The sequence below is a fragment of the Filicampus tigris genome, chromosome 10 (assembly GCF_054856515.1).
Source record: "Filicampus tigris isolate MCC_2025a chromosome 10, RoL_Ftig_1.0, whole genome shotgun sequence".
In the NCBI taxonomy this organism is placed as follows: domain Eukaryota; kingdom Metazoa; phylum Chordata; class Actinopteri; order Syngnathiformes; family Syngnathidae; genus Filicampus; species Filicampus tigris.
In genome coordinates, this window is record NC_141226.1 from 14149770 (window position 1) to 14287282 (window position 137513).

Here is a 137513-nt window from a genome sequence, read left to right on the forward strand (position 1 = left end):
TTTTTAAAGGGTGTGCGCTGGGGAGAAGGGGTGTACCAACTCTTGAGTAGAATGGAGAAAGGGGATGTGTGCCTACAAAATTTGGGAAAGACTAATCTAGGAAATTAATTCAATGTCGTTAATGGGGTTTAATTTGCAGCATGATGCTTTTCTGTTATAAAGAGGTTTTGTTTTTCTTTTTCCCATGTGTGTTCGCTTTAAACAACTGGTTTAAAGCATAAAAAGTTTGGAAGAGACTTTTCCTTGACAAAATCGTCAGCTGTGAAACTTTCAGAAACCAGCGTTCCTTGTTTTTAAGGGTGCGTATATGGGAGAGTGGATGCACCGATTCGATTAAAGTATTATTAAAATTTTAAGTCTTCTTAAGATTGTCATAAGTTCCCACTCCTGCCTCATTATTTAGAAATCAGGTTTCATTGATGTTTTTCAAGGTTGATTGCGGGAGTGAGGAGATGCGCCGTCTGTCTGGATATATTATGGTTTGAAAAGTAGTGAAATACATTCTATGATACAAAGTCGATTGTGCTAATTTATTTTAAGCCTTTTAATTTGACATAAACAGGCTTTGTTTGACCTTTTTTATGGGTGTGTTCAAATTTGGGGGGGGGTGCACCAACTTGTTTAGGCTTTTAAAGTTTGGAAAAGACCCATGTGTTACAAAATTGCTAGACATTCCCACTCATGCTTCTATGTAACTTTATTTTAAAAATAAGCTTTTGTTGATGTTTTTCAAGGGTGTGCGCAGAAGTGAGGGGGTGCGCCAACTCTGGGAATCTATTCCACTAATGCTTGGGGAACCAAAAATCTAAAATATCAAGGCGGAGACAACCGGAAGTCAGGGATGCAGTCACGTTTATTGTGATGGGACAAACATTACAAAAAAGGACAAACGTGATACAACGCGATGGCACGACCAAAACAGACCAAATAAGAAATCAAAAGCAAAAAGGAAAAAAAGGGGGCGTGGGGGGTGTAGGTGGAGCTTTATTTCATGCGTTTTCAATCAGTAGCTTCATAACGACGACGTGTAACACTTTCATTCGGCTTTTCTTCATTTCTTTTAACACTTGAATAGAATACAAGATGAATAGTTTTACTTTTTTTTTTTTCATATTTTTTTCTGTAAAACAAACCCAGAAAAGTCCCAGAACCACTCGGTGGGCTTAGCGTCTTTGATTTGTTGTTTTTCATACTAAAATATATTATCAATTCATCCTACAGTCATGTACACTATCAATAATAATGCAAAATAAATAACCGACATAAGGAAAATACAAAAAAAAAAAAAAAGACATAAATATTTTAAAAAAAAAAAAGGTTGTGTAAAGACTTTGTAATACTGGCTTTCTACAACAAGAACAACAAAAAAATACTGTTTCGGTAAAGTCATAAACAGGGGGAAAAAAACGTGCGAGCGCCACGTTGGCTAATGTTTGCCGCCCAAAGTGCAGGACAGCGCGCCGCCATTTTCAACCTGAACAAGTGCGCAAGTGAGACAAATTTCAATCAAGTGTGATCGGTTTAGGTGTGAAATTAAACTAAAATTTTCACAAACCCGTTAAAAACAAAAACAAAACAAAAAATTTTCACTAAAGAAAATAGTAAAAATTGTGGTGTGTTTTTTTTTTTAAGTTGTAAACTTAACCTGTTATGGCTTCACAATGGACATAAGACCAGAAAAGTCTTGTTTCCATTTAATTAAACATGATAGGAGTTTTTACTGTATTACTAATAACATTTTTTTTTAATTGCTAAAATTGCTGAAGCGTGCAAGTGGGACACTAAAAGTCTAACGTGTAGAATTTAGTCTCAATTTAGTCGTGAACTAATAGATTGCAATAACCTAAGCTCGGGGTGCGAGCATTTTGGAACACGTGCACTACGGTGCCTCAGAGGGACCACATGTCGGAAGCCTACCACCAATTTCTTTAGCAGAGGTAAAAGCAAAATGTCATCACAAACTACTTCTAGTATTCCATCAAGTGACAAAGTAAGTGCAACGCATTTGTTACACGTGCTGTAGTCAACCACATTCGCCAGGTTTGTCTCCTTCGGGTACCTGTAGCAGAATGATGGCAGCCAAACATGGCAGCCTCCTCTGTAATATAATTAGAGATTACTTCACCCACGATTATATATTTTTTTTAAATGTACATATTACTGAAATGAATAGTGGGTTTTCAAAATTAATCAACTTTGAAAAACATTTTACACACTGTCACTTTAAGTGTTAGTCATTATCAAGTCATTTTAGATGTGAGTATAAATAAAGTTCAGTTAAATTGCAATGTTCACAAAATCTTTTTTAAAAATAAAAAAAAAAATAAAAGCTATCCATTTTTTATGTTGATTTAAGTCAATTCGTAAACATGAGCTTGTGATGCTTCAAAGAATTTTTTAACAAATATATAACCTTGAACTTTAACTGCTCTTTGAACGAATGAAAATGATGGGAAAAAAAATTATAAAAATCGTAAATTTTCATCCTAATGGTTTCAAAAATGTTTAAACTGGAGCTGAATCACACATCACAATTAGGAAAAATCAAATCACAAACTGTCGGTGATTTTGTTTTGGTGGCGGCTAATCATGTACACTTGGTTGAGCAAATTGCACCAAAAAAAAAAAAAAAAAAAAAAAACCTCAAAACAAATATATATTAAATAAATGCCCAAATTGTGTAGCAATTTTATAGAAGCAACCTTGAGATTTTTTACTTTACAAATCACAATGAAATCTTAAGTAAATGCTCAAATTGTAAAAATGGTGTTGCTGTTTGTCTAAATTAACTTTAATCTTTACTCCTTTATAAATCACAATGGATAATTTTGATGCAACATTTTGGAATCTACAATAACTGTGAAAATCATTGACATTGTTTAGTGATTTAAAAATTTAACTTGTAAACAATTCTTTCTAAATATATCTGTGAATAAATGCATCTAAAAATGTGTGGATGAAAAAAAATTGTGAGAATCTAAAAAAAAATCATTACTCAATTTTTAAAAAAATAACCGGTACTTATACTTGACCTTACTGAGTTCTAAAAATCAGAATGAAATTTTGAAAAAGTGTTAATAACATGTATCAATTTTTAAATGTGAAAACAAAATTACAATTGTGTGTTATTTTAAACTTACTGCTTTACGCATCACATCAAAATGAGTAAACATTTTTTTTTTTTTTAAAAAAGGAAAATAAAAATTGTTCAAATTGCAATACAAACTTTTCCTTTTAATTCATAAAATCATTAATGTTGCTACTAAAATTGTAAATATCATGGTCTACAAATTTCTTAAAATTTTAAATCTGCTTTTAAATTGTGAAAATCAAAAAACTTTTTTTTTTTCTTGTAGGACTGAAAATTTACTGCTTTAACAATCCGTAAGAAAAATAAATGAATTGTAGGAAAATCCTTCAAAATTAGGTAAATGATTTGATGGGAGTGGCGTGCGGCGGCTGATGTTAGCAGGCGGTCAAACAGATGCAAACGTGACGCCAGACGCTCGTAACAGACGTAAAGAAAGCATGGTACAAAACCATCGAAAGTAACGCGTAGCGTAAAGTAACTGAGGTTTGTTAACACCCTCCACGCGAGTGAGGAGACGAATACACTGTTCAATGGCACTTTAACAGCACGCAGGTCTTGCATAAGGCAGGGGGCGCCGCTCATTTTGCTCGTGGGTGGGTGCGGGGTGAATACTTCTTTTGTTTTTCCTTAAGGCTAACAGTCAAAAATGAAAACAAGCGCCACCTGACGTCAGCTAACGCCGTATAACACTGAAAGGGCGACAGATGGGAAAACCGTAGTGCAGCACTTTTTTGTTCGTAGAACTCGAGGAAAATACTGATGACATCGGAAACGTTGGCAACCCAAAAAACAAACAACAAAAAAATTGAGTTAGTAACACGAAGCAAAGCGTCTATAAACATTTGTAACACTGATATTTGCAAGAGAGAAAAAAAATGTTCAGGCACACCCGGGTGTTTGGACACAGTAGTGGGCCGTAAAAGCAGCCAACCGGCCTCGGGGCCGGAGTTGGAGCCGGATCTGCAGCTGGAGCCAGAACCGAAGCGAGAACCTGAACCGCGGTCGGAGTCAGAGCCGGAATAAAATTGCAAATGGACCCCGTAGAATATGCCCATCCCCCTACTAAAATATGCACTGAAACAAACATTTTGAAGTGCAGTGAGCTCCCACGTATTCGCAGTTCAGTATTTGCGAAACTACCCTCTGTAATTCTCTTTCCGTGCTCAGGCATAATCAATAAAAATGGTGGTGCCAAAGGACTATTTTGAAGTGAATTAAGGGGATTGATTTAGACAAAAGTTGTGTTTTGCCGCCATCTCGTAGCATTTTGCTGCCAAGGAACTATAATGGAGTTGGTGAGTTTTGTCTTTTTTGGTCTATGTTATTAGTTCTGTGACTAAAAGAAAAGTATTAATGACAGATTTCCAGGCTGTCACAGTTTCCATATCATTTCGGTAGGGGTGGAGGGTCCATATCCTATAGCGGGGTCCATTTTCAAAAGGGTCTATATTCCCTACTGAAATGGATCTGGAGCCAGAGCTGGAAACCGGAACCAGAACCGGCGCAGGAGCAGACGCCATAGTCGGAGCTGTGTGGCTCAAAGAGTCCCAAAGGTGGGGCGGCGGGGTGCTTGGCTTATTTGGCATCCGTCACAGCTTGCTCATCGGAGGATTCTTCACTGTCCGACCAGTCCCTGATGATTTTGTACCCGCAGTCCGCCATTTGCTGCAGGTGGACGCCGGCCGCCTCGGCCTTGTCCACCTTGTCCTCGGCGGCAGACTCCTGCGTCTGGTCGTGCTTCAGCTCCACCTCCACCACCTGGCACGCAAACTCATCCACGTCCAGGTTTTTCTCCTTCTCTTCTTCACGCTCCTCTTCTTCTTCTTCTTCTTCTTCTTCTTCTTCTTCTCCTTCCTCCTCATCGTCAACATTTTCTTCTTCGTCGTCGTCGTCAAAGTTGCCCTCGTAGATTTCGCACTCGCCGTCATCCACCTGTACGACCCGGATGTCGTCGACGCACATGGCTTCGTCGTCCTCCTCGCTCTCGCCGACGTCCGAGTCCAGCATGGCATCCGGACTGCCCGCCACGATGGCGGCGGCGTCGCCGTCCGGGCCGGAGCCGGAATCCGAGCCGTCCCGCTTGCAGTAGGAGTAGCGGTGATTCATGTGCTGCGAGTAGGAGCCAGAGTGCGAGAAGCGCTTGCCGCACTTGTTGCACTGGTAGGGTTTCTCGCCCGAGTGGAGGCGCGAGTGCTCGATCAGATGGTGCTTGTGCTTGAAGGCCTTCTTGCACACCGGACACTCATGAGGGCGCCTTCCTGCAAGCATAAAAATACACCAAAAATGTCACACAATGTCTTTTTTGGGGGGTGGGGCTTCTGACCAGAGGTGGAATTAAGTCACATATGCGCGGGTGATTAAGTACATCAAGTCTTACCTTTCATGTTTCAAGCAAAACAAATAGCACACTACCTTGAAAAAGCACATTTTGAGTGTCTTTTTCAGCCAAGCAAGTCCCAAGTCCTAAAATTGCACCTGTGCGGCAGATCATCCAGTACGGCGTACCTGTGTGTTCGTATTTGTGCCTGAGCAAGGAACTCCCCTTCTGGAAGACCTTGTTGCACAGGTCGCAGGCATAGACGCCATTTTCCAGACGCGGCTTCTTCATGACCAACATCTCCTTCTGCTCATCAACCACAGTGTCGGTGCTCGGGTCCGGCGTCTGCGGAGAAAAGTTCAAGTCAGATTAGCGTCAAATACGCATTTGACTTGTACGTGGAGCTTTGTACACAAGTCGCTTGACTTGGTTCCTGTCATACTTCTCAACATGGTTCATCGGCTGACTCTTGGCGTAGTTTATGCCGTGGGGCTTGACGTGGTTCTCTACTTGGTTCTTCAGTTGGTTGTTTTTATACAATACAGTGCTATTTTATCTTTCCTAAAAACACGTAACAAATGTTTTGGAGTGTCTTTAGGCAGGCCGGGAGGGCCGAATGGAAGTTCTCTTCATTTCAAGGGGAAATATGAATTTGATCATTCATGAATTGATTCACTAGCTGAAAGGTGCCACTGTATCAGCGTGCCCCAAGGTTCTGTATTAGAACCACTGCTGTTCATAACTCAGACACATTCATACCTTGTGTCCGTTGAGCACCACCGTCTTGGCTGCGCCTCCGGTCGTGTTGGCGTAGGTATAGGTGAGCTGTGGGATGAGGATGGTCCGCTTGGCCGAGCTCCCCAGGGCACCGAGGCAGCCCACCGTGCCCTGACCTGTGATGGCCACCAGGGTGGGCAGCTGAGAGCTGGGCACAATGCTGACGGTGGTTCTGCGCGTCTGAGGCGTGGCCACGTAGACAGTACGACCGCCCACCTCCTCCTTCCTCAGACAGGCCAGGTTCAGAGGTTGCAGTGTTTTTTTGGCAGGTGGCGCATTCTCTGAGGGTGCGGCGGAACCGGAAGTGGTGACGTGCTTTGGGAGGGACAGGTCCAAGGGTTCTGCCTGGGACTCTTCAGCCTCAGGGTCCTCTGGCTCACTTTTGACGATGACCAAGTCGCTGGCATTTAACGAGGGGGAATTAGACTGCGATCTACATGCAGGTTGCTTGGTGTCCTCTGACTCACAGTTTTGGGATTCAGTCTGTTTGGATGCTGTCCTGTCTTCACAGCTCTTTGTCCCCGAGTTCATCTTGGCAAACCACTTACGCACCACGCCCACGGGGATACTAACCGAGTCTGAGATCTTCTCCAGCTCTGCCTGGGTGGGGTTGGCGTTGGAGGCGAAGTAGGCCTTGAGGAGGGTCAGGAGATCGTCCACGGCTGGCTCCTGTTGCAGTGTCACCCCGGCATCGCTGAGCAAGGCGGCGAAGGATGGGTCCAAGGCGGCTGAGTCCACCGCCTCCCCGTTGGCTGCCTTGTGGTGCTGGAGCAAGTGCAGCGCCTCCAGGTGCTCGGGGCACTCATCGCAGAGAGAACAAGTGCTGGACCCGGAGTCGGGTGGAAGCGCCTCAGCTTCTTCCGTCTTGACGGTCGTCACTTGATCTGTTTTTGTTTCCGTGATAAGCACTGACTCTTCGGGCTCGTCCTTGACCAGGCTGAGGTCCACCTTGGGAGTAGGCGGCTTGTCCGTTTTGGTCGGGATGGGTGCGGCCGGCACAACGCTGTTTTTGACAAAAAGAGGCATGGGTTGGGCAGAAGTGGCGGTAGTGGCGGTGGTGGCAGGCGCAGGTCCGATGCTGTAGTTGATGATGATTTTGGTGGTCCCGTCGTGGTCCACGAAGGCGGGCAGGCTGATGATCTGCTGCTGAGGTTGCTGCACCACGATCCCCGGCTTGCCCTGCACCGCAGTCCCATTGGCGGTCCCAAGGACCTGCCTCAAGACATTCCCATCCAGAGCCACCTTCAGGACATTCTGCAGCTCACTCAGGTTGATGTTGATGGGCGGCACCAGACCCATAGTAGGGAGCACCATAGCGACGCCCTGCGACAGGGCTTGCGGCTGGGGCGCCGCCCCGTTGGCCGTCGGCGCCGCCACCACGGCTGGCTTGCCGGAGTGCTCGGTCACCTCTGATTTGATTTGCGTGACGGGGAGCTGCTCTTGGAGGGGTTTGCTTTCCACGCGGGCAGCCGTGATGGAGACGCGTGGGACGTCGGCGACGGGCGGCGGTGACTTAACGGGCTTGCGGGCCAGGCCGTTGGGGGCGCTGGCCGCACTCACGCACTTTTTGCTGCTGATGTGCGAGCTGTACGAGCCTGAGTGGGAGAATCGCTTCTTGCAGTTGGAGCACTCGTATGGTTTCTCGCCTGGAAAGCACAAAATATATACGGTACTGTTGAAGCAGAACTCCCAGCATAATGGAAGTACAACAGAATGTCGTTAATGTTTTCTACCAACCTGTTCAGAGGAAGAAAGCTGATTAATTTTGATATGCATCCAAGATGCAGAAGGTTAGTATTTGAAAGTCCAAAAATGTGTTGCTCTCATGTGCAGATCATGTCACAACAAGAACCCTATTGATTTTGAGAGTTCTTCAGACAAAAGGTACCTTCAGTCCAAAATTACCAGAGGAAACTGGGGTCAAAAGGTCAACATCAGTGGTGCATGTGACTTCTCAACTAACAAACCTTTCAACCAATCTCAGAACCCAAACTGGTTTATGTTCAAAGAGCTCTCAAGACCAATAGGTCTTCAGTCCCAAAATACAAGCTAAATTCAGTGCTGTGTGTGACTTTTCTGCCTGTCAAAAGTTAAACCAATCTCTCTGAACTTTAACACATTTTTGTTCAGGTGGCAAAACAAGAACAGAGACATTCGGCCCTAAATAGCTGACATAGCTTGAGTCACATTTCAACATTTCAAGTTTTTACCAGTCAACCATATTGTTGCACACCAGAGCATAACATTTGCTTTTGAGACACAGTCAGAAATACTTGAGTAGGTGGAGTCAAATTGGTTCCTTTTCACATTTCTACATGTCAAAATTCTTCAGCAATCGCCAAGCTTCCACCAAATGTTTGCATTCCAAAAACCAAAACCCACAACTCTATAGATTTTGAAAAATTCAGCCCTATATATTGGTGTCTTGATATGAGTTTAATCAATTCCGTGACCTTGCTGGTAACCCTCACATTTCAAATCATTGGTCCCCATTCAAAAGAATGGAAATGATATTGATGTGTTTGCCTTCGCCAAAACAACAAAAAAGCACTCTGTAAAATGTTTTTTTATAAAAACATAGTCATAAATCAAATGTAAATAATTACGTTTTTGCCGCAATTTTGTGTCCTTTCACTGGACATTGTGCTACTCCTTCTGGTGTGCTCGCATTGGCCACCAGAGGGCATTATAACACAAACATACAGATATACAGAAAGACGATATACTGACAAAAACTTTCAATGGGTAAACAAACTGTCTTTAGCCAAGACAATCCCCAAGAACCATGTCAACCCCACAAAAAAATCCTCCATCTTGCAAGAGTATAGTATACTTGATCAAATTTGTTTCTACCAGTCCGTCATCATCAAGCCTTCACAGCCACTTCCTACCATTCGACCAAAGTTTTGCACACCAGAGCAAGAACCCTGTTGATTTTGCCACTCACCGCTGTGTATGCGCAGGTGCTCCTTCAGGTGGTGTTTGTACTTGAAGGCCTTGAAACACTCTGTGCACTTGAATTTGCGAGCGCCTCCTCCACTTCCACCGCCACTGGAAGGCTGCACGTGACGCTGAGGCAGGAAATAAAAGAAAGCCCGTCAAACACCACTGCAACCTAAGTAAAAAGGATTCAGCCAGAATAACCAGTACTACCAGCCCTGCTAATGCTATAGAGAAGCGAGGCAGGTGAGAGCACGTGTCTCCAAGAAGGAAGCGGTCAATCTCCGGCGGACTGGTCCACTGGGATAAATAGATAGGGGTGGTTTCCAGAAAAGAGCCGGCGTGGGTGAACGACGGCGGCGGGGGGTTAAAGTAACCAGTTGAAAAAAATGTTAATTATTAAACAAAAACATGTAAATCATTCTACTTGGACATAAACGTTATGTTAAAAAAAGTTTGCATAAGAAGGTGGAGCAGAGGTGGTTTGCTTGCACCTGCAACCTACATCAGTTAATCATTCATTATCTATCAGTCCGTGTGCTTCCTCTGGTCTGTTTGACTTTTTAACTGTCAATAGTGGAGCTAACCTGACCAAAGGGAAAAAAAAAAGTCTACCTGGCGTGGTCTAATTGGCTATGGTATTCGTAAGACCCAGACAAACAAAATTGTTTTTACTAAGATAATAATGCTCTTTCAACTGGAATCCGTTTTTTTGTAATTCAGCTCTGAAGCCATCATGGGTAGTCCTACAAAAATGCCGTGCCGCAAAACACACACAAGGTCTGCCATTTTGATTTGAAAATGGTCATTTTTGGGTACATCCTTGGCCATTTCCAATTTCTGAAAATGTAGCCCCGAAGCCAGTTTCCCATAGCAGTATGTGATTTGGCAGGCATCTTTATCATGTGAAGATCAACAAAGAAGTCTCAAGAACCTATGCCAAAAAACAAACAGGAAATCTGCAATTTTGCTTTCAAAATGGCCATTTTGGAGGTAATTTTGTCCTTTTCCTTGGGTCCTTCAAAAACAAACATTTGTCCAATTGGAACCAAATTTAAAGCAATTGTACCAGACTGGTGGCGTGATACTAAATTGTGAAAGATTTGAGTTTTTATCACTGTCTGTGAGCACAGGGGAATGGCAAATTTTGATGACTCACCCAAAAACATGAAGCTAAAATATTTTTCTTTTATATTCTACCCCCAAAGCCAGTTTCTTGAGCGGCAGGAATTTGATTGGCATCTCTATCAAGCGTAGACCCACAAAAAAGTCACAACGAGCCACTCCTGAAAAGACATAGAAGTCTACAATTTTGGCTTGAAGCAACAATTTTTGGGGGAATACAGACATTTCCAGGGGTTCTTCAAAGACAAACACATCCTCGTAACAAATCCAGACCTGATATGACTCCTTGTTGCCCCGGTGATGGCTCATGTGCCTCTCGAGTTGCGATCGGTACGTGAATGTGTAGCTGCAGTGCGAGCATCTGTAGTTGTCCTCGCTGGTCTCGTGCCGGTACTTGATGTGCTCCTTCAGCGAAGCGTTGCGCTTGTAGCCCCGTGAGCAGTACGGACACGTGTGCAGTTGAAGCGTGTCCGGCGTTCCTGGTGGCGAAGTGGACGGGGGAGAAAATAAAAACTTCGGGTTTTGTTCATGGAAGACTGATGTTTATGTGACTCTGAATCATCTTTTATGCATTGAAAATGAAATGTTTTAGGTTTGTCAAAATGCTCAAAATGTTCCTCAATGTTTACAAAAATACGTACATCAGGTTTGTTGACGACTACCGGTAAATGTCTTGATGTATAGGAATTGCCGAGAGAATACATATGTTAGTGCATTAGAGTATGAAGACAAAATCCTGTTTGATGTTTGCAAAAATGTGCACATTTGTTTCGTTGAAGACTAAAATCGCCTTTTCTATGAACACAAGAACAATGTGTTAAATAAAGACTGAATTTGTGTTGATGTTTATTCAAACGTGTTTCTTAAAGACTGAAAATTGGCTTCGGTGCTAATGAAAATTGCATGTGTTAGGTTTATTGAAAACTGAATGTTTTTGATGTGCATGCCGTCATGCGTGTTGTTTGAAACGTGTAACAGGTTGATTGCCTAAATCGTAATGTTAAGATTAATTCACCTTCAATGTTTACAAAAATACATCAATTAGGCTAATTAAAGACTAAAGCATCCTCAATTTTTTTGAAAATCCTTAGTGACTCAAAATTGTCTTTGATGTTTACAAAACATACGTTAGGTTAAGTGACAAATAATTCCAAGCTTGGTCATAGTTGTCTCTAATGTTTCCAACAAACACAGATCTTGATCGCCTTTGATGCTAACAAATTAGGTTCACCTGAGACAACAATATCTCTTCAAAGCCACGTATACAATTGATGTCTTATAAAAACATACAGTGACTGTAAATCATCTTGGATGTTCATAAAAATGCTTACAACACAAAATGACCTTTGATGCATGTTAGCGTGATTAAAGACAAAATCACCTTCAATCGTTGCCAAACACGTATGTAGGTTCTGTTCAGTTCCATCTGAACTTCTGCTGGCTCTTTTTTTGAATGTCTGCTAGACTACTAAATTGAAAGTCAGAAGGAAGTGTTAAGAGTTTTGCTTGAGTCACCGTCATCCTGATCGTTTAGTTTGAGGTGGTAATCTCAGCTGTTTTAGATCAGTCTACTCTGTCCAAAATGATTCCTTGTTCTCATACTGTTTTAGCCACATCTACGCAGGAGCGCGGCATAACCTCTAAACAATGTTTTGGAATGTCCTCTGTGACTCCACAGTCCTCACTGGATTCAATTGGTCCAAACTCAAGTCTAAACTAAGTGTGTCGAAGATTAGGAAGATGCGGAGCCAGCGAACAGAAGGTCACAGAGAAAACAGTCCAGCCCAAGTCACTCTGTGATTATGTGTGCCAAAGAGACCCGAATCTAACAGTTGGCTGAAGATGGTGTTTATGAAAACAAGTACGCTGATTCAAAATCAATTTTGAGTCTCATAAAAAAGCGATGTTAGGTTTGTTATAGACCAAATCGCCGTTTGAGCTTTACAAGCAAGGTACATCAACTTCATTGAAGAATAGTAATATGAAAACACACATGTGTCGTACCTAAATTACGTTTGATGGTTCCGAAAACCCGTTAGTTAGGGTCATTGAAGACGAAATTGTCTGTGATGTTTACAAAAATAACTTCCTCGAAAGCATGAGCGCGCAGTACACGTCATACTATTTGCTTGTGTTACCATTTTCGTCGGCGCCCCCCGTCTCCGTGGGACTTCTCTGCTCATCGTCGGGGGCTTGCGGGGAGAGGATGGCCGTGTCGCCTTTCTGAAGGATCTCTTCCTCCTCCTCTTCCTCCTCCTCCTCCACTTCTTTCTTCACTTCAACCTGCGCCTCCACCTCTCCTCCTCCTCTTCCATCTTCATCTTCTTCTCCGGAGGCACAGTCCTCCTCTTTCACTGGAAACACAAACAAACAGGCTTCGAATCATTCCATGTTGACAAGAGCTTGTGCTGTTGTTCTACAGAGCCACCGCTAGAGGGCCCCACAAACCAGATTTAGCGTTTTAAACAGGGGTGAAGCTTTTAAATTTGGGTTACTTTCAAGGCCAGTGTTGGGGTTTCAAGTCCCTTTCCTTCTTTTCTTGCAGTATTCTTTCTTTTTCTTCCTTTACCTTTCCTTGCGAATTCCTTACTTTCATCAATTTTTCATCCTTTCATGCTTCCTATTTTTCCTTCTTCCTTTCATACTGTTGTTGTTGTAATACTTTCATACAACCTTGTCTTTTTCCTACCTTTGCCCTTCCTTCCTCCCATCCATCCAACCAACCAACCAACCAACCATCATTTATCCATCATCCATCCTTCCTCCCTCTCTTCTTTTCTTCCATCTTTCCTTCATACCTTTATTTCCTTCAATACATCCCTATTCCTTCCTGTCTTTCTTTTCTTCCTTTCACCCCCTCTTCCTTCCTTGCATCAACAGGTTAATTTGAAAAGCAAATACCTACATTTTTCCCACATTAGCAATGCTCAGCGTTTTAGTCACAGTTGCATGGACTCCAGGTTTTAGCCAGTTTAGCACGCTAGGCTAGGCTAAGCTAAGCAAAATTACTAAACTAAATTAAGCCTCTCCTGGACTTGTTTACAAGCATCATGGCATCCTGAGTCAAGGCATTGTTATATTAATCTGGATTTTCCCACTCGCGTATGATGGCTGACATAATCCTGCCACCTGTTGGTCCAGACGTGCGTCGGATCGCGTCACCGGTGGCATGTGTTTTACCAACTGGAAGTGTGTGTATGTGCGTGTGAACTTTTTTTTTCCCTGTCAGGAGGTTTCCTGCATCGCCATGGAGACAGAGTATTATAACGGAGGCTCGTTGAGTGCCAAATGCCTCGCCTCTTCCTTCAAAACTCAGTCAGGGACAGGTGAAGCCACTCGTGTGTGGGTGGGGGGTGTGCGTGCGTGTGTGCGTGCGCGCGTCTGCTTTTGGCCACATGATCAGGACTTCCCATGACCTCATCATTCCAATTTTTCCACATCTGCTCCCCTTTCGTCTTCACCTCCACCTTCGCTTCATTTGTTCTTTTCTTTCTTTCAAGTTCTCTTCTCTTTTTCTTTCCATTCTCATAGTTTGGTCCAAACTTCGCATTTTCTTCACTTTTAACTTTCACTAAGTGTCCCAATACTTTTAACCCTCGTTTTTCCTTCCTTCGATCCTCCCTCCTTACCTTTCATACACTCTTGCTTCTTTTCTTCCTTCCATTCTTGCTCCTTTACTTACTTACTCCCCCTTACTTCCGCCTTCACCACCTCCTTACTTCCACTCTTCTTTCCTTCCTTCCCACCATTCAGTCATTCTTCCAGCCTTCCCTCTTTCCTTCCAGCGTTTCTTCTATACGGCTCTCAGGGCCGCTGCCTCAGCGCCCTGAGGTGTGTGTGTGTGTATGTGTGTGCGTGTGGGAGCAGGTACGTGGGGATTGGCAGCAGCTGTGATCCATTCCTCCCAATTAAGGCAGCGCCTACTTAAGCGGTTCTGGGATACAGATCACTTGCCAGGTCGTCTTCACTCCAAGTCAAGTTTGTACCCCTTAGCCCCCTTCTTGTCGTGTTCAAGAAATTGCTGTACTCACGGAGTCTTCGTTTCGTCTAGGTCACCCTACTCCGCGCTTCGACCCTCTCCGCTCGCCTGCCTCCCAGTCTGCCTGCATCGCGGTTGCCAGCCCCCTCACGAGCCCTCACCCCCAAGAGCTCTTTCATAAACTTTTGCCCACTACACCTGCCTTTCTCCATTTCTGCGCCTGGGTCCTCTCCCCCAACACGCCTCGTGACAACGGCCTTCTTTTGAGTCTTCCTTTCTTCCTCCCACCCTCACTTCCTTCCTTCCTATCTTCTTTTCCATCTTCCTTCCTTCCTCCCTCACTTCATTCCTACCTTCCTCTCCTCATTCCCCCCTTCCTATATTTCTCTCTCACTTCATTCCTTCCTTCTTCTACTCATTCCTTCCTTCCTCTCTCACTTCCTCCCTACCCCCCTTTCCCCATTCCTTCCCTTCCTCCCTTTCTTCCCAGCCGCCATCATTTCTTCTTCCCATCCTTTTTGACTTCCTCCCTCATTTCCTTCCTTCCGCCCGATCCTTCCATGCTTACTTTCACACAACCTTGTTTCCGTCATTCTTTTCTTGCATCCCTCATCATTCCTTCCTTCCGTCTGTCCTTCCTTCTATCCATTTTTCTGCACATTTAAATTTCCTATAAGTGTCCCAACACACTTTTGTTAAAATAACCCTTTTGTTGACATTTTCTTTCACGTTTTGACGCGTGTCACGTCTTGTAGGTGTCCAAGTACTTTAGTCCACACTTTCTTCGCTTCTCACATGTTGTGGGTGTCCAATACGCGAGTCCCACGTGTTCTTACCTCCATTCGAGGCTCCGTCGTGTGCTAATACTGCGTTGTTGGAGTCTTTGGCATGGCGGCGGTCCCTCCTCGCCACAGAGAAGCCGTCGGTGTCCGGCGGGCTTTCATCCTCCACGATGTGTAGCTTGTCGTCATCGTCCGAATCAGAGCTGCTGGCCTCCAAGCCGCCGTTCAAGTTTGTCACTGCGAGGGGACGGGAGACCACAGAAAAAGAAAATTACAATGTTAGTACACATAACAAGATGCAAAGTCACGTTGACACGTCATCACAATTATTACACTCACTGCTCCACCCATTTGCATGTAATTACGTACAAAATAATTTCTCAGTATGCACCCATGCAATTAAGGACGTCATAATTTATATAAGCATGTGTCTATTTAATTATGTAATTGGTTATGTAAGCATGTGGCTATGGAACTATGTTATGTAATACAGACATTTAGACACATTAAGACATTTTTGAAATCATTTTTGAAAATTTGTGAAAAAAATATGTTTGGGTTGATTTTCTCTTTAAATGCTGTTTGTGTTGATGGATGTAATTAGGTATGAGCATGTGTATATCTAATTAGGAAATTATGTAAATGTGTCTATGTAAGTATAGAATACATTATGTCATTGTTAAAATGTGTCCATGTAATGATATTTGAAATAGTGTACAGTTAAGTATGTAATGAAATGAAGTATGGAGTCAAGTATGCAACTATTAAAGTATAAAATTAGGTAATAGTAGTATGTAAATGTGTCGATGTAAGTATGTAATTGAGTATGTAATCATGTAAGCATTTGTCTATACTGCATATTAAATTATGTACATAATTATACATGTGTGTGTGTGTGTTTGTTTTTTAAAAAAATGATACATAGATATACTTTATATTTAATAATGAGTCATCACTTATTGCAGCAGCATCTTATTGTGAAGGGCCTGCCAGCACAGAACAGTTCTCACTCTCGTGAACGCGTGGACACCACACCAAGGCTGGTGACCAAAAACAAGAAGTCAGGAGCAAAACAAATGCCGAGTAGATACAGTAAAGTAGCGCACAAACACAACAAAGAAGGAGGAAGTCCATGAGCGGTTGCCACAGGTGAGCAAAATTGACATGAAGCGCATCTACAGACCACAACTAATGTGTGTGTGTGTGTGTGTTGCATGTTGACCCAGTGCAGCTGTGCAGCATGGGAAACCTGCCAAACCCCCAACAGACAACTACCCCAGTGTGTGTGCGTGCGTGTGCGCGCGTGCATTTGTATACATGTGTGTGCGCGTGTGTGTCTTTCTGTCTGCAACTAGATGTGACCAGACTTCAACACAGTGAGCAGCTGAAGGCCCTCTTAAAGGAACAGTCATACATTTTTTTTTCCTTTTACGTTATAACTAATGAGAAGGTCACATGCATAAAGGCCACTCATATAATGTGAAATAAAATAGTAACATTATTTACATATTATATTACAACTAGGTTGGATACAATGCTACGTGCAATACACATCACTACAAAGGACACATTATAATGTGATGTACGGTGTATATAAGGGAAATGTAGAGTAATCTAAGTACTGCTGTATCCTTAGTAGTACTACAGCCTATGTAGTACTATGCAGTATTCCAAATAGGAATGTGCACTATAAAGTTCTCTATCCTATGTAGTACTGGATCTGTATTGCATGTAGTACTAGTTGGGATACACACTACTGCATATGAAATGTATCCTTTGTATAAACTAAGTAATACTGTACTATATGTCTTATGTAATACTGTATAGGGCTTCACAATATATCGAAAATTATTGTTAGCACGATAATAGCCTATTCAATATGCATATCGCAAAGACATGCAATAATTTTCTTATGGAATTGTATGCTTTTATCTCAATTTGACGAGTCAAACATGAATGCGCATCGCCACCCAATAGTTTGTCATTTTCTAGGGGAATTACAATGAATTGCTAATAACACATTGAGCTTGCTTATTCCTCCACATGAAAACAAATGTACTTCTTTCATTAGATAATCAAAATGTCATTTGTCAGGTATGTTAAATATCGCAATAATATCGTTATCGCTATAGTCAACATCCATATCGCATATTTTTGAAATATCGTGCAGCCCTAGTACTGTATCCTATGTAGAACTACAATCCTCTGTCATAATGTATTGTAAGTAGAAGTTTAACCTCGCAGTCCTCTATCCTATGTCGGACTTTATTACCTTATGTACAAGTGTAGTACTACTAAGTACACACACTACTCAGGATGCAGTACTACAGAGGAACTATAGGCCTACATCAACATACGCAGCATCATAAGGCGCGACAGGAAGTGACATATGAGGAAGTGAGGTTAAAATTGGTCACTTCCTGTTTGTGTCCCTCTGTCACTTCCTGCTTCCCACTTAAGTGACGCCCTCACGTTGAGATGTCTCAAACACAATGTCACGATTACAGTGGACCAATTTAACACACGCGCACACATCAAGTGTTCTGAGGCACAACATACATGTTGGGGGGAACAGGATGTCCCTCATCAGATATGACATCGACACTTAAGCCTTAGCATTGGCGCTAACACTTTCTGTAGAATTTTCAGTGCACTGGAGGTCAAGTGTGTTGTAACCATTGATTCCAGTCACCTGCTCATTTTAGAGGCTCACACTTGAACAAAGCGAAAGCGTGCGTGTGCGTGTGTGTGCACTCACGCTTCCTCAGCAGAGCGTTACGGCCTTTCCTAGGCCCAGCAGGATGTGTTCTTATTCTAAAAATACTCACTAATTATTGTGGTCATACAACATTGCATTTAGCATAATACATACTAAGGAACATATGTGCACCATTTAGGGGAGGTGTGGGGAGCGTTGGGTAACAGATGGGTGAAGACTCAGGAGAAATGGGTGACAGATGAAGTGAAATGGGTGAGCAAGCAAGAAAGAAAGAAAGAAAGAAAGAAAGAGAGACAGATAGACAAGAACATCTGAACTTGATTTGGGTTTAATCAGAGTCACTTCAATTGATGGCAGGTCTGTGCAGGGCTCTCTCTCCCATTTAACATAACATAAAGCGAATGGTTCGTTCTGAATAAGTGGGTGTGCGCACTTATGCAAATACCCCTCTCAAAATGATTTAATTTTTTTTTTTCCAATTGAGGTGTACAGGTCAAAGATAAGAATAGTGGCGGGAAAAGTTTTGAAATGAATGATCTTGGTCTCAAAAAAGGGCTTTTTGAATAGGTGTGTGTAGACTTTTAAAATTCACTTCAGTTCAACAAAATCTCACCGTGCTCATTCCAACATTTACACTAAAGCCACTTTCAAACATTGTTTCTACTTTGGCACCACCGAACAAGAAGCACGCTTGTGTGACATGCTAACAAGCAGTTAGCGCAATTAGCATGTAGCGCATTACCATCACCGCCATCAATCAGTGCCCCAAGAGTGGCCTCCATTAGCGCTCCTCCGGGACTCGCCAGTCTCAAAGGTGCCGCGACTGGACGCTGACAGCTTCATCAACATGGACCCCCGGGATGCACACACGCACACAAACACACACACACACACCTGTATTTCAATTAGGTAGCTTCCATGCTACCCCAGCAGCTATAGGAATCATTTTTGAAATGCTAATAATCAAGTTGCACATTAACAATGTCAGTACATGAAATTTTGTACATTAAATTAAATTTTTAAAAATATGACTTATTCTGTTATTCATTCTGACCAGCGTTTATTTATTTATTTTATTTGTTTGTTGTTCATGTGTCTTTTAGGAGCATTGAATCTGGCTAATGCCTTGTGATACGTACTCCTCGCAAATGTGTGGTCAATTTGAAAGTTGATAAATGATACAATAAATAAATACATTCATGAATAATTAAATGTCTAAAGCTATATATTGTGGCCCTTTGTTTTACAATTTTGCATAGCAAATTAATATAATAAAATACAAATATCATTCATTTTTTGATAAACCTAAACCTGCAGGAAGACAACAGGTTGAGTTCATTTATATTATTAAAATGTTACAAAATGTATATATAATAATAATGTACAATAGAAAATATGTAAATAATGATAAGATTGAATTACAATTAAAAATGTCCTACATTTTAAAAATGTTTTTTCTTCTGCTGTGCTTGAAAAATAAGAGCAAAAAAAATGACATTTACAGTATGTAAATTAAATAGAACATATAACAAGGGGTTTTAAAATGAGTGCATTAATTGCAATCGATTAATTACAGTCACAATTAAAGCATTAATTAGGTTTCCAATTTGCATAATAATTTTTAATCTCTAACTTTACTGTTTCTGTATGATGATGAGATCCATTTTGATGCATGCGGCTTGTGCTTGAGTTGTTGGGATGTAAAAAAAAGAATGATCAATGTCACACCCTGAAGTGGACACTGATTGTCATTGTGTTTAGCATAACCTGATAGGCTTGCATTGTAGGTGAGAGGGCAAGTTCAGGAGCAGAGAGAAGACGCATGTGAGAGTCGTTGGTAAGTTGAATGGTACATTTTAAAAAACGCCCTGACGGCACTATTGATAAAGGAAGAGTGATATGCTTTCTGTGTAAGAAGGACTTTGTTTACCAAAGAAGCAGTTCAAGCCTACTACATAAATGCAAAGTAACCAGCCATGATTGAAGCCACAGCTAATGATAGCAGCAAAGACGCTAATGTAGCGATCCACTGCAAAGCTCTAGCGATCCACTGCAAAACCGCACTTTGGTGATCCAAAATACAAACTCTGCCTAGCAACAAGTTACCCTAAATCTGGGCTCATGAAGTGCGCAATTTGGTTTTCTTTTACTCTGTACAAATTTAAAAAAAAAAAAAAAAAGCTAAATAATTAGTATTATTATAATTCTGTACTATCAATTTATTTTGAAGAAAAAATGTTGCCAATATTCTGTTTTTGTTAATTTTTTCTTAGGCTTGAGAAATTGCAAAAATTGCCTAGTGACAAGTGGTCCTTGAAAACATGACAAGGGAGAGCGCAATTTTCTGTTGTTTTCAGCTTATACAATTGTGAAACATTAAATAATAGTACTCATTGTTAAAGAAATACATATTAATAAATTTAGTGTGGTAAATGTATTTTAAAAAATTATTATTTCTGTTGTTTTTTGTAAGATTGAGGCCTGGCAAGCTCCGTCTTGCAACATGTGGTCCTTGTAAACCCATTGATATCTACAATAAGTTCACTGAAATAATAAAGTCATTTATTCGCCATATTTTAGGATGAGCTTAAGTAGTACTGTTATGTAAGCAAGTCTACCTACAGTAAGTGCTCGGTGCGATGTGCTTCACTCCATTTTTTTTTTCAACCCGCCCCCCCTTTAGTACAACCAGCTGCTTCTTTTGAGCCTCTCAGGCCGAGCCAAAGAAAGAAAGAAAAAGTAGGACGGCGAGATATGCAAATTCAACATCGCCACAAGAGAGACACAGGACTTTCCCACCGCCCACCCTGTAGGGGGGGAGGAGGATTTGTCTTATACACACACAAACCCCTTGAATTGCTGTCTTTTCTGGGCAACACACACAAGCCATCATAGATTTCCTTCATAGATATATATATATGAAATAATAATATGATTCATCTGTTGCATAATTACAGAACTGTAAAGAAGGATTTGGATCGACTATAATCTGGTGTTCTTAAAAAGTTGTCATTAAAAGTGAAGAAAAGCTTAAAAAAAAATCACATGGCTTACCTATAGTAGAATATACTGCACTGTATAGCTCCAAAAAAGCCACAGTGAGTAACAGTAGTTAGATGCAAAAAACAACAGCAAATTTGTTGTTGGTTTTTTTTTTTTTGGTTCCTGCTGTTTGCTCTCGTCTCTGTCCACCCCTAATATTAACTACGAGGATTTCAGCAGGTTTTGTTATGGTACGGCTGCCACTGAAACTGCTTCCCTTTGTATTCTATTGATGATGTGAGTGCTGTCAAAGGCAGCAGGTTGACTTCTGAAAGGGTTCAGGCAATCTGATTATGCTGGTCCACAGCTAATTTGAATCAGAGATGGCTTTATGTGTCGCAAAATATGACGCTGATTTAAAAAATGTCCTTACATTTTTTCTAGTAGGTCAGGTTTTTTACCTTTAAAAGCGTGCGCGATATGGATACGTTGTAATTTACAGCTATGACATTCCAGAAAAAAATCCACTTGTTTCTTAACCTAACCCTCCATCCATTCATTATTCTATTACTATTATTAAGGATGTTCAATACCACTTTTTCCCGACCTATACTAGTACAAGTACTCAACTCTTGAGTGCTCACCAATACAATACAATAATACAAATTTATACAGCGCATTTCATAACAGCTAGAGCTGTAACAAAGCACTTTACAAACAATACAATAAATAAAAGAACAATAAAAGGCTGTGATACACATATTAATAAATATAGATAATATGAACTATAAATAAAAATATAAATAAAGCCAATAAATAAACACTATATACAATTGACAGTGGAAAAGAGCCGAAAATTTCAGGTCTGATCAAAAGCCAGAGAAAAGAAATGTGTTTCAACCGGGTTTTAAAAATGGACAGAGAGGGGGCTTGCCTAACAACCAATGGGAGGTCATTCCAGAGGGAAGGACCAGCGACAGAAAAGGCTACCGATACCAAGTAAACCGAGAATACTAGCACTTTTGATACATAACATTTCTATGATACTAATGACAGATCATTTTCAAGAAATGCCTTTCGTTTAGTTCTGACAAAAGGCAGAACAGTCAATCAGCAATAGAGAATTTAGGTCCAAAATAAAACACAAAGTATTTACTCAGAATTTAGAATTCATTTGTAATAAGTTGACAAAAAAAAAAGCCAAAAAAACTGCCAGCTCCCTGAGTTTTGGTCTTTGTTCAAAATAAACTAAAGCGCAAAATAATACCGTTTCAACTGTTAACTGTTACGCATGACACAATAAAGTTGGCAACTGGATAAAACACACAATTAAGTAAAAGCTCTAAGTAGCCTGTACTGCATTCAGCAGTAAAAATACACCTTATTAAGGCACTGAATAATAATATATAGTAATAACAATAACTATAATAACCTTGACTATCAGCTGTTGCTATTGTTTGATTTCATAGCTTTTTTTGTTTGCTTTTTTTTCTCCTTTCTGTTCGTCCCCTCTGAAACCACATTTACCTATTGTTTTTTAAAAGAAAAATGACCACAAGTATTTTTTTGTTAAAGTCATCACAAAGCATGTCGATGACATCTCAGCATTTTAGCATGTGATGATGTAATGTGATTACTTAAGCGTTCACATTGTGCCGACTTGCACATGTGCTCCAAAGGGCTAACACAAAGCGTTTGGGAACGGTTGGGAGGATTGGTGGGGGTGGTGGGCAACGGGTGGGACCTCTGACCCCTTAAAAGGGGCTGAGGGGGTTCTAGGGCTCCCAAGCAAACACTTCATAGTCCAGATGCTAAGGCCATGCCCCTACCACCAACACCACCCTACCCCGCCCTTGGGAGGACACAGAAACACCACGCTAACATGCTAACACATTAGCTTAATGCTCACACTCGTGGTTTCATCTTTTGTCTCGCACTTCCTCTTCTATACCAGATAAGACTCGTAGGAGCGCGTGCAGTCATATGACACTAATGCTAAATTAAGTCTGACCTAGTCATACAATACATTAGAATGCAATAGAATGGAATCGAATTTGGTACAATACCGTACGATAACCCTTTATTAACAATTTTAGTTTCCACTACAATGACTGCTCTCCAATTATTCTCAATTTCACAACCATTTAGAAAGAAAGAAAGACAGAAAGAAAGAAAGCAAGAAAGAAAAAAAAATATATATCCACACTTTGCCTTGATAAAAATCTGTAGAACTCTTTCCATTTGTTACAACATTATTCTGATAATATTTTGACTTTTTCTAGTAAAGTTTTGACTTATTCCTCACAATATTACAGCATACTCATAACATTCCAACTTCAGCACTATTCTGACACATATATATATATATATATATATATATATATATATATATATATATATATATATATATCCTTACCTTAATCACAAAAGAGTCTAAAATGCTCAAAAGCCCAATGTTGACAAATATTAAGGTCACTTTAGTGCTACTTTGCGATGCGATACGACGCATGCACACAATTCAAATTCAACAGTATACACAGGCACACTGTTATGTAATAACAAGTCAGAAGCCGATGAAGTACTGACACGGTTTGCAACTCTGGCTCATTATGTGATATGTCAATACAAAAACAGTGTTGTCTTGCAAAATCGGTAAGGAAAGAGGCAGTTTCCCCACTTTAACACACACACATGCACTCACACACATGCAGCAGCATCAGTGGTCTGGGGCGCACCTCCCCCCCTACAAACCATAAAAGGCAAAAAAGGGGAGGAGGAATTGATGCTAACTTGCTAAAGACGTCCTGTTGTGCTTTGTCATTCCATTTGTTACACACGCACGCACACGCGCACAAAAGGAGAAAGCAACATGGTAGCATCACATGGCAGCAACCAACAGCCAATAGCAGCCTGGTGACCTTCGACCCCTCCCCCCCGACACACACAGACGTGCTTATTTGTGTAAACACAGTATCATGCATGATGTGAACCTACGCGGAGATGCACAAGACAGTGAAACGTGAACCACAATCAAGCTGATGTAAGGAGCAGGAGGACGGCTGCCGATTAGCCGAAAAAGAAGTCACATGACTCCAAAGCAGGAAGTACAGCACAACACGCAGGCAGAACACTATTCATGTTACCGGATCTGGGCATCGTCTAACCGTCACGAAGTTCCCGTCCACATATTGAGCTGACCCATGTGGTTTCACTTAATGTACATGTCACATGCATGCGCCGCACAAGTAGAAATAAAGAAAAATACAAATAAAAACAACAGACACAGCTGTTGATGATCGGTGAAAAAAACAAAAAAATATGGTGCACGTCATTGCGTCAACACTGTTTTATTTTTTATTTATTTGGCTGCGTGTCAAGTGTGCGGCACCTGCGTGTGACGTGGTACCGGTTAAGTCCATTCTCGACGCCGTTTGGCTAACTCAGGCCGACTGGGACCACGTGGGTCGGCTAAATACACAGACAGGAACTTCGTGACGGTTAGGCGATGCATGTTATTATGAGTCGCTGGTCAGCTGTAGCCTATCCCAGCTAACTGGGCGACAGGTAGGGTACACCCTGGACTGGATGCTAGCCAAATCTAGAGAACAAATACACAAACAATAGACTGGACGCCAGTCAGGGCACACAGAGACAAACAAGCATTCACATATTTAGATGATTTCGAGTTGCCAATGAAACTAACATGCTCGTGTTTTGTTTTTTTGAACGTGGGAGGACTCGAGCACGGAAATAACACTTGAACATGATGCCTCAAAAGTAACCCAAATTGTTTGAAATAGCTAATCCAGTGCTAGGTCTAAAACGGACTGAGGCAATGGTGTTTTTTTTATTCTTTTAATAGGTTTTACACAATCAGGATTTTGGAGCCGATCGCCGAGTTTGAAAGGAACGATAACCGATCACCGATCCGATCAGCAGATGGATCAATCCATTTAAAAAACATTTATTTAATGTACAGTCGAGCTCCGCTATTCACGGTAGATTGGGACGGTAAATTGGGACCGACCCCTGCCTGTCTAGAAATTACACTATTGATTTTTGACTTCGTTAAATGCAACCAGTGGAACAAGCGTGCTTGATAACCAAATAATTTACAGTCGTTAAAATTCTATTTGAAGTTATGTTGTTTGGACGTGTCACAATTGCTAACCTGTCAGCGGTTTTAGCGAGGCATCCAGCCACCAAAAACATTTTCTCGAAATGTTGCATTCAATTTTCTTTAGCTTCAGTATACAAAACTCAAAAATGCCAACCAGCTTCAGCCCGTCTAAATCCAATCTTCATTCAACCCAATTTTATGAAAATGCTACGTGAGAAAATTCAAAATTCATTTCTAAATTAACATTATTATATTACAACATCATTCGTGACATTTTTCATTTTTTCACAATAATCTAATGATTTTAGACTCATACCGTTTTGCAAACTGGGCATTTTACTACAAAATGAGCATCATTCGTCATCCGTCAGCAGCGAGGGTAGTACCCTTCCGTCGTCCATCATTTGCCTTTTTTCCCGGGGGTAAAAAAATACTACCCATCCATAGGCCGGTTCGCCTCTAATTTTAAACGAGCTTCCATTTGCGATTCCGACTACATTTTCACTGCAACTTTCCATGGAGACTTTAGAATGCTGAAATATCTCTTTTGAAGCTTGATTGCGGCGGAATCCAAATTCCGCGTCCGTCAGGGCGATGTAATTGAGTTGCTGTAGCCCGGAATTATCTACAGTTAGCAAGCAGCAACGTCTGCCTTGCCAACCTCAATCCACACATCCTCGCTACATCCTCGGCCATCCGCACTCACTCAGCTTCAAATTTCTTTTTTTTTTTTTAATCGTAATTTTATTTTGTGACATGTTTTATTTTTATTTTTTTATATACTGTCATGTTGTATTTACTTATTAGTAATTTTACTGTTTCCGCCCAAAAGCATTTTCCCAGATCATTTCATTCATTCTTGTTACACTATCACTTTTAGTAGCATTTGAACCTTGAATTATGTCATATTTTATCATTTTATGGGAAATATTTTTTCAATATATTTTCTAACACAATTATGTCATATTTTTATGCCTTTTACTGCTACTTTGCATTAATACGACACAGCCAACAATGAATTACTATTCGCTATATTTAACACGCAAATAACTGTCAGTCATGCCAACGCGAACGTCACCCTCGTCTGTGACGTCATGTGCTACACGTAGTTTCCACTATGATCTACAAACCAGGTCATCATCATCCTCATCATCACCATCAAATGGCCTCGCCTCGTGCATAAAGTTAAAAAGGAGAATGGAGCCCAACACCTGCGGCCATGACAGCACCTTGACACCGCCCCCAACCACCCACCACCCCCCGTCCTCCTAGGACCGTGAACGCACCACACGCGTCACAAACACCGCCCCAAAAAAAGGCACCTTGGCGGAGGTTTTGTATCACCTGTGCGGCACGACGGAGGCTCAAGGGGGGTGGGTGGTGGGGAGGGGTAAAGAGGCACCAGACCCCACCCCAACTAGTCTCCCTCCACTGCAGTGACGGCCGCCATTGAGCCGATAAAAGTGCGAATGAACCGCACAGCACAATGGACGCCGAAGCAGAACGCGTGGAGTAATATTTTTTGCTCAAACCTATCGCGCAACAAGAAAGGGGCAAGGAAACAAAATCACGCACAAGTGGGTCACGATGACATAACTCCCGCGAGATTATAAAAGCAAGAAAGAAAAAGAATAAGAGGGGAGAAAAAAGCATCGCTACCTGCGCAGGTTGTCATTTGCAGCCCCTTGTGTGTGTGTGTGTGTGTGTCTGCGGTCGAGATCCTCGCGACACACACGCCACGAGATCCGCTTCCGGTCGAGCTTCTGCAGGTATTCTTTTAATTCTTCTGATTTCTAAGCCATCGCCGAGTCGCCTTCAGGTAAACATGAGGAGGAGGAGGATGAGGAGGATGGTGATGATGATGGCTCCTGAACGGACGCACCGTCGTGACGTCATCCCGACAGGAGGGGGGGCGAAAGGTGTTCTCCACAGCCTCCCATCCACGCGCGAATAACGGTCCCTATTATTAGCAGGCTAAAGTCAACACAGCACACAAAGTACGACACTGTGTTTTTCGGCTTAAAACCCACGCCGAATTTACAGGTGCGTAGAATAGTGACAATGTGGTGCATGTGGTCCACTTTATGTGGCGTGATCACGCACTTCCAGCCGGGTTTGCATAGAATTAGCGCATTAGTTAAGCGAGTCCGGTGTGAGCGATGACGCCGAAGATGAAAGTATTTTTTTTTTTCCTTATCCCCTTTTTTGCATAATCGCTTCCACGTTTACCTTAAACGAGGCAACATTTGGTGCAGCAGCAGGGAGGAGGAGCAGGAGAAAGAAGAGGAGGTGGAGGAGGAGGAAGGGGGGAGGAAGTGGCCACGAAATAATAAACATCCCATCTCTCTGCCATCACCAAAGCTCGTGCGAAAACATCGCACTTAAGCCACGACCCCCAGAACCAGGCTCCGACCATCAAAGCGACACCAACCGAGCTGTCGCGACCCTGACGGTACACTCACACGGCCCGGTTCGGCGGCCCTCCCGAGCCCCGCCGAGCCTCGCCCCGGCCCCGGCCCGAGCTTTCATCCGCAGGCTTTTAACAAAGTGCACGCGAGCGAGGGCCACGTTGTTGTGGAGAAAAAAAAGTAAACTACAAAAGTACAGAAAGTGGTTGAAATAATTCAGAGAAGTTACAAAACAACCACGACCCTGACTGTAACGAATAACGGTCCGGAGAGAATACCGCTAGGCGGAGGGAGAGACGCCATCCAGGTATAACGGTACACCAAAAAAAAAAAAAAAAAAAAAAACACCGCCCCCCATTAAAGTCCACTAAAGTCGACCGCAACAAGTCTGGAAGGGAGAGTAGTGGGAGTCCGGTCCAGGTCCCGGTCCGCACGGCGGCGGTGGCCCGGCCCGGGCGCAGTTTAACACTCACCGCTGCTCCGTTTCGGGTTGGCCTGTTTTCTACGCTTACACCTGGGGCCATCCGCCATGATCGCTTCGCTGCGAGTCTGAAGCACACAGCCACTCACGAGCACCCCCCCCCCCCCCCCTCGCACACACGCGCACACATACACACACACACACACTATACCTCCACCCCCACCTCTTTGCCCCCCCCCTTCCTCACCCACCCATGTCTGCTTTACGACGTCACCTTCCCCCCCCTCCTTTCCGAACACCTGGTTTGCGACGCTACCGCCTGCTTTACGACGTCACCTCTCCCCGACCGCTTCCTTTGGGACCAGAAAACACCTGCTTTGCGACTCTGATTCCCGGTTTACGACTAACACCTTCTCGGTCGTTACGATAGATCCCTTCCCCACTCTCTTCACCTCTTGAGGAGAACACCTGTTTTACAACGTGGTCTACTACTTTAGGGCAACATCTTTGCGTTTGTTGCAATAGAACCTATCCTGCTTTGCTCGCGCTGAACACCTGTTTGCGTCGCTGCCTGCCGCTTTACGGCAAACACCTTCTCATTCGTTACCATGGATTCCCCACCCACCTGCTTTGCGACGCTGCTGCTTGCTTTACGACGTCACCTTCCCCACCCTCCTTTCGCTGAAAACACCCCAAGCCTAACTTGTAATGATGTAAAAATCACACCTGAAAACATAAACACTTACAAACATGACCTATTTGTATCATACACTGACGTGTTTTAACCTTTAATGAACCATTACTGTGTCTCCCCAACGAGAACACCTGGTTTACGACGCTGTATTCTACTTTACGGTCAACACCTTCTGGTTCGTTACCATAGCTATCAATCTTCCCCCTTCTCCTTTCTTGACGAACACCTGGTTTGCGACGCTGTCTTGCTGTAGGGCAAACACCTACCCATTCTTTACACGGCTCCTCTTATTGTTCTCATGACTGTCAAAAAACAGCACTTTTACAGTCATTTTATTTTTATCTAATTGATTTATTAAACATGTAACTGAAATCTGTAATCTGTAAAATAAACAATAGAACAATGTGATTATGTTTCTATTTTATTAAATGAGTTGGTTACAATTAACGCAATTTTAAGAATTCAAGAATACAATTTTAAAATGAGCATGAATTATTATTTTATTATTATAATAATATTTTTTTTATTCTAGTAAATAATTGTTTCATTAATACAAATTAAGTGTAAACAATACAATACTGAAAAAATAAACTTACATATACAAATAGTAAAAAATCTTTCTATGTAATTGTGTCAATTGGTTGATTAATGATAAAGACAAAGAACTGTCACAATTTAAAGATTCTTCTGTCAAGACTGGAACATGTAGTAACATTTTATGATGGATAATACCATATTAAAACAACAAAACCTTAAAATTAGCATTTAATTCCCAATCAAAATCTCCAATGTCTTTTATATAGTCATGACAGTAAGTAAATGGTCAGTTTTTCTCTTATTATGAGCAATAATCATTATTATAGTGCAAGCTGACAAAGTGACACTTGTATCATAAATATGTCAAAGTCATTGTTTTATGTTGAAGAATTAGGATTAAAAAAAACCTTAAAATATGCATATATGTGGCCTAGGCCACAGCCCCTCAGCTCGACAGGAGGCCACAGCAGGTCAAAGAGGTGGCCTTTGCCGTGCCCATCGAGCTATTCTGGTACCTGCAAAAGATCGGGTTTCCGTATCCCCAGCATGCGCCAGGTGCCCCTGAATGTCACGTGTGAGTCTTTCAGTACTTTTGAGGTGAAAGACCGCATGGAAAAATCACAGCATGGATGTACAGTTAGTGATGAATGCTTAAAACTCCAGCTATAAAAATGAAGCATTTACGTTTATGTTCCTAATTCTGACACATTTTCTTAAATTAAGAGGCATAAAAAAGTAGTATTGTTGCCCTTTTATTCAGGAATAAGTTTTTCCTCTTATGGCCGCAAATGCTAGGGTGTTTCAGACTGGCCACGAAGGCAACACCATCATGCAATAAAAGCTAATAAAAAAAAAACAAAGTCACTGAATATATAAATGATTCACAGAAATAAAATGTAAGACTAAAAATATCAGATTACACAATTCAATAAATGAATGGACAAAGATTTATTCAAAATCTATTATTTATAAATAATTTCATAAATTAATTCATTAATATTTTAATGATTTATTTAAGTCTTTTTTAATTTTAGTATAAAATGCACTGGGGAAAAAACTGACACTAAAACGAAATTGACTAGAAAATAGATATCAGTAAACTAACAGGCAAATTCATTAGGCACACAAACCAAAATAAGACTCTACTTTTTGGAGTAGCTATGTACATTTTTATTGTATTTTTGTTAAGGCTTCCTGATGTAAGAATAAATTAATCCAGACATCCGTATTAAGGTATAAGTACATTTGAATAGCTGTTTGATGCGGGTGTGTTTTTTTGTTTTTTGGGGGGTAGGGCGGGCCTACATGACAACGCCTTCACGGATGAGCCCCATGCTGCTTTAAATGCATCTCGTGAGGAAATGAGCTTTTATTGAACTCTTTTGAGTGGGAAATGGAAGCTAAATTTCTTCTGTTATTCACTGGGTTCATTGGGGAATAATGCTAAATACCCTCGGGCTCAATGACCCCAACTCGCCCTCCAGCATAAGTCTGCTTTGTCACGGTTCAGGTGTGGGTCCTACCTGAGGAGTCACACACAAGTGGGCGGTGATTAAACCCTTAAAATCTAAAGGCTGAATTGCTAACGTGAATGCTAATGCTAAATGCTAATGTGGTGTGAAAGGTGTCATAAACCTCTTGTGGGGTTTTCTTTGGTGGTCACCCTGATTTTTCCAGGCCCACCCATTAGCCACGTTCTGGCTCCGCCCCTGGTCTCTTGAGGTGTTAGTAACTGATGATCCTGCTCTAAGAGGTGTTAGCGCTTATCATTATCATTGAGACAAGTGAGCTAAGTCGCCTACTCTGAGACGGTGTAAATTCAGCAGGGACAGGTTCCACCATCGAAGCTGGTCTGAGTTTTGTAAAAATAAGCGAGATTTGAGTGTTTTCAAACCCGAGGCTTCTACATACGAGACAATGAGGGTCGCGATGCCACATTAATTTCCTGTTGACAGCGAGCGGCCACTTCCTGTTGCCATCTTGACGGCCGTATTGATAAAGGTGTGTTAAATGTGTGTGATTGTGTGGGTGTGTGGGTGGGTGTGTGTGTGTGTGAGCTTGCGTGTGAATGCGTGCTGTTCACGCATCAACCTGGAGGCCGCAGACCTCGTTTTTCTTTTTTCATCGTAGGACCACCGCTCCAGACAAAAAGACACTTGAAAACGCTCCAGAACCGTCACGTGACCCTCACGCCCATATATGGAAAAGAATACACAAACATATGAATGATTACCCACGTGCACACGGAACATAAAATAATACATACAGTATCTTCACGACTCCCATACCCACCGGGCCCAGTGCATGACGGGATAATAGGAGTGTGTGTGTGTGTGTGGGGGGGGGGGGTGTTGGGGGGGAGTGGGTGAGTGAGTCAGTGCGGACGTAGAATGACGGTGACTCACCTGCGTGACATTATTCAACATGTCTGTGGATTACTTGGCACGCTTGCTTAGACGAAAGGAAAAGAAAAAAGAAGGGATGACACTTGTGGTGATGAAGGAGAGGAAGAAGATCAAGATGAGGGAGGCGTGGTCATGAAATAAAAACAGAAAGGAAATGAAAGGAAAAGAAAAAGAAGGGTAGGAATGGAAATGAAGCAATGGGGAAAGAAGGAAGCCAAAGCAAAAGGAAAGGAAAAGAAAGGGAAGCAAAGTAAACGACAGGAAATGAAGGAACAGAAAGGGAAGGAAAAGAAATGAAAAGAAAAAAAACCAAAAGGAAGAAAGGTTGAGTAAGTGGAAGGAAATGAATGGAGGAATGAAAAGAAAAAAGGAACGCCTGGCAAGGAAAAATCAAGGATGCAAACGAGGAGAAAGGAGGCCAAAGGAAAGGAAAGAAAGCTCGACAGCACTCGCACACATCTCACACTCACACATGCACACGCACTCACTCACACAACTAAAAACACTCATGCTATACCCTTTCATGCACAGTGGTCACTAAAGTGGACAGCTATTTAAAAGTTGCTTTCGCCGATATTAATTAATCGAAATAAAAAAAAAAATTTGAACCCTTTCAAGCATTAATTATGATTTGATGTATCTAAATCTAAAACACATATGGTCACACACTCTTCACAGGCATAATTAATTCTCTCTTCTCTCTCACTCACACACAAGCACACGCTCACACGTTGTCACACATCATCTCTTCGCCGTTTTGACACGTCTGAACATCTGACAGTTTCCCCACTAATCTACGAAGACGTTTGAAGCGACGCCTCACGGCCTCGCAACTGCCACAAACGGTCAACTTTACCTTTCTAAGATGCTAAGGTATTATTGCACACAGTTGAACGAGCATTCGACATTTTCAAAAAATGTCCTTCTTGTCTTAGGCCCTTACAGACAATCCAAAGGATCACAGCACAGGAGAGGTGAGATCCTTGCATGCATGTACCTGTCACTCTCAAATGATGGCCCCCTTCCTGTGGGTGGGAACAACCTTAATGGGCTCCAGATGGACTGGGAGGTATGTGTGTGAGTGTGTGCAAGTGCGTGTGTACGTGTACGCTTCTACATCCGAAAATGACTTGTACATCATGTGTGCATGGTGACTTCAGCGGGAAAGGAAAGGGTTTTATGAGCGTCACTGCTAGCGTCGTTGCCATCTTCTGCCTGTTTTGTAATTTTTTTTAAAGGACGAAGGGCTCCGCTTGTCACATGACCAAAACCAGAAAACAGCTGAACCGTGATAGGTGGTTACTTGAGCCCTGGGCAACTGTGACATCAACTTCAGTCGACAGGTGACAAATTGCAAAATGGCTGCCCCCTAAGATGAATCAAAACGGGAGGATTTTGCTGCTTAATAGGTCAGCGCCTCGCTCAGTGTCGTTATGTGTTGGTCCCCACATACAGTAACAGAGAAGGTTAATTGTTTATGTCTGATAGCCCTTGACACAACGAGGAAGCGAACTAACAAGCTAACAGCAGGGTCATTTAATGTCGGTGCCTCGCTTGATCTTGTTGTTTTGTCAGTCCCCACATAGAGACACTAAAGGCGAAGTTAACTGTTTTTACATTCATTAGCCAATGATCTAGTGCGCTAACAAGCTAACAGCGAGGTTGAATATGTCAGTGCCTCCCTCTGTGTTGTTGCATGTGTCCTCACATAACAGAGAAACTTAAAGGAAAGTTAGTTGTTTATTACATTTGCTAACCCGTAAAATAAGATGCAGAGAGTTGAGATTAAGGGATGTCGCCAATATTTGTCAGCTGGCCTGTGAACTTTGAGACTCTTCTGTGATTAAGGCCTATACACATAAACTTAACTAGTGAGCTAAGAGGGTACAAGTCAGAGCTGGGCATCACCTATTTCCCGTATGCATATGTAATCGACCCACGTGGTCCCAGTCGGTCCAATCCTGTGAGCTAACAAGCTAGCAAGCTCATTAGCTCGCTAGGCCGCAGCCGTGTCGTCCAATATGGCAGCACCGTGCTCTGTGTTGTGTGTGGTTGCTCACATAACAGAGATGCTGAAAGGAAAATGAACTCTTTATCAAACACAACAGCACACATTTTTCAGCCAGTAGCTGACAACAGACACTTCAGCACAGTGAAGGGTGTTCTTTATTTTTCATGATTTTGGAGTCTTATTTTAGATACTTGGTGATTTTTTTTTTGGATGTCCATCCATCCATCCATTATCTGTACCGCTTCTCCTTACAAGGGTCGCGGGGCGTGCTGGAGCCTATCCCAGCTGTCTTTGGGCAGTAGGCGGGGGACACCCTGAACTGGTTGCCAGCCAATCGCAGGGCACACAGAGACAAACATCCGCACTCACAATCACACCTAGGGGCAATTTAGAGTATCCAATCAACTTACCATGCATGTTTTTGGAATGTGGGGGGAAACCGGAGTGCCCGGAGAAAACCCACGCAGGCACGGGGAGAACATGCAAACTCCACACAGGGAGGCCGGAGCCGGGATCGAACCCACGACCTCTGAACTGTGAGGCGGACGTGCTAACCAGTCGACCACCGTGCCGCCTATTTTTTTTGGATGTATTTATTTTTATTCAATCAAATTTGCTATTAAAAGTTTGTAACGTTATCCTTAACCTTGGCAATGTAGTCTCCAAAACACACTTTGTCAACCCAAAAAAAAAAGAAAAAAAAGATGCCCATGGGAATAGACTTGGGAGCCGTAGAAAACGGGATCACGTGTCCCTTTGCCCCCTACACCCAATCGTCTTGCTGATCGCGTGTGATATCAGGGTGGGGCGCCAGGTACATTCGGTAAAAAAAAACAAGCACCATGTGGTCTTTAATGCGGAGCAGGCCTCAAAGCTCAAGTCACCCGAGGACCTCGAATGCACCTCAGGAGGGGAAACAACTCATGCATTCCTCATGCCAGCAATGTCAAGTATGCGCTGAGCTGAGGTTCCGCGGCTTACCTGAGCTAACAATTTGTGCTCATTCAGTTATCTCTCGTAATTACATATAGAGTAAATACAGTAACTTTTAAACCATATAATAATGACACAAGTAATTAAAATGTAAAGAATTAGGCAGGTTTTGCCTCTTTTTTGGACTTCAGTTCAATGGCTATTGTGCCGGTGCTTCTGGTGTGTGTGTCATGGCACATGGGAGTCCGGCTGTATAATAAAGACATACTGTATACTTGGAGCTAGTCAGCGCCTCATTAAACAGCAGTAATATTAGGTGTTCTTCACATAGGTTTAAGAATATCTGCCTGTGAGTATTGTTATATTATCTATCTACATGTGTTGCCTGAGTTCATATAACCGTAGCTTAAAGGTTTAGAAGAAAGTGACATTTGTTAGCCCATCTATAGCATTTTGCATTGTTAGCAAAGCATAAAGTGAAACACATTTATCTTAAGCAAATACTATACTATAAAGATTATTTTCTGTTGTTAGTAGGATGTAACGATTAATCGAAAATCAATTTAAAGTCGATTCGATTAATCGAAAATCGAGTTGATTAAATTCATCTAGAAAATGATGTCTTGAAACGTTTTTTCATTCCAGATGCATAGCACATTTTAAATGTGTAGATCAAATTATGCTTTTGCGCCAAACATCATTGCGTATTATCGTTTGTGGAACCACACTGGTGCACAGAAACAAGCATGGTAGCAACTGAAAATCAAAAATTGAATAGAATCTGGGCTTGAGTGAATCGTTACATCCCTAGTGATTAGTCATTTAGGCTAGGTTCACATCGCAGGCAAATGCGACCCGGATCAGATTTTTTTGCCCATATGCGACCTGAATCTGATTTTTTTATGACAGTCCGAAAGGCTCAATTTTGTTTTTTTCAAATCCAACCTGGGTTGCATTTATATGTGATCCTAAATCGGATACGTATCAGTTTTTTTTGCAATGCAACCGCAGTCTTATTTCTACTGTGTAACACGAGAGTGCAGGTGACGGAATGTGTCATGGCCTTTTTTTTTTTTACTACGTGGATTATTTCTAGTCATAAATTATTTATTTTTGTTGTTCAAGGTGCTGTTCTCGTGATTAACTAGCTAGAGGAGCAAATGCATTTATCATAATATGTATGTTGTGTGTACAGGTGAATGAATATTTCAGGGACTTCATTTTGACTTTGTGGATTTTTGCAAGTCATTCTGCTAATTTCTGTTGTTTTATTTATATTGGTTATCATTAAAAGAATACTGTCACATTAAGCATATGACATATGCAGCACACTGAGCATGCATGTGCCCATATGATAGAGCGTGTCAAGGATTTTTTTGACTGTGGATTATTTCTAATCATTCAATTAATTTCTATTGTGCAAGGAAGTGGTTATCATGAAGCTGATGAGAGAAGCCATTGCTTTACACGCGACAGATATATGTGTCCATGTTGTGGACTTATTTGACTTTGTGGATTATTTCTAGTTGTTCTGTTTTTGTCCATTATGCATTTGGTTCAGAATATTAGCCAACTAGCTGGCTAAACTAGGTCAGCAGGCGTTTGCTGTGAGTTTAACATGTGTGTGACAGTGTTCTGAACAGCATTTGCTTCAGAGCTGGGTGACTCATTGTTGTTACGGTAAAATGTGAGGATGTGCTTATAAATCCTAATAATAACAATGATTAGGAAAAAAAAACTTGTTTTCACCTGCACACGCTCTGAGAGGACGCCATCGAGACCGGGTTGAGGCGACACAAGTGGCGGGACAAAATGACCTTTTCGAGGAACTGATGATCTAAATAACAAATGATGGATGAATCATCAAAAAAAAAAAAGTATTAATTTTTAAAGAATCAAGTTGCCGTTTTTTTTTTTTGCTGAGGAAAAAAGTTAGAATTTTATGAAAATAAAGTCAGTTTTTTTTTTATTATTGTTTTCTTTTCCTTTTTAAGACAGAATCTTAAGAGTGAAGTCATATTTCTTTAGAATAAAGTTATATTGATTGGAATTCTACAAGATTTTAAAGAATTTTGGGGGGGAGAAAATATGTCAGAAATTGTTTTGCTTTTTTTGAAGAAAAAGTCACCTTTTTTTTCAAGGTAAAAGTTTACTGTCGGGTATAAGTGTGCTGCTATCTAGTGGCCGAGAGTGGAATTAGATAAATGGGATCCCAGAACAAAATAGTTGTAACTATACCAAAATAAACATGCGAAATCGTGTAACCGAGAACCCAGAACCTCCGATGGTGTTACTGGTGGTGATTGATTTATTGACTGACCAACCTTTTTGTAAGGGAACTACTTCTTGGGTCCTGATTAATATGAAGGGCTACTCGTTTGATATAGGGTTTGAAAAAAAAGGGGTAACCCTAACCCTACACACGGAAGACAGGCTGGGCATGTTTCTGTCAGTCGTTAGTGAAATGGGTGTCAGTCGGTATTTGAGCCGGTTAGGGACGATTACAGAGGGACGGATGAAAACCTACTTCCGACCTTAAAAAAAAAAAAAAAAAGCAACTAGTATTGTAAATCCTATCGTAAAACCTTAGACAACCAAAAGTATGCCATTTTTTATATTCAATAAATTAAAAAGACACAACAAAACAAAAATTCAAAAATAATTTAATAATAATTTACAAAAAAATTAAAAGTATATATTGTTTCATGGCGGCACGGTGGTCGACTGGTTAGCACGTCCGCCTCACAGTTCAGAGGTCGTGGGTTCGATCCCGGCTCCGGCCTCCCTGTGTGGAGTTTGCATGTTCTCCCCGTGCCTGCGTGGGTTTTCTCCGGGCACTCCGGTTTCCTCCCACATTCCAAAAACATGCATGGTAAGTTGATTGGATACTCTAAATTGCCCATAGGTGTGATTGTGAGTGCGGATGTTTGTCTCTGTGTGCCCTGCGATTGGCTGGCAACCAGTTCAGGGTGTCCCCCGCCTACTGCCCAAAGACAGCTGGGATAGGCTCCAGCACGCCCCGCGACCCTTGTGAGGAGAAGCGGTACAGATAATGGATGGATGGATGGATATTGTTTCATGTATCTCACTGGGTGGGCAGTCTGTCAATCAGGCCTGGGTGTGCACACCCAGGCCCACCCGTGGCTCCGCCCCCGTCCCAGACGCAGGAGCCGCAACTATTGGGCCAGGGAAGTGGCGATGCTCATTCAAGTGAATGGGACCCAGTGTGTGAAAGGAGACACTTCTCCCCAAAGGCCAGTGCAAAATTGATCACTGGTGGCTGCTGATAAAGTAGGCGTGTGCTTCGTCTGAAGGGGCGCTATGGGGGTGGCTCCTCACTTTGTGACTATAATAGTGAGGACCCAGTGGTTTTCTTGGATTGGGAGGGGCTGGTGATGAATGTTCAGAGGTGGCTGAATGGAGGAAAATACTACTTTCACCCCTGTGGCCCCTTTGAAAAAAATACATTAAAAAAATCGCACATTATACTTAAGAATAACATGAGGCTATGAATTACCCCGTATGATTTTTGTACAATTCAGCATCCTTCATTTTACAATTTGGCTTTGGTGGTGCCTTGTCCAAAGCTCAGCTGTCTACGGAAGAAGTCCTCCACCTTCTTCCAGGCGAGCACCTCGGCGTAAGCGTGGGCTCGGGGCTCGCCGCCCCACATGACGATTTTGCGTAAGAGCCCATGCAGACCAGAGCGGCAGTGGGGCCCATAAGGCGGCTCCAGCAGGTGCCCGGCTCGCGGATAGCACACCGTCTCCACGTTCTGCTTCCCGGCCCGCCTAAATCCATCCAGAAGAAAAATGAGATGTTTTTTTGTTGAGACAAAAGGTTTGAATTTTAAGAGAATTTAGATTTGTTTTTTTGTTGAGGAAAAAAGTTTGAATCTTATGAGAACAAAGTATAGGGTTTTTTTGTTCTTGATTTTTGAAGTGATTCTTGAAGTGATTATGTTAAGCCTGAAGTAATATTTCCTTAGAATAAAGTTATTATCTAGAGAGAAATACTGGTTAGGATTTCACAATAATTTTTTGGTGTGAAAATAAAATTTTTTGAGAAAAGGTGCAGAAGTACTTTTCCAAGACAAATGACATCACTTCATGAGAATGGGATAGTAATGTTAAGAGAACAAAGTCAAATTGTTTTTTAAAAATAATTTTGGAACCCAATAAAGTCACAATACTTTGAAATAAAATAACATTGAGAGATTTGTGTCGTAACATTACAAGAAAAAAAGAAGTCTTTTTTCCCCCCCAAGAAAAAATGGCATTATGTCACCAGGATTTTTTTTTTTTTCTCCCTGATCTACCCACCAGAGTCGCGCCGCCATGCTCTCCATGTAGGCTCGGCTGTCGTAGTTGAGGTCGTCCTCGGAAGCCAGGAAGAGGAAGCGGGCGGCGGCTTGCTCCACAGGAACCCGGCTGCTCTGGTTGTCCTCGCCGTGGGGGTCCCCGAAGGCAAACTTGATGATGCTGGCGCCCTCGAAGGTGGCGACCAACTTGGTGAGGTCAGCGGTCAAAGGGGAGAGGATCCGACGGCCGCGGTAGTGCAGTGGCACTCCGATGTTGGCGCTGCAGGCGTTGATCCAGACCACTGCACGCACGCCCGGCACGAATGATGCCAAGGACAGGGCGATGTCGCCTGCTTTGGAACGCCCGATCACACCCAACCCGTCAGAGCCCACCTACAAGCACAAACAGCAACTACGCATGTGATACCTAATACAAGGGTCAGATGATGTTTAAAAAAAAAAAAAAAAATTTAGGCCCATCCCAATTCCGATACTTGGCAGAATAAAATTAATTCCGATAACCGATGAATTCAATAATTAATAAAACCGCACCTTTCAGAGTGGCCTTTTATAGTGGGCAGTCTAAGCCACACCTGTGCACTAATCACGGTGTCTAATCAGCATCACGTATCACGTGTTTGCAAACGGGGTTTTTGAAAACGCCGGATATAAGTCTGCGGTTAGCCATATCATCCACACGTCCCCGGAGTTTTTTCAGTGAAAAAACACAAAACTCCAGCCGCAGTGGAGATTTGCGGATATCTTCAGATATCTCCGATCCGCGTTTTGCTGTGGACGGTTACACCCGCAGATTTACGTCGTCACCGTGCGACAACAATGCTTTGACGTCATTGCGCGACTTGTGTTTTCATGCGAGTCAACATGGATTCTCTATAAAAAACCCCGGTAGACAAGGCCTCAGTCACCTTGGGCCGCTGCAGCAAGAAGTCCAGAGCCTTCTGGAAGTGGTCCAGCTCCAGATACTTGATGTTGGCGGGTTTGTCGTACAAGATGGGCACACTCAGGACCACAAAGCCTTTGTTGGCCAACAGGCTGGCTCGTTTTTCAGACGCAAAGGTAGACAAATCCAGCACGCCCGGGAACGGACCTTCACCTGCCGTAGTCGCAACAAAAGAAAGTACGGTCGGCATTGCGATGAAGGTTTCAAGCTAGGCCTTTGAGCTTTGGTTGGCGCTTCAATTTAGGGTTAAGCCTGGGTTAAGGTTGAGAATGAAGGTTTCAAGCCTTAGTTAGTGTTTCGAGCTCGGGTTATGGTTTATAAGCAAGGTTTCAAGCTTTAGGTAGGATTTTGAAATGATGCCTGGTTCTAACCTGGTGGTGTGAACAACACTCCATTACACTTCCCGAGGTCGACGACCTCCCGCGTGAGCCCCTCCCCCATCAGGACCCTCTCGTTGGTGGCCTCCGCCAGAGCGCCTCCCCGCTCCTCTTCCTCCACATCTATGCCGTCGTGCACCGAGAACCTGACCACGTGGGGACTCAGCGCCTTATTCCAGTGGAAGTACTTATGGGGGACGGCAGCCCGCATGGACCACAGCAGGCCCATGGGCTCCACCCCCTCGTATGTGCCGCACAGGGCGGCATCTCGGTGGAGGTCCAGCTCCCCGCTGGTGTCCGCCCGGTAGACGGCCGCCGAGCGGAAGACCACCCCCCGCTCGTCGGTGGTCCGGGCCCTCAGGGTGACCACCCGCCCGAGCCCCAGACCATCCACCTTCACATGGACGGGCTCGTCGAAAAGGCAGCGGGTGCTCGGGAGAAGATGAAGGCTCACTTGAGGTGACATGCTCAACTTAAAGGGGAGCAAGAGAGGAAGCATCAGTCACTACAATGGACTATCACATATTTTTAGACTCGATTATTCCATTGCTTAATCGAGTAATTGGATTTTATTAATGAATGGATTGAAACAGAGCTACAGTACTTCTTGGGTCCTGATTAATGTGAAGGGCTACTTGTTTGATATTGGTTTGGGGGAAAAAAAAAAAGTCAACTAAGTTGGATAGGTCGACCAAAAAAGATGTTTTTCTGGCACCATGTTAAGGCATCCACACAGGCACACAGATATTTCCTATCTAAATACTGTACAACTCTGGAGCCATAGCTCTCTTTAGAAAATAATACAAACGTTATTTGTGATGTTGTTTTCGAATTAAAATATGAATGGATTCCCTTGACATCGACATACTATTCTGAAAGGGGAAGTCAAGAATTAAGCAGCAAAATCTATTCGTGTCTATCCACCACAGATGGCAGACATTTTGCCACTTGCTGTTGATTGAAAATGACATCACAGTGTCTAATGGCTCAACTTGTGAATGTTACATGACCAAACCCAGAAATCAGGTCAGCTGTGATTGGTACTTGTTCCGCAATATTTATTGGAATGCTACAGAAAAGAATCATTAACCAAGCTAGTTAGTGCAGATAGATAGGAAGATGCAGAGCCAGAAGAAAGGTCCACAGCGACAATAGCCTAGCTGTACTTATTTGCCAAAGAGGCCTAATCTACCAGAACGAACAAATTATTTATTCATTTCAATATTTTGAAATTTTATGACATAGTCGAATTCCATACTGCGCAAACAATGTCCAAAGTACATCATATTTTACTGTGTTACAGTATTCAGCTGTTTCAAAACACAGGGACTTATGATTTGTGGCCAACTGGTGTTGTCAAAACACACGACAAGACAAGACAAGTCATAAAGAAAAGATGTGTCCCTGTTAAACGTATACATTGGTGCAATAATTATGGAAATGATCTGAAAATATGCAGTTCAATTATATCTTTTAAAAGAATGTTTAAAGTACTGTACTGGCTAAAATATGTGCACAAAACGGAAAAGAACGCATACAGATAATGTAAACTTTTGCTGACTTGACTGGGTGGAAAACTTTCATGCAAGGTGTGTTTTTTTTTTTTTTTCATGACTTAATTTCACTCTGTGGGTGATGCTTTTTTATGTTGGCGCTTCAATGAGTTCCTTTATTGAAATACGTCTGTCTTGGGCGTAGGCTTGATAAGGTGCGGCTTCACCCTGCCTCTTTGCGGTTGGCTTGTTTTCATCTCTGTAAACCTCTGTATTGATTGTTTTTTTTGACTGAAGCTGATCGAATCAATCAATCAATCAATCAATCAATATAACATACGTGAGCTGCAGTTGTATTACTTCTTGTTGCACATTGTTCAAAAAGACTACTCCTACTCCTACTATTAGTACTAGGACTACTACTAACAATAATAACAACACCAATAATAATAATAATAATTACAATAATAATAATAACAACAGTAAAAATATAACGATCATGTTACTTGTTAATGACAGACAGCCAGACAGAGATAGCTCGATCGATAAGGGGGGAAAACGGGCAAGTGCTGTCCTACCTACATTGCTACATTGAAGTGAAGAGGAGTGTCGGATGAGAGGCCGAACGTCTTCTATCAAGACAACCAGAAGAATCTAGTTGCAATCGATTACCCTGAGAAGAAATGAATTGACACTGCCAAAGATGAGTTAAGCAAAGAGTACAATCCGTGCAACGCAAACCTGTGTCGTTTCTGTCATTTTTATAAAGCTAAATAATAATATTGCGCCTGGTGGATCCAGATACAAAGTGCGGAAACACTGATTTTTCAAGACAAAAACAAACTAGAAGCTGGATGCTTTTGCAGTCACTGATTGTAAACTTGCCACGAAGGACGAAAGTTTGGTGACTTCGGTCCGGTGCCCCAGGGTGTCGTGACTTGTTCAAACGTATTAGTCATTACCTCATTAATCTGCAATATTTAATTTGTACGCATTTTATGTGCACGATTAACGGGAAAGTTGAGTTTGGCTCACCCAGAAGAAGGAACTCTCAACCCAGCTGCTTGGTGGTCATCGGCCACGCAATGCGCGCATGCGCAGACCAAACAACCCCGAGAACCTTAAAACAGGTTAATTTATTTACCGCCAGCTCTCCCACTTAAAGTGGAAGTCAAATCAAACATTTTTCTTTAAAATCATATCTTCTATGCGCCTGCATTAATCTTACGGAGCACCTAAGGTGACATGGGAGTAAAAAAAAACCCCAACAACTTTGCGTTCCCTCGCAAAGATTGCGTTCCCTCGCAAAGATTTGCGTTCCCTCGCAAAGATTTACGTTCCCTCGCAAACATTTTTTTAAAAATGCGTGTTTATGTACTTACGGGTCATTTTCCGCGTAAACAAAAGCAACAAAGGGAGCGTTTTTAACACGACACCCTGAGTGATTACATAGATCGTCCCTCTGTCCCTGAGTTGAGAGCAGAGCAGAGCAGATCACAATGAACTGTTTAGATCAAGAAAAACGTTTTTTAAATCAATTATAGTGGCTTAATTTTTCCTGTTCTTTAATTCTTAGAAACTGAGCAGGTCACATAAATCCCTAAACATTGTTTGCAAGCAACAAACTAAATGTCTAAAAATGACAACTTTGCATTAGGATCATCCGATGGCATAAATGTGATCATTTACCGACAGAAAAAATCGTAACAAATGTTAATTGACGATTGACAACTCATTTAAATTCATAATGGACTCATTGCTTAGTTTTTTTTATTTTTTTTTTTTATAACCCAGTTTACCATGTGCTTATCTGCATTGAGACTTCCATATCATAATTTCAAAAATCTCTCAAGCATCTAAAAGGAAATGAACACTTTTGGGGGAAAAGGCACAATCACAAAATATTCAAATTATATATTTTTATTTATGCATTATTTTCTATGAAAATAGATTTTAAAACACAGTATATTTTTTTTACCAAAAATGGCAATCTTTCCATAATAATGTCAGATTTATAAAAAAAAAAAAAAAAAAAAAAAGACAAGGGTAATAATAGAACTGTAACATTAAGAGAAGGAAGCTGTATATTTTGAGGAACAAAGTTGGAGTTTTATGAGAACAAATCATCTTATTTTATGAATTAACTTTTTTTTTCCAGAAATAAAGTGTTGTTTAGTTTTATTTTACGAGAATAAAGTTGTTAAAGTATATGTAATTACAAATGTTTAAATTAGATTTTTTTTAAGATCTGCTGGTTACAAACTAAAACCCAGGGTTTCAATAGATAGAAGTTGAGCTTGTTTGCATCACATCCAACCATCATCTTCTTACTGCACCCCCCCCACCCCTTTTTTGGTTCTTATAGCTTTGACCACAGTGATTCATCAGCACCCGTACAAGCATAAAGAGACATGACAATCTGGATTAAAACTAGTCTAATCTTTGAAAAAAAAAATTACATTTACCAGAATTAAGTGTCATTAGTTGAAAATTGTGTTTCATGAAGTTTGTCATTTGTAATTACTACTACTGTTTAATTTTAAAACGATTTTACAAATTCCTACTAATACAATAAAATATGAGAGTTGCATCAAGAAACTGCTATTGCACATCAGAAAATTAAATACGCATTATACTTCAACATGAGGCAGATGATTTAGCATCCTTCAGTTCATAATTTGGCTTTGGTATTGGCTTGTCCGCAGCTCAGTCGGCTCCTGAAGAAGTCCTCCACCTTCTTCCAGGCGAGCACCTCGGCACGGGCATGGGCTCGGGGCTCGCCACCCCACAAGACAGGTACGCGCAGGAACCCGTGCACACCCGAGTAGCAGTGGGGCCCGTAAGGCGGCTCCAGGTGGTGCCCGGCTCGCGGGTAGCACACAGTCTCAACGTTCGCCTTCCCAGCCTGCCTGACTCCAACAAAAAGAAACATTTTAATTGTTTTTTTTGCCAAGGAAAAAAGTCAGACTCTTAGGAGAATTAAGTAGAACTAACATAAAACACAATAAACAACACCGAATCTCATGCTGACTTGAAAGCCAAACAATAAAAATGTGTTTTAAGTCGTTCCAATTTAAAATCACTGTCCAATTTAAAACCCAAATTCAAGACTGTTGGCTTTAGACACGACACCAGGGGGCCCAAGTCAACAGGATCGGATGTACAAGGGCCACTGGGACCAAACATCATAACTTCTGTTTTCTTTTCATTGAAGTTCAAAAAGTTTAGTGCCGTCAGGCTTTGATTTCCTCCAGACAGGACGAAAGTGGCCTAAAAAAGGAAATCAACCCAAACATTTGTTTTTTCAAGAATATGTTCCCAGCAGGCCCACTAGTTGAAACATGGTATTCTGATTAATTTTGCATTTGTGGAATATAAATTAAGCAGCAAAAATGCACTCGTTTTTAGCAGTCTCTGGGGGCGGCCATTTTGTCTTCTGTCGACTGAAAATGACATCACAACTGCTCACAAAGACCAATCACGGCTCAGATTCAGTAAACAGGTCAGCCGTTAATTTTGAAACGCAAAATTAATCAGAATGCCGTGTTTCAACTAGTGGGCCTGCTGGGAACATATTCTTGAAAAAAATATATTAGGGTTGACTTCCACTTTAAGGAGAAAGCAACATGTTTTGCTTAGCTGGACATAGATCTGACTGTCCTCTGCATAGCAGTGAAAGGAAATACTATGCTTTCTTTGGATAGAATAATAATAATAAACAATTACCTGAGTCGCGCCGCCATGCTCTCCATATAGGTCAGGCAGTCAAAGTTGAGGCCGTCCTCGGAAGCCAGAAGGAGGAAGTCAGCAGTGGATTTCTCCACGGGGACCCTGCTGGTCCGGTTCTCTTTGCTGTCGGGGTCGCCGACGCCGTATTTGATGATGTTAGCGCCGTCGGCGGTGGGTATGATCTTGGACATGTCCAAGGTCACGGAGGAGAGGACCTTTTCACCCCGGTAGTGCAGAGGCGCTCCGATGTTGGCGCTGCAAGCGTTGATCCAGACCACCGCACGCACGCCCGGCACGAAGGACGCCAAGGAGAGGGCGATGTCGCCCGCTTTGCAACGCCCGACCACGCCCAGCCCGTCACTGCCCACCTGAAAACACAAACAACAATTAAGCATGTAACATCTAATACGAGGGCCCAACCAATATGTTTTTTTAGGAAGATTCCAGTATTTGGCAGAATAAAATTCCGATAACTGATTAATCAGCAGATTAATTACATGAAGAAAATAGCTTCATGTTAACGCCTAAATCAATAAAAGGCATGAATAAGAGGAAGAAGATTTGACTCTTTAACAATACTTTCACACCAAGTTTAGGGTTTAGAATTAGGGTAGATGGGGTTAGGGTATCATGAGTGGGTTAGGATTTCAAATCGGGAATCGGACAAGGCGTAGGTCTCCTGATTGCCGATGATGTCAGCGTTCACAGTGTGGTCACCTTAGGATGCTGCTGTAAGAAGCACAGACCCTCCTGGAAGTGGTCCAGCTCCAGATACTTGACGGCGGCGGGCTTGTCGTAGAAGACGGGCATGCTCAGGACAACAAAGCCTTTATTGGCCAACAGGCTGCCTCGCTTCTCCGACGCAAAAGGGGACAAATCCAGCACGCCTGGAAATGGACCTTCACCTAAAGTAGTCGCATCAAAGTGTCAGCATTTGTCAGAGTCTCAAGTCAAGGTTGAAGGTTTAAAATTAGGTTTTCAAGTTCACTCTTTTCAAAGTAGGGTTTCAAGAATGGGTTCAAGTTTCGAATGAGTCTGGAAGCCAAGATAAGGGTTTCAAATTAGGCTTTCAGTGTTGAGACTGCGACCAAAATGGTCAAAATGGACCAATATGGCCTTTTCAGCGTGTGTAATTAAGAATTTAATCTGGTCGCATTCGTGCAAGTTTACATGTTTCATGCTCCCTCCATTGTATCAGACATTGTGGTTTAAAGTGGCACAATTTTCCACGCTTCCATAATTTCCACATTGTTTGTACATAGAGTCGGAGACCACTTTGGATTTACATACAGGCCGCAGATGCGCATGGGGTTGCTACATTTCATGGTTCACATCGGTACACATCCACATGTGCGCATCCCCGTCCATAAACATGCTGGCATGCGCGTTTATTTTTTAACGGACCGTATGAATGTAACACATTAAACATACTGTTAAAATGTCAGGTGGCGCATCACTTTGCACTGTCAACATGTTCCGAGCTACTGGTTATTGTTTCGAGCAAAGGTTAAGTTACGGTGAAGTTTGAAAATTACAGTTTCAAGCCAGAGGTTATGGTTTCAAATTAAGGTTAGGTTTTCAATTTAGTCCTTCAAATAACGATTGGAAACTTGTGCTAGGGTTGCAAACTAACTCTAAACAGGTTTTAAAGCACAGGGTAGGGTTTGAAATAACAGCTGGTTCTTACCTGGTGGTGTGAATAACACTCCGTTACGCTTCCCGACGTTGATGACCTCCCTTGCGAGACCCTCCTGCATCAGGACCCTCTCGTTGGTGGCCTCCGCCAGGGTACCTCCACGCTCCTCCTCCTCCACGTCCACGCCGTCGTGCACGGAAAACCTGACCACGTGGGGATTCTGCGCCTTATCCCAATGGAAATATTTGAAAGGGACGGTGGAACGCATGGACCACAGTAGACCCATGGGCTCCACCCCCTCGTAGGTGCCGCACAGGGCGGGGTCCCGGAGGAGGTCCAGCTCCCCGCCGCTGTCCGCCCGGTAGATGGCCGCCGAGCGAAAGACCACACCCCGATCGTCGGTGGTCCGGGCCCTCAGGGTGACCACCTGCCCAGACCCCAGACCGGCCACCTTCACGTGGACGGGCTCGTCAAAAAGGCAGCGGGCACTCGGGAGAAGACGAAGGCGCACTTGAGGCAACATGCTCAACTTAAAGGGGAGAAAGAGAGGAAGCAGTCACGACAGTGGTCAGCTATAAAAAATTAAGACGTTTTCCTACAATATACGTACAACGTCAAAGTTGCACATCAGTCACAACAATGGACAGATATTCAAAAGTCACTTTATTCTATATGACCGGTTGACACACATGGGGCTGATTCTTTCACAAGGAAATATGTTCTAATGCCACTTAAATGGTATTCGTCGACGGCTGGTGGGGTGTGGGGCTATGGATTCCACCCTTCCATAGGTGGACGCCCTGGACAGAAACCCTCCGCCCCCAACCCTTAGCATGCCACTGCTCCTTACTGGTCTTTAAGGGTTAAAAAGACAGAGCGTTATATTTAAAAAACAAAACAAAATAAAACAAAACAAAACAAAAAGATGACAGCCTGACACCGTACACATTTAAAAAATGTAACATTTTAAACGTTTACTCTTATAAACAGACGGCTCGATTATCACTTCAGATGAGTCGCCGTAGTGTTTGGCCGAATTCGTCTGTAACAAAATGTTACAATTTCACCTTTGACCGTGTTTTAACTGAAATGAGGCGCTGAGCCAAAATGGAGTTGCTGTTCCGGGGTAAAGATTAAAGGGGCAAAGATGACAATCTGTGCAACTATTAAGTGCAAGCAGTTGTCGTTTCTGTCAATTTGATTACGACAAATAGTGTTGCACCAGCTGAGTGCACGAAAATATTTACATAGTGCAAGTGCACTGATTTTAGAAAACAAAAACAAAAAGCTTACCAAAAGTTGGGTCACTTCGGTCACAGGTGCCTTGTCTTGTCTCGAAAAGGTGTCGTTCAAGGTCACAAGTGTCGCAACAACTTGTATTTGTGTGTATTTTCTGTGCAAGATTTAATGATGCGAGATTTAACGGGAAAGTTCAGTCTGTGTAGGAGGGAACTATTTACATAACTTTCGCGCTTCTTGGACTACAAATTGACGTCACTACATCGACTACGGCATTTCGGTAGGTCCGAAAGGGAAAAGCAGCTGAGGAGACGTCCTCTGAGTTGCACTAATTTTTACGTCTGACGCCACGTTTGGTCATTAAATAGTAACACTCGACGACTGCATTTGATTTATTATGAGAGTCATTATAGGTATGTAAGCTTTAAAAACCTTTCATATTTGTTTTCGACGAAGAAAAGGTCAATGTGACACCATGGTACTTGCTAGTCGTTAGCATTCTTATACTGTACTTTCAGCAATTTTTTAAAGCCTATCCTGATATTCAAACCATACAGATTCTAATAAACACTACTAAAGCTTTATTAGGGTAGTTAGTCTTTTGCCAAAGTTCATCTCTCTATAATGGCTCGTTTTGTAAGAATGTGTTTTACGCATGTGCTGTTTTGACAATCGTTTGCTGGCATTGCCTTCAGGGACAGTCTGAAATTACACTTTTCATGACAAACAAAAAAAAACTAACCTGTCCGACGACGGTCTAACCCAGTGGGCAATTCCGTTACTCGAGGACTGGTATCCATATATGTCACTCTGCTGCAATTCACCTGATTCAAATGATCAGAATCGTTATTCAGGTCTGCAGACCTTGCTGATGATTATATGATCATTTGAATCAGGTGTGTTGCAGCAGGGAGAGACGGGAAAACATACAGGACACTTGAGGACTGGAATTGCCCACCCCTGGTCTAACCCCAGCTCATGTTTCCTATTAGTGGTGCATTCACAGACAGTCTGACATCATACCTTCCGCACGTCCTAATATTTAGTTAATTAGTTAGTAATTATCCATCCATCCAACTAACTCACCTACCTACTTACCTGACTTCCATGCAGGGGGTGGTTCTGGCTTTGTGGGTCGTGAGTTGACTCGCCTACTCCGGGACAAAGGCCACGAAGTCACAGTGATCTCCCGCCATCCCGGCCCCGGGAGGATAACATGGGTACGATGATCTAGATGTGACATGTATCACATTTCTTCTGTATTTGAGTGCATCATAATTTGGCTCTTTCTTCTTTCTTCTTTCCTGCCAGGGTGAGTTGGAGTCATCCGGCCTCCCACCATGTGAGGCCGCTGTCAACTTGGCAGGGGAGAATCTGATGAACCCACTGCGATGGTGAGCATCAACATTACACTTGTAGAATGCAGACATCTATTGTACCTAAAATGAGAGATGGGTAACAATTACACAATAGAAATAAACAGAATGGCTGGAAATGAAGTGAGACAAAAAGATGTCCGCTGCGTACACAAGTACATGTGTGTCAATTCAAATGATTGCTCCTCTCGACAATTTGTCATTATAACTGTCACTTTGCACAGTAGAAATAAAGATCTTCTACACATTCGTCTAATGTCTGTGTCATGATCAATATGATCACTTCTCTGACCATCTCTACATGGTAACAGCCATCTTGCATAATTGAAATAATTACAATGTCTAAAAGTAATCCATGAAGTAAAAAAAAAAAAAAATCCAGAACAAGTAGGAATAATCCACAGAGAGGGAAAAGGCAGAAAAACTAGAAGTAATCTACAGAGGGGGGAAAAAACACAATGGAATATGCACAGGCAAACTTTTTCTTACGATTAACGCAATTTCTCTTGCCAGTTGTTCACATTAATTGCCGCCATTACAAATAAAGTGAACATCTAGAAATATTCCAAAAAGTAAAAAAAGGTCAAAAAGTCAAGTCAATGGCACATTAACAATTTTTGCATTGATTTTGATCTCGCTCTCTCAATTACTCATACTTTGCACAATAGAAAGTAATAGAACTTGAAATAATCCACAAAGTAAAAAAACAAAAAAAAAACTCCACAGTACACGTGCGTGCCATGTACATGCCACATAAAATGACTCTGGATAATCCGGATTTGAAACAAGTGACAATTCTCTTTTTGTTTCAGGTGGAATGAAAGCTACAAGAAGGATTTGTTTTCCAGTCGCGTCGACAGCACAAAAGCTCTGGCTGACGCCATCACAGCATCCTCGAGTCCGCCACACTCATGGGTCCTAGTGTCTGGTGTAGGTTAGTGATTAATCGTATTGTTTGATGCTAGATGCTAGCGAGAGTAGCCACTGTTTTGTATTGAAATGCTAGTAACTAGCTATTGTTATGTGACCGCAGCGTGCTACAAACCCAGCCTGACAGCCGAGTACACTGAGGACAGCCAGTGGACGCCATTCGATTTCCTCTCCAGGCTGGTTAAAGAGTGGGAAGCCGCTGCATTGCTGCCAGAAAGTATGACAAAGACCACCAAGCAAGTGGTAGTCAGACCTGGTATGTGAGAAATTATACATAGTTATACATATTTATGGATGTTATTTCATACATATGCCTACAAGGTGAAACATTACATTGACCTTTAAATGAGTATGAAGCCTGAGTTTGGTGAGTTTCACTTATTAAATATATTAATTATATTCTATTAAGTTGTGGTGTTGGCTGGTGTATTTTCGGTTCTGTTTTAAATATGTAATTTCCCAAAGTAATTACACAAAAAGTTATATTTTTATGTGGGAAAATATGTTCTATTCCTCATTAATATATCATTAACAGTTCTATATTTTTGATTGCAGGGAAACAATTGTGTGCAATAATCATGGTGATAGTTTGTCAGATCATAAATCCTAAATGTTTGGGAAAAAAAGTGAAATACTATATTTTGCCATCATTCTTAAAATATATTTTTTTAATTGAGTATATTTACTAATTCACATTTTATTATATTTCTATACTTAGAAATGTACGTCCTAAAAATATTTTAAATTAAATGTTTCAGTAAAAACATCGATCAATAACCAATCTTCTAAATTACTGTAAAAAAAAAAAAATCTAATGTAAACTTGAATGCACTGTAATATTTTATTGATAATATATCCTCAAAAATATAGTACATTTTTTCATCTAGACAACATCAATACACTGCAGTGTAATATTTTGCTTTCACTGATAAGAAAGCCAATTTCATTTAGTATGATAGTGTCAAAAAACATTTAGAACAATCATGATAGTTTTTTTAATCATGAATTCTGATACGCTTTTTTGACATACCCTGTTATTCGGTCCTCCCTCCACCAGGGGCAGTTTTGGGCCGTGACGGCGGTGCCATGAAGCAGATGCTGCTTCCCTTCTGGCTGGGCCTGGGCGGCACCCTGGGCTCCGGTCGGCAGCCCTTCCCGTGGATCCATGTGTCGGACCTGGCTGGTATTATCGCCCTATCCCTGGAGCCGCCCTTGCCCTCCGATGCGCCACTCTCCTCGGAGACCCCCTCTGGTGCGTCGTCCTCCTCCCGGCAGGTCCTCAATGGGGTGGCGCCCACCCTCAACACCAACTATGAGTTCACCAAAGAGCTGGGTCGGCTGCTGAGTCGCCCCACCATCTTCCCTGTGCCTGCCTTCGTGCTCAACACCCTGCTGGGCTCGGAGAGAGCAGTAGTACTGGCTCAGGGCCAGAAGGTGGTACCCAAAAGGACTTTGGAGACTGGGTTCCAGTACAAGTACCCGGACTTGACGTCGGCCCTCAAAGAAATTGTCGCCAGTTAACAAAAACTTAGTCTACGTTACAAGAAAAACCTCATAGTCAATTAATATGATGCAATGTATTACCCCCCACCTCCCCCCAATAAAAAATGGAGTTGCTCCTCTACTGTAAGAAACATGGTGATTAGCTTTACTCATGCAAAAACAGCCTTTTACGTCAACTAACTTCCATAGCATGGGTGGTCAGTGGGAAGTTTAATGCAAAATTTCTTAGCATTAGTCATAATTAGAAGTTTAATGAGCATGAGTTGTTTGGGGGCAGAATATTACCAAAGGGTTGGGGGTCTTTCCTGCTTTTAATGCCAAGTTAGCAATTCAATGATCACTTTCTTAACATGGATTATTGGGGGCATTGTATTACCCAAAATATTAGGGTCATTCCTCTACTGGAAAGAAAAGTAATGCTAACTTTCTTAGCATGAGTTGTAAGTTAGCCGATTTAACAGTACATGGTATGAGTTGTCGACTTGTCAGGAGCATCATATCCTCCCCTTCCCCCCCAATTTTTTTTCTACCTTGACTAACAAATAAGGAATGGAAATGTCCTTAACATGGGTTTTAATTTAGCGGTTAGTTTTGCTAAACCTGGTTTAGTGCTAACTTCCTTAGGATAGGCTGTAGGGGCAGCTAACTTCCTTGACGTGAGTTAGGAGTTAATTATGTGATGTAGAAATAAGTCACTGCTAATTTAATTAGCAAACTGTAGCTACATTTTATTAGCAGATTATCATGCCGCTGGTTCCCTGTCATCTTCATTTTGGTTGCCGTTGTCATCCTGCTGAACAAGAGGAAGTCGGTCACCCCATTCACTACTCCGGGCACAGCGGTACACGTCTCTAAATGGAAAAAAAATATTAAAATAGCTTATTCAGGAAAGGCTCTGAATGTTTATTTGCACACTACTAATGTTAATGAAGCCAGAATAAAAACTTTTAAGTAAATTAGTATGACCTTATTTCTTACACTTGTTCAGTAATATGCAGCCCCTAACTCATCCTTAAGAAGTTAGCATTGAACAGCTAATTTACAACCTATGCTAAGCAAGCTAGCATTCAACTGCTAACTTAACATGACCTAAATTCTAACAATAGAGTAGCAACACCAACTTTGTGTAATTTATGTAATATGCTGTTCTAGTAATGACTCATGCTAAGGAAATTTGCACAAGACTACTAATTTAGCACTCAACCTCATTAGCTGGGGTCTAGCTCACCGTCCGTGTTTGCGGGCGGTCAACACCACATGCTCCAGGCGTCCGTTGGGGTGACACAAACGGCAGTGCACGTGCCTCGTCCTGGCCTGTGGGGGTGCTATCAGCCGGGACCAGTCCACCACCGTGTCTGCTTCTAGGGGATGGCGCCGCTCTCGGGTCATAATCAGGTAGCTGAATCTTTCCGTCTGACTATTGTGCTAAAACAAACATTAAAGGGCAAGTCATCCCAAACATATTTTTTCCCGGAATATATTCTACGCAGGCCCACTAGTTGAAATACGGCATTCTGATTAATAATGCGTTTGGGGAATATAAATTTAGCAGCAAAATGCACACACTTTTAGCCATCTCAAAGGGTGGCCATTTTGTCGACTGAAGATGACTTCGATGTCATCTTCAGTTGACAGAAGTGACAAAATGGCCGCCCCCTGAGCTAGCTAAAGACGAGTGGATTTTTCATATTCTACAAACGCAATATTAACCAGAATGCCGTGTTTAGACTAGTGGGCCTGCATGGAACATATTCTGGAAAAAATATGTTTGGGTTCACTTCCCGTTTAAATGTAATAATGAGTGTGTTGTAAGTTAGTTTAATGCCACCTGCCTTAGCATGGGATATAAATAAACATTACAATACCTACCCCGTATAGAGGCATGTACAACTGCTGGAAGTTGCAAGGTATGACGGATGGCAGCGCAAGTTTGGGACACATGGCTTCATGAGGACACTTTAGAAAAAAAAAAGATGTATCACAATGTAGCATGACGTCAATAAATATAAATGTTCAAAATAAATACCGGAGCAAACACCGTAGCTGGTCTGGGGTCGTGGACGTTTTTTTCTTTGTTCTGAAGTAGAGTGTCTCGGGCCGCCATTAGTATCTGATGGCCTTCTTTGGTTCCATTTTCCACCAATAACTGAAACGAAAACAGTCTGCAGGATTCCATTCATTATTCTATTAAATTCTACTCTGTGCTACCTACCAAGTAGGAGGCGGTCTTCCTCCACAATGTGACCACCGCCTCTTCCCGCTCCTTGGTTGTGGGAATTTCTGACAGCGTGAAGGCAGATGCCACCAAGTCAAACTGCACCTGAGAGAACAGAAGTGGTCTTCGTTCGACTACGTTCAGCAAAAATGTTTCCTTTTCCAGCTAAGTCAGGAAGGGATCAAAAGTTGTTAAATACTAGGCTACATCATGAAAGTTACCAAAATGGTTCGCCGCTTGGCAATGTCGTTCACAAAGCAAATTTGGTTCCTTATCCAGCTACTGTAATTTACAAAAGCACAATGATTCCCTTAATATGTTATGAAGTCACCAAAGGTTAGCAGAAGGTTGGCAAAATGGTTTCCTATCCGGCTGTGTCATGAAAGCTAACAATTTGATTCTATTGCTTGGCTGCATTGTGAAAGTTACCAAAATGGTTCCCCGCTTGCTTATGAAATCAAGGTACCAAAATGACTTCCTGCCCTGCTACGTCATGAAAGTAACCAAAATGGTTTCCTACTTGGCTACATTATCATCCATCCATTAACTACACCGCTTATCCTCACAAGGGTCGCGGGGAGTGCTAGAGCCTTTCCCAGCTGTCTTTGGGCAGTTGGCGGGGGATACCCTGAATTGGTTGCCAGCCAATCGCAGGGCACACGGAGACAAACATGCGCACTCACAATCACACCCATGGGCAATTTAGAGTGATCCATTAACCTTACATGCATGTTTCTGGAATGTGGGAGGAAACCGGAGTACCCGGAGAAAACCTACGCAGGCATGGGAAGAACATGCAAACTCCACACAAGAAGGCCGGGGCCGGGCTCGAAACCACGACCTCTGAACTGTGAGGCGGACGTGCTAACCAGTCGACCCACCGTGCCGCCCGCTACATTATTAAGGTACCAAAAATGGTTCCCTTTCCATTTTAATAATGAATGCATTCCTTGTCCAACTAAGTCATGAAGGTACGGCTCTATGTCCAGTTGTACTGGATCTCACCTTGGGAGATACGGGGAGGAATTGCCTGAAGTAAACATGTTTGATGTGAGCGTCAGCATGTTCGCCGTCTCCTACACAACCACAGAAAAAAAACGCAATCAGTTGAACCTAATCTAATGACAGCTTTAATTATTATTTTATTTTGCGGACTGAGCGAGCTTGTACCTTTAAGAAGTCGTTCTGCCAAAATGTTCATGGGCCCGGAGCTGTCCACACACACCAGCTCATTCAAAGTGGCAGACCAGCAAGTATGGGACGCCCTGGGAAATTAAATGATAGATTTGGATAAAAAAAAAAAAGAGTTGGATCCATTTACAAATGAATGCACAATGTGAACACATCCAGTGTGTTTCCATTGAAATGACTGAAGACAACCCAGTAGAACGGAAGGAATAACAAAGAGAACTGAATCCAGTTTCTAATGAACTCACAATGCAAATACAAAAATAACTTAGTTACGTTTGTCTTTCTTTGCTGTGAAATCCACTTTAAGAAGTCCATTTAAAAACTACGCTTCGAAGGAGCGTTTGAGGTTAGGCATGCTTGTGCAATGTGAACACCCAGTGGTCTAGTTTCACTTTACCTTATAGAAACGTAAACCTGGACCACTTTGTGTTCACACTGCACAATTTCAGCAAAACAAATTTTTCTGATCCGCTACCGAACTGGATCCAGTATGGACTACATGTAAAAACACCTTTAAGTACACTTACCAGGCCACCGTTCCCAGCCCAGACCCAAAATCCAGGAGGGACCGAGGAGCAAATGTGGGATCACGCTTCTTTATCTAAAAGCGATAAAAACAAAAAATTTTCAATATTAATTATGATTTCTCGCGACAGCAATTTTTAATGGACCTCGTTGAGAGCCCTCCTCACGGCGGCGTAGCCTCCCGCCAGCTTGGCCACCATGTAGACAACGCCAAGCTCCTCGTCATACCTTAAAAATTTTTTTTTTAAAAAAGCAACAAATGTGCTCAATTATATAACTTAAAATACAGACATTACAAAAATGTTTTAGATCAGCACAGGAATTTTATGGTGATGCGGTCAAGTACTTTAACGGAGTCCAGTGATAAAATGTCCGCCGGAGCTCTGACAACACGCTCCTCTTGATGCGGTCGGCCACCGCTTGCTCGTCTAAATCTACAAGGTGAAAAGAAGACACAAACATCAATAATATGCATATATTTGTGAATATTATTATCATATATGGTTACCCACCTGCTCCTTTGTCCACAGCCTTCTTCCACAGTTCCTTCTCCAGACTCACAGCCTTCTTCCTCACTGCCGAATCCTCCGCAGCTCGCTTCCTACTCCACAGGAAGTTGGTTAGCTTGCGAGCGCGGTCGGGAAGCTGTGTTACCTGAGACCCTAAGAAATTATTTCACATAATAACATCATAAATTATAAAAGATGCCAGTTTCTAGATTTTAAAGTACCTAGAATTGTTCCTTGCCTAGCAAAGTAATTAAACCGCCAAGTTTGGCTCCTTTTCGTATCCAAATCAATAGCAAAAATGGTTCCTTGTCCAGCTAAATCATGAAGTTAATTCAGTCACGTAATAAGATGGTTCTAAGCGTGGCTCATAAATCATGAAGGTACCTAAAATGGTTCCTTCATTCATTCAGTCGATACGTGACCCAGTTAGGGACAAATAGAGGGACAACCCACTTCCGTCCATGCTTAGTCCGTCCATTTTAAAAAACTTCTCATCCTCGCGGACAGACAAACTGTTCCGTCCGTGGGTTGGAATGCCCAGTTCTGTCACACTTACTTTGGATGATAGAGCGGGCGGCCATCAAGAGTTCATCGGGCAAGCGCAGGGTCTTGAGGTGGGTTACCCCTGGGTGTCGTTTGTGTGGCTCTCCTTTGAGGAAATCAGTTTTGGACTGAGGGTTGGCGATAACACTCAAGCTCTGGGAACAAAATGTAAACATCAAAAAGTCAACCGTTAAGTGGCGACACTGGTGAGTTAGAATCAGCATTCATGCAATGGTGCGCTTGACAAGATTCAAAACAACGTTTCTGCCCGGTGTACCCACAATGCTATGTGGTAAATCCATCGATCGTCACATTTGAGGGCAAATGTACATACTTGAGGCAAACACGTCAGGAAACGTAAACCAACACTTATGACACCATAACAATTAAAATAATTTTAAGGAATCAAGTACACTACACGACTAAATTTGAAAGTAGCCAAACTTTGCATGTAACGATGCTGCGTCCAATGACACCCCCGCCCCGCAAAATGACCTCACCCTGCTAGCAGCTATCCTCCTCAAAACGGTCGCCCGCTGGCAAAAGACACAATAAACGTAACTCCGTGTCGCCATGTTTCAGTATTTCTCGAACTTGTTAGTTATTAATTAAAATTGAAAAAGAGTGATACTGTCAGCCACATTACGTGAGCGCACATTTCCTTTATCCGCTGGCAAAATAACTCCGTGTGACGAAAGAGGCGGAACTTTTGCTCATCACATTTTGGTTCCTGGCGTTAAGTGGACGCCATCATTTGTGGTGTTTTACTTTATTGAAAAAAGAATTAATTATGTATGTTTTTATTATGTTTGCTATCAATCCGAATACGTAAAGAAATATGACGAGTGCGCATGCGTTGAACCATGCCGGCTGACTGACGAGGAAGTGCAAAGTTTCCCGCCCACTTTTTTATTCAACGGGTTTTGTTTACGGTGCGGCGCTGCGGAGCTAATATTGTTATTAATAATAATAATCAGTATTATTAACCGCAATGAGACGGTCAACAAGGAGTTCCAGAAGCAAAACTGTGCCTGAAAATGAAGAAAGCCGATCTGAGAAAGGTGACCGCTCGCTTGCTGGCCCGTCGGGGCTGGGAGTGAAAGCACTTGTACGCTGTAGTACATGTTCGACGCTTGATTTCTGTTAACATGTTAATGTAATATTTCATATCAATATCTGCCGTTGTTTTATTTCATGACTGATTATGTTGGCGGAGCTATTAGTGTTGTGTTCAACGTGTTTATTGTCCACACAATCCAAATGGCAGGAATTGGGGTTGAGTGTACATCCTCTTAATGACGTTTATTATAATTATGACGTTTGTATTGACGTAATATTCACAGTATGGTGCGCCTAGCTATTTCATCAAGGTAGCGGTAATTGTTTGCGTAGTACTGAAAGTACTAAAGTTGCTTGTCCAGCTCTGTGCCATGAAGGTACCTAAAATGTTTCCCTACTCGAATATGTCATCAAAGCACCATAAGTCAGGTTCTAAAATGTTCCTTGCCAATCTAAATCAGAAAGGAGCCTAAATTGGTTTCTTGAATGACTAAACCACGAAGGTACCTAAAATAGTTGCTTGTCTAGTTATGTCATGAAAGCACCAAAAGTATTTACTATTTGCCAGTTGGAACCTAAAATGATTCCATATAGGGCTAAATCATTAAGGTGCCTGAAATGGTTCCTTTCCTGGCTATGCCATGAAAAGACTATAAATGGGTCCTTTCCTGGCTAAGCCATGACCATACTTAAAATCCAACTCATTGGTTTTAATTAAATCTTTGTATGGTTATGTCATACACAATATATCCGTGTACAATGATTCCTTGCCTGGATATGTCATTAAGACACCAATATGGTTCCTTATGTGGCTAACAAATGTGTCATTTGACGTGTCAGTAGTGTGGCAATGGCAGGGCGACGAAGGCCAGTGGGAGGCGTACTCTCCACCCGACTGTGCCCTGCTGGACTCGGCCGTGACCTCAGGGCAAAGCTGTGTAACCCTGACTTTGGGTTCAGGGTTGGTCTACCAGGTGGACCTGAAGAAGATGGTCCAAGTCAACTCTGTCACGAAGTTCAAGAGGAAGATCCGCTCACAGACGCTAAAAGCAGGTGAGGGTGTGTTTGACATCCATCCATCCATTGTCTGAACGACCATTTATTTCAGGATACGAAAGGTAAAAGTATGGGCTGCTACTCGCAGCTCCAGAGTTTCCTGAACGCAACATACTCATAGCTGCTCTGCCATTGGCTATTACCTAGCATCTTCCTGGCATCCCATTGGCTAAGAGGGACCTCTACCATATGAGTCTATGTGTGTAGATAGACAGGTAGATACATATATATATCTATGCAGCGTCCTCGTCATTCGCCCATCGGGCCATGAGGTGTTCCGATAGTTTTACGTGAATTGGAAACGAGGAAATGAAAAAAAGGAGAAAATCGTTGTTGTTTTTTTTGTCCATACAACTAAAGCAAGACATAATAGAAAAGTATGAAAAAGGGATGCGTTTGGTTGATCTCGCCAAAGAATATGACCGTAATGTATCGACAGTCGCCACGTTATTAAATCAGTTCTTCACAAAACGCCAGGCAAAAAACATTTCTGAGAGAGAACATGAACCAAAGAGGGCAAAAAGCGATGAGGACAGCAATTAAAAGGTAAACGACCATCATTTTTATCCTTTACTCTATTCTGTGTTTTTTACATTATGCACAACTCTCATTTATTGTGCAATAATCTAATTGTAACATGTATTTGCTACATGTTTTGATGCATTTTTATGCTTTATAAAACATTGATGTCTGAATATTGGGGGGCTTGAAACGGATTAGGGCATTTACATGAAAAACACGTCCCTACTTACAAAATGTTCTACTTCAGAAATTTCTTCCAGAACCAATTAATTTCGTAACTAGAGGTACCACTGTACTAAAAAGTAGCGCACATACTACTGTATGTATAAATGGTAAATGAACAGTATGTGAGGCTTAAAATACTCACTTTGATTCTTGTGCGATGTTTCCAGCAGGTACTGATGACACCGGGGGAGACGCCAGTGCTCCCAACGGGGGTTCGGCGGAGGTTAAACAGGAAGCGGAGGAGAGCGACGAGCAGCCGACTAAAGGCAAGAGGAAACGAGGCAAGAGCACGAGCCAGGCCAGCAGCACGGACAAGAGACTCAAGGAAGAAACACCAGGTGAAGGTGCGTTGGATTCGCACACTGGGCGTGTTTGCATCGATAGACACAGTCATGGGGCACTTTCAATCATTTTTTTACACGGTACTAGAACAAACAGGTAACAAGCGCATTCATACTCTTGCTGCACAAAAGCAATTGACACCCCGAGGCACTAAACACACAAACTGAATGCAAAGTCATTACTTATAAAGGCAATGCGACTGCGTGAATATGCGCCAATTCGTGCCGGGCGATGTGAAAGATGTGACATGAGTTGGACGAACTTGCGAAAATTCACTTTTTTGCCGATTCGCCGGAGTTGGAAAATGTCAACGCGAGCCACAAATTGGGGTGCCGCTGCGTCACGGCAGCCAGTTGACATCAAGAATGTACACTGAAAAAAATGATGGTTGAATTTCCTCAATTATATTTTGTCAGGTGGTTGCACAAAATAAATTAATCTGGAGCCAGATATATATTTTAAATAGATGTATAGTTTACTTAGAAAATGTATGTAGATTCAGATGAGTATATTTTGTGCAACCACTTGAAGAATTAAAATTGAGTAAATGATGCACAGCATTTTTTTTTCAGTGTACCGCATCGCACACAGCTTCCTGGAGTTGTTGGGCAGAGCAAATGGAGGATAAAAATAATTGTCGCTATTTGTGAGCGTTCGGATCTTTTTGATCACTCCTCCTACCAATACCGGGACCTTATGGAAAAAAAAGAGCTGACCTGGAGAATGACGAGCGAAGAAGTTGCCGCATCTGGTAAGTATATTTATATTTGTTATTTGTTTACAGTAGTCGGTTGTACTTGACAATGAAACAAGCTAACTCGGGCTGCCATAAACGATTATTTTGATAATCAACTAAATCACTATTTATTTTTTCAATTGCATCTTAAAGGATAACAACATTGTAGAAATGTAATGTGTGTGGTGAGCGACAGCGCCACCATGTGCGCTGAGAGGGTGGGAGCAGTGCGCAATTGCGCACGTGCGCAGTTTAGAGGGAACATTGCTTAGTTATGCTTAGTTCGACAATTTTTTTAAGTTTCCCGTCATTCGTTTACCGCTTACAAAATGGACGTCCGTCATAGGCGGATAGGCGAACCGGTCCGTCACATAGGCCGTATGCCTAGCTCTGCCTATAACTGTACAACTAGTGAGGCAACAGGATATTCTCCATTCTTTTTGCTGTTTGGTAGGTAGAAACCCTCGTTTGCCAATTGACCTGATCTTCAGAATAAATGAGGAGGAAGGATGTAACACACATCAAGAGTATGCGCAAGAATGGCCACAGGAAATGGAAGAAGCGTATCCAAATCGATTGAAAAGAGGACAGCAAGAGGAAAAACATACGATGACCGAAAAATAAGACAAAAGTCAGTGCTTTCCCCAGGCGACGGGTCCTTGTGAAAAATATCTCAGAATATGGAGGACAATGTTGCGCTTCTGTTGGGAGAATCAAGTACACATTGTGAGCTCTCAAAAGGGGAAAGACGGCTATGAGGTAAAACCTGTATGTGTCACAGGGAGTCAGAATCCTTCATCGTAACATGTTAAAGCCGTGCAAAGCCTACCACTCCAGGAACGAACTCAAGGTACAGGAAGAAAGCAAAATCTGCATAGTCCGCAAGAGCTTGCGCCGTGATTGGTGGTCACCTGAGCCCAGAGCAGCTGTGATATCATTATCAGTTGATAGCAAGTGGCAAAATGCCCCCGCCCTACCCCCACCTTGAGATGGATGAGAACGGGATTTTGCTGCTTAATTCAAATTCCACAAATGCGATATTAATCAGAATGATATTTTTAGACTAGTGGGGCGACACAGAACATACTTTATTGCCAAGAAATATGGAATAGTATATTTTCTTTTGTACAATATTGTTTACATGACATTCACAGTTAGTGTATTATAGGAGGTGATATTGTACACTACAGCAGAGTGCAGTGTAGAGCTTTTTGTTTGAAAGAACAGTTGTGAACCACGTGCAAGAATACCCCTTTGTTGTGGAAGACAGGACTTTGAAAAAGAGAGAAAAAAAACACATGGTGCTGTACCGATGGCTGATTGAATGTTTTCCTCTGTTAAGAGCAATAAAGCAAGAGCTCATTCCACACCCTATTGTGTCCAATGAGTCGTGTCAATTTTGATGGACGACATAATTGCAACTAGTTGACTAATCTTGGCAGCCCTAAAGGTAGCAATTAAGTTAGCCCAAATTTTAGCACAACCACTGTTGATACCAACACAGATTGTTTGACTTTTTTTTTCTTTTTATTTAATTGTCTAGCGATGTTCATATGTCTTGTTTTGTTTTGTACCAGAGGAGAAAACCCTAATAAAGCGCAAGGGCCTCAGGAACATGCATTTAAGGGAGAAAAAGATGACGGAAGAGACAAAGAGCGGCTCAGCAGTAGCGACACTGAAGAGGAGGAAGTACTCTGAGACGGGGTCAACCCTGACAGGGACGAGTTCGAACATGGGGCGATGGGGCAAGGAAGATGGAAGCGCAGAGCCCAGAGGGGCACGAAAGGCGCAAGAAGACAATCCAGAGTCATCGGGTCAACCCGAGATTAACACAGAAGGTTGTTCACTCGCTCTGGGCCTCATTCACTAACACTGCATACGCCCAAATTTGTGAGCCAAATTTGCGTACGCACATTTTGACACACAAATGTGTGATTCATCACTATCTTCGTACTTCAATTCGTGCGTATTCGGCAAGCAAATTATGCGTAAGTGCAAACGATCAGCTTTTGAAAATATGTAAGTTAACATACGTCTTTTACCCAATATACATAAAGTATTGAAATCACAGTCATTTATTTAAACACTAATACCATTAGTAATTTTAACGCTAGTAATTTAGATTTAAATCATGCTGTCTGTTAGTAGCTGTCCATCAAGAGCGGACTGCCCGAGCACGTTTTGATCACCATCGAACCCATCGAACCGATCGCATGAATCCATTCCTGGGTTATGCAGGCGTGTTTTGTCGCTTAGATTGGATTCTGACTCATCATCATAAGCATGGTGTGAAGAAAATGGGCCGATGCGCACGTGTCATGAATCCGACTGTGATTTTGCGTTCACGCTAAACTTATGTACAAAGTCCGTACATTTCTGCACATTCATAGTGAATGAGGCCCTCTGTCTGTCCCGCTCCCTCTAACACACCCGCACAAACACTCTCCGTTAATTCTTTTCTGTTTACAGATCAACTGGATCTTTCAGATGAGGATGAACAAGAGCCTCAAAGTGCAGCTGCTCCCCAAAGACCATCATTGGGTATGTACATTAGTATATTTGGATTTGATTATTATTATTTTTTTAATGCGATGAGTATTCTCTAGTATAGACGTACGTACTTAATGCACTAACCGCATGCTTTTTACCATGACCAGAACTGTATTCCATTCAATTTGTTTTTTGCATCCATTTTTTGTGTGTCTGTGCTCTGGTTTGAATATGTTAATGAATATAAAACTTTACAAAATATGCCGTTTCCATTTCCCACAGCAAAGAGGAGAGTTAATTGGAGCGCAGCAGGGGATGAGAAGGAAAATGAAATTCTGGAGCTACTATCACATTTTTTGAAACAGCATGCCTACTCGGGTCCACCCCCCCAAGCCTCAGAGGATGAGATGTTTCTGAAAAGCTTGGTTCCTTCCCTGCAACAAGTGCAACCCCAGCACAAGGAACGTGTCAAATTTGAAATCCATAAATTGGTTTACGAAGCCAGCACTGTAATGGTCAATTTGGAAAAACTGGAAGAAATGTCCGGGTGACAAACTTTGCAGGGAAGGAAAAAGGCTTTATTAGTAATGAATATTTTCAGAGCTGGGCATTGTATTAGAATTTAGACGCCCCCACCCCCGGGGACCAGTCCGTCACATAGGTTTGTCTTATTTATTATTTATTATTATTCTTTTGATTAAAAATGTAAACTTATACAATAAACCCACTGTATTTTACTTTGTTGTTTTTCTTTCTACACTTTTTTAGACAAATACAATTAATACATACACAAATCAAGTCACGAGCAGGGCCAATAATCAACATCTCATTTTTATCTGTTTAATCTCAGCAAGGCACGTCTCGAGATTACAGCAATTACCTGGGTTTGTTATGTCTAGCGGCATATATAAATGGGTATCATCAGCATAACAGTGAAAACTAATGTTATATTGACATATAATATCACCAAGCGGAAGTATGGAGATGCTAAACAATAGGGGTCTAAGTACGGATCCCTGCGGGACTCCACATGTAACATTACACAACTCAGAAGTCACATTGCCATGAATTACACAGTGAGGTAAGAATTAAACCAAGAAAGTACTGAGCCTGAAGCGTGTGTTGGTATCTTGAAGCCTTCAAGGCACTCTAATTGTATGTTATGATCGACAGTGTCAAAAGCAGCGCTAAGATCGAGTATGAGTATTGATGAGGTTTCGGAGTCCATAGCTAGGAGAAGATCATTAGTCTCTTTAGCAAGGGCCCTGTCAGTTGAGTTGGTCGCCTTTAAATCCTGACTGAAGAGTTTCAAATCGATTATTAGCCGCCATATAGTCATTAAGCTGTTACGCAGACTTTTTCAAGAATTTTCGCAATAAATGGGAGATTTGAAACCGGCCTATAATTACTGAGGTACTCTGGATCAAGGTTTGGTATAGGTTGAACAACAGCTGTCTTAAAAGCTTCTGGTTCAGTGCCCGAGGTGAGTGATAAATTAATGATATTTAAGACGGAGGGTCCTAGGGTCGTAAACAATTATTTGATGAGTTTGCCAGGAAGCGGGTCGAGCACACAAGTTGTCTGTTTTGCCGCACCAATTAGTTTTGTTAGGCTTTCAAGAGATTTGTCAGACAATTATCAGCCATAATACCTCTGCTAACATCAGTAATCGCGGAATTCTACGGGGTTTACATAAACAACCTTAAGTGCCTTCATTATGTCATGATGGATATTTTTAGTCATATCAAAAGTTCAGTTCACTGTCAGGCTTATTTCAGTGCAGTTGCATGTTTGGTTATCTGCTATTAGCCGTCCATACATTTTACAGGTTAGCTCTGCTAAGTGAACAGTTTTATTACCTCCCAATGGAGTTGCAACAAATAATCAATGACCACTAATTGATTAACAAATTATTTAGCTATTTTGACAATCGATCTGTTGTTTAGAGACAGTTATTGTCCAAATCCTCGAAATGCCAGCCTCTCAACAGTCGATACTCTCAGACTTCTCCACAAAAGCAGACTATCTTCATGTTGAATCAAAATGAGAGATTTGCGTTTACTTTTGAAAACCTCCATTTTTTTTAATAAAGGTAGGGAAGTGTTTAATAATCCAAATTTATGAATTGATTTGAAAAATAATTTGCAGCCCTTCCTCAATGAAAAAAAAATATATATATTGGAAGCCGTACCTCATTAAAAATAAAAGCAGAAAATGTTCCCTGTGATATGTTACATGCACAAACAGGTTCGAATGATGTTGGTGCTGATCAAGTAAAATTGCAGGAAGCTTTCTCAAAAGTATGTGCAGGTGACTCTTAAAAGATCCTATTTGGGTTTGCTTGCGCATTACATGCCGATGCCCATGGGGCACTTCCTTCACCCGAGAAGGAAGGATGTGAAGGCCTCAAGTTTTCCAAGACTTGGGAGTGTTTCCATCCCTACAACCTGGACGCTTCCCCTCACCGCAGACGTCCAACTTGCTTTCCGCAAGAAGTTGTGGAGAACACAGGTAGCCTTCACACACTTCCCTGCAACCTCCTGATAAATCTCCATGCCACGCCTGTCACCTGGACATCATCCGCTGGGCAGAACGGATCCCAGAGGCATTCTTCACAACCAGATGAACTCAGTTGGCCAGAGCACAAACATAGAGTTGGCCAGAATCCCAATACCACTGGTTCGTTCTATCGTAGCCCTGACATTACTCATTCAGAAACAGTTTTGAGCAACTGCCAAGCGCACCAATGAGAATGTTCCCTGGTAATTCAAGAATTGGGATTTGAGTTGCCAGGGGCTTCGAGGACAACATGCTACCCATTTAGTGCTCCACAAGATTGATTATAACACCAAGTGCCTTCCTTACGCATAGGCACTCTAAAAAGGTTCAACTAATTTTTTAACCATGATGTGCATGGTGAAATAAGCCACGTTTGATTCTCACATCTGCTTGGCAAAGCAACAGCGACTTTGATCCTGACACCTAGTGTGTACATATAAAATCAAAGATGCGTTTGAATCTTCACTGCTGACATGCACGGATAAACCCAGGATGCTTGCGACAATTGGCCGCCACCCGTGTGGAGTTTTCTGAACATGGAATGAGAGCTTCTGCAGTCTATTCTCCTGCCCACACTACTCCTCTCACCAATAATAAATCAACAAATTTACAAGAGTTTTTAATGTAAATTTAAGAGATTAATTAGAGAGTGGTAGATGTTTTTTTGTGCTGATTCCGAATCTGTCCTTGTTTTTTTTCTCTAGCACATCAAGTTTTCATATAATTTATTAGGGTTAGGTTCATTAACAGGTGTATTTTTTTTCTGAAACGTCATTGCTATTAACACATGGTAAAAACCCATATTGCGCAAGCTTTTATCGGTCAAACTTTTAAACAAAAAATGAAAATATCTAAAAAACCCTGATGTGCTTGAAAAAAAAAGGGTATGCTTTTTTTAAATCTGCCAAAAATATATTTAGGGACACAAAGACATCTCTGATTAAAATTTGCTGTTCACCAGTGTAATCTTGTAATTTGCGCTTGTTAAATCAAGTTTTTAAGTAAGTGTCAGCGTTTGAAACATCAATTTAGACCTGATGATGTCTTTTTTCCTGCACGAGCAATTGGTGGATATTTTTTAACAGGCACTTGTCAGGCAATCAGAGGAGGTGGTTCCCCTGAGTACAAGATGTCATAGAAAAACATTCCCCAAAAAGACAATTTTCTCCAGATCAAAAAAACTCAATTTCTCTGGAAGCCATCATCCGATTTTCAAAATTCTTGATGCGTTGTACTCGGGTAGAAGTGGCCATTCCAACCATCATTTTGACAGACTGCCATTTTTGGGAAATCTTGTCACATTGCTACTCACACCTGGCACACGCATACCCAAATCCAAGGTGTGTTGTTTTGTTTCATTCTCATTCTAGAAGTTGTGAAGACAGTGGTCATGAAGGGAAAAGCTCCGGTGGACACGGAATGCAACGCCAAGCTTGGGAAGGTACCGCTCCCATCTTGAACAGAAGTGCCTACGTTTTTCGCTGAGAAGTGTTTGGGTCGGGGTTAGTGTGAGCAAACTGCTTAGTTTCATTGTGTCTTTGGGGCAGGCTCACGTTTACAGCGAAGGAGCGGACGTTTACGACGTGATGCTGAACCAAGTACATTTTATTTGGTGTTTTATTTGTGGGTGAGAAGCTGCGCAAAAAAATGAGGCTTTTATTTTGTTTGTTTTTTTTTTTGTTTCTGCAGACCAACCTTCAGTTCAACAACAACAAATATTACCTGATCCAGCTGCTTGAGGATGATGCAGCTAAGGTGTTCAGTGTGTGGATGAGGTGGGGCAGAGGTGAGTGCCTTATGGGGAACCCAGTGGGTTTTTTTTTTTAATTAAACTGACTCTTTGGTGTCCTTCAGTGGGAAAAAAGGGTCAGTCCAGCCTGACGTCCTGTGGTGGAGATCTGCTGAAGGCCAAAGATATCTTCACAAAGAAGTGAGATGACGGCCGATTGGTATCAGTGATCACTACATGCAATTACATTTTAATTTTTTAATTGTCATTGTTTTTTTTTCGCTTCAGGTTTTTGGATAAGACCAAAAATGAGTGGGAGCATAAGGCAAGCTTTGAGAAGGTGGCAGGAAAGTACGACATGGTCTACATGGACTACAGCACAAGTACAAAGGTAGTTGTTTTTTTTCACCATTTAGATTATTCTCTCATCTCCCATCTTTTCAAAATTTTTAATTCTCCATTTTACATTTCCTACTGAGTTTACCATTTTTCACTTTAAACTCTTCCCTTTTCACATTTTTCAATTTTCTGAAGTCAACCCAAACATATTTTTTCAAGAATATGTTTTATGCAGGCCCACTTGTTGAAACAAGGCATTCTGATTAATATTGCGTTTAAGAAATATGGAAAAATCCACCCGTTTTTAGCTATCTCAGGAGGCGGCCATTTTGTCACTGCTGTCGACTGAAAATGACATCACAGTTGTTCAGGCCTCAGGTACTGACCAATCACAGCTCACCAGTTTTCTGAAGCGGAGCCATGGTTGGTCGTTATCTGAGCCCAGAGCAACTGTGATGTACTTTTCAGTCGACAGAAGTGACAAAATGGCCGCCCCCACCCTGAGATGGCTAAAAGCTGGAAAAGTATTTTTCCAGTTGTTCCCATTCTCCAAGTTTTACTCCTACCCCTTTTTATCTTTTACATTTAAATATTTTTTTCTTTTTCAAAATTATATTTTTTTTTTCTCCCATGTTCTCTTCTTTCTCAGTTTACCCTTTTCCATGTTTTCCACATTCCCCTTTCCTCCCTTTTTGTTATTTGTTTGAAATATCACCTTTTTTTTCTTGAAAGGTACAATTATGTGTAACGAGCTAATGTTTTTGGACCACGAGGCTCGCTGAATATTGGCATCGTCATGCCCATCAGGCCTTTTTCTCCATTTGTTTCCCTGTGTTCAGGAGGACAAGCAGACACCCGCAGACGCCGAACCGTCGAATAAGACATCCAACCTGGATGCGAAGGTCCAGTCTCTTCTTGAGCTCATCTGTGATGTGAAAGCCATGGAGGAGGTTGTGCTGGAGATGAAGTTTGACACTCGCAAAGCTCCCCTTGGTCAGTCCAAAACAATCGAATGCCCACCCTTCAGGTACACTACACGTTTAACGCTAGCAATAAGCTGCTGCTCGTATTTACATCTGCATACAGTATATTGCAGTTATTATTCACGTACAGTTTCTACATATAGTGGTGGTCTTTTTGTGCTCAGTCTCATTGTAAAAAAATCAAACCTTATTCTATTGCGTTCTACTTCAGGCAAGCTAACCTTGGAACAGATCAGCGCCGGCTACACGGCACTCAAGAGGATTGAGGCCTGTCTGAAGAGGAAAGATGGTGGCCGTGACCTGGTGGAAGCCTGCAATCAGTTCTACACTCGCATCCCGCATGACTTTGGGTGTTGAAAAAAAACAACTTTATTTTACTAACATATTGTCACCGTCCTAAAATAATGGCTCAAGTTATTTGTTTGACTTTGTTTCAGAAAACACAAAAAACTGAACCAAATACTGATTACAGTTATTAATATATTTCATTTCAGGGGTAGAATTGAATGATCTGTTTAACTAATGATGTAGCCGATTTTAGCAGAGGTGGCCACCATCATGAGGAAAAAAATACTGTTTATCAAAATATGACTTAGGCCATCATTTTAAAAAAGGTGACGATATTTGTTTACCAATATTAGTTTTTTAACCTTTATTCTTTTACTCCTCTAAGACTAAAAACGCCGCCTCTCATTCGGACGGAAGACGAGCTGAAGAAGAAGATTGAATTGTTAGAGGTAGCATTTTGAGTTTGGTATGCTAAAGTAGACAGCGCTTTAATGTAAATGTTTGGATCCCCCTGAGAGTTACATTTAATGAATGAAAGATCTTAGTCTTCAACATATTGTGCTATATTGATAGAGATAATAGAGTCTGTCTCGCCTGCAGATTTTGGTCAAATTGAATGAAGGAGAGGTATTTTATTTATTTATTTATTTTAATCATATGTTTTAAAAAGCCGTACATATAGCTTCCTTAAACCTGCAGATATCCTACTGTATATATATGAAAATATCTATAATGTGAAAAAAATTTGCGCCCCTGTCTCTAACTTTTGGTGGTCACGTTTAGTGAAGGAGAAGTCCTTAATTTGGTTGTATTAATTTTGTCATCCATCTGCAGATACCCTTCTGTTTATAAAAAGATGTAAACATTTAAATGTTGTATACAGACAAATATTGTGATTACAATATTGTGCCCATGTTGCTCACGGTTTGTGGGGAAATTTAGTGAACAAGAGGTCTTTAATTTAAAAGTGGCCTAAAGAGTCTTAAATTTGACTTTCTCGCTAATTGTACGACTACTGTAATAAAATGTTAAGTCCATATCTCCAATTCCAAGTCGGCAAGTAGGTCACAAATTGTGTAATATAACACTAGTCTGAAACTACTCCGACCCACCCTCTCCTATGGGCACATTTAATGAAGGTGAATTCTTCAAATTAGCACAAAGCTCTTAAAAGTCCCTTTTTAATGTACCTTTCCAGGCCCTTAGCGAGATCCAGATTGCGGTGAAAATGGTGGAGAGCGGCGGCGACGGCCGCGACGAGCATCCTCTGGACCGCCACTACCGCTCCCTCAACTGCCAGCTAGATCCCCTGGATCCCCTCGGCGAAGAATATAAGGTCCACTTTTTGAGTTGGGCTGCCTTTCCACCAGCGTGTCATTGATTTCAATTAGTTTTGTTTTTTTCGTCATGCAAAGGTGATCGAAAAGTACCTGCAGTCCACGCACGCCTCCACACACTGCGACTACACCATGAGCGTGATGGACATCTTCGCTGTAGACCGCGACGGCGAGGGTGGCAACTTCCTGTCGCACATTCACAACAGGTCTGAATGGAATAGCGGGTGGGATAACTGATGGCTGTCTTTCACCATAAATGTTGTTGTTTTTTGTTTTTTTTAAACCAGGATGCTTCTGTGGCACGGGTCCCGTCTCTCCAACTGGATGGGCATCCTCAGCCAGGGACTCAGAGTGGCACCCCCCGAAGCTCCCGTCACAGGTTACATGGTAAGAAAAATGATTTTGTGAGCGCAGACATACGCCAAGGCTTTTGGGAAATGAATGAGTCTCAACACTTACTTTTGCTCCATGTACAGCACTTTGTATAAAGAAGTGGTTTTCTTGAAATGCATTATAAGTACAGTTGAGTTGAGATACCCGGCCTTATTGCGAGTTATTAGCTGCCCTCTTGTGGCTGTTTTATGGTGACAGATGCCCATTAAGTATTTATTAAAATTTGTATTTATTAAAATTCATTTTATTGTGTGTTCTATACAAAATATGTAATTTAGGAACAAGTGGAAAAAATATGTGCCATTAATCTCATGCGATTCCTTAAAATTTCATTTTAAGGAAAATGCTATATTAGGAAATATATGGCTTTTCTTAAAATTATCTATCATTAATTTTTGGGAAAGCATTTTTGGTATCGTATTGGCGACTATTAAAGAGTTGAGACCTCGTGCTGCTATTGGTCTGAAAAAAAATGGCCTAATAATAACTCGACACAGCACACGATGAATTGTTTTCCCTCCACCAAGGTTTGTCTATTAACAATACAGTAGTTAATCATAAAATTTGTGTGCATTGACGAATGTGTAATTTGGTGTTTGGATTATCTTGCCTTGGCGGAGGTCTTTGCGCTACTGCGTATAGTTGTTCACACATCCAAGCTTTTGTTGTTGTAGTTTGGCAAAGGCATCTACTTTGCTGACATGTCGTCCAAGAGCGCCAACTACTGTTTCGCCAGGAACCACAACCAAGTGGGACTGCTGCTGCTGTGCGAGGTATTGGACTCGTGTCTCGTCTGCATTTGTACGACTGGTCACTGACACGTGTATGTGCAGGTCGCCCTGGGAGACAGTAACGAGCTGCTGGACGCAGACTACAACGCTAATAATCTGCCGGCGGGCAAACACAGTACCAAGGGCATTGGCCGGACCGGACCCGACCCCCAGAATTGTGTCACTCTGTAAGTAGTTTCTCAATGCCCCGGGTCAATTTGACCCAGGAGAATTAATGTTGTTCTGAAGAAGTACAGTTCGACCCAGGGCATGGTAAACCCTCCTATTATGTTTGTTTCTCATGAAAAGATACTCTTGGGTCCATTTGACCCACCTCTGTGTTTAACACAATGAAAGCGATTCTGCTCTTGTATCAGTTTGACCCGGGGCATGTGTAACCCCTCTTGTTAGGTTTGTTTCTCCGGCGTAGTAATGTGGGGGTGGGGGGGAGCAATAATATTGGCCAGTTAAATTTGACCTAGGATGTTTTTAACCCCATTGTGCGGTTCTTCTTCAGAAACAGGAATAATATCCCTGGGTCATTTTGACCCAAGGGAGATTAATCAAGGAAAAGCATTATTATTCCCAGGTCATTTGCAGGGACACTGTTAATTTTGTTTCCCAGGAACATCAATAATGTTTGCCGGTTAATTTTAACGTAGCACACATTTAACACTCTTCAATTTATTCCTCAAGAACAATAGTGATGTTTCTTGGGTCAGTTTGAGCCATGGGAACAACAATGATGTTTTTGGGTCAAATCAAACAGTTTTATTTCTCAGTAACAGTAGTAATGTTCCCAACAGTGTTCTGTATGTTCCCTGGTCAATTTGATCCATAGCGTGTTTAACCCTCCTGTTACTTTAGTTTCTTTGGCATAGTAGTAATGTTGTTGGGGTCAATTTGACCCAGAGCAACAGCTATGATTGATCTGAGGTGTTTAACCCCCCTGTTGGTTCATTTCTCAGAGCAGCAATAATGTTTACGGGTCAAATTGACCCAGGTTCATTATTGCTGTACCTGAGAAATGAATACAACAGAAGTATTCATTCTTTCTTCGACGTTTCTTAGGAATGGCGTGACGGTTCCGATGGGTCCCGGCGTCAAGACGACGCAGAAAATGGCCGGGTCATCTAGGGGCGGAGCTTACTCGCTCCTGTACAACGAGTTCATTGTATACAACCCGGCGCAAGCGCGCATGCGCTACCTGCTGAGGGTCCATTTCAACTACGCCTCCCTGTGGTAACTTCAGCACTTTATGGAACAGCGTGATGCCATTTTACAACATTTTACTGCTTTCTAACATGCCTCACATGAAGGAATGTCGCAATAAATTCAAATGTTATCATCCAAGCTACTTTCATGTGAAAATCTGCTTGTGAAATACGATTTACTCCAAGTACACATTAAAGGTGGAAAAGGTTTTTAATTTGGTCTGATAAATATATACAGGGGTGGGTAGACTTTTAATATACGATGCATTTTGTCGGGATTGTTATTGTTTGGATTTACAAAATTGGACATTTGATTCCGAAACCCTAATCCAATCTGGAAATCCTAGCCCATGTTTGAAACCAGACTTTAAAACACTAACTTGAAATCCTAACTTAGCTTTGAAACCTTAATTTTAAACCCTAACTGTAGTTTGAACGCCCCATTACTTGAAATCTTAACTCAGTCTTAAAATCTTGATTTGAATTCTTAACTCTGTATTTATACCCTATCACAGTCTTGAAACCTGACTTTGAATGACTAAACTTGGCTTGAAACACTTACCTTAGTCTGAAACATTATCACAGTCTTGGAACCGTAATCCTATTATGAAATCCTAAACCAATCTTGAAGACCAAATTAACAACCCATAACTCAGGCTTGAAACCCTAACTGGAAATCTTAACTCAAGCTTGAAACCTCACTTTGAGTTCTTAATTCTATCCTTAAACCTCACTCGAAATCCTAACCCAATTGTGTAAAACCCTGAGCCATCTTTGAAACCCAATTTTAAAACACTTAAACCTATCCAAAACCCCTAATCCAGGTTTAAAACCCTCATTTGAAACCCCAACCCAGGCTTCAAACCCAAATTGAAAACCCTAACATTAGTTTGAAATCAAATCTTTGAAATACTAAGCCTGACATGAAGTCTTCCTTTGAAACCCTAGCCCTAGTTTGAAATGAAACCCTGCTTTGGAACCCCTAAACCTCATGTAGAAAATATAAAAAATAGAGTATTAATTGGCGTACAGTATAAGGTAAATGCAAACTCAAAAATGATATTTGAATGGGATGTTTTGTGTTGCTGAATAACTGGACCTTTTTCATTCATAGCCACAAAATGTCTGGCTGTGATGTGTTGAGGAATGGTGCAAAGACTGTTGAGAAGCAGAACGGAATGCCGAGAGAAGGCGGAGTCGCGCGGGAGGGAGGGAGGGAAGGAGGGTTTTAGTGCCTCCCCATCAGGTAGATGAAGATGAGCATGATGTCCAGGTAGATCATGAGAGCCGCACTGACGTACTCCTCGGGGTCCAGGCGATAGCTCAGCGCGCCCATCATCAGTTGGCAGTCGCACATCAGGAACTGAGCCAGGAAGACAACAGCAAGTCTGAACGGTTCTTAGGTCCCACTTCAAACCCTATTCTCTTTTGAAAACATCATTTGAAACCTTAAACCGAGTTTGAAACTGTACCCAACCACTGATTTCAAAGACTACTTTGAAACCCTAAATCCTACTTTGAAACCTAAACTCTGTTTTAAAAATGTAATCTGAAATCCTAAAGCGTGTTTGAAGCCCTAAACGTGTCTTTAAACCCTATTTTTATATCCCAGCCCTGTCTTGAACCCCTACTTTGAAAGCCAAGTACGTACTACCTTGGAACCACAACCTTGAAACCTTAATTTGGGGGAAAATAAAATCACTTGAAATCGGCATGAAACCCTAACACTAGTTTGAAAATCAAACCCTATCTTGAACCCTTAATTTGAAACCCTAACCCAACTTGAAATTTGAAGGAACTGAGCAACTGACGTTAGTTTGAACTGGTTGCCTCTTAATGGTTTCTATCTAAACCCTAACATGAAACGCTAATCTAGGCTTGCAACCCTACTTCGATACATGTCGTTCCCGTTCTTACCATAGAGTACAGCAGGGCGCCCAAGCAGCCGTAGCAAACCTGAGGTATGTACGCGTAGTAGAAGCTGCAGAAAAAGCCAAACATCAGCAAATCCACCGCCAGGATGAGCAGCAGGCCGTAGCAACAGGAGAAATCGTAGCGTGTCTGCACGATAATCAGTCCCATAAGTATGAGCTGTTCTTAGAAATGGGCACGACCCGGGTTAAACCTGACCTGCGCCGAGAAGGCGATGATTGTGAGGGAGATGGCCAAAGTGGTCGCCATGGTGATGATGACGGCGCGGGTGTCGTGGTAGGAGGCCATGGTGCCCACCACGTACGACAGGCTCAGCGTCACAATGGCCTGAGGACAAACAAAAAAATAAAAATACGTTTGCTTGAAACCCTACATTCAACCCTGAATCTGTCTTGACGCCTTAACTGCAGAGCTGGGCATTCCGTCCCAGGGACGGAACTTTTTTAAACCGGAAGTCAACCCAAACATTTTTTTTTTTCAAGAATATGTTCCCAGCAGGCCCACTAGTTGAAACACGGGATTCTGATTAGTTTTGCGTTTGTGGAATATAAGTTAAGCAGCAAAATGCACTCGTTTTTAGGCATCTCTCGGGGTGGCCATTTTGTCTTCTGTCGACTGAAAATGACATCACAACTGCTCACAACGACCAATCACGGATGACCTGTTTTCTGAATCTGAGCCGTGATTGGTCGTTGTGAGCAGTTGTGATGTCATTTTCAGTCAACAAAAGACAAAATGCCCACACCCAGAGATGCCTAAAAACTAGTGGATTAACACTTATTCCACAAACGCAATAATGGTAGACAGAATGCAAGGACGGATGCAAGGACGGAAGCGCTTTGAAAGGACCAGGTTGAACGGGGACAGAGGACAATAATTTTTAGGGAGGGATGAGGACGGAAGGGTACGACCCAAATCACGGACAGAGGATGAACCGGCACAAAAGGGTCAAGTGCCCAGCTCTGCTTAACTGTAGTTTTAAACCTTAACCTAGGCTTAAAACCCTAACCCCACTGTACAGCAGAACCCTGCAGGATGCCAGGGCTAAAAGTCGATACTGACATGGCAATCATTTGACGGAACCATGGGGTTGAAAAAGCCAATAAAAGGGAATAACAAGGGTTCTAGAGTTAATGCCTGAGGAACACCATAGCACCAAGCAGCACTATATATTAGGAATTTGGGGGTCACCCACCAAGCAGATGATGTTCCAGGGGTGTTTACGTCGGAGTGATGTGGTGCAGTTGAGTGCAACGCAGACCACAGCGAAGATGATGAAGGAGCTGACGTAGACCCAAATGTTCCTCTGTACCGCCTTCTTCACCACGTCAGAGAAGGTGAACACACTCACCACGCTGAACGTAAACACCAGCTGCAGGGTCAAGATGCAGAACACCTACAGGGGGACACACCCATTAAACCGCACTGAGTCATAGATTTTGTTGGCGTAAAGATGAAGTTGTACTTCTGAGAAAAAAAATATTACTATAATAGTATTGAGGATAAAGTTGTATTTTCATGCAAAGGTTGAATTATATTTTTGAAAAAATTGGAACATGATAGTCATACTATAAAGAAAATGTTGTTATTAGAGTAAAAAATAAACGTATTGAGTCCAAATAGATTTTCAAGAAAATGTGTCCAAGAAAAGTGTTAATTTTTTCAAGAAGTCATTTTGATGATATGTTATTAAAGTGAAAAGAAAAAAAAATATTTTTTCAGAAAACAAATTCCTTTTCTTAAAAAAAAAGTTCTAATCTTGCTAGATGAATTGATCATTCTTTTGTTAAAGACGTAGTAATTATTTTCCTTTGGGCTTGTCCCGTGAGGAGTCGCCACAGCATGTCATCTTTTTCTATCGAAGTCTATTTTCACCCCAGGCAAATAATGCATTTGAAGTATTCTCCCATGGCATGAAACCATACAGTTGTTCACAAATACTCACTTCTGCCCTGGGGTTACCTATCACTATTCTTTCCAATGACTTCATAGCGTGGCTCGTCAATTTGATTCCTCAAATCAGTACATTACCCGCAACTTTGCACATCGCCCTTGTTCTTGAAAAATGTGCTCCAGCACCACCTCTCCAAAATGCTTCCATACCTCCACAGGTATACCATCAGGACCAATTGCCTTCCCATTTTTCTTTTCTAACTTCTTCCTGACCAATCATTGTTACTTCCTGGTCCACTACAGTTGCCTCTTTCTACTCTTCCTTCGCTCACATTTTCCTCATTCATCGACTCCTCAAAGTTTTCTTTCCATCTATCCCGCACACTACTGCCACCAGTCAACACATTTCAATCTCTATCCTTCAGACGGACGGACACCCATTTTGTGGACGGTCGGATGGAGGATGAGAACTCTTTTAAAAAAGCTGGACTAAGCAAGGACGGAGCTAGGTTTTCATCCGTCCCTCTAATCGTCCCTAACCGGGTCAAGTCTCGGCTGACGTGTTGCGTTGGGTTCTTTTAAAAAGCAAGACTGGAGTGCTCTTTTTCATGTGCGTTCCCTCCCTGCAGTATTGTGCTCACAGGCATAGTCTGCCCTCTAATGGCCGCCCGTTTCACTGACGAGGGAAAAAAAAACACTGAAAGCTATGACCCGGAAATGGCAGACGTTCATTCTCCTCCTAAAATAATATTGCCTTCCCAGGCATTTGGCTAGGCCTCTATCACATCCATACCTTGCGAACAAACGCCCTCCTGACTGTCTTGTCGTCAAAAGCTGACGTCTCGGCCAGCGGGACGTCATCCGACTGACCCTCCGCTTTGGTTTCGGGGCAGGACTGGTTGCCCTCTGTTGCGTCGCAACCCGTCGTTTCACCTTTGGGTTCGGCGTCTTCCAATAAGTCTTGGGAGTAGGGCGGCGGCTCGTGCTGCACTGGTTCTTCGTACGGTGGCGGCGGTGGTTGAGCGGACACATCAGAACCCGAGGGCTCGAACATCGTTTCCCCTTGATCTGACATTCTAGCGATTAAAAATAGGCAAAAAACATTAAGTTGACCGATGACCTTTTATCAATTTCTCTGAAAAAAAAAAACTATGTGAGGATTTTAAATAAAATTACAGAATGCAATGTGTGTGGGAATTGCGTGAGATTGCTGAAGAGCTAACGCTGAACTGTGGAATTAATTGAATTGTTGAAATGTTAAATGGAAGACTTGAAGTTGGAATAGTTTGACTTGCACCACCGTTTGTGTGCAACTATCAATTGATTAAACGATTCCAACATCGCGACTGTCGATGCTAACAGTTAGCATGTCAATGGCGTTTTCCATGTCAGCACTAAGCGAAATAGAATATTTTGGTTTTGAAGTGGTTTGAATCAGCAGAGAAATGTGGACGTATTAGAATGGCAAACAAATGAGGAATAATTTAAAGAAAATAATAATTTTGGTGCAAAATAACATTTTCTTGTAGTGTTCTCAAATAAAAAGTGTCTTTCATTTTTAATCACACTTAAAAGCAATGACGATGTGGAACATGGTTGGCCAAGCCTGTGTTGCATCATTTGGCCAGGTTACAAAAGATGCAAAAGTCCACTAAAATCTTACGCTTTCGACAGCTCTTATTCGTCATTCAAGTCCATAGTTACTCTTAACTATTATATTTTTGTATTTATTATCCTTCATTAAAAAAATCAAGGCAATAAATGTCCTGTAGATAAAAAAAAAAAGCGGTTGTTCAATGGAAAAACATTCAAAGTCACTGGGAAATGTCTGTGTTTGGCAGGAAGATTGTGTTTAAATTAGAACAAGTCAAGTCAACGTTATTTATATAGACTTTAGAACAAAAAAAATGAGTGGCAGTCAGACCCAAACACTAAATTAATGTTATAATCATATTATCAAAAGATAAACACATACTGTAAAAACGGCAAACATTTTAAAAATCAATATTGCTATACATGCGTTCCAGCATTTATATGTACTGATATCAAATTATTTTAGGCTTTACAACAAAAGATTCATCCAAGACCAAAGGAAAATGCCGGCATTTGGCAGTAAGGTTGCTTTTATAGATGAAAAAAATATATACATTTAAATTTGATCTATATAAACTACAGACAAAAGTACTAATTTACCATTATTGTAAAATATACATTGTTTTAACTGTGTTTATTTTGTAATGTATTTTATTTCTACAAAAAAAATAAAAAAATAATACCTAGAATTCATTAAATAAATGAATAGAAATTTGGAAACTAATCTTTAGTGTACTTGAATACCCTAACAAAAGAAATTATGTGATTTGATCAATTGTCTATGGTAAGAAAGTGTGGCGCTTACCTTTTTCTGCTACTGGTGTGTGACCAACAAGTCTAAGGTGTGAGACAACTTTCTGACACTTGTAGGGGAAGTTCAACCCCCCCAAAAAAGAAGGCAACTGGAAACTCCACTGCTGCTCTTTCACACAGTAAACCACTACTATTTACTTGAAATAAAAGTCAAATGAACAAGCACAAACTGAAACACAGTGATACTGATATATACACATTATTTATTAAGATATAAAAGACGGTTTTGAAAAGTTAATGGAAACATCTCTGTACGAACACACGTACACAAGGAAATCAATATTGAAGCGTAACTGACGTTATAGAAGTGACACAATGTGGAGACATATCCTGTGGCTTCGCTCACTTTCATCAAGACTTGATGAAACAACTGCTTTGGGTGTGAAATACAAAATTTAAAAGAACGAAGAGTACAAGTTGTGAGCACTGCGTAATCAGAAAAGAAGGAACTTGTGTTACGTTACAAAGTCAACAGGAACGCCGAGGCTTAACTCAATTTCAGAATTTCAGAGCATTATGATTGTCATTTGACTTCATGGGAAAAGTACTGCGATTGCAGTAAGTATTGGGAGGGGGTTGGAGGAAATGATACATATAAGTTTATTGGGAATGAGAATAAAGTTGTATTTTTCAAGTTTTGTTTGTATATATATATATATATATATATATATATATATATATATATATATATATATATATATATATATATATATATATATATATATATATATATATATATATATATATATATATATATATATATATATATATATATATATATATATATATATATATACACACATACACATACACACACACACACACACACACACCAGCTGTCTTTGGGCAGTAGGCACGGTATATCCTGAACTGGTTGCCAGCCAATCGCAGGGCGCACAGAGACAAACAAATGTTCACACTCGCAATCACATTTACGGGCAATTTCCAGTGTCCAATTAACGTACCATGCATGTTTTTGGAATGTGGGAGGAAACCGGAGTACCCGGAGAAAAGCCACGCTGGCACAGAGAGAACATGCAAACTCCACACAGGAAGGCCGGGCCCGGATTCAAACCCACGACCTCTGAACTGTGAGGCAGATGTGCTAACCATTTTTTTGGGAGGATTTTTTTTTTTAATGGTAAAAAAAAGTTGTTGTTTTTTCAAGAGAACGCTGTATATGTTTTGTAAAAAAAAAAAAAAAAAAAAAACGTTTTTCCTATGGAAAAAAATTCAAGCCCCCCTCCCCAACAGACACCCTCTCAAATGACTGCATGCACTGGCAAGTCTACCATATGTGTGATTATAGAAATGCACAATAGATGGCAGCATTGCAACAAATTCAAATTACAACCAATGGAGGTGCACTTTTTAACAAACAGATAAAAATGTTTTTTGAGGCTTTAAGTTAGCTTAGCACAAATTCCATAAATTGCTAATTGAACCTAACAAGTTGCGGCAACTTCACTGACAGACTTTATCAAGCATAACAGTTAAAGTGCTTTTAATGGCGAAATTTAGAAGAAAACAGCTCCTGGATTTTTTGGGGCACTGAACATAACAGCTATCCCCCATCTACAGTTGAGTAAATAAATGCAATAATACCATGTCGCAAAACCGGACCCCAAAAGACATCAGGCTTTGTTTTTTGTTTTTTCCTGGTTTTCCCGCAGGGTGGTCACGAGTCCAGGCAGACGGCGGCCACAATACCAAGGCGGCAGTCTACAGTTCCCGTGTGGAACAGGAAGTTGTCGTCATCTACGTCGTGGATCAAGTCAAATGCTGCAGGGGGGGGGGGGGGAAATTACAGCTTCACGTGACTTGGTTAAGCATCAAATGGCACGTTATCCGTGACTAATCTTGTATGCACTCATCCAGTGATTATCAGTGTGGTATGGGCTCCCTCTTGTGGTGCACAAAAGAATCACTGAATGAATTGTTAATTCTTGTTTGTCGAAGGCCCTTGAGTACTACATTCTGTTCTTTCACTAGCCCTACCTGCAGGGGGCGCTGCTGAGACTTGTGGGAATAAAGCGGACGGTTCGGCAAAACCTCCGTCAACGACTGGCCGAGACGCCCACCTCTCCCCACAAAGTCCGCTGGGAAACGCTAAAGCAAAGCGGAGTCAAATTGGAGTGAAGCCGTATTTGGGATCCTGGTGTTGTGTGAGCTGGTTGCCATGACTACCTTGTTGTTGCAGTCGGGCATCATCTGACGTCATAAACAGTGCGGTCCTCCTGTTAAACAAACTATCATGTAAGTGAATCATAGCAATACAAATGGTGTATAAAAATTCTCTCCTGGGGGTGTGACTAAATGCAAAATGACTGCAATGCTTTAAACCAAAATGGCTGTCTCCCTGTTCAATTTCAGGCATGGTCCTATAGACTTTTTTGTGGGTCCCATGATTATTGACATGTCCAACCACTTTTACATTGATTTGAGAAACTGGTTTCAGGGGCTGATTTTTCTAACTTTTCAAGAGGAGATGGGGGTGGGGACCCGAGTGCGAATTGGCTACTTCAAAGCAATATGGCTGATTTGATCTTCAGTTTCTGGCATGAGTCTTTGAGACATTTTTTTGTGCATCCAGTTATGAGGAATCAAGATACGTGATTCCAACTCCCCAAGCAGGAATCACGGCTGGACCAAATGACTCTTTCGACAGTACCCCAACATAGTTTAATAGGGATGTCCATCATGAGTCGATCCACAAAACAGTCTCCAGACGCTATGCTTGAAACGACAGGTTTGAAGTCTGAGTCCATTTGGAGTCTTTTCGGGCATTGACAGGGGTCCTTCTCAAGCAAATGTAAAAATGTGTCAGATTCCAACCAATTTTGAACCATGTCATTGTCTACTAGACAGATAAGTAACACAAACGGATTGCTTCTAATACAAGCAATCCCCAAGATTTTTTGTAGAATCAGAAATGACAAAATTTAGACAATAGGTCCAAAGAAACGTTGGTCCTCCCCAAAAAATTAGGGTTTAAAAAAAAAAATCTCCTGCAATGGAAAAACGTTACTGCACAATATGGAGTCCACCTTAGCTTGAGGGGGGTGTATCCAGGAATGTGCTGACTGTGCACAAACACTCTGACTCAACATGGAAACCGAAGGCTGCCAAGTGCACAAAGAATAGCAAATGCAGGGATGATATGCAGTGGGGAAGGGGGGGGGGGGGGGTCATAAAGGGGATTTGGATGGATGATGGAGCGTTCATTCTTGTGGGGGACCTGGCGTTCTGCTGGGGGCTTCATAAATCAGCCTGATGGTGGGCAGCCAACTCTTCTTGCATCTCATTGGACAAAACATTCTTACTCACTTCCTATGTCCAAACCATCTGAAGTCCAGTTGTCTTAATGAAGAGCAGACTTGAAGGTTTTACATGTCAACTAACATAACCACATTGGAACCTCTAGTTGAACACCCCAGATGTCAGACAACTCAGAGTTAAGAAATATGCAAAAAGAAAATAGAAGTCAACCATTTCACAGACCTGTGGAAGCTTTCCTCCATGCTGAGATAGTGGATGTCCACTCGGGGAGTCACACAGTCTGAGCTACCTCCGTTTGTGTAAGTACCTGAAGGAGACAATTGAGTATTAGTCCACATCAAGGGTTTGGTGGAGGCAGTTTTATGGAAAAGAAAATCCCCGTTTTAATAGGTTGTGTACAGGTTGAATACCTCAATTCAACTCAACTGTATTTACAGAGCACTTTAAAACAACCATTTCTGTACCTGGGAAGTTTTTTAAGCCCGGAAGAGCTGAGCCATTCAAAAGGTCTGGTTCTGGTACTGAGTACATGTGAACCTGTAAGGATGACAAAATGGAGTTAACATTTTGATAATAATAGGCAATTGTAAAAGGTGAGAATGAAACAGTCTGGTTTGATAACAAGTGTTGACGCGCATCTGGTCAAAAGTCCAAATTAGGTGTGGTTCTGGTCTAAATCCTATCTCCGAAATCCAACGTGGCTCCTGGACGGAATTCTTGGGTCCAGGTTCAAATGCTGTGTGGGTCCTGTTCCAAATCCAATGTTTTTACAGGACCAAATCAGGTGTGGTTTCTGGTCCAAATCCTATGTGGCTTAGGTCCAAATCCAATATGTAACCATTTTCAAATCCAATTTGGTTCCAGGTACAAATTGTATGGTAAATGTAATGTTGTTAAAGGTACAAGTGTTATGTAGTTCCTTAGTTAAGTATAACAAGCTCCAAATCCTTTCTGAAATCATCTCCATATTCTGTGGTTCCAGGTCCATACCCAATGTGGTTTCTGGTCCACATCCCATATGGTTTCTTGTCCAAATCCTATCTGGAACCACATGCCATATCTTAAGTGGTTCCACGTCCATTCTTCCTGGTGCACATTCTATGTGCTCACTGGTGCACATCCTATGGTCATAATCCTTTGCGGTTTCAGGGTCAAATCCCATGTTGTTCCTGGTCCTCATCCTGTGTGGTTCCAGGTTTAAATCCTCAAAGTGCAGTTTGGCGCATGTTGCGGCACGCGAACTCACACGTGGTTGTGCTTAAAACCAACAGAGCCTCTCAGTGTGTCACTTGCCTCCAAAGACAACAAACCAGCTCCAGATAGCACAGAACAATAGGTTCCCTCATCCCAATTTCCTAATTATGTGTGTGTAAAGCTCCATTTCATCCTACTGGATCAGAGACGTGCTGATTTCAAACACCACTTCTTCATGCAAAGACAGGCCCGGAAGGTCTGTCATTTCTCGAAATCAAATACTTTGAATTGCAACACTGCCCCTCAATATTTCGTGATCTGTATCCGTAAAATACCAGGAGATGGGCACCAATACGGAGAAATGTCTCAACTGATTACAGTTGTATGAAAGGAGAACATGTGTGGCTTGTTTGGGACCAGTGAGCTATTACTTTTCTTGGTCCTAATACTTACGAGAGGCAACATAGCTTCCGGGTAAAGGCCACAGAAACGAACAAAATGAGCGTAGAGTAGAGATACGTATTGATTGCCACTCCGGATGGTTTTTGATGGCTGAAAATGTCATTTTTCAGACGTTTACATTTGAGTCAAAGGATAAAATGCGGTTTGCTTGGAAAAGGTCTATTACTACTTTTCCTAGGTCTAATACTTGGAAAATTAGCACAGAGTAAGACAGGGTAAGCCTCCATGCGCATCTGTATGCGAAAAAATTGGAAATAAAGCTTCCTATTAGTGTTACACTGTTGTACCTTGGCCTCCTGGACACCTTTGGCCGAATGAGTCTTGACGTGTTTCCGCAGAGAGCTTGGGTCGGTGTAGCGCTTGGTGCAGCCGGGGATTTGGCAGGCGTACGGCTTCTGTGAGGGAAAAAAAACAGCCACGGATGGATTTTATGTGCCGGACAACAGCAAGCTTGATGTGGACAAAAGAAAATGTCCAATTTCAAAATAAACCTGAAACAACTAAACTAGTTGTGAACCTTTTAAACTAGACAGAGTGTAGATCTCCACTACCATCATAGCTAAACCCATGTCAAGTTTCATCCACTCTTATTATATGTCAATCATCACACGTGGCCAGAGGTGTCAAATCCAGGTCCGGAAAGTAAATGGTAAATCTGCCAAAGTTTGGCTTGAGCCACAGGTGCTTCTACTCCCACAGAGCTCATTTATCCGCCTGTTGAGTAGAAGCACCTGTGAATAAAGGCAAACTGTGACAGGGTTTCTACTTTCTGGACATGAATATGACACGTGGCAACAGACAACAGTGGTTTTGCAGCCTTAAAACACAAATATACAATAACTATTCCCCCTATATGACTATATGGATTTATTTGTTGCTGCTGTTTTTTACAGACTTTTTACAGGAAAAAAAAATATTGTTGTCAAAGTATGGTATTTGGATCAGGGGATGCCGATTTCTCGGAATGTTTCAGGAAGAACTGTTTTGAGCAGCAGGCATTCTGGAGTGACCAAAACAAACAAGTCCCCGTCTAAGCACACTCACTTTTGACCTGAAGAGTGTGACGACAGGAGAGGTTTTTTTTTTGTTTTGTTTTGTTTTTTTGGCATGTGTCCATTTCACGAGCTCTTGATTCGCCTGGCAACATGCCAGCCAGCATGAAGCCGCAATAAGAAGGGGGGGGGGGGGGGAAACGTTCTCGCTCCTTGTTACGACAACAACTCACTAGTGTAGTTTGCCGGATCACCGATAAGATGTCATTGCTTGCTGGCTGCTGTAAAACTAATTATGGCTCATGGCATCGGTTCTCGGCGGGCACTGAGATTTCACAATCTTTAAAAATGAATCAAATCATGCAACTATGCAGAAGCAGTTGTCTGAGTGCTGGTAGGATCAAGAAATCTGTTAATGTTTTGCACACAGTTCTTCTCGTGTCTGTGTCCTTGTTCTTTACGGTTTAGCATAGGTTGTCAGCAAAATTACTTTTCCAGGAATTTTACTTAAAGCGGAAGTCAACGCAAACATCTTTTTTTTCAAGAATATGTTCTATGCAAGCCCACGAGTTGAAACAGGGCTTTCTGATAAATATTGCGTTTGTGGAATAAGTGTTAATGCACTCGTTTTTAGCAATCTCCGGGGGCGGCCATTTTGTCTTCTGTCGACTGAAAATGACATCACAACTGCTCACCACGACCAATCACGGCTCAGATTCAGAAAACAGGTCAGCCGTGATTGGTCGTGGTGAGCAGTTGTGATGTCCTTTTCAGTCGACAAAAGACAAAATGGGCGCCCCCAGAGATGGCTAAAAACGAGTGCATTTTGCTGCTTAATTTATATTCCACAAACGCAAACTTAATCAGAATGCCGTGTTTCAACTAGTGGGCCTGCTGGGAACATATTCTTGAAAATAATATGTTTGGGTTGACTTCTGCTTTAAAGCATCCACGCCAGCCAACTATCCAAAGGCAAGATGCATTCTTGGGGTGTAGGCATAGCTAACTAGCTAACAACACGTTGCAATTCGACCGGAAAACTGCTGAAGCGAACAAAGGCGCATCACGACTCATGCCTGACTTTAAAGGCCGTCACAAGACACCGTTTTAGCCAGGGCCCCAAAAATGAGGAGGACAATTGCTGACAACCGGTTTAACGCTGTATCGCCACGATTGGAACTACATACTGTAGTTTTCAGTCTTTGCTCATTTCCACCAATTACCTTCAAACATGTAGAATGAATTTACAAACAAATCTTATTGCTAATTGCTAATAGTGCTGCTATTTTCAGCGGAATACAATCATATCACAAAATGTGAGGCTTGTTTCAAACAAATGTGCTCTTATATGTAAGACTTACAGGAAGCCAAATTAGATTTTTTGTTTTGACCAGAAATGGACAGTATATAGCTGTGGGGGTTAAACAGTAGACCGACTGTGTTGAGGTGTGTTCGTTGGTGCTTGGCGCGATCGCTGGAGTTACTGAAGGCCTTGACGCAGCCGACGTGCTGGCAGACGTATGGCTTTTCCCCCGTGTGGCTCCGCAGGTGGATCTTCAGGTTCTCCAGGCGGGAAAATGCTTTGGAACAGCCTTCAAACTGCAGAAAATTGCAACAAAACCATCACATTTGCATACCTGTCAACTTGTACGTTTTCCCCGTATTTTATACATTTTTTGATCATTTCAAATTGTGTACGCCGTATAACAATTTTTGTACGAAAAAAAAAAAATTAAAAACTGTTTTTTTGTTAGACCGATCTCGTCTTGCCCATTTCAACTCTAATCCGGCGCGTCCGTTAGCGATTCCGACTGCAAACTTCGGCCGATTTTCACGGGCAAAGTCCCCACCCAATAACCCCCCCCGTTGAGGGATAAACACTGTGTAAGATTCTATATAGAAATATACATTCTGTTTCCCCCACCTCTCCCGCTGAGCGATAAATACTGTGTAAGATTAAAAATAGATACTGTGTAAGATTAAATACAAAAAATGTACGGGCAAATTACTACTTTTGTAAGATTCCGCACAGCCCCGGGGTTGACAGGTATGCATTTGTATTCATCTATTGAGCTTTTTCTAACTTAAATCTTTTCCTTTGCTTTTGTCTCCGTTCATTAAGGATATTTCTCCTTAAGTCTGTGGTCTCTTTATCTTACCAACTCACCATGCACTTGTTGGGCTTTTCCCCAGAGTGCACCCTCATATGGATGAGCAGCTTGTACCGTGCGTTGAAGGGCTTTCGGTGTCGGATACAGTCGGCCCAGAAGCAGGCAAATTCCTCGCCCTTTCTCTGGTCCACGTGCACTTTTTCAATGTGCCTCGCCAGTTCCTCCCGACTCTTGCAGGTGACGCTGCAGTCCGTCCAAAGACACTGCTGGTCACATAAGATGTCCTCTGTGGTTTCTTGTTTTACGCTGAGACGGTCCTCCAGGTTATTTTGAGATGTGGTCCAACCGGGTAGATTGTAGGATACAGGATGAGGAAGGGTAGGTTGGGAACTATTGCAGAACCCGTGGGATGTTGTAGGACTAGTGGAGAATGCCTCCTCGGTTCTGTCGAGGTTGGACCTGCAAGCGAGATGCAGAGAGGCCATAGAAGTTCTAGGTGCACAGAACACCCCAACACTACCCGAGAGGATGGACGACTGGACCCCAGAATACGGCGGTCCCTGGTGGTCCTCCACATCTTCAAAGAAACCAGGAAGTGTCATTTGAGCGTCCGGGGGCCCGAAGTGCGTGGGTCCGAAATCCGTGGTTTCGAAGTCTGGGGGCCACATCTTAGCTGTCGATGGGATGGCGTCAAGCCGTCCCCAACATCTTTCTGCTCTTGAGCATCACATTTTCAACGTGTTCGGTCTCCGCTGTCAGACATCTTTAGGGCACTGTGTGGGGAAAACAAAAATTCAACATGACACCAAAAAGTTACGACCCAAGAAAAATCCCTTTGATCAGGAGTCATAGTGTTTACACCAATGAGTAGTACAAGTGTTTGTGTTCAGGAAAGCCCTTTTGCAAGAGGCACCACAACAGATTTTTAATCTGCTGGCAAAAGAACACATGCAAGTCATTAATATGCCACAAAAAATTATACAAGAAAAGCTCTTGTGACTATTAGGTTTTTTGTTCACAGAAAGTTGGGAAAAATTATAAACCATCTCAAATGGCTTCACTCATATGCTGCTGATGTCATTTACAGCAGGTATTGAGTCATGGGTACAACCCGGCCGGGTTCTTTAATGCGGATGCGGCTCAGACGATGAGTAAGTGGACTTCTGAAGGACCAGCCGGTCTATAAGTGTATGCTTCTCGCATGTGGTTTACTGGTACAGTCTGGTTTACAGTTTTATGGTCCTTCCTGTAACATGGAGGCATGGGAATTGTGAGCCAATCCTAATTAGAAAGATTTAAAGTGTTTTCCGCGGAGATGGATGAGCTTCAGGGTTCGCAGTTTAGGGTCAGGGGGTTAAGATTTGCTCGGATTAGAGTAGGGGTGGGCAAAATTCTGTCATCATGGGTTACATTTTTTACATGGACAGGCGGGTCTGGTCATTCATAAATGAAGTTAAACGCAATGTTAAAATATGTATGTAAAAAGTTTATTTTAATAATAAAGTAATTCATTCTAACTGTAAAATTGTACGTGTGATTAATTGATATGAACAGATAGGATTTGCTAACGTTAAGTTAGCTATGTTACGGTTAGTGCTGTTGAAGCTAGGAGCAGGGATGAATGATAGCTAAAGTTTGGGTTTAAGGTTAGGGGTTAGAATTAGTTGACGTTTAGAGCTAGGATTATTGTTAACTAGGGTTAGGGTTAAGATTTAGCTTGCCGTAGTGTTACTGTTGGATAAACCAAGTTTAAGGAGTTACTGTTAGGTATGGCTATGGGGTCAAGGTTCACTCAGATTAGGCATAGGTTTACATTAGGGTTAAAATCATTTTGGGGTTGGGATTGGGAATTGTGTATGGGGTTCGGGTGCCATATCTTAATGAGGGGTTTGGGTTAAGCTTAGTCTTTAACCGAATGATACTGAAAGACTTTATGAAGCATCACACTAGACCCCCATGAAAAGTTCCATAAGGAGTCCAACCAGCAAGAAAAAACATTCTGGGCTGTAGTCCATGAAGAAGAAGTGTTACGGTAAAACTAAGAAAAGTTTTCCCACAAAGCCCACCACGAGCCAGCACACTCTACGGCGAAATGGCAACCCGGTCTCATGTGGCGTCTTTTAAAAGATGCACTGGCTGAGTTTAGCTAAACACAGCTGTGGCCTTTCAAAACCAGCAAATGTGTGCTCTTGACTTACAAACGCTCGTGCCTCCTGGTCCATGAAAAATGTCACTGGGATCCAGAGATGCAAGCATATCGATCCTCTCTTGTAGCTTCTTAGGCCCAGATAACACTTTAATGACGTAACTGTTTTCACAACCCGTTGCTGGGCTTTTTTAACGACCCATGAGCCCCCTGTGTGTCCACAGTCGTGCACATAGTTGGCCACAGTCCGACAGTTTACACTTGTGGAGCTCAGGGCCCTCGTTTTCAAAATAACATCTTGTGAGACCTGCTAAGTTGTGCTTTAATAAACATTCAGGGTTAGGGGTCGAGGGTTAGCTTTAGGGCAGCTGGGCGTTAGGTTTAGGAGGGGTTTGTGATAAGGATGGTGGTACAGTTGGATTGAGGATAGGGTTTCAGGATTAGGGAAGGGTCAAGGTTAGGAATAGAGGTAGAGGGTTCGAAGTAAGGGTAGGATTACAGAACAGTTGGAGTTCGAGGGTTCGTGTTAGGGTTGGAGGTTGTTGGACACAGTGGCGCAAAAAGGGGGTATGTACCATTAGCGCCGGATTGGGGCGCTGCAGCAGAAGGGGCGCCAAAGCGATGGGAGGAAAATTATTTTGTGTAGGTATTATGTATTTAACAGCTGTTTGCTCATGCGTAATGATATGATCAATAACAGAGGCACATCACTGATTAGGCACACCTCTGCTCCATGACTGCCAGCCAGTGCTTTGAGGGAGCCGGTACGCAGGAGTACGGAGTACCGGCACTCCTCAATTTTTGTCTCGTGCGTACTTTTTACAGTGCACCGAGCGGGGGGGTCATTTAAACAAGTCAGCGAAACTGCAAACACGCCGCCAATGCAAAGGCTAACTTCAAAATAAAAGCTTCCCAAAGAATACATTGAGTCATAGCTTTTATTTTGAAGTAGACCCTCACAGCGAGTGGTGGCATGACGGCTAGCTTCACTTAACTTAGCTCTTAGTGTTTAATGCCATCAGAGAGTTGCTACCAACATCAACACAACACCATCTCCAAATCATATTCACAGGTTAATTAAGGACACTAAGAAACCGCTTGTTAATTCCGCCATCATTGTATGATAGGGCACAAGTCTCCGGCGTTAGCGGCTACCTACCGCTAATTGAAAGCAACGAGTGCCTGCCTGGCAAAAGCGTCTGACAGCTGTTGTTGCTTTCCTTCTTTTTCAAAAGATGTGGACATACACTAGTTTTATTTTCGTAATTTACCCTCCAAATTTAAAGGAAGAGAATGGGCCTTAATGCAGAAGTTAACACAAAATTTTCTTCTCAAGGAAATGTTGTATGCAGCACCAGTAATCTAAATACGGCATTCTGATTTATATTGTGTTTGTGGAGTATGAGTTGAGCAGCAAAATCCACCCGTTTTTAGCCATCTCAGGGGGCGGCCATTATGTCACTTCTGTCGACTGAAAATGACATCACAGCTACTTAGGGATAAGGGAACAACCAATCATGGATCACCTGTTTTCTGAAGCTGAGTCATGATTGGTTGTTACCTGTTACCTGCCTTGAGTATCTGTGATGTCATTTTCAAGCGGCAGAAAGTGGCTACCCTGAGATGGCTAAAAAGAGGTGGATTTTGCTGCTTAACTCGTATTCCACAAATGCAATATTAATCAGAATGCCGTGTTTAGACTAGTTAAGGCACAGAGAACATTTTCTTGTAAATACATTTTTGGGTTGACTTCAGCTTTAAATTGCACTTTGAGGTCTTTGTCATTCATGGTCCATGTATAAAATAAGAAGGTATGCCGCCTTATATTGCACTTTAAAGTTGTATTCATAAACAGACAGATTTGACATTTCAAGATTGGGAGTTGAGGGGGGGGTGCCTATTGTGTGTCTGCATACCCCTCAGAAAGTAGGTAGTTGCGCCCCTGATTGGACAGAAGCTTTGAGAGGAAGAAATGGAGTAACAAATTGACTTTTACTGGCCTGTAACTGTTGCTCCTCCTCTGTCCTCAAAATTGTTTACACGGACTGTCAACATCCACGTGCTATGACCGAGTGAAATCATGGCGATAGCAGCGACTTAATTGGCCTCATGCGATCGATCGATGTGCAAAATAAAGGAACTTTGGTGCATTGGAAGCAGGTAGATGTACAGTGGTGCCTTGAGATTCGAGTGAACTGCCTTATGAGTTTTTCAAGAAGCAGCTGTTTGTCTTCTCCAATTCTTAAAAAAAAAATAGGCTTCAAGCTGTTTATTGACATTGAAGTTTAATGTCAAGCTAAACAGTTATACGTGTATTTATTATATAACCCTATAGCTTTAGCTTACAAAAGTCAGTTTAGCTAATGCTAACAAACGCAACAAACAGGTTAACGAATAGGATTGATGTTGTGTTATAAGTATAACCAGTAGCGGCTGATGGAATTTTCACCAGGGGGCGTTATCAATAAAAAATATAGATAGATTAGTATATGGATTAAAATCTAAAAAATTCTGTAACAGTGTGTTACGTGCATTTTTGGACATAAACAGTGATATGTTTATGTCTATGGATCATTAGAAAGTTGGGATGGGAAATAATACAATGTTTTGTCAACGATATTACCACGGCGCAACAAATTTGCAATAGTTTATGTATTGGGTGAAACACGATCATCAATGATACATGACAATATCAGTCACAGAAGACAGTTATTCGACATCGAACAGCGTCAGTATCACATGATGTTGGACACCTGTGTATTGATACTTAAACTCGTTGGTTCTTTTATCGCCGACAGTTTTTTTAAAGGTTTTTATCTACCTGACATGTTTTGGCTGCAGTTTTTCGCCTTCTTCAGATGACTGAATAGTTTTTGGCGGCAGACTGCAGGCAAATAACTTAAAGAAAAACCTGCTTGAGGTAAATGAATCAATGAGTTTAATTAAAGTAAATAGAGAAAGAATGAACTTTATTCAGCTATTACGCTAAAATTGTGTATTGATACTGTATCTATACGACTGTAAATGTAAATTGTAAACAATAAACAAAAACACATGGTCATGAATTGTGCAGTGTAAATGAATCTTTTCATGACAAATGTAAATAGCTAGCAATGTTTGTCACTGAACAATTATGGTGTAACACAATTAGATTACTTTCTGCAGTTTCTGTGCCATGCCCACTACATAAATTCCCCAAAATTTGGAAGAAAAGTAAAATATTTATGCACTCACATGACACGTAAAGCAACATCTTCTTCTCAACGAGCGTGCGAGGTTGAAGTCCGTATGAGAGAGCCAAAGCTTCGCAAATCAGGTGTAGGAAGATTGCTGCTGACTGCTGAGAGTCTCCAACGTCTCCACTCTGCTCTGGTTTGAGCTGTCTGTCAGGGTGCGCGCTCAAGGCTGCAACGCTTCTATGTGTGGCGCGTGCACACGCTGCAATGTGCCCCCCCCCCCCCCCCCCCAAAAAAAAAAAAAACTAGAAAAGAAACTTTTGTCCTGTCTAAAAAAAAAATATATATAAACAGTTGGATTAGAAATAAAACAATTTTGGGTCAAAAATTTACCGATCCACAAATTGGGTCAATTTGACCCACCTTCTTGAGTTGTTTTGTACAAAACAGCTCGGTTTTGGGGGTTGTTTTGTACAAAGTAACACATTTTTGGGAGTTGCTTTCTGCAAAATAACCCAGTAAGTTGGGTCAAATTGACCTAAGTAGTAGATTGGGCCGTTTTTGACCCAAAATTGTGTTATTTTTAATCCAACTGTTTTTAGAGTGACACATTCTTGAAAAAAAGCAAACAGCATTGCATCCTTGTGAAATGTTTGAATGCTGAACATGAGTCTATGCTAATTCAAACAATGTCTTATACGCATTGATATGAAGGAGGATAAGTATTTAGGCCTGTACACGCACACACATACACTACACTTTATGTACACCGACAGGCCACCACGTCATGACCCTTGAAAGTCATTTCTAAGATTTTGCTGACCTCCTATTCCTTCAAAATGTTAGAAACAGCTCTCAAAAGTTAGACCAAATTATTGGACATATTCTCTGAGAAGATCAATAGCAATGACTTCCAGTGAGGTGGCTCTGATGTCAGTGCCTGTTGTTTAAAGGGCTGTGACCAGTGGTGTTACCAGGATGCCAGGTGTGGGTGGGCATTTGTCTTACCTGGGGGGTGGGGCAAAAAAGTGCTACAATTCTCAAGTAGGTCGAAATCCAGCATAGGGCTACTGCACCTGAAAACGTGTTTTGTTTTCTCCTTAATTGAGATAACTGTTGTTGTATTTGGGCTAAACAAATAAAAGTTGATTTGATTTTATTTGACTTAGAAGACATCCACAACTGAACAGTATGGACATGCAGGTGACAATGCCGTCAGAACTACATCCAGTTTTCTTTGGGTGGGCAGCTTGTGTCCGTGGGTGGGCACTGTCTACCCCTGCCCCTGCCCCTGGCTGTGATGCTCTGCCTTGTGCATTTCCACACCAGTTCTCTTGCTAAGCTTAAAACAATGTTCTTCGTCTTCAAGGTATTGTCCGTGAACGAACTGAGCTGACATGTTCTTGCCATCATATTTGTGGTTGTCATCAAAACCAATATGAAGGGGAGGTGAAGCCCCTCTTTTCGAACATCTGCTCCCGGTATAAGCCTGACGGAGGAGCTCCACAAAGGACAGATCTGGTTACACTCTGGAACTGCAAGTCAGAGTATTTATTGGAGAATCCCAGGAAATCACAGATGCGCACACGCACACACACACGCACACACACACATGCACGCACGCACACGCGCACGGTCGTAAACAAACGCTGCAGAACCAGATGGACGATTGGCAAAAGAGTTGGATAAAATTAAGGTATATAAACATCTTTTTGGACCTCAGGTGAATGCAACCCACATGATGTTGCTAATGATGAGAAGGCCATGTGCTAAACATCTGGTATTGCTTCTAATCAAAATAAAATAATTTTGTCAAAACTATTTCGATAAACAATACAATTGATTAAAACTGGGATAAAATTACAAAGTATAATTACAAAATATAATGCTACAATATTGATACAAGTTGGTCAAATATCTGTATTGTCGCTGTCGGATGTCAAACTTCAATACGCTAATACTTTATAAAAATATGCACTAATTACCTAAGTCAACATAATGTTAAATATTTTTTTTAAATGCCACCGTTTTTGCTTCAATTGAATGGGCATGATGCTGCTCCTGGTGTGTGTGCCTTGGCCACCTGGGTGCAGTGTAATACAGCCAAAGGGTATACATAAATATAAATGAGACAGTCATAATTGCTCAGTAAGATGCAGTAATAGTAGTAGTTATTTGCAGTGGATAAAGAATAAATGCCTGTGAGTACATTTTTGGGTGGGGCTAACCCCTGTTTTTCATGTGCACTTGTAGGTTTACTTTATTTATTTGGGGGGGATTTAAAAATGATTTTGTGAAGACCATTTTAAAGTAACTCATTTCAGCAATATTTGTTTATATTTAGTTGGAAAAACGAATGTAATATTTTCATATTTTGTTTTTAAGTTATTTATTCGTTAAACTGATAGATATTTTCAGGCCCTCTTTTACCCTAATGTTTGAAATAAAAGAAAATAATATATAACTAAATTCCTGGGATTTAATGGCTATATCAGGGGTCAGCAACCCGTGGCTCCGGAGCCGTATGCGGCTCTTTCATCCTTTTGTTGCGGCTCTGCGTGGCTTGGAAAAATAAATGATAAGTGTCCGATTGAAGTTCGTGTTATTTATCTCAAAAACGTGCATCATGTCTTTCTTAGTAAGTCAAAGTTTTTGGACACTTACATATGTGCTCCCATATTGGATACCTATCGGATTTTTTTTTTTTTTGCAATGCGACCGCAGTCCGAAACTCCAAATCGCATACATCCGACACTATGACGTCAGGAGCCCAGAATGGGATCAGTGCTGACAGCGACTCTGCAGTTGTTTTGAGTAATAGTATTGACTTTATATTTGACTTTAATTTAATCCCGCTTGAAACATGAAGCGTAAAGTGCATTTATGGTGAAAGTAGTAATCTAGCCAGCTCGATTGGCTCATTTTTTACGGTTTTGACATGACGTCATCTTTAGTGACGTCTCCATGAAATGAGATCGAAAAAGCCTCGCCTCATTATTTTCCCCCAAATACTATATTTCTACCTCTGACCGAATCACTCCACTGTCCAAATTCCCCAACACGCTGCACCACCGACCGTCGCTTCTTCTGCGTGTGCGGGTCACTTTATGGGCGCAATTATGTTCATGTGCAAGAAAAGAGACAGAGGAATGGTGATATGAACGCTTACCCGCCAGTGAAAAAAAAAAAAAAATCCGCCAATAAAATAAAAAAATAAAATAAAAATTACTTTGGAAGACGCCCATTCCTGCCAGTAAATTTTTTTTCGCCAGTGGATTTTTTTTTTTTTTAGTCCTGCTGGTACAAATAATAAAAAAAAAAACCTTTCACGTGCAAGCCCCATCCACAGGCAATCACCGTCTGAGCTGCAGATAGTCGCACTCAAAGGGCATGCAAATGTTTACTTTATGAAGGTATTATTGTATACTCGTATTTGACAGCGTGTGTTAAAATGGTGTGAGTTGTTGTTTTATAGGTCTTTGTTTAGACCTGAAATTTTCGGCTCTTTTCCGGTGTCAATTGTATATAGTGTTTTATGTCAATTTATTGGCTTTATTTATTTATATTTTATATATTATTTATAGCTATATTTATTAATACATGTATCACAGCCTTTTATTGTTTTTGTTCTATTTATTGTATTGTTTGTAAAGTGCTTTACATGTCAAAAAGTAAAGTATAGCGACCCCGGGGCTATACTGTAAAAAGACAAATAAAAGACAAATAAATATGTAAATGTATATTTGGCAGTGACTGAGTTGCAGGCATATAGTATTAGCTTTGTGTTTTGAATGTTTCGAATCCACTGACATAGTCCAACAGCACACTCCGTTGGCAGACTGCAGAAATACATCAGCAACATTGCTGTTCTTTCTCCGAATTGCTCAACCAGGATTATAAACTACAGTACTTTATTTGGCGCTAATATATAATTGTGAATTTACTTAATCAAATGCTCTATGTATATCTTGAATGAGAATGTGATTTATTTTTTACTGTATCTCATGGACAAAAAAATAAAATATCTGCTTCTTCGACATCAGGTGAGCGCGGTTGTATTTAACGAGGCACACCGGCGCTCCACCATTCGCAAGCGAGCCCTATCTCACCACACAGAGAAGAGTTCCCCGCCCCCTTCCTCTAGCTCGGGACGCGCCGCGCAGCAAAAGCAGTGCCCCCATCTAATGCGCCATAGCCTGTGACGTTAGCTGAAGACGGAGACGAAAGCTAGCTGGGTCGCTGCTCACCGGAGGCTTCACGAAAGAAGCCTGCACTCGCCTAAGGGACGACCTAATTATCACAAAATTTGAGCGATTTTACCGAAAAGCAAGCCATTTTGTGCTCGTAAAGGGTCGCGGTGAGTATTTTGTTCCCAGCTATTTTTCATTTTTCCTTCCTTTTTCTTTTCTTTTTGGATTTTTTTTTCAGCGATGCTTTTTCGATTTTGCCGAGCTAGACGCTAGTCGCCCTCATCCTCCTGCTGCTCCCCAGATTAAAAAAAAGCACTGGTTGTGGTTTGAACGACAAAAAACACTTTTGGAGGCACCCTAGCTACAGTTTCTTCCAATTTTGCAAGTTGGCCTAAGTAGATTTTTGTGGCGGTTGTTGGGGAAACCTACCATTTGAGTGGACTGATGTGTTTTTGGCACGCTTTTTAGACGACGACACCCTCCACCCCCTCTTCCATTCACGCACACACACGGCTAGGCTAAGCTAGCCCTAGTTAGCTCGTCAGGTTTGCTAGTTTTACATCCCCTTCATGATTATTGACCAAACGACACAGACTTTTGTCGGTTTTGCTATTTTTTTGTTGGATATTGATGTTTGCTGCGCATTTTTAGCCCCTTGGCTAATATTAGCCACGCTAGCCTTAGCCTAGCCGCAGCCAGGCTAAGATCAGCGCAAGGGGAGCATTTGATTCACTTTGAAGCCTGGTGGTGGCGCTATTGGGGCGTATTTGCTGGGGTAGTTTAGGTCATTTTTTAACCCAAAAAAACCCCCTGGTTTTGCTTTTCTGGCTCAGACTGAACAGTCGGTTATTTTTAATTTTTCTTTTTGGAGAGTGTTTTTTTTTCCCCTCCCATGGTGATGATGAGGATGACGGGGTCCATTTTGAGGACGGGGGCCATTTTGAGGACAAGGGGAATTTTTTCCTCAATAATTTTATCTGGACTACAAGTGGCTTCAGTTTTGTTGCTTACACATTCTTAATTAAAAGCCTGTTTAACTGAAAGCGTATGATGGTGGTTTATATTTGTAAAAAAAAAAAAAAAAAAAAAGAAAAAAAAAGTCACTTCCCACTTGACTTGACTGACTCTTCAGTGGTCCTGATGAACAGCAGCAGGGAGATGAAACACATTTATGGTGACAAATGAAAATGTATGCAGTCAAAAATAAGATACTCACGCCCCTGTGTATAATAGAAAATGCCACAGAAATTTTTTTGCTTTCAAGACCACACAGTTAACTTAAAATGACAGAAGATGTTGAATATTTATAATGGTAATCCGTAACAAATATTAATTTTCATTCCTGCAAGACCCCAAGACATTTACTTTTTAATAAAAATTTATAAAGATCACATTTGTATGTTTAACTGACAATTATCTCACATTAGAGAATGTTAGCAGCTGCGACCTTGAATTAATTTTCACGCACACAAGATCCCACAAAGTTGACTTGGAAAGACACAAGCCACAAAATAAATATGTCACAATACAATTTGTACATTTGTAAATGTAAATTGCCACATAATTAAATTAACTTGCATGCATGCAAAACCCCACAAAATTAACTCAAAAGAATGCAGTGACATATTTGATTGTTGCACGTTAGAGACCGTAAATGGCAGCAACCAAAATGATTTTTCACAAAGGAAGGTCCTGACAAAAATGACCGGAAATGACAACAGTGAAATATATAATATATGTAAGGGGACAGTTGGCACCAAATAAGATTAATTTTCACACATGCAAGACCCCAACAAATGTCACATGACCAAACCCTGAAAACAGGTGAGCGGTTACGGTCGTTACTCGAGGCCTTAGGAGCTTTGATGTCATTTTCCGTTGACAGCAAGTGGCAGTACAAGGCAAAATGGCCGCTTCCTGAAACTGATTAAAAATGTGGATCTTTCTGCCGAATTCATATTCCACCAATACAGTATTAATCAGAACACCACACAGCATTAATCAGAATACCATGCTTAGATTATTGGGGGCGCATAGAACATAACATTGTAGGGATGTAAAAATTCACTCAAGCTTCGATTCAATTTTTATTTTTTTTTTAAATCGCTACCATGCTTGTCACTGTGCGCTAATGTGGTGCTGAAGCCATTCGCAAATGCAGTGCACGATGATGTTTGGTGCTAGCGTGTCATGTAGGGCTGCCACAAACTATTATTTTGCTAGTCGACTAATCACCAACAGTAATGCTGAGTTGCACCAACCATGAAACTACCTATTATTACAAAAAAAAAATAGTTGTAAACCTTTCACTTTTTGGGGCACCAATCCTATTTTAACGTAGAGGAGAGTGAAATCAAATGAGTAAAATTAGGTAAAAGCACTGTGCTAAACAAAATAAAACTAAAATAAACAGTTACTGTTTTTTATTTAACCTTAATCCAAAACGTTTTATTTTGCTTCTCAAAATGTGGTATACACCTGGAATGGGGAAAAAAATAAGCAATCTAAATAGTACATTCCCACGAGTCGATGTTATGTCTTTTATTGTTAGGTGTTGCCATTAAGAGTTTGTGGAAAATGGGTCATGTCATGTTTGAGTACTGAGATTTCCGATTCCTAAACGCAACATTCGGTGGGTAGTCACAGTAACCGTGAGGCAGCACTTCCTTTTGCTGCTCGATGTTCGCTGACTAATGCCTCCATAATTCGTAGAAGATGCTACCATATGTTAGCATACCACAACAGGACAGGTAGCCTGTGTGTGCTAACTAAAGCTAGTTTTCAAAAACAAATGTCCCAGTGTGAGAAATTAAATCGGGCATTGATTGCTAACGCTAGCGCTAACGCTGAGCCATGAAGCCATTACCCACAATGCTTCTGTTTAAATCACCCGGATTACCACTACTGCACATATGCGATGCAGAGAAGCCGGCTGCGGGATATGAGGCTTTTTCGATAGAAAAATACAACGGCAAATAATTAGTTATATCAATAAACGACACGTCCACTATTAAAATTAACTGTCGTCGATTTTGATCGTTGAAGCTGTCATGTTAGTGATCTAATCTTATCAGTTCTAGTGTCAAGTAATTTACCCAATGTACGTATGCCATTTGTTTACAGCAGAGCCGTGAGTGAGCGGTTATGTTTAACTTGGCGTTGCGAATCGATTCTTTTATTTGTTTACATCGATGCATATTCTAAGCATTTATATCAATATAAAATCAAATTTCGATAAATTGTTACAACCCTACAAGATTGTAAAATAAATGATTGACTTCTGCTTTAAAATGACGGAAACATGTATAACTAATAATACTTTTAGTACTCAAGGAATGGAGAGTAGCAACAATGAGGAAAAAAAAGATCATGCCACAAAAACCTCATGAAATTTACTGAAAAATACAACAATGTAGTATTTAACTACCGATGCTTAGTGCACATTAAAAATTGTAAACAGCTGCATCCCTCAATGAATTTCCACACACGCAAGCGCGATGGTGACAATTTACATTTAAATTGCAGTACTTTTTGCAAGTTTGAAAAGATAAGCAGCAGATAAAAAAATTAAATGAACCAGAATTCAAGAACGCGCTGAATCTACTGTGATACATATTTACCAATACTTTTTTCACATTACAAATCACAAATGGCAACAACCAAAATAGATTTTCATGCAAACAATTCTCCACTAAAAAAGCGCTTGGAAAGACAACAGTGACATTTTAACATTACTTTTTGATCATTGGAAATTGTAATTGACAGCGTTTTCATGCAGGACTCCACAAAATTGACTTTGTTAGACAGCAGAGATATATTTAACAACATTGCACATTCTAGATGGTTGAAATGCACTAACATTAGATGAATTCGTGCTCATTGCTAAACTATTTCATTCCTGTCAGCTGTTAATTTACATCCTGTATTTTGTTAAAATGTTGTGCTTGCACTTAGAGGCGCTTAATGCCTTACATATCTCACATGCTTCCCCACTTCCAACCTCTGGCATCCACTCAGGACCAGCCTACCATCAAACTTGACAGCAGTAATTGTACTAGTAGTAACCTGATTTGTAGGTTTCCCTCGTCATGCTTTTATAATGGCGCTTTCATTAAAACATTCCTGCGAAGTCGCTCACTGACGCACACGAAGGAGGAAGTTATTTGATTTACATCTTGAAAAACGTGTAGGGCAGTTTCAGCTTTCTTGTTAACACCCATGCGACTTGACTGAGCGCTTGGTGCCAGCGAGAGCATCACGGCGCAACAATGGCGTATTATACGAGACTGGTTTTGATTAAATCAGAAACAATAATGTTTTCCAAATGGCACCAACCCATTCGTGACTAGATCACGACACTGCTCAACGGTCAAGTAACTTCAAAAATAGTTTCATGTCGAAAGTAATGCAAACTTTTGTTCCACACTGCCAAAATAAAGCCAGAAAATATTTCAGGTCGCATTTTGACGTTTAATGTGTGTGAATCAAAAGTTAAGAGCTGTGTAATAAAACATAAATGAAGTAAGACTAATCAGTCTTTGCAGAAAAGTAATAAATGTAATCTGAAATAGAAATGTTGAAATGTTTAATCGGTTGTGTTGGTTGTTTTGTACTAAGCAGCCAGATACTTTGCTGTTGTGCTCTATGCTTGGGTCACCAACATTCTACAGAAGAAAAGCTCACAAACCCAAAAATCAAAACACACTTTTTTAGATTATCATTTTTTTTTTTCCCCCGATTTTTCGAAACACCTATGTCTGTGACTGGTGATAGTTTAAAAAAAACGCAAAGCTGTTTGCTTTTTGAGGTATGTTTTCCCAGAAATTCCTATTGGAACTCTCAATTTATTCACTAAGTGGGTGTTCCGTTTTGAAGGTTCCATTGGACATCATATACTAAAAGTAGTTATCTATATGGCATACCTAATGCACTGTTCATCATTAAAAAATCTAACATTTCTCTCTGTTTACTTAGCCACATAAGGCTAAATGAATTGATTTCCTGGCAGGTGTTGAAGAAACTCAGTGGAATCCTTCTAGTCCAGAAGGGTCCAAATCCGGTCCCCAAGGGCCGCTATTCTGCATGGTTTAGGTGTTTCTCTCCTCAACATGCCTGATTCAAATAATCAGCTCATCAGCAATCTCTGCAGACGCCTGATAACAATTCTGGTCATTTGAATCAAAAATTTGAATCTAAAACATGCAGGATAGCGGCCCTCAAGGAGGGGATTTGGACACCCCTGTTCTAGTCATTTCCAAATAACACTATAATCAGCAAAAGACTTGGAAGTTTTTGGTTTTGGAAGTAGAAGAAAATATTTTCCAACTAAAATGACAGACTTCTGCATAATGTGTCCGAATATCATCATTACAGAAAACAGAAAATGTTTTTTTTTTTTTTTTTTTTAATCAGAAGAAAATTGACATTTGTCCTCAAAAATGAAAAACCGTGAATCTCAGACCTCCACCAAAGCTGGTCTGAGCAGTCCCAATTTGGAAACAGCCAAACTGTTTAAAAAAATAAAACATGGAAAATGTAAGAAAACAATAATTTTTCATATTTTTTATTTAAATGGCACTCAGTTAAGTGCATGCGTACATAAAATAAGCCTAAATGTCATTTTATTATTTTTACCTCAAAATACCCCCCACATTGCCGGACAATACTAATTTGGTACAGCATGAAATACTTAAGCATTAAGAGGAATTAAGGAAAATGTTTGCTTTTGTTTTTATTTTTAGGAGAAAATAAAATTTTGAAACTCAAATGCACCTCAGTCAAACATCTTAAAATGCAGCAATGCAAAAATTAAAAAAAAAAAAAAGACATTTTGCAGCACAAATGACACTGTCGAGTGCACACAGAAGAATAAGCCACTCCTCTCAAAATCCATGATTTGTCCCGCAAAAATCGGGAGTTGTACTTGATAGTTGCGTGAGGGCTGACTTCAAGTTCTCGAAAATGTTGTACTTTACTGTACTAGTACTTGAAATACTAGCTAGCCCCCCAAGGTGGCTCGTTGTCGGCCACTTGTATTTGTCTGTTACTAGCCACTCACCACCACCAACACTCCTCCTCCCTACACTGCACACAGGTAAGAAGACTTGCTGCGCCGTAACCCCTGCTTAGCGTGACTGAGGTGTGTGTGGTTGTTGTTTTCTGTCGCCTCAGTTAAAAATCTCACGCGAGAGAGAGAAAAGAGGGGCGAAAAGGTGAAGGTTCGAGACCCCAGGCCAAAGTGAGCCCCAGCCCACAGTGTCAGACAGAACAGACGACTTCCCTGCACACAGACGCTATGGAGTGAGTCATGACCAAATCAAGCAACCCTCACCCAACACTCTTTCTCCCCCCCCCTTCTGCATCCTCTCACGAGGGAGTCACTGTTGATGCCGCAGCTGTTTCATTTTTGGTCTGTGGGGGATGCTAAATGGCAAAAATCTGTCAAGGTCTCGCATTCAGCAGTACAAACACATTTGACGCACCGGATCACTGTGTGCTGGTGCATCATCAGTACGATGTCATCTTGCTCCATAACAATTTGCGGAGGAAAAATATGATTTTATTTGTCCTCAATAATTGACCTCAAACTTGTGACGTACGTGTTACCTCATAATATGGCCGGGGTGTGTTTATTTACTCAACTACAAAGTTGAAGGTGTCTTATGAGAAGTTTTAATTGGTGCGGGGCCTTTGCATATAAATTAAAATACACCTTTTTGTGGGATATTTTTGTAAAATATCATTGCTCCCCAAAAACAAGCTACGTCCCTAAATATTGTGATCTATGTTTACTTGACAGTATTATTTCAAATTTGTTTTGTTTTGTTTATGCAGATTAATAATATATGGGAGTTGCATGCTTTTCTAAGAGCAACAAATATGTAGTACAGTCAATGCTCACATGTTTGCAGTTTAGCATTCGCAAAGTCATCTACTCTTGGAGATTTTTGGGAGGGGGTTTCGGGGGACCTGTCTCAATCGTGGCTACCCCAACCTATTCCCTTTGGGGTTTTTTTTCTTTCCCTAATCCAACACTTTTTCATACATGGCAATTATAAGGGAGTGTCAATTATTTGAACATTTTCACAAAAAAATAGGGTCCACTGTCAGGCTGCACAATATATCCAAAATATTGATATCGCGATAATGGCCTATGCAATGTGCATATCGCAAAGACATGCAACAATATTCTTCTGGAATTGTGTGCTTTTATCAGAATTTGACCAGTCAGACATGACTTAAATGCGCATTGCTACCCAATAAGTTAGACATTATCTAGGGGAATTACAATTAATCAGCTAAGAACACATTGAGCTTGTCTTGTTTTGCCGCAAGAAAAAAAACGTAGTTCTTTCATTGGATAATAAATGTCATTTCTTTAGGAACATGTTAAATATCGCAATAATATCGCGGTCAACTTCCATATTGCATGTTTTTCCAATAATGTGTATCCCAAGTCCACTGTATGATATGGGGGAGGGGCAGATTTTCACTCTTTTTTTTTTTTTTTTTTTTTTTTTGTACTTCACTGTAAACATCAGCTTTACAGATGCCATGTGCGTGGTTCATTGTGTTGTGGGAAAAACGTCTATCGCCACGTGATGAGACCATTCATCGTAAAATAAAGGGCATTGAAGTGGGCTGCACTTGGCCATTAATTGGTGCATGGTGTTTAGTTGAGGAGAGGCCATTATTTGAGGAAATCCTGCATTTGGCACCCAAGTTTGCACATAATCTGAAACCTCCTGTTAGATGGAGCCCCAACTTTGGTGGTTAAAAAAAAAAAAGTTTTGAGGGAATGTTATTGCAGTTTACAAAGGTGTTCAATTCGTCTGATCTGCTTTGACTGTGTTTTATTAGAAGTAGCCCTGCGGACACTGTTCTTCAATGTTTATGGTGACATGATTGTTTTGTTTGTTAATTTGTTTTGTTGGAATTTATCTGTCTAATACTATGACTTTGCTACCCACTGATTGACTCTTGTTTGCAGGTTGCTGCCTACTAGTGGCTGTGTTTACCATTGCGTTCTTGACCATCTCGAAATTGTCAAAGTGATTACGGAAGCAAAGACATTTCTTTAATGATTTATAATCTTCGCTGTCTTGTTTCATTGCATTTATTTTTTTAATTACGAAGAAAAGCCTAACAGTGTGTAGACTTCCACCAAGGCCTGCCAATCCCAATTTTGAACACCACTGCATTGGCGACCTGAACGTTCACATGAAATTGTCAAAAATGCCTAGTTCACGTCAAGAAAATAACACTTGGCCTCATAAGTAAAACTACAGACCTCCACCAAGGTGTGGCATTTGGAATTAGTCACTTCCGTTTGAGGAAAATGTAAGAAAACAAAATAAATAAAAATGCAGAGTTGACAAAAGGGAATCGGACCAAAACTTCAATTTAGTCCTCGGGATGTTTCACGGAAATCGATTTGGTAGAATAAGCTGGATCTTGTACCAAAACAAACAGCTCAACTTTCTTGGTGGAGGTCCGATTCCAAGCAACAACCAACCCTCTTCTACATAACATTCCAGCTCTACATATGGCGACATGGAAGACGCCGATGCTTCTGCCGTGTCGCACAGTGGCTAAACGATCGTGTGTTGTGCTTGTCTGTGTCGCCTACCCCTCCCCAGCCGTTCACCCTCCACCGCCAGCCTGATGGCCGCCAGCAACGTGACAAACAAGACAGACCCGCGCTCGCTCAACTCGCGTGTATTCATCGGCAACCTCAACACCTTGCTGGTGACCAAGGCCGACGTGGAGGCCATCTTCGCCAAGTACGGCAAGATCGTGGGCTGCTCGGTGCACAAGGGCTACGCCTTTGTGCAGTACGCCAACGAGCGCAACGCCCGCTCTGCCGTCGCCGGGGAAGACGGGCGGATGATTGTCGGCCAAGTGCTTGGTAAGGAAGACACTCTCGATATGTCCTCTCGCTCACTCGCCGCAATCTGCAACCAGGTGTCTCCGGTGTGGTGAGGGCTTTCTCTGAATCGTTGTTTTTTTCCCCCTCAGACATCAACCTTGCTGGAGAGCCCAAACCACACCGTTCCAAAACCACTAAACGTTCAGCTGGTGATATGTACAGGTAAGTGCAGCCAGTTTCCTCATTATACCCATTAGACCCAAACCCAAAACACAATTCAGAATTTTACCCAACAGTCCAAGGCAAGCTTCAATCGTGCCCCCCCCCTTTTTTTTTTCTTTCTTTCGTTTCTTCTTCACCCACGCAGCAGTTCCTCCTTTGAACTGGACTATGACTTTCAGAGAGACTACTATGAGAGGTGGGTCTGTCGCCAGCACTCCTGAAACTCTCTCGTCGCAAAACGGCCTCACACGCGTCTTTGTTGTGACGCCACAGAATGTACTCGTACCCATCCCGTGTGCCCGCCCCGCCTCCGCCGCTCTCCCGCGCCGTTATCCCGTCCAAGCGCCCGCGTGTCAGCCTCAGTAGCGGCGGTGGGGGTGGTGGAAGCAGCCGGCGGACCAAGAGCAGCTTCTCGTCATCCTCCAAGAGCAGCCAGAGGACCTACTCGTCTAGAAGTAGTGAGTACAGTTTAACGCCTGTTTAGTGCAGGAAATACACTGTCGACCCAAGCTGAGACCATATCGAAAACTTTTTCTTTTCTTTTTTTTTTTAACTCCCAAATCGTTATTAAAACTAACACGCTCTCTCCAAGCTGTTTTTGGTTTCCCAGTTGAACTTTACTGTAGAACTGATACATAAAACAAAACAGAATAACATTCCTTGTTTGTTAAAGCACGAATATTTAACCAAACAATATTATTTCATCTAGGTCAGCTAGCTTAAGGCGGAAGTCAACGCAAACATTTTTTTTTTTCAAGAATATGTTCTATGCAAGCCCACTAGTTGAAACAGGGCATTCTGATAAATATTGCATTTGTGGAATGTTAATCAACTCGTTTTTTAGCCATCTCTGGAGGGGGCCATTTTATCTTCTGTCTCAATCACGGCTCAGATTCAGAAAACAGGTCAGGCGTGATTGGTCGTTGTGAGCAGTTATGATGTCATTTTCAGTCGACAGAAGACAAAATGGCCGCCGCCAGAGATGGCTAAAAACGAGTGCATTCTGCTGCTTAATTTATATTCCACAAACGCAAAATAAATATGCCGTGTTTCAACGAGTGAACTTGCTGGGAACATATTCTAGAAAAAAAGATGTTTGGGTTGACTTCATCTTTAAGGCAAACAGAATGTGAAAAGCCATAGACTGGCTAACGGAAATTGTAAACCTTCCGACAACTGCTGCAGTTACACTAACATGTTAGAGAACAGCGTGGCACCGCACTGAAGGCACATGACTCTTAATTTGGACTTGCCTGGATACTTTAAATAACCCAAACATCCGCAATTTAGCGGTGGTACGAATAATGAACGGAGATGAGCCGGACTTCACTGTATTACAAACCTTGAAACGTTTTTAAAAAAATTAAATGTGTAAAATAAATAAAGACCAAAAGGTAGCATGTAGCGCCACGTGGCTTCCGATAAACGGTCACTGTGGATCATCGTTGCTGTCCCTTTTTCTTCTTAGTGAAAGTTGACGAGCTGCAGACCATCAAGCGCGAGTTGACTCAAATTAAGAGCAAAGTGGATGACCTCCTGGACAGCTTGGAGCGCATGGAGAAGGACCACAGCAAGAAGACGGGTATGAGAGTTAATGGTGGTGGAGAAAACGCTGGCAGTCTGACATTTTGATCTGAAGCAGACATTTTGCGGTCTTGTTGCCCGTTTCCAGGTGCATTTCAAAAAGTAACAACTCAAGACGTTGTCATACTGCTATTAAATTGAATCTATCTATCTTGAATTTAAGACTTAGTCTTGAATTTATGTAATCTAAAAATATAATCAAGTGTAGAAAGAAACAGTGTCATATTTATCTCACTCCAGGGCCATTGTTTTTCCTAGAGTCCCTTGAAAGACTTAGTCTTGAAATGTTGTTGCAAAAAAATTGCAACCTTGCATACTAGACAGATGGGTGCGTTTTGACCTACTCTGTAAGGCGCAACTCCACATGATTGCGCCATTGTCAATTAATGATGCTCTCTGAAACTTGTCACGCTTGTATTCCGGCAGAATCCAAAGCCGTTCAGCCCGAGCCTGGCGAGGTGACCTCCCCGCCTCACCCTGGCAACAAGAAGGATGAGGCCCTGAAGCGGGAGCGGGACAGCCAGGAGCTGAACGATACTGACGAGGAGGAAGAGGAGGAGGAGGAGGAGGAGGAGGATGACGACGAAGAGGAGGGAGACCTCCTGGAGGAAGAGGAGGAGGTATGATGACACCCCAAAAAAATAAAACAAAAAAACCCTGTGGCCCAGTGGTGTCAAAATGATAGATTAAGCGACGACTATTTTGATAATCGATTAATCGTTTTTAAGCATTGTTTAATTTCAAATGGTCCAAATCCACTGATTTCACCCTTTAAATAGTAGATATTGTATGATTTATATAGTCCTTCAAGAGCAAACTAATAATCTTTTTTTTTTTTTTTCCCAAAATAAGACCTTTGCAAACTTGACTTGACAAGTGATCCATTTTTTTCCCTATTTTCTGACATATGGACCAAACCAAGTGAATCATAATTAATGTATGGAAAAAATGATTGTCAGGTTAATGTATTACAAAATAATTGTTACTTGCAGTCTTGGTATTAAAAACCTGTAATTAACATGTAGTTAAACTTGAAATGGCCTCTGAAGCGTATATCAAATTAGTAGCCCTTTGCATTAATCAGTGCACCAGAAGTACAATCCGCTCAAAAGGTTTCGGAACAGCAAGGTCAGTTCCTTTGTTTTCGTTGTATACTGAAGACATCCTGAATTATTTAACATCATCTTGATGTAAATACCATGAAAAGCTGGACTTGGGAACTTTTGTCTCACATTCGGCATTTGATCTTCAACGCATATCTGGTCTTCAGTATACAACAAAAACAAAGGAATTGACCTTCCTGCTCCAATACTTTTGGAGGGGACTCTAGATCTCAGTTTCTAAAACGTTGGTGAGTACAACATCACTCCCTCATTGCATCATTTAATTTTGTATAATCATTAAGCAATACCAAATAAACAGCAATCATCACTTCAACTATAATTGGAAAAAATCTATTTTGCAATACATCCTAATGCAGAATACACTTTTGTCCAATTATTTGATTGTCCATCCACTATCCGAGCCACTCAAGTGCCGTGGGCGTGCTGGAGCCTATCCCAGCTGTCTTTGTGCAGTAGGCGGTGTACACCCTGAACTGGTGCCAGCCAATCGCATGGCACAATTTGACAAACAACCATTCACACTCATAACCACACCTAGGAACAATTTAGAATGTTCCATTAACCTACCATGCATGTTTTTGGAATGTGGGAAGAAACCGGAGAACCTGGAGAAAACCTTCGCAGTCACGGGACAAATATGCAAAACCCACACATGAAGGCTGGAGCCCCGAATCGAACCCTTGACCTCTGCACTGCGAGGCACACGTGCTAACCGGTCGATCACCGTGCCGATTTTTTTAAATTAGTAGATAGAAAATAAAATAATCACTCTAATGACGGTCCTACTGCTAACTCAGCATGACACATACCGTGTAATATCTAAATCACCTGTTTTTCTCGTTTTGCTTAGCTATGAGTTCAGTTTAAGCGCTTCTAAATGCTGCTGTACTACATTATTAATGTGATATTTGCTACTGTGAAAATTCAATTTCACTCGCTCGATGATCTATGCAGCTGAAGAGCCAAGAGCAGGAGGAGGAAGAGGAGGAGGAAGGCGAGCACGTGGAAGGGGACGATGACGGCGACAGCATCAACGGCGAAGACGACTCGTAGGCCCCCGCCCAACCGCACCGCACCTCACCTCACCGCGGTGTAACGCTACTAGTAGGAACTCGGACTTAAGTTTTATCACTCAAAATGTGGATTTAACAATGATTTAAAAAAACAAAAAAAAAAAAAAAAAAAAAAAAATAGAAAAAGGAGATGTGCACGGAAACGAGCATGGCGGGTACACACACACAGTTATTGTGTTCATTTGTGGCTGCTGTTACTTGCTGTGTAGCCTCTCTTTTTAGCGCGTTCCAAACGGCAAGCTACACGTGTGCGCGCACTCATGTAGTTTTTCTTTTTAGCTCTCGTAGACGCGTTTGTTCGCTTCCCTCGTCGCCCGTCTGTCAGTTGCTTTGACCCCCTCGTGTGTCCATTTATTTTTATACTCTTCACCTTCTGTTTTACTGTAAAGGAATAAATTGCAATAAAATATTAAAATAACATGGGGCGTTTTGTTTTGGATTTTTCTGTGCATGGCAACGTCTGCAGCAATGCGTTCTGAAGACCGCACATTCTATTAAAAATATACAATGGAATTTCTTTCCAGAAAGTGAAGAAAAGGGACTGTTTTTCTTTACAAACTCAAAAAATTGCTTTCCTGCCAATCACTCAGCTAATTGAGTTGTATAAATACATAATGAACTTTAACCCCGAAGTCTAGTTTTCCAAACTGTATTAAAAATATCACAGGCGCCATAAACTGCACTACTGGTTGTCTATTCTTTGGAAACAGTTTTGCTAAGTGGTGTGCCGGGAGATTTTCTCCAATATGATAACTAGGGTTAGGGTTTCCAGCTAGGGTTTCAAACTAGGGTTAGGGTTTCCATATAGGGTTTCAAACTAGGGTTAGGGTTTCCAGCTAGGGTTTCAAACTAGGGTTAGGGTTTCCAGCTAGGGTTTTCAGTTAGGGTTTCAAACTAGGGTTAGGGTTTCCAGCTAGGGTTTCAAACTAGGGTTAGGGTTTCCAGCTAGGGTTTCAAACTAGGGTTAGGGTTTCCAGCTAGGGTTTCAAACTAGGGTTAGGGTTTCCAGCTAGGGTTTTCAGTTAGGGTTTCAAACTAGGGTTAGGGTTTCCAGCTAGGGTTTCAAACTAGGGTTAGGGTTTCCAGCTAGGGTTTCAAACTAGGGATAGGGTTTCCAGCTAGGGTTTCAAACTAGGGTTAGGGTTTCCAGCTAGGGTTTCAAACTAGGGTTAGGGTTTCCAGCTAGGGTTTCAAACTAGTGTTAGGGTTTCCAGCTAGGGTTTCAAACTAGGGTTAGGGTTTCCAGCTAGGGTTTTCAGTTAGGGTTTCAAACTAGGGTTAGGGTTTCCAGCTAGGGTTTTCAGTTAGGGTTTCAAACTAGGGTTAGGGTTTCCAGCTAGGGTTTCAAACTAGGGTTAGGGTTTCCAGCTAGGGTTTCAAACTAGGGTTAGGGTTTCCAGCTAGGGTTTCAAACTAGGGTTAGGGTTTCCAGCTAGGGTTTTCAGTTAGGGTTTCAAACTAGGGTTAGGGTTTCCAGCTAGGGTTTCAAACTAGGGTTAGGGTTTCCAGCTAGGGTTTCAAACTAGGGTTAGGGTTTCCAGCTAGGGTTTTCAGTTAGGGTTTCAAACTAGGGTTAGGGTTTCCAGCTAGGGTTTCAAACTAGGGTTAGGGTTTCCAGCTAGGGTTTCAAACTAGGGTTAGGGTTTCCAGCTAGGGTTTCAAACTAGGGTTAGGGTTTCCAGCTAGGGTTTTCAGTTAGGGTTTCAAACTAGGGTTAGGGTTTCCAGCTAGGGTTTCAAACTAGGGTTAGGGTTTCCAGCTAGGGTTTTCAGTTAGGGTTTCAAACTAGGGTTAGGATTTCCAGCTAGGGTTTCAAACTAGGGTTAGGGTTTCCAGCTAGGGTTAGGGTTTCCAGCTAGGGTTTCAAACTAGGGTTAGGGTTTCCAGCTAGGGTTTTCGGTTAGGGTTTCAAACTAGGGTTAGGGTTTCCAGCTAGGGTTTTCAGTTAGGGTTTCAAACTAGGGTTAGGGTTTCCAGCTAGGGTTTCAAACTAGGGTTAGGGTTTCCAGCTAGGGTTTCAAACTAGGGTTAGGGTTTCCAGCTAGGGTTTCAAACTAGGGTTAGGGTTTCCAGCTAGGGTTTTCAGCTAGGGTTTCAAACTAGGGTTAGGGTTTCCAGCTAGGGTTTCAAACTAGGGTTAGGGTTTCCAGCTAGGGTTTTCAGTTAGGGTTTCAAACTAGGGTTAGGGTTTCCAGCTAGGGTTTCAAACTAGGGTTAGGGTTTCCAGCTAGGGTTTCAAACTAGGGTTAGGGTTTCCAGCTAGGGTTTCAAACTAGGGTTAGGGTTTCCAGCTAGGGTTTTCAGTTAGGGTTTCAAACTAGGGTTAGGGTTTCCAGCTAGGGTTTCAAACTAGGGTTAGGGTTTCCAGCTAGGGTTTCAAACTAGGGTTAGGGTTTCCAGCTAGGGTTTCCAGCTAGGGTTTCAAACTAGGGTTAGGGTTTCCAGCTAGGGTTTCAAACTAGGGTTAGGGTTTCCAGCTAGGGTTAGGGTTTTCAGTTAGGGTTTCAAACTAGGGTTAGGGTTTCCAGCTAGGGTTTTCAGTTAGGGTTTCAAACTAGGGTTAGGGTTTCCAGCTAGGGTTTCAAACTAGGGTTAGGGTTTCCAGCTAGGGTTTCAAACTAGGGTTAGGGTTTCCAGCTAGGGTTAGGGTTTTCAGTTAGGGTTTCAAACTAGGGTTAGGGTTTCCAGCTAGGGTTTTCAGTTAGGGTTTCAAACTAGGGTTAGGGTTTCCAGCTAGGGTTTTCAGTTAGGGTTTCAAACTAGGGTTAGGGTTTCCAGGTAGGGTTTCAAACTAGGGTTAGGGTTTCCAGCTAGGGTTTTCAGTTAGGGTTTCAAACTAGGGTTAGGGTTTCCAGCTAGGGTTTACAGTTAGGGTTTCAAACTAAGGTTAGGGTTTCCAGCTAGGGTTTTCAGTTAGGGTTTCAAACAAGGGTTAGGGTTTCCAGCTAGGGTTTTCAGTTAGGGTTTCAAACTAGGGTTAGGGTTTCCAGCTAGGGTTCCAAACTAGGGTTAGGGTTTCCAGCTAGGGTTTTCAGTTAGGGTTTCAAACTAGGGTTAGGGTTTCCAGCTAGGGTTTCAAACTAGGGTTAGGGTTTCCAGCTAGGGTTTCAAACTAGGGTTAGGGTTTTCAGTTAGGGTTTCAAACTAGGGTTAGGGTTTCCAGCTAGGGTTTTCAGTAAGGGTTTCAAACTAGGGTTAGGGTTTCCAGCTAGGGTTTTCAGTTAGGGTTTCAAACTAGGGTTAGGGTTTCCAGCTAGGGTTTCAAACTAGGGTTAGGGTTTCCAGCTAGGGTTAAAAACTAGGGTTAGGGTTTCCAGCTAGGGTTTTCAGTTAGGGTTTCAAACTAGGGTTAGGGTTTCCAGCTAGGGTTTCAAACTAGGGTTAGGGTTTCCAGCTAGGGTTTCAAACTAGGGTTAGGGTTTCCAGCTAGGGTTAGGGTTTTCAGTTAGGGTTTCAAACTAGGGTTAGGGTTTCCAGCTAGGGTTTTCAGTTAGGGTTTCAAACTAGGGTTAGGGTTTCCAGCTAGGGTTTTCAGTTAGGGTTTCAAACTAGGGTTAGGGTTTCCAGCTAGGGTTTCAAACTAGGGTTAGGGTTTTCAGTTAGGGTTTCAAACTAGGGTTAGGGTTTCCAGCTAGGGTTTCAAACTAGGGTTAGGGTTTCCAGCTAGGGTTTTCATTTAGGGTTTCAAACTAGGGTTAGGGTTTCAAGCTAGGGTTTTCAGTTAGGGTTTCAAACTAGGGTTAGGGTTTCCAGCTAGGGTTTTCAGTTAGGGTTTCAAACTAGGGTTAGGGTTTCCAGCTAGGGTTTCAAACTAGGGTTAGGGTTTTCAGTTAGGGTTTCAAACTAGGGTTAGGGTTTCCAGCTAGGGTTTCAAACTAGGGTTAGGGTTTTCAGCTAGGGTTTCAAACTAGGGTTAGTGTTTTCAGTTAGGGTTTCAAACTAGGGTTAGGGTTTCCAGCTAGGGTTTCAAACTAGGGTTAGGGTTTCCAGCTAGGGTTTTCAGTTAGGGTTTCAAACTAGGGTTAGGGTTTCCAGCTAGGGTTTCAAACTAGGGTTAGTGTTTTCAGTTAGGGTTTCAAACTAGGGTTAGGGTTTCAAACTAGGGTTTCAAACTAGGGTTAGGGTTTCCAGCTAGGGTTTTCAGTTAGGGTTTCAAACTAGGGTTAGGGTTTCAAACTAGGGTTTTCAGTTAGGGTTTCAAACTAGGGTTAGGGTTTCAAACTAGGGTTTCAAACTAGGGTTAGGGTTTTCAGTTAGGGTTTCAAACTAGGGTTAGGGTTTCCAGCTAGGGTTTTCAGTTAGGGTTTCAAACTAGGGTTAGGGTTTCCAGCTAGGGTTTTCAGTTAGGGTTTCAAACTAGGGTTAGGGTTTCCAGCTAGGGTTTTCAGTTAGGGTTTCAAACTAGGGTTAGGGTTTCCAGCTAGGGTTTCAAACTAGGGTTAGGGTTTCCAGCTAGGGTTAGGGTTTTCAGTTAGGGTTTCAAACTAGGGTTAGGGTTTCCAGCTAGGGTTTTCAGTTAGGGTTTCAAACTAGGGTTAGGGTTTCCAGCTAAGGTTTTCAGTTAGGGTTTCAAACTAGGGTTAGGGTTTCCAGCTAGGGTTTTCAGTTAGGGTTTCAAACTAGGGTTAGGGTTTCCAGCTAGGGTTTCAAACTAGGGTTAGGGTTTTCAGTTAGGGTTTCAAACTAGGGTTAGGGTTTCCAGCTAGGGTTTCAAACTAGGGTTAGAGTTTCCAGCTAGGGTTTTCAGTTAGGGTTTCAAACTAGGGTTAGGGTTTCCAGCTAGGGTTTTCAGTTAGGGTTTCAAACTAGGGTTAGGGTTTCCAGCTAGGGTTTTCAGTTAGGGTTTCAAACTAGGGTTAGGGTTTCCAGCTAGGGTTTCAAACTAGGGTTAGGGTTTCCAGCTAGGGTTTTCAGTTAGGGTTTCAAACTAGGGTTAGGGTTTCCAGCTAGGGTTTTCAGTAAGGGTTTCAAACTAGGGTTAGGGTTTCCAGCTAGGGTTTTCAGTTAGGGTTTCAAACTAGGGTTAGGGTTTCCAGCTAGGGTTTTCAGTAAGGGTTTCAAACTAGGGTTAGGGTTTCCAGCTAGGGTTTTCAGTTAGGGTTTCAAACTAGGGTTAGGGTTTCCAGCTAGGGTTTTCAGTTAGGGTTTCAAACTAGGGTTAGGGTTTCCAGCTAGGGTTTTCAGTTAGGGTTTCAAACTAGGGTTAGGGTTTCCAGCTAGGGTTTCAAACTAGGGTTAGGGTTTCCAGCTAGGGTTTTCAGTTAGGGTTTCAAACTAGGGTTAGGGTTTCCAGCTAGGGTTTTCAGTTAGGGTTTCAAACTAGGGTTAGGGTTTCCAGCTAGGGTTTCAAACTAGGGTTAGGGTTTCCAGCTAGGGTTTTCAGTTATGGTTTCAAACTAGGGTTAGGGTTTCCAGCTAGGGTTTTCAGTTAGGGTTTCAAACTAGGGTTAGGGTTTCCAGCTAGGGTTTTCAGTTACGGTTTCAAACTAGGGTTAGGGTTTCCAGCTAGGGTTTTCAGTTAGGGTTTCAAACTAGGGTTAGGGTTTCCAGCTAGGGTTTTCAGTTAGGGTTTCAAACTAGGGTTAGGGTTTCCAGCTAGGGTTTCAAACTAGGGTTAGGGTTTCCAGCTAGGGTTTTCAGTTAGGGTTTCAAACTAGGGTTAGGGTTTCCAGCTAGGGTTTTCAGTAAGGGTTTCAAACTAGGGTTAGGGTTTCCAGCTAGGGTTTTCAGTTAGGGTTTCAAACTAGGGTTAGGGTTTCCAGCTAGGGTTTTCAGTAAGGGTTTCAAACTAGGGTTAGGGTTTCCAGCTAGGGTTTTCAGTTAGGGTTTCAAACTAGGGTTAGGGTTTCCAGCTAGGGTTTTCAGTTAGGGTTTTAAACTAGGGTTAGGGTTTCCAGCTAGGGTTTTCAGTTAGGGTTTCAAACTAGGGTTAGGGTTTCCAGCTAGGGTTTCAAACTAGGGTTAGGGTTTCCAGCTAGGGTTTTCAGTTAGGGTTTCAAACTAGGGTTAGGGTTTCCAGCTAGGGTTTTCAGTTAGGGTTTCAAACTAGGGTTAGGGTTTCCAGCTAGGGTTTCAAACTAGGGTTAGGGTTTCCAGCTAGGGTTTTCAGTAATGGTTTCAAACTAGGGTTAGGGTTTCCAGCTAGGGTTTTCAGTTAGGGTTTCAAACTAGGGTTAGGGTTTCCAGCTAGGGTTTTCAGTTAGGGTTTCAAACTAGGGTTAGGGTTTCCAGCTAGGGTTTCAAACTAGGGTTAGGGTTTCCAGCTAGGGTTTTCAGTTATGGTTTCAAACTAGGGTTAGGGTTTCCAGCTAGGGTTTTCAGTTAGGGTTTCAAACTAGGGTTAGGGTTTCCAGCTTGGGTTTTCAGTAAGGGTTTCAAACTAGGGTTAGGGTTTTCAGCTAGGGTTTTCAGTTAGGGTTTCAAACTAGGGTTAGGGTTTCCAGCTAGGGTTTTCATTTAGGGTTTCAAACTAGGGTTAGGGTTTCCAGCTAGGGTTTTCAGTTAGGGTTTCAAACTAGGGTTAGGGTTTCCAGCTAGGGTTTCAAACTAGGGTTAGGGTTTCCAGCTAGGGTTTTCAGTTATGGTTTCAAACTAGGGTTAGGGTTTCCAGCTAGGGTTTTCAGTTAGGGTTTCAAACTAGGGTTAAGGTTTCCAGCTAGGGTTTTCAGTTAGGGTTTCAAACTAGGGTTAGGGTTTACAGCTAGGGTTTTCAGTTAGGGTTTCAAACTAGGGTTAGGGTTTCCAGCTAGGGTTTTCAGTTAGGGTTTCAAACTAGGGTTAGGGTTTCCAGCTAGGGTTTCAAACTAGGGTTAGGGTTTCCAGCTAGGGTTAGGGTTTCCAGCTAGGGTTTTCAGTTAGGGTTTCAAACTAGGGTTAGGGTTTCCAGCTAGGGTTAGGGTTTCCAGCTAGGGTTTCAAACTAGGGTTAGGGTTTCCAGCTAGGGTTTTCAGTTAGGGTTTCAAACTAGGGTTAGGGTTTGCAGCTAGGGTTTTCAGTTAGGGTTTCAAACTAGGGTTAGGGTTTCCAGCTAGGGTTTTCAGTAAGGGTGTCAAACTAGGGTTAGGGTTTCCAGCTAGGGTTTTCAGTTAGGGTTTCAAACTAGGGTTAGGGTTTCCAGCTAGGGTTTTCAGTAAGGGTTTCAAACTAGGGTTAGGGTTTCCAGCTAGGGTTTTCAGTTAGGGTTTCAAACTAGGGTTAGGGTTTCCAGCTAGGGTTTTCAGTTAGGGTTTCAAACTAGGGTTAGGGTTTCCAGCTAGGGTTTCAAACTAGGGTTAGGGTTTCCAGCTAGGGTTTTCAGTAAGGGTTTCAAACTAGGGTTAGGGTTTCCAGCTAGGGTTTTCAGTTAGGGTTTCAAACTAGGGTTAGGGTTTCCAGCTAGGGTTTTCAGTTAGGGTTTCAAACTAGGGTTAGGGTTTCCAGCTAGGGTTTCAAACTAGGGTTAGGGTTTCCAGCTCGGGTTTTCAGTTAGGGTTTCAAACTAGGGTTAGGGTTTCCAGCTAGGGTTTTCAGTTAGGGTTTCAAACTAGGGTTAGGTTTTCCAGCTAGGGTTTTCAGTTAGGGTTTCAAACTAGGGTTAGGGTTTCCAGCTAGGGTTTCAAACTAGGGTTAGGGTTTCCAGCTAGGGTTAGGGTTTTTTGTTAGGGTTTCAAACTAGGGTTAGGGTTTCCAGCTAGGGTTTTCAGTTAGGGTTTCAAACTAGGGTTAGGGTTTCCAGCTAGGGTTTTCAGTTAGGGTTTCAAACTAGGGTTAGGGTTTCCAGCTAGGGTTTTCAGTTAGGGTTTCAAACTAGGGTTAGGGTTTCCAGCTAGGGTTTTCAGTTAGGGTTTCAAACTAGGGTTAGGGTTTCCAGCTAGGGTTTTCAGTTAGGGTTTCAAACTAGGGTTAGGGTTTCCAGCTAGGGTTTTCAGTTAGGGTTTCAAACTAGGGTTAGGGTTTCCAGCTAGGGTTTTCAGTTAGGGTTTCAAACTAGGGTTAGGGTTTCCAGCTAGGGTTTTCAGTTAGGGTTTCAAACTAGGGTTAGGGTTTCCAGCTAGGGTTTTCAGTAAGGGTTTCAAACTAGGGTTAGGGTTTCCAGCTAGGGTTTTCAGTTAGGGTTTCAAACTAGGGTTAGGGTTTCCAGCTAGGGTTTTCAGTTAGGGTTTCAAACTAGGGTTAGGGTTTCCAGCTAGGGTTTTCAGTTAGGGTTTCAAACTAGGGTTAGGGTTTCCAGCTAGGGTTTCAAACTAGGGTTAGGGTTTCCAGCTAGGGTTTTCAGTTATGGTTTCAAACTAGGGTTAGGGTTTCCAGCTAGGGTTTTCAGTTAGGGTTTCAAACTAGGGTTAGGGTTTCCAGCTAGGGTTTTCAGTAAGGGTTTCAAACTAGGGTTAGGGTTTCCAGCTAGGGTTTTCAGTTAGGGTTTCAAACTAGGGTTAGGGTTTCCAGCTAGGGTTTCAAACTAGGGTTTCAAACTAGGGTTAGGGTTTCCAGCTAGGGTTTTCAGTTAGGGTTTCAAACTAGGGTTAGGGTTTCCAGCTAGGGTTTCAAACTAGGGTTAGGGTTTCCAGCTAGGGTTTTCAGTTATGGTTTCAAACTAGGGTTAGGGTTTCCAGCTAGGGTTTTCAGTTAGGGTTTCAAACTAGGGTTAAGGTTTCCAGCTAGGGTTTTCAGTTAGGGTTTCAAACTAGGGTTAGGGTTTCCAGCTTGGGTTTTCAGTTAGGGTTTCAAACTAGGGTTAGGGTTTCCAGCTAGGGTTTTCAGTTAGGGTTTCAAACTAGGGTTAGGGTTTGCAGCTAGGGTTTTCAGTTAGGGTTTCAAACTAGGGTTAGGGTTTCCAGCTAGGGTTTCAAACTAGGGTTAGGGTTTCCAGCTCGGGTTTTCAGTTAGGGTTTCAAACTAGGGTTAGGGTTTCCAGCTAGGGTTTTCAGTTAGGGTTTCAAACTAGGGTTAGGTTTTCCAGCTAGGGTTTTCAGTTAGGGTTTCAAACTAGGGTTAGGGTTTCCAGCTAGGGTTTCAAACTAGGGTTAGGGTTTCCAGCTAGGGTTAGGGTTTTTTGTTAGGGTTTCAAACTAGGGTTAGGGTTTCCAGCTAGGGTTTTCAGTTAGGGTTTCAAACTAGGGTTAGGGTTTCCAGCTAGGGTTTTCAGTTAGGGTTTCAAACTAGGGTTAGGGTTTCCAGCTAGGGTTTTCAGTTAGGGTTTCAAACTAGGGTTAGGGTTTCCAGCTAGGGTTTTCAGTTAGGGTTTCAAACTAGGGTTAGGGTTTCCAGCTAGGGTTTTCAGTTAGGGTTTCAAACTAGGGTTAGGGTTTCCAGCTAGGGTTTTCAGTTAGGGTTTCAAACTAGGGTTAGGGTTTCCAGCTAGGGTTTTCAGTTAGGGTTTCAAACTAGGGTTAGGGTTTCCAGCTAGGGTTTTCAGTTAGGGTTTCAAACTAGGGTTAGGGTTTCCAGCTAGGGTTTTCAGTAAGGGTTTCAAACTAGGGTTAGGGTTTCCAGCTAGGGTTTTCAGTTAGGGTTTCAAACTAGGGTTAGGGTTTCCAGCTAGGGTTTTCAGTTAGGGTTTCAAACTAGGGTTAGGGTTTCCAGCTAGGGTTTTCAGTTAGGGTTTCAAACTAGGGTTAGGGTTTCCAGCTAGGGTTTCAAACTAGGGTTAGGGTTTCCAGCTAGGGTTTTCAGTTATGGTTTCAAACTAGGGTTAGGGTTTCCAGCTAGGGTTTTCAGTTAGGGTTTCAAACTAGGGTTAGGGTTTCCAGCTAGGGTTTTCAGTAAGGGTTTCAAACTAGGGTTAGGGTTTCCAGCTAGGGTTTTCAGTTAGGGTTTCAAACTAGGGTTAGGGTTTCCAGCTAGGGTTTTCAGTAAGGGTTTCAAACTAGGGTTAGGGTTTCCAGCTAGGGTTTTCAGTTAGGGTTTCAAACTAGGGTTAGGGTTTCCAGCTAGGGTTTTCAGTTAGGGTTTCAAACTAGGGTTAGGGTTTCCAGCTAGGGTTTCAAACTAGGGTTAGGGTTTCCAGCTAGGGTTAGGGTTTTCAGTTAGGGTTTCAAACTAGGGTTAGGGTTTCCAGCTAGGGTTTTCAGTTAGGGTTTCAAACTAGGGTTAGGGTTTCCAGCTAGGGTTTTCAGTTAGGGTTTCAAACTAGGGTTAGGGTTTCCAGCTAGGGTTTTCAGTTAGGGTTTCAAACTAGGGTTAGGGTTTCCAGCTAGGGTTTTCAGTTAGGGTTTCAAACTAGGGTTAGGGTTTCCAGCTAGGGTTTTCAGTTAGGGTTTCAAACTAGGGTTAGGGTTTCCAGCTAGGGTTTTCAGTAAGGGTTTCAAACTAGGGTTAGGGTTTCCAGCTAGGGTTTTCAGTTAGGGTTTCAAACTAGGGTTAGGGTTTCCAGCTATGGTTTTCAGTAAGGGTTTCAAACTAGGGTTAGGGTTTTCAGCTAGGGTTTTCAGTTAGGGTTTCAAACTAGGGTTAGGGTTTCCAGCTAGGGTTTTCATTTAGGGTTTCAAACTAGGGTTAGGGTTTCCAGCTAGGGTTTTCAGTTAGGGTTTCAAACTAGGGTTAGGGTTTCCAGCTAGGGTTTCAAACTAGGGTTAGGGTTTCCAGCTAGGGTTTTCAGTTATGGTTTCAAACTAGGGTTAGGGTTTCCAGCTAGGGTTTTCAGTTAGGGTTTCAAACTAGGGTTAGGGTTTCCAGCTAGGGTTTTCAGTAAGGGTTTCAAACTAGGGTTAGGGTTTCCAGCTAGGGTTTACAGTTAGGGTTTCAAACTAGGGTTAGGGTTTCCAGCTAGGGTTTTCAGTTAGGGTTTCAAACTAGGGTTAGGGTTTCCAGCTAGGGTTTCAAACTAGGGTTAGGGTTTCCAGCTAGGGTATCAAACTAGGGTTAGGGTTTCCAGCTAGGGTTTCAAACTAGGGTTAGGGTTTCCAGCTAGGGTTAGGGTTTTCAGTTAGGGTTTCAAACTAGGGTTAGGGTTTCCAGCTAGTTTGAAACCCTAACTGAAAACCCTAGCTGGAAACCCTAACCCTAGTTTAAAACCCTAACTGAAAACCCTAGCTGGAAACCCTAACCTTAGTTTGAAACCCTAACTGTAAACCCTAGCTGGAAACCCTAACCCTAGTTTGAAACCCTAACTGAAAACCCTAGCTGGAAACCCTAACCCTAGTTTTCAGTTAGGGTTTCAAACTAGGGTTAGGGTTTCCAGCTAGGGTTTCAAACTAGGGTTAGGGTTTCCAGCTAGGGTTTTCAGTTAGGGTTTCAAACTAGGGTTAGGGTTTCCAGCTAGGGTTTCAAACTAGGGTTAGGGTTTCCAGCTAGGGTTAGGGTTTCCAGCTAGGGTTTTCAGTTAGGGTTTCAAACTAGGGTTAGGGTTTCCAGCTAGGGTTTCAAACTAGGGTTAGGGTTTCTAGCTAGGGTTTTCAGTTAGGGTTTCAAACTAGGGATAGGGTTTCCAGCTAGGGTTTTCAGTTAGGGTTTCAAACTAGGGTTAGGGTTTCCAGCTAGGGTTTTCAGTTAGGGTTTCAAACTAGGGTTAGGGTTTCCAGCTAGGGTTTCAAACTAGGGTTAGGGTTTCCAGCTAGGGTTTTCAGTTAGGGTTTCAAACTAGGGTTAGGGTTTCCAGCTAGGGTTTTCAGTTAGGGTTTCAAACTAGGGTTAGGGTTTCCAGCTAGGTTTTCAAACTAGGGTTAGGGTTTCCAGCTAGGGTTTTCAGTTAGGGTTTCAAACTAGGGTTAGGGTTTCCAGCTAGGGTTTCAAACTAGGGTTAGGGGTTCCATCTAGGGTTTCCAGCTAGGGTTTCAAACTAGGGTTAGGGTTTCCAGCTAGGGTTTCAAACTAGGGTTAGGGTTTCCAGCTAGGGTTAAAAACTAGGGTTAGGGTTTCCAGCTAGGGTTTTCAGTTAGGGTTTCAAACTAGGGTTAGGGTTTCCAGCTAGGGTTTCAAACTAGGGTTAGGGTTTCCAGCTAGGGTTTCAAACTAGGGTTAGGGTTTCCAGCTAGGGTTTTCAGTTAGGGTTTCAAACTAGGGTTAGGGTTTCCAGCTAGGGTTTTCAGTTAGGGTTTCAAACTAGGGTTAGGGTTTCCAGCTAGGGTTTCAAACTAGGGTTAGGGTTTCCAGCTAGGGTTTTCAGTTAGGGTTTCAAACTAGGGTTAGGGTTTCCAGCTAGGGTTTACAGTTAGGGTTTCAAACTAGGGTTAGGGTTTCCAGCTAGGGTTTTCAGTTAGGGTTTCAAACTAGGGTTAGGGTTTCCAGCTAGGGTTTTCAGTTAGGGTTTCAAACTAGGGTTAAGGTTTCCAGCTAGGGTTTCAAACTAGGGTTAGGGTTTCCAGCTAGGGTTTTCAGTTAGGGTTTCAAACTAGGGTTAGAGTTTCCAGTTAGGGTTTGAAACTAGAGTTAGGGTTTCCAGCTAGGGTTTCAAACTAGGGTTAGGGTTTCCAGCTAGGGTTTCAAACTAGGGTTAGGGTTTTCAGTTAGGGTTAAAAACTAGGGTTAGGGTTTCCAGCTAGGGTTTCCAGCTAGGGTTTCAAACTAGGGTTAGGGTTTCCAGCTAGGGTTTCAAACTAGGGTTAGGGTTTCCAGCTAGGGTTTTCAGTTAGGGTTTCAAACTAGGGTTAGGGTTTCCAGCTAGGGTTTCAAACTAGGGTTAGGGGTTCCAGCTAGGGTTTCCAGCTAGGGTTTCAAACTAGGGTTAGGGTTTCCAGCTAGGGTTTCAAACTAGGGTTAGGGTTTCCAGCTAGGGTTTCAAACTAGGGTTAGGGTTTCCAGCTAGGGTTTCAAACTAGGGTTAGGGTTTCCAGCTAGGGTTTTCAGTTAGGGTTTCAAACTAGGGTTAGGGTTTCCAGCTAGGGTTTCAAACTAGGGTTAGGGTTTCCAGCTAGGGTTTCAAACTAGGGTTAGGGTTTCCAGCTAGGGTTTTCAGTTAGGGTTTCAAACTAGGGTTAGGGTTTCCAGCTAGGGTTTCAAACTAGGGTTAGGGTTTCCAGCTAGGGTTAGGGTTTCCAGCTAGGGTTTTCAGTTAGGGTTTCAAACTAGGGTTAGGGTTTCCAGCTAGGGTTTCAAACTAGGGTTAGGGTTTCCAGCTAGGGTTTCAAACTAGGGTTAGGGTTTCCAGCTAGGGTTTCAAACTAGGGTTAGGGTTTCCAGCTAGGGTTTCAAACTAGGGTTAGGGTTTCCAGCTAGGGTTTTCAGTTAGGGTTTCAAACTAGGGTTAGGGTTTCCAGCTAGGGTTTCAAACTAGGGTTAGGGTTTCCAGCTAGGGTTTCAAACTAGGGTTAGGGTTTCCAGCTAGGGTTAGGGTTTTCAGTTAGGGTTTCAAACTAGGGTTAGGGCTTCCAGCTAGGGTTTTCAGTTAGGGTTTCAAACTAGGGTTAGGGTTTCCAGCTAGGGTTTTCAGTTAGGGTTTCAAACTAGGGTTAGGGTTTCCAGCTAGGGTTTTCAGTTAGGGTTTCAAACTAGGGTTAGGGTTTCCAGCTAGGGTTTCAAACTAGGGTTAGGGTTTTCAGTTAGGGTTTCAAACTAGGTTTAGGGTTTCCAGCTAGGGTTTTCAGTTAGGGTTTCAAACTAGGGTTAGGGTTTCCAGCTAGGGTTTTCAGTTAGGGTTCCAAACTAGGGTTAGGGTTTCCAGCTAGGGTTTTCAGTTAGGGTTTCATACTAGGGTTAGGGTTTCCAGCTAGGGTTTTCAGTTAGGGTTTCAAACTAGGGTTAGGGTTTCCAGCTAGGGTTTCAAACTAGGGTTAGGGTTTCCAGCTAGGGTTTTCAGTTAGGGTTTCAAACTAGGGTTAGGGTTTCCAGCTAGGGTTTTCAGTAAGGGTTTCAAACTAGGGTTAGGGTTTCCAGCTAGGGTTTTCAGTTAGGGTTCCAAACTAGGGTTAGGGTTTCCAGCTAGGGTTTTCAGTAAGGGTTTCAAACTAGGGTTAGGGTTTCCAGCTAGGGTTTTCAGTTAGGGTTCCAAACTAGGGTTAGGGTTTCCAGCTAGGGTTTTCAGGTAGGGTTTCATACTAGGGTTAGGGTTTCCAGCTAGGGTTTTCAGTTAGGGTTTCAAACTAGGGTTAGGGTTTCCAGCTAGGGTTTCAAACTAGGGTTAGGGTTTCCAGCTAGGGTTAGGGTTTCCAGCTAGGGTTTTCAGTTAGGGTTTCAAACTAGGGTTAGGGTTTCCAGCTAGGGTTTCAAACTAGGGTTAGGGTTTCCAGCTAGGGTTTTCAGTTAGGGTTTCAAACTAGGGTTAGGGTTTCCAGCTAGGGTTTTCAGTTAGGGTTTCAAACTAGGGTTAGGGTTTCCAGCTAGGGTTTTCAGTTAGGGTTTCAAACTAGGGTTAGGGTTTCCAGCTAGGGTTTTCAGTTAGGGTTTCAAACTAGGGTTAGGGTTTCCAGCTAGGGTTTTCAGTTAGGGTTTCAAACTAGGGTTAGGGTTTCCAGCTAGGGTTTCAAACTAGGGTTAGGGTTTTCAGTTAGGGTTTCAAACTAGGGTTAGGGTTTCCAGCTAGGGTTTTCAGTTAGGGTTTCAAACTAGGGTTAGGGTTTCCAGCTAGGGTTTTCAGTTAGGGTTTCAAACTAGGGTTAGGGTTTCCAGCTAGGGTTTTCAGTTAGGGTTTCAAACTAGGGTTAGGGTTTCCAGCTAGGGTTTTCAGTTAGGGCTTCAAACTAGGGTTAGGGTTTCCAGCTAGGGTTTTCAGTTAGGGTTCCAAACTAGGGTTAGGGTTTCCAGCTAGGGTTTTCAGTTAGGGTTTCATACTAGGGTTAGGGTTTCCAGCTAGGGTTTTCAGTTAGGGTTTCAAACTAGGGTTAGGGTTTCCAGCTAGGGTTTCAAACTAGGGTTAGGGTTTCCAGCTAGGGTTAGGGTTTCCAGCTAGGGTTTTCAGTTAGGGTTTCAAACTAGGGTTAGGGTTTCCAGCTAGGGTTTCAAACTAGGGTTAGGGTTTCCAGCTAGGGTTTTCAGTTAGGGTTTCAAACTAGGGTTAGGGTTTCCAGCTAGGGTTTTCAGTTAGGGTTTCAAACTAGGGTTAGGGTTTCCAGCTAGGGTTTTCAGTTAGGGTTTCAAACTAGGGTTAGGGTTTCCAGCTAGGGTTTTCAGTTAAGGTTTCAAACTAGGGTTAGGGTTTCCAGCTAGGGTTTTCAGTTAGGGTTTCAAACTAGGGTTAGGGTTTCCAGCTAGGGTTTCAAACTAGGGTTAGGGTTTTCAGTTAGGGTTTCAAACTAGGGTTAGGGTTTCCAGCTAGGGTTTTCAGTTAGGGTTTCAAACTAGGGTTAGGGTTTCCAGCTAGGGTTTTCAGTTAGGGTTTCAAACTAGGGTTAGGGTTTCCAGCTAGGGTTTTCAGTTAGGGTTTCAAACTAGGGTTAGGGTTTCCAGCTAGGGTTTTCAGTTAGGGCTTCAAACTAGGGTTAGGGTTTCCAGCTAGGGTTTCAAACTAGGGTTAGGGTTTCCAGCTAGGGTTTTCAGTTAGGGTTTCAAACTAGGGTTAGGGTTTCCAGCTAGGGTTTTCAGTTAGGGTTTCAAACTAGGGTTAGGGTTTCCAGCTAGGGTTTTCAGTTAGGGTTTCAAACTAGGGTTAGGGTTTCCAGCTAGGGTTTTCAGTTAGGGTTTCAAACTAGGGTTAGGGTTTCCAGCTAGGGTTTCAAACTAGGGTTAGGGTTTCCAGCTAGGGTTAGGGTTTTCAGTTAGGGTTTCAAACTAGGGTTAGGGTTTCCAGCTAGGGTTTTCAGTTAGGGTTTCAAACTAGGGTTAGGGTTTCCAGCTAAGGTTTTCAGTTAGGGTTTCAAACTAGGGTTAGGGTTTCCAGCTAGGGTTTTCAGTTAGGGTTTCAAACTAGGGTTAGGGTTTTCAGTTAGGGTTTCAAACTAGGGTTAGGGTTTCCAGCTAGGGTTTCAAACTAGGGTTAGGGTTTCCAGCTAGGGTTTTCAGTTAGGGTTTCAAACTAGGGTTAGGGTTTCCAGCTAGGGTTTTCAGTTAGGGTTTCAAACTAGGGTTAGGGTTTCCAGCTAGGGATTCAAACTAGGGTTAGGGTTTCCAGCTAGGGTTAGGGTTTCCAGCTAGGGTTTTCAGTTAGGGTTTCAAACTAGGGTTAGGGTTTCCAGCTAGGGTTAGGGTTTTCAGTTAGGGTTTCAAACTAGGGTTAGGGTTTCCAGCTAGGGTTTTCAGTTAGGGTTTCAAACTAGGGTTAGGGTTTCCAGCTAGGGTTTTCAGTTAGGGTTTCAAACTAGGGTTAGGGTTTTCAGTTAGGGTTTCAAACTAGGGTTAGGGTTTCCAGCTAGGGTTTCAAACTAGGGTTAGGGTTTCCAGCTAGGGTTTTCAGTTAGGGTTTCAAACTAGGGTTAGGGTTTCCAGCTAGGGTTTTCAGTTAGGGTTTCAAACTAGGGTTAGGGTTTCCAGCTAGGGATTCAAACTAGGGTTAGGGTTTCCAGCTAGGGTTAGGGTTTCCAGCTAGGGTTTTCAGTTAGGGTTTCAAACTAGGGTTAGGGTTTCCAGCTAGGGTTAGGGTTTCCAGCTAGGGTTTCAAACTAGGGTTAGGGTTTCCAGCTAGGGTTTTCAGTTAGGGTTTCAAACTAGGGTTAGGGTTTCCAGCTAGGGTTTTCAGTTAGGGTTTCAAACTAGGGTTAGGTTTTCCAGCTAGGGTTTTCAGTTAGGGTTTCAAACTAGGGTTAGGGTTTCCAGCTAGGGTTTCAAACTAGGGTTAGGGTTTCCAGCTAGGGTTAGGGTTTTCAGTTAGGGTTTCAAACTAGGGTTAGGGTTTCCAGCTAGGGTTTTCAGTTAGGGTTTCAAACTAGGGTTAGGGTTTCCAGCTAGGGTTTTCAGTTAGGGTTTCAAACTAGGGTTAGGGTTTCCAGCTAGGGTTTTCAGTTAGGGTTTCAAACTAGGGTTAGGGTTTCCAGCTAGGGATTCAAACTAGGGTTAGGGTTTCCAGCTAGGGTTAGGGTTTCCAGCTAGGGTTTTCAGTTAGGGTTTCAAACTAGGGTTAGGGTTTCCAGCTAGGGTTAGGGTTTCCAGCTAGGGTTTCAAACTAGGGTTAGGGTTTCCAGCTAGGGTTTTCAGTTAGTGTTTCAAACTAGGGTTAGGGTTTCCAGCTAGGATTTTCAGTTAGGGTTTCAAACTAGGGTTAGGGTTTCCAGCTAGGGTTTTCAGTAAGGGTTTCAAACTAGGGTTAGGGTTTCCAGCTAGGGTTTTCAGTTAGGGTTTCAAACTAGGGTTAGGGTTTCCAGCTAGGGTTTTCAGTTAGGGTTTCAAACTAGGGTTAGGGTTTCCAGCTAAGGTTTTCAGTTAGGGTTTCAAACTAGGGTTAGGGTTTCCAGCTAGGGTTTTCAGTTAGGGTTTCAAACTAGGGTTAGGGTTTCCAGCTAGGGTTTTCAGTTAGGGTTTCAAACTAGGGTTAGGGTTTCCAGCTAGGGTTTCAAACTAGGGTTAGGGTTTCCAGCTAGGGTTTTCAGTTAGGGTTTCAAACTAGGGTTAGGGTTTCCAGCTAGGGTTTTCAGTTAGGGTTTCAAACTAGGGTTAGGTTTTCCAGCTAGGGTTTTCAGTTAGGGTTTCAAACTAGGGTTAGGGTTTCCAGCTAGGGTTTCAAACTAGGGTTAGGGTTTCCAGCTAGGGTTAGGGTTTTCAGTTAGGGTTTCAAACTAGGGTTAGGGTTTCCAGCTAGGGTCTTCAGTTAGGGTTTCAAACTAGGGTTAGGGTTTCCAGCTAGGGTTTTCAGTTAGGGTTTCAAACTAGGGTTAGGGTTTCCAGCTAGGGTTTTCAGTAAGGGTTTCAAACTAGGGTTAGGGTTTCCAGCTAGGGTTTTCAGTTAGGGTTTCAAACTAGGGTTAGGGTTTCCAGCTAGGGTTTTCAGTTAGGGTTTCAAACTAGGGTTAGGTTTTCCAGCTAGGGTTTTCAGTTAGGGTTTCAAACTAGGGTTAGGGTTTCCAGCTAGGGTTTCAAACTAGGGTTAGTGTTTTCAGTTAGGGTTTCAAACTAGGGTTAGGGTTTCCAGCTAGGGTTTCAAACTAGGGTTAGGGTTTCCAGCTAGGGTTTTCAGTTAGGGTTTCAAACTAGGGTTAGGGTTTCCAGCTAGGGTTTTCAGTTAGGGTTTCAAACTAGGGTTAGGTTTTCCAGCTAGGGTTTTCAGTTAGGGTTTCAAACTAGGGTTAGGGTTTCCAGCTAGGGTTTCAAACTAGGGTTAGGGTTTCCAGCTAGGGTTAGGGTTTTCAGTTAGGGTTTCAAACTAGGGTTAGGGTTTCCAGCTAGGGTTTTCAGTTAGGGTTTCAAACTAGGGTTAGGGTTTCCAGCTAGGGTTTTCAGTTAGGGTTTCAAACTAGGGTTAGGGTTTCCAGCTAGGGTTTTCAGTTAGGGTTTCAAACTAGGGTTAGGGTTTCCAGCTAGGGATTCAAACTAGGGTTAGGGTTTCCAGCTAGGGTTAGGGTTTCCAGCTAGGGTTTTCAGTTAGGGTTTCAAACTAGGGTTAGGGTTTCCAGCTAGGGTTAGGGTTTCCAGCTAGGGTTTCAAACTAGGGTTAGGGTTTCCAGCTAGGGTTTTCAGTTAGGGTTTCAAACTAGGGTTAGGGTTTCCAGCTAGGGTTTTCAGTTAGGGTTTCAAACTAGGGTTAGGGTTTCCAGCTAGGGTTTTCAGTAAGGGTTTCAAACTAGGGTTAGGGTTTCCAGCTAGGGTTTTCAGTTAGGGTTTCAAACTAGGGTTAGGGTTTCCAGCTAGGGTTTTCAGTTAGGGTTTCAAACTAGGGTTAGGGTTTCCAGCTAGGGTTTCAAACTAGGGTTAGGGTTTCCAGCTAGGGTTTTCAGTTAGGGTTTCAAACTAGGGTTAGGGTTTCCAGCTAGGGTTTCAAACTAGGGTTAGGGTTTCCAGCTAGGGTTAGGGTTTCCAGCTAGGGTTTTCAGTTAGGGTTTCAAACTAGGGTTAGGGTTTCCAGCTAGGGTTTCAAACTAGGGTTAGGGTTTCCAGCTAGGGTTTTCAGTTAGGGTTTCAAACTAGGGATAGGGTTTCCAGCTAGGGTTTTCAGTTAGGGTTTCAAACTAGGGTTAGGGTTTCCAGCTAGGGTTTTCAGTTAGGGTTTCAAACTAGGGTTAGGGTTTCCAGCTAGGGTTTCAAACTAGGGTTAGGGTTTCCAGCTAGGGTTTTCAGTTAGGGTTTCAAACTAGGGTTAGGGTTTCCAGCTAGGGTTTTCAGTTAGGGTTTCAAACTAGGGTTAGGGTTTCCAGCTAGGTTTTCAAACTAGGGTTAGGGTTTCCAGCTAGGGTTTTCAGTTAGGGTTTCAAACTAGGGTTAGGGTTTCCAGCTAGGGTTTCAAACTAGGGTTAGGGGTTCCATCTAGGGTTTCCAGCTAGGGTTTCAAACTAGGGTTAGGGTTTCCAGCTAGGGTTTCAAACTAGGGTTAGGGTTTCCAGCTAGGGTTAAAAACTAGGGTTAGGGTTTCCAGCTAGGGTTTTCAGTTAGGGTTTCAAACTAGGGTTAGGGTTTCCAGCTAGGGTTTCAAACTAGGGTTAGGGTTTCCAGCTAGGGTTTCAAACTAGGGTTAGGGTTTCCAGCTAGGGTTTTCAGTTAGGGTTTCAAACTAGGGTTAGGGTTTCCAGCTAGGGTTTTCAGTTAGGGTTTCAAACTAGGGTTAGGGTTTCCAGCTAGGGTTTCAAACTAGGGTTAGGGTTTCCAGCTAGGGTTTTCAGTTAGGGTTTCAAACTAGGGTTAGGGTTTCCAGCTAGGGTTTACAGTTAGGGTTTCAAACTAGGGTTAGGGTTTCCAGCTAGGGTTTTCAGTTAGGGTTTCAAACTAGGGTTAGGGTTTCCAGCTAGGGTTTTCAGTTAGGGTTTCAAACTAGGGTTAGGGTTTCCAGCTAGGGTTTCAAACTAGGGTTAGGGTTTCCAGCTAGGGTTAGGGTTTCCAGCTAGGGTTTTCAGTTAGGGTTTCAAACTAGGGTTAGGGTTTCCAGCTAGGGTTTCAAACTAGGGTTAGGGTTTCCAGCTAGGGTTTCAAACTAGGGTTAGGGTTTCCAGCTAGGGTTTCAAACTAGGGTTAGGGTTTCCAGCTAGGGTTTCAAACTAGGGTTAGGGTTTCCAGCTAGGGTTTTCAGTTAGGGTTTCAAACTAGGGTTAGGGTTTCCAGCTAGGGTTTCAAACTAGGGTTAGGGTTTCCAGCTAGGGTTTCAAACTAGGGTTAGGGTTTCCAGCTAGGGTTAGGGTTTTCAGTTAGGGTTTCAAACTAGGGTTAGGGCTTCCAGCTAGGGTTTTCAGTTAGGGTTTCAAACTAGGGTTAGGGTTTCCAGCTAGGGTTTTCAGTTAGGGTTTCAAACTAGGGTTAGGGTTTCCAGCTAGGGTTTTCAGTTAGGGTTTTAAACTAGGGTTAGGGTTTCCAGCTAGGGTTTCAAACTAGGGTTAGGGTTTTCAGTTAGGGTTTCAAACTAGGGTTAGGGTTTCCAGCTAGGGTTTTCAGTTAGGGTTCCAAACTAGGGTTAGGGTTTCCAGCTAGGGTTTTCAGTTAGGGTTTCATACTAGGGTTAGGGTTTCCAGCTAGGGTTTTCAGTTAGGGTTTCAAACTAGGGTTAGGGTTTCCAGCTAGGGTTTCAAACTAGGGTTAGGGTTTCCAGCTAGGGTTTTCAGTTAGGGTTTCAAACTAGGGTTAGGGTTTCCAGCTAGGGTTTTCAGTTAGGGTTTCAAACTAGGGTTAGGGTTTCCAGCTAGGGTTTTCAGTAAGGGTTTCAAACTAGGGTTAGGGTTTCCAGCTAGGGTTTTCAGTTAGGGTTCCAAACTAGGGTTAGGGTTTCCAGCTAGGGTTTTCAGTAAGGGTTTCAAACTAGGGTTAGGGTTTCCAGCTAGGGTTTTCAGTTAGGGTTCCAAACTAGGGTTAGGGTTTCCAGCTAGGGTTTTCAGTTAGGGTTTCATACTAGGGTTAGGGTTTCCAGCTAGGGTTTTCAGTTAGGGTTTCAAACTAGGGTTAGGGTTTCCAGCTAGGGTTTCAAACTAGGGTTAGGGTTTCCAGCTAGGGTTTTCAGTTAGGGTTTCAAACTAGGGTTAGGGTTTCCAGCTAGGGTTTTCAGTTAGGGTTCCAAACTAGGGTTAGGGTTTCCAGCTAGGGTTTTCAGTTAGGGTTTCATACTAGGGTTAGGGTTTCCAGCTAGGGTTTTCAGTTAGGGTTTCAAACTAGGGTTAGGGTTTCCAGCTAGGGTTTCAAACTAGGGTTAGGGTTTCCAGCTAGGGTTTTCAGTTAGGGTTTCAAACTAGGGTTAGGGTTTCCAGCTAGGGTTTTCAGTTAGGGTTTCAAACTAGGGTTAGGGTTTCCAGCTAGGGTTTTCAGTAAGGGTTTCAAACTAGGGTTAGGGTTTCCAGCTAGGGTTTTCAGTTAGGGTTCCAAACTAGGGTTAGGGTTTCCAGCTAGGGTTTTCAGTAAGGGTTTCAAACTAGGGTTAGGGTTTCCAGCTAGGGTTTTCAGTTAGGGTTCCAAACTAGGGTTAGGGTTTCCAGCTAGGGTTTTCAGTTAGGGTTTCATACTAGGGTTAGGGTTTCCAGCTAGGGTTTTCAGTTAGGGTTTCAAACTAGGGTTAGGGTTTCCAGCTAGGGTTTCAAACTAGGGTTAGGGTTTCCAGCTAGGGTTTCAAACTAGGGTTAGGGTTTCCAGCTAGGGTTAAAAACTAGGGTTAGGGTTTCCAGCTAGGGTTTTCAGTTAGGGTTTCAAACTAGGGTTAGGGTTTCCAGCTAGGGTTTCAAACTAGGGTTAGGGTTTCCAGCTAGGGTTTCAAACTAGGGTTAGGGTTTCCAGCTAGGGTTTTCAGTTAGGGTTTCAAACTAGGGTTAGGGTTTCCAGCTAGGGTTTTCAGTTAGGGTTTCAAACTAGGGTTAGGGTTTCCAGCTAGGGTTTCAAACTAGGGTTAGGGTTTCCAGCTAGGGTTTTCAGTTAGGGTTTCAAACTAGGGTTAGGGTTTCCAGCTAGGGTTTACAGTTAGGGTTTCAAACTAGGGTTAGGGTTTCCAGCTAGGGTTTTCAGTTAGGGTTTCAAACTAGGGTTAGGGTTTCCAGCTAGGGTTTTCAGTTAGGGTTTCAAACTAGGGTTAGGGTTTCCAGCTAGGGTTTCAAACTAGGGTTAGGGTTTCCAGCTAGGGTTAGGGTTTCCAGCTAGGGTTTTCAGTTAGGGTTTCAAACTAGGGTTAGGGTTTCCAGCTAGGGTTTCAAACTAGGGTTAGGGTTTCCAGCTAGGGTTTCAAACTAGGGTTAGGGTTTCCAGCTAGGGTTTCAAACTAGGGTTAGGGTTTCCAGCTAGGGTTTCAAACTAGGGTTAGGGTTTCCAGCTAGGGTTTTCAGTTAGGGTTTCAAACTAGGGTTAGGGTTTCCAGCTAGGGTTTCAAACTAGGGTTAGGGTTTCCAGCTAGGGTTTCAAACTAGGGTTAGGGTTTCCAGCTAGGGTTTCAAACTAGGGTTAGGGTTTCCAGCTAGGGTTAGGGTTTTCAGTTAGGGTTTCAAACTAGGGTTAGGGTTTCCAGCTAGGGTTTTCAGTTAGGGTTTCAAACTAGGGTTAGGGTTTCCAGCTAGGGTTTTCAGTTAGGGTTTCAAACTAGGGTTAGGGTTTCCAGCTAGGGTTTTCAGTTAGGGTTTCAAACTAGGGTTAGGGTTTCCAGCTAGGGTTTCAAACTAGGGTTAGGGTTTTCAGTTAGGGTTTCAAACTAGGGTTAGGGTTTCCAGCTAGGGTTTTCAGTTAGGGTTCCAAACTAGGGTTAGGGTTTCCAGCTAGGGTTTTCAGTTAGGGTTTCATACTAGGGTTAGGGTTTCCAGCTAGGGTTTTCAGTTAGGGTTTCAAACTAGGGTTAGGGTTTTCAGCTAGGGTTTCAAACTAGGGTTAGGGTTTCCAGCTAGGGTTTTCAGTTAGGGTTTCAAACTAGGGTTAGGGTTTCCAGCTAGGGTTTTCAGTTAGGGTTTCAAACTAGGGTTAGGGTTTCCAGCTAGGGTTTTCAGTAAGGGTTTCAAACTAGGGTTAGGGTTTCCAGCTAGGGTTTTCAGTTAGGGTTCCAAACTAGGGTTAGGGTTTCCAGCTAGGGTTTTCAGTAAGGGTTTCAAACTAGGGTTAGGGTTTCCAGCTAGGGTTTTCAGTTAGGGTTCCAAACTAGGGTTAGGGTTTCCAGCTAGGGTTTTCAGTTAGGGTTTCATACTAGGGTTAGGGTTTCCAGCTAGGGTTTTCAGTTAGGGTTTCAAACTAGGGTTAGGGTTTCCAGCTAGGGTTTCAAACTAGGGTTAGGGTTTCCAGCTAGGGTTAGGGTTTCCAGCTAGGGTTTTCAGTTAGGGTTTCAAACTAGGGTTAGGGTTTCCAGCTAGGGTTTCAAACTAGGGTTAGGGTTTCCAGCTAGGGTTTTCAGTTAGGGTTTCAAACTAGGGTTAGGGTTTCCAGCTAGGGTTTTCAGTTAGGGTTTCAAACTAGGGTTAGGGTTTCCAGCTAGGGTTTTCAGTTAGGGTTTCAAACTAGGGTTAGGGTTTCCAGCTAGGGTTTTCATTTAGGGTTTCAAACTAGGGTTAGGGTTTCCAGCTAGGGTTTTCAGTTAGGGTTTCAAACTAGGGTTAGGGTTTCCAGCTAGGGTTTCAAACTAGGGTTAGGGTTTTCAGTTAGGGTTTCAAACTAGGGTTAGGGTTTCCAGCTAGGGTTTTCAGTTAGGGTTTCAAACTAGGGTTAGGGTTTCCAGCTAGGGTTTTCAGTTAGGGTTTCAAACTAGGGTTAGGGTTTCCAGCTAGGGTTTTCAGTTAGGGTTTCAAACTAGGGTTAGGGTTTCCAGCTAGGGTTTTCAGTTAGGGTTTCAAACTAGGGTTAGGGTTTCCAGCTAGGGTTTCAAACTAGGGTTAGGGTTTCCAGCTAGGGTTTTCAGTTAGGGTTTCAAACTAGGGTTAGGGTTTCCAGCTAGGGTTTCAAACTAGGGTTAGGGTTTCCAGCTAGGGTTTTCAGTTAGGGTTTCAAACTAGGGTTAGGGTTTCCAGCTAGGGTTTTCAGTTAGGGTTTCAAACTAGGGTTAGGGTTTCCAGCTAGGGTTTTCAGTTAGGGTTTCAAACTAGGGTTAGGGTTTCCAGCTAGGGTTTCAAACTAGGGTTAGTGTTTTCAGTTAGGGTTTCAAACTAGGGTTAGGGTTTCCAGCTAGGGTTTCAAACTAGGGTTAGGGTTTCCAGCTAGGGTTTTCAGTTAGGGTTTCAAACTAGGGTTAGGGTTTCAAACTAGGGTTAGGGTTTCAAACTAGGGTTAGGGTTTTCAGTTAGGGTTTCAAACTAGGGTTAGGGTTTCCAGCTAGGGTTTTCAGTTAGGGTTTCAAACTAGGGTTAGGGTTTCCAGCTAGGGTTTTCAGTTAGGGTTTCAAACTAGGGTTAGGGTTTCCAGCTAGGGTTTTCAGTTAGGGTTTCAAACTAGGGTTAGGGTTTCCAGCTAGGGTTTCAAACTAGGGTTAGGGTTTCCAGCTAGGGTTAGGGTTTTCAGTTAGGGTTTCAAACTAGGGTTAGGGTTTCCAGCTAGGGTTTTCAGTTAGGGTTTCAAACTAGGGTTAGGGTTTCCAGCTAAGGTTTTCAGTTAGGGTTTCAAACTAGGGTTAGGGTTTCCAGCTAGGGTTTTCAGTTAGGGTTTCAAACTAGGGTTAGGGTTTTCAGTTAGGGTTTCAAACTAGGGTTAGGGTTTCCAGCTAGGGTTTCAAACTAGGGTTAGGGTTTCCAGCTAGGGTTTTCAGTTAGGGTTTCAAACTAGGGTTAGGGTTTCCAGCTAGGGTTTTCAGTTAGGGTTTCAAACTAGGGTTAGGGTTTCCAGCTAGGGATTCAAACTAGGGTTAGGGTTTCCAGCTAGGGTTAGGGTTTCCAGCTAGGGTTTTCAGTTAGGGTTTCAAACTAGGGTTAGGGTTTCCAGCTAGGGTTAGGGTTTCCAGCTAGGGTTTCAAACTAGGGTTAGGGTTTCCAGCTAGGGTTTTCAGTTAGGTTTTCAAACTAGGGTTAGGGTTTCCAGCTAGGGTTTTCAGTTAGGGTTTCAAACTAGGGTTAGGGTTTCCAGCTAGGGTTTTCAGTAAGGGTTTCAAACTAGGGTTAGGGTTTCCAGCTAGGGTTTTCAGTTAGGGTTTCAAACTAGGGTTAGGGTTTCCAGCTAGGGTTTTCAGTTAGGGTTTCAAACTAGGGTTAGGGTTTCCAGCTAAGGTTTTCAGTTAGGGTTTCAAACTAGGGTTAGGGTTTCCAGCTAGGGTTTTCAGTTAGGGTTTCAAACTAGGGTTAGGGTTTCCAGCTAAGGTTTTCAGTTAGGGTTTCAAACTAGGGTTAGGGTTTCCAGCTAGGGTTTTCAGTTAGGGTTTCAAACTAGGGTTAGGGTTTCCAGCTAGGGTTTTCAGTTAGGGTTTCAAACTAGGGTTAGGGTTTCCAGCTAGGGTTTCAAACTAGGGTTAGGGTTTCCAGCTAGGGTTTTCAGTTAGGGTTTCAAACTAGGGTTAGGGTTTCCAGCTAGGGTTTTCAGTTAGGGTTTCAAACTAGGGTTAGGTTTTCCAGCTAGGGTTTTCAGTTAGGGTTTCAAACTAGGGTTAGGGTTTCCAGCTAGGGTTTCAAACTAGGGTTAGGGTTTCCAGCTAGGGTTAGGGTTTTCAGTTAGGGTTTCAAACTAGGGTTAGGGTTTCCAGCTAGGGTTTTCAGTTAGGGTTTCAAACTAGGGTTAGGGTTTCCAGCTAGCGTTTTCAGTTAGGGTTTCAAACTAGGGTTAGGGTTTCCAGCTAGGGTTTTCAGTTAGGGTTTCAAACTAGGGTTAGGGTTTCCAGCTAGGGATTCAAACTAGGGTTAGGGTTTCCAGCTAGGGTTAGGGTTTCCAGCTAGGGTTTTCAGTTAGGGTTTCAAACTAGGGTTAGGGTTTCCAGCTAGGGTTTCAAACTAGGGTTAGGGTTTCCAGCTAGGGTTTTCAGTTAGGGTTTCAAACTAGGGTTAGGGTTTCAAACTAGGGTTTCAAACTAGGGTTAGGGTTTTCAGTTAGGGTTTCAAACTAGGGTTAGGGTTTCCAGCTAGGGTTTTCAGTTAGGGTTTCAAACTAGGGTTAGGGTTTGCAGCTAGGGTTTTCAGTTAGGGTTTCAAACTAGGGTTAGGGTTTCCAGCTAGGGTTTTCAGTTAGGGTTTCAAACTAGGGTTAGGGTTTCCAGCTAGGGTTTCAAACTAGGGTTAGGGTTTCCAGCTAGGGTTAGGGTTTTCAGTTAGGGTTTCAAACTAGGGTTAGGGTTTCCAGCTAGGGTTTTCAGTTAGGGTTTCAAACTAGGGTTAGGGTTTCCAGCTAAGGTTTTCAGTTAGGGTTTCAAACTAGGGTTAGGGTTTCCAGCTAGGGTTTTCAGTTAGGGTTTCAAACTAGGGTTAGGGTTTCCAGCTAGGGTTTCAAACTAGGGTTAGGGTTTTCAGTTAGGGTTTCAAACTAGGGTTAGGGTTTCCAGCTAGGGTTTCAAACTAGGGTTAGGGTTTCCAGCTAGGGTTTTCAGTTAGGGTTTCAAACTAGGGTTAGGGTTTCCAGCTAGGGTTTTCAGTTAGGGTTTCAAACTAGGGTTAGGGTTTCCAGCTAGGGTTTTCAGTTAGGGTTTCAAACTAGGGTTAGGGTTTCCAGCTAGGGTTTCAAACTAGGGTTAGGGTGTCCAGCTAGGGTTTTCAGTAAGGGTTTCAAACTAGGGTTAGGGTTTCCAGCTAGGGTTTTCAGTTAGGGTTTCAAACTAGGGTTAGGGTTTCCAGCTAGGGTTTTCAGTTAGGGTTTCAAACTAGGGTTAGGGTTTCCAGCTAGGGTTTTCAGTTAGGGTTTCAAACTAGGGTTAGGGTTTCCAGCTAGGGTTTTCAGTTAGGGTTTCAAACTAGGGTTAGGGTTTCCAGCTAGGGTTTTCAGTTAGGGTTTCAAACTAGGGTTAGGGTTTCCAGCTAGGGTTTTCAGTTAGGGTTTCAAACTAGGGTTAGGGTTTCCAGCTAGGGTTTTCAGTTAGGGTTTCAAACTAGGGTTAGGGTTTCCAGCTAGGGTTTCAAACTAGGGTTAGGGTTTCCAGCTAGGGTTTTCAGTAAGGGTTTCAAACTAGGGTTAGGGTTTCCAGCTAGTGTTTTCAGTTAGGGTTTCAAACTAGGGTTAGGGTTTCCAGCTAGGGTTTTCAGTTAGGGTTTCAAACTAGGGTTAGGGTTTCCAGCTAGGGTTTTCAGTTAGGGTTTCAAACTAGGGTTAGGGTTTCCAGCTAGGGTTTCAAACTAGGGTTAGGGTTTCAAGCTAGGGTTTTCAGTTAGGGTTTCAAACTAGGGTTAGGGTTTCCAGCTAGGGTTTCAAACTAGGGTTAGGGTTTCCAGCTAGGGTTTTCAGTTAGGGTTTCAAACTAGGGTTAGGGTTTCCAGCTAGGGTTTTCAGTTAGGGTTTCAAACTAGGGTTAGGGTTTCCAGCTAGGGTTTTCAGTTAGGGTTTCAAACTAGGGTTAGGGTTTCCAGCTAGGGTTTCAAACTAGGGTTAGTGTTTTCAGTTAGGGTTTCAAACTAGGGTTAGGGTTTCCAGCTAGGGTTTCAAACTAGGGTTAGGGTTTCCAGCTAGGGTTTTCAGTTAGGGTTTCAAACTAGGGTTAGGGTTTCAAACTAGGGTTAGGGTTTTCAGTTAGGGTTTCAAACTAGGGTTAGGGTTTCCAGCTAGGGTTTTCAGTTAGGGTTTCAAACTAGGGTTAGGGTTTCCAGCTAGGGTTTTCAGTTAGGGTTTCAAACTAGGGTTAGGGTTTCCAGCTAGGGTTTTCAGTTAGGGTTTCAAACTAGGGTTAGGGTTTCCAGCTAGGGTTTCAAACTAGGGTTAGGGTTTCCAGCTAGGGTTAGGGTTTTCAGTTAGGGTTTCAAACTAGGGTTAGGGTTTCCAGCTAGGGTTTTCAGTTAGGGTTTCAAACTAGGGTTAGGGTTTCCAGCTAAGGTTTTCAGTTAGGGTTTCAAACTAGGGTTAGGGTTTCCAGCTAGGGTTTTCAGTTAGGGTTTCAAACTAGGGTTAGGGTTTCCAGCTAGGGTTTCAAACTAGGGTTAGGGTTTTCAGTTAGGGTTTCAAACTAGGGTTAGGGTTTCCAGCTAAGGTTTTCAGTTAGGGTTTCAAACTAGGGTTAGGGTTTCCAGCTAGGGTTTTCAGTTAGGGTTTCAAACTAGGGTTAGGGTTTCCAGCTAGGGTTTCAAACTAGGGTTAGGG

General features: G+C 42.3%; 9 protein-coding genes across 25 annotated transcripts; 3 read left to right on the forward strand and 6 right to left on the reverse strand.

Moving 5' to 3' along the window:
* Window positions 1–835: 835 nt before the first annotated feature.
* LOC147140932 (zinc finger E-box-binding homeobox 1-like) lies at window positions 836–27814 on the reverse strand. 2 transcript variants are annotated; one of them, XM_086043281.1, is made up of 8 exons: window positions 27714–27814; window positions 15066–15248; window positions 12389–12604; window positions 10524–10729; window positions 9133–9256; window positions 6168–7831; window positions 5597–5753; window positions 836–5349 (listed from the first exon to the last, which is right to left on the reverse strand). In XM_086043281.1, exons 1-8 carry the CDS (start codon window positions 27769–27771, stop codon window positions 4667–4669), a joined length of 3291 nt encoding a protein of 1096 aa, XP_085899407.1. In that variant the 5' UTR covers window positions 27772–27814; the 3' UTR covers window positions 836–4666. The 2 variants fall into 2 exon arrangements, with proteins under 2 accessions (XP_085899407.1, XP_085899408.1); XM_086043282.1 differs by lacking the exon at window positions 27714–27814 and adding an exon at window positions 26492–27699.
* A 9074-nt stretch (window positions 27815–36888) lies between these two features.
* Window positions 36889–42837, reverse strand: LOC147140933 (acyl-coenzyme A thioesterase 2, mitochondrial-like). Of its 4 annotated transcripts, XM_086043218.1 has the most exons (7): window positions 42755–42798; window positions 42408–42492; window positions 41955–42045; window positions 39874–40351; window positions 39468–39655; window positions 38564–38934; window positions 36889–38032 (listed from the first exon to the last, which is right to left on the reverse strand). In XM_086043218.1, exons 4-7 carry the CDS (start codon window positions 40343–40345, stop codon window positions 37795–37797), a joined length of 1269 nt encoding a protein of 422 aa, XP_085899344.1. In that variant the 5' UTR covers window positions 40346–40351; window positions 41955–42045; window positions 42408–42492; window positions 42755–42798; the 3' UTR covers window positions 36889–37794. The 4 variants fall into 4 exon arrangements, with proteins under 4 accessions (XP_085899344.1, XP_085899345.1, XP_085899347.1 ...); XM_086043219.1 differs by lacking the exon at window positions 42755–42798 and having other exon boundaries at window positions 41955–42066; window positions 42408–42462; XM_086043221.1 differs by lacking the exons at window positions 41955–42045; window positions 42408–42492 and having other exon boundaries at window positions 42755–42837.
* A 439-nt stretch (window positions 42838–43276) lies between these two features.
* LOC147140934 (acyl-coenzyme A thioesterase 3-like) lies at window positions 43277–52349 on the reverse strand. Of its 3 annotated transcripts, none has more exons than XM_086042525.1 (5): window positions 49075–52349; window positions 46789–47266; window positions 45819–46006; window positions 45099–45469; window positions 43277–44281 (listed from the first exon to the last, which is right to left on the reverse strand). In XM_086042525.1, the coding sequence occupies exons 2-5, from the start codon at window positions 47258–47260 to the stop codon at window positions 44044–44046; spliced, it is 1269 nt and encodes a 422-aa protein (XP_085898651.1). In that variant the 5' UTR covers window positions 47261–47266; window positions 49075–52349; the 3' UTR covers window positions 43277–44043. The 3 variants fall into 3 exon arrangements, with proteins under 3 accessions (XP_085898651.1, XP_085898650.1, XP_085898649.1); XM_086042524.1 differs by lacking the exon at window positions 49075–52349 and adding an exon at window positions 48031–49051; XM_086042523.1 differs by lacking the exon at window positions 49075–52349 and adding an exon at window positions 47348–48015.
* Window positions 48227–53242, forward strand: sdr39u1 (short chain dehydrogenase/reductase family 39U, member 1). Its single transcript, XM_086042528.1, has 6 exons — window positions 48227–48389; window positions 49090–49196; window positions 49288–49370; window positions 50165–50286; window positions 50386–50538; window positions 51340–53242. The coding sequence occupies exons 1-6, from the start codon at window positions 48374–48376 to the stop codon at window positions 51801–51803; spliced, it is 945 nt and encodes a 314-aa protein (XP_085898654.1). The 5' UTR covers window positions 48227–48373; the 3' UTR covers window positions 51804–53242.
* On the reverse strand, window positions 52488–57589 carry mettl17 (methyltransferase like 17). 3 transcript variants are annotated; one of them, XR_015088303.1, is made up of 13 exons: window positions 57269–57588; window positions 56782–56923; window positions 56229–56378; window positions 56063–56150; window positions 55863–55944; window positions 55719–55792; window positions 55171–55265; window positions 55006–55076; window positions 53998–54105; window positions 53812–53931; window positions 53655–53741; window positions 53014–53146; window positions 52488–52636 (listed from the first exon to the last, which is right to left on the reverse strand). XR_015088303.1 is itself a non-coding variant. In XM_086042520.1 (13 exons), the coding sequence occupies exons 1-13, from the start codon at window positions 57341–57343 to the stop codon at window positions 52528–52530; spliced, it is 1398 nt and encodes a 465-aa protein (XP_085898646.1). In that variant the 5' UTR covers window positions 57344–57589; the 3' UTR covers window positions 52488–52527. The 3 variants fall into 3 exon arrangements, 2 of the variants coding, with proteins under 2 accessions (XP_085898646.1, XP_085898647.1); XM_086042520.1 differs by having other exon boundaries at window positions 53014–53210; window positions 57269–57589; XM_086042521.1 differs by lacking the exon at window positions 57269–57588 and adding an exon at window positions 57050–57231 and having other exon boundaries at window positions 53014–53210.
* Window positions 56698–72953, forward strand: parp2 (poly (ADP-ribose) polymerase 2). Of its 7 annotated transcripts, none has more exons than XM_086042516.1 (17): window positions 56698–56839; window positions 58671–58880; window positions 59798–59974; window positions 67128–67198; window positions 67305–67355; window positions 67447–67543; window positions 67612–67687; window positions 67775–67877; window positions 68665–68818; window positions 69020–69158; window positions 69482–69545; window positions 70295–70432; window positions 70512–70639; window positions 70721–70820; window positions 71501–71599; window positions 71660–71784; window positions 72668–72953. In XM_086042516.1, exons 2-17 carry the CDS (start codon window positions 58817–58819, stop codon window positions 72840–72842), a joined length of 1761 nt encoding a protein of 586 aa, XP_085898642.1. In that variant the 5' UTR covers window positions 56698–56839; window positions 58671–58816; the 3' UTR covers window positions 72843–72953. The 7 variants fall into 7 exon arrangements, with proteins under 7 accessions (XP_085898642.1, XP_085898644.1, XP_085898643.1 ...); XM_086042518.1 differs by having other exon boundaries at window positions 58788–58880; XM_086042517.1 differs by having other exon boundaries at window positions 56708–56839; window positions 58668–58880.
* A 49-nt stretch (window positions 72954–73002) lies between these two features.
* LOC147140938 (protein lifeguard 1) lies at window positions 73003–79358 on the reverse strand. 2 transcript variants are annotated; one of them, XM_086042526.1, is made up of 6 exons: window positions 79034–79358; window positions 77429–77711; window positions 75938–76138; window positions 74941–75069; window positions 74728–74791; window positions 73003–74173 (listed from the first exon to the last, which is right to left on the reverse strand). In XM_086042526.1, exons 2-6 carry the CDS (start codon window positions 77708–77710, stop codon window positions 73800–73802), a joined length of 1050 nt encoding a protein of 349 aa, XP_085898652.1. In that variant the 5' UTR covers window position 77711; window positions 79034–79358; the 3' UTR covers window positions 73003–73799. The 2 variants fall into 2 exon arrangements, with proteins under 2 accessions (XP_085898652.1, XP_085898653.1); XM_086042527.1 differs by having other exon boundaries at window positions 73893–74173; window positions 74728–74871; window positions 79034–79330.
* A 513-nt stretch (window positions 79359–79871) lies between these two features.
* On the reverse strand, window positions 79872–92604 carry LOC147140939 (uncharacterized). The gene is made up of 9 exons (XM_086042522.1): window positions 92460–92604; window positions 87136–87852; window positions 86406–86567; window positions 84264–84371; window positions 82785–82857; window positions 82543–82627; window positions 81229–81278; window positions 81040–81150; window positions 79872–80823 (listed from the first exon to the last, which is right to left on the reverse strand). Exons 2-9 carry the CDS (start codon window positions 87745–87747, stop codon window positions 80720–80722), a joined length of 1305 nt encoding a protein of 434 aa, XP_085898648.1. The 5' UTR covers window positions 87748–87852; window positions 92460–92604; the 3' UTR covers window positions 79872–80719.
* Window positions 92605–96487: 3883 nt separating this feature from the next.
* hnrnpca (heterogeneous nuclear ribonucleoprotein C a) lies at window positions 96488–109881 on the forward strand. 2 transcript variants are annotated; one of them, XM_086043303.1, is made up of 9 exons: window positions 96488–96758; window positions 102763–102891; window positions 105231–105499; window positions 105610–105682; window positions 105828–105878; window positions 105956–106140; window positions 107151–107264; window positions 107693–107886; window positions 109345–109881. In XM_086043303.1, the coding sequence occupies exons 2-9, from the start codon at window positions 102887–102889 to the stop codon at window positions 109441–109443; spliced, it is 990 nt and encodes a 329-aa protein (XP_085899429.1). In that variant the 5' UTR covers window positions 96488–96758; window positions 102763–102886; the 3' UTR covers window positions 109444–109881. The 2 variants fall into 2 exon arrangements, with proteins under 2 accessions (XP_085899429.1, XP_085899430.1); XM_086043304.1 differs by lacking the exon at window positions 102763–102891.
* The last annotated feature ends 27632 nt before the right edge of the window (window positions 109882–137513 follow it).

Excerpts from the sequence above, each read along its gene's own strand:
- LOC147140932 (XM_086043281.1), bottom strand. The coding sequence starts at position 27,771 with ATGGCGGATGGCCCCAGGTGTAAGCGTAGAAAACAGGCCAACCCGAAA. Across the intron at positions 9,257-10,523 it reads GCAACAAGGAGTCATATCAG|CGTCACGTGCAGCCTTCCAG; the intron begins GTCTGGATTTGT and ends TTCCTGCCTCAG. Across the intron at positions 5,350-5,596 it reads GCACAAATACGAACACACAG|GAAGGCGCCCTCATGAGTGT; the intron begins GTACGCCGTACT and ends TTATGCTTGCAG.
- LOC147140933 (XM_086043221.1), bottom strand. The coding sequence starts at position 40,345 with ATGTCACCTCAAGTGAGCCTTCATCTTCTCCCGAGCACCCGCTGCCTT. Across the intron at positions 39,656-39,873 it reads AGTGTTGTTCACACCACCAG|GTGAAGGTCCGTTCCCGGGC; the intron begins GTTAGAACCAGG and ends CGACTACGGCAG. Across the intron at positions 38,033-38,563 it reads AGCATGGCGGCGCGACTCTG|GCGGGCCGGGAAGCAGAACG; the intron begins GTGGGTAGATCA and ends GGATGGATTTAG.
- LOC147140934 (XM_086042523.1), bottom strand. Across the intron at positions 46,007-46,788 it reads AGTGTTATTCACACCACCAG|GTGAAGGTCCATTTCCAGGC; the intron begins GTAAGAACCAGC and ends CGACTACTTTAG. Across the intron at positions 44,282-45,098 it reads AGCATGGCGGCGCGACTCAG|GCAGGCTGGGAAGGCGAACG; the intron begins GTAATTGTTTAT and ends TGTTGGAGTCAG.
- sdr39u1 (XM_086042528.1), top strand. Across the intron at positions 49,197-49,287 it reads GCCCCGGGAGGATAACATGG|GGTGAGTTGGAGTCATCCGG; the intron begins GTACGATGATCT and ends CTTTCCTGCCAG. Across the intron at positions 49,371-50,164 it reads CTGATGAACCCACTGCGATG|GTGGAATGAAAGCTACAAGA; the intron begins GTGAGCATCAAC and ends TTTTTGTTTCAG.
- mettl17 (XM_086042520.1), bottom strand. The coding sequence starts at position 57,343 with ATGGCGACACGGAGTTACGTTTATTGTGTCTTTTGCCAGCGGGCGACC. Across the intron at positions 56,151-56,228 it reads GGCTGTGGACAAAGGAGCAG|ATTTAGACGAGCAAGCGGTG; the intron begins GTGGGTAACCAT and ends TTCACCTTGTAG. Across the intron at positions 55,077-55,170 it reads GGCAGAACGACTTCTTAAAG|GAGACGGCGAACATGCTGAC; the intron begins GTACAAGCTCGC and ends GTGGTTGTGTAG.
- parp2 (XM_086042512.1), top strand. The coding sequence starts at position 57,760 with ATGAGACGGTCAACAAGGAGTTCCAGAAGCAAAACTGTGCCTGAAAAT. Across the intron at positions 67,688-67,774 it reads AAAGATATCTTCACAAAGAA|GTTTTTGGATAAGACCAAAA; the intron begins GTGAGATGACGG and ends TTTTCGCTTCAG. Across the intron at positions 71,785-72,667 it reads CCCCAGAATTGTGTCACTCT|GAATGGCGTGACGGTTCCGA; the intron begins GTAAGTAGTTTC and ends GACGTTTCTTAG.
- LOC147140938 (XM_086042526.1), bottom strand. The coding sequence starts at position 77,710 with ATGTCAGATCAAGGGGAAACGATGTTCGAGCCCTCGGGTTCTGATGTG. Across the intron at positions 76,139-77,428 it reads GGAGGGCGTTTGTTCGCAAG|GTGTTCTGCATCTTGACCCT; the intron begins GTATGGATGTGA and ends GTCCCCCTGTAG. Across the intron at positions 74,792-74,940 it reads TCATCGCCTTCTCGGCGCAG|CTTCTACTACGCGTACATAC; the intron begins GTCAGGTTTAAC and ends CTTTTTCTGCAG.
- LOC147140939 (XM_086042522.1), bottom strand. The coding sequence starts at position 87,747 with ATGTGGCCCCCAGACTTCGAAACCACGGATTTCGGACCCACGCACTTC. Across the intron at positions 82,628-82,784 it reads GGGCTTAAAAAACTTCCCAG|GTACTTACACAAACGGAGGT; the intron begins GTACAGAAATGG and ends TGTCTCCTTCAG. Across the intron at positions 81,151-81,228 it reads TGCCCGACTGCAACAACAAG|CGTTTCCCAGCGGACTTTGT; the intron begins GTAGTCATGGCA and ends GCTTTGCTTTAG.
- hnrnpca (XM_086043303.1), top strand. Across the intron at positions 105,683-105,827 it reads TCAGCTGGTGATATGTACAG|CAGTTCCTCCTTTGAACTGG; the intron begins GTAAGTGCAGCC and ends TCACCCACGCAG. Across the intron at positions 107,887-109,344 it reads TCCTGGAGGAAGAGGAGGAG|CTGAAGAGCCAAGAGCAGGA; the intron begins GTATGATGACAC and ends TGATCTATGCAG.